The 121,896-nt window shown below is 44.0% G+C and overlaps 1 protein-coding gene and 1 long non-coding RNA gene across 3 annotated transcripts; one reads left to right on the plus strand and one right to left on the minus strand.

The window, feature by feature from the left end:
- The first annotated feature begins 2,751 nt into the window (after nt 1–2,751).
- Nucleotides 2,752–55,123, plus strand: MYOZ1 (myozenin 1). Its single transcript, XM_044300059.1, has 6 exons — nt 2,752–2,934; nt 22,871–22,968; nt 28,294–28,484; nt 46,248–46,497; nt 49,954–50,131; nt 54,439–55,123. The coding sequence occupies exons 2-6, from the start codon at nt 22,899–22,901 to the stop codon at nt 54,668–54,670; spliced, it is 921 nt and encodes a 306-aa protein (XP_044155994.1). The 5' UTR covers nt 2,752–2,934; nt 22,871–22,898; the 3' UTR covers nt 54,671–55,123.
- Nucleotides 55,124–56,089: 966 nt separating this feature from the next.
- Nucleotides 56,090–120,819, minus strand: LOC122942441. Of its 2 annotated transcripts, none has more exons than XR_006390553.1 (3): nt 120,743–120,819; nt 115,121–115,175; nt 56,090–56,149 (listed from the first exon to the last, which is right to left on the minus strand). It is a non-coding gene; the product is annotated as an uncharacterized LOC122942441 (long non-coding RNA). The 2 variants fall into 2 exon arrangements; XR_006390552.1 differs by lacking the exon at nt 56,090–56,149 and adding an exon at nt 67,910–68,207 and having other exon boundaries at nt 120,743–120,805.
- Between the last annotated feature and the right edge of the window lie 1,077 nt (nt 120,820–121,896).

The raw sequence follows: 121,896 nt of genomic DNA on the forward strand, positions 1-121,896 counted from the left end.
AAAACTAAAAACTTCCTCTTAGTGCCCCCAGTAGAGCCAATGTCCCCAGAGTGCCCTGATGTGATCAAATGACCCATACTGTGTGCCACTACAAAAAACACTTAGGGCCCCCAGTTGAGCTAAGGTGCCCGTAGTGCCCCTATAATTTGCGCCAGTATAAAATACTCCTATATTGTGCCCCCAGAAGATGCCCCCATAGTGCTCCTCCCCGTCCCCATAGTGCCCTTCATAATGTGCCAGTATAAAATGCACCTATAGACGACCCCACATAGATGCCCACATAATGCTTCTCTCCCCCCTTCCCCATAGTGGCACCAAAGTGGGTAACAGTATTAAATGCCCCTATATAATGCCCCCATAGTGCTCCTTTCCCCCACACTTCTCCATAGTGCCCCCATAATATGTGCCAGTATATAGGGCCCCCAGTAGAAGCCCCCATAGTGCCCCACCATAATATTTGACAGCATTTAGGGCCCCCAGTAGATGCCCCCATTGTGATCCTTCCTCCTTCTCCATAGTGCCCCCATAATGTGCCAGTAAAAAGTGCCCCATAGTGCCCCACAATAATGTGCCAGTAAGAAGTGCCCCCATATATTGTGCCAGTAAGTGTCCTCATAGTGCCCCCCATAATTTTCCAGTAAAAAGTGCCCCCATAAATGCCCCCCAATCATGTGCCAGTAACAAGTGCCTCTCCCCCAAATTATGTGCCAGTAACAAGTGCCTCTCCCCCCCAAATCATGTGCCAGTAACAAGTGCCTCCCCCCCCCCCCAAACCATGTGCCAGTAACAAGTGCCTCCCCCCAAATCATGTACCAGTAACAAGTGCCCCCCCCCCCCAAATCATGTGCCAGTAACAAATGCTATACTTACCTCCTTACGGCAGCAATGCGATGAAGGCCTCTTCCGGCCTGTGTCCTGTGCTGTACGGCTCAGGGGGCGCGCTGACGTCATCGCGCTGCCTGAACCAGCCTCTGATAGGCTGCAGGCCTTGTGGTGGCAGCCTATCAGAGGAACAGGGAAGGGAGACACCTCTCCTTCCCCTGCCCTGCCGCAACACAGTCATCTGTATCGCCATCCTGACGGTGATACAGATGACTATGGAGATAAGTGCTTCCACAATGGAAGCACTCATCTACCTGTGCACTGCCACCGCCTGCACTGTTGCCCACCGCACCCCCCTCGCAACGCCACTGGCGAGGCTCCCACCAGCATGAGGCCTTAGGCAGCAGCCTAAGTGGCCTAATGGAAGAGCCGCCTCTGACTCTGTTCCATGTTTAGTCTAGCAGTGCTCTAACTGCATCTGATAGTTTGGTAGTGCTAACTGCTTCTGATTTTGTCTGTTCTATGTCCAGCCTGGCAGTGCCTTCTGCTTCTGATCCAGTCTGTGCCATATCTTGCCTGCAGTGCCTTACTGCTTCTGATCCTGTCCTGTGCATGTTCTTCCTTCGTGAGAGGGCTCCTGCATTCTCCGGAGGGAGGATCTCTAGTCTGTGTGCAGCTCTGCCTGAGACCGCCGCATGGGGTCCAGGCATCTGCTTGTGTGTTGGTTCCCGTTTGTCATCTGTTCCATGTCCTGAGTATGTTTGGGTTCCTCTGGTCTGCTGGTGCACTTGGTTCTGTGGTAGCGCTATCATTTTACAATTGGCTGCAAAAGTAAATAATTGCAGTCTACGATAGAGATTTCATGATTGGATCTTTGAGTCTCCTAGGAAGGAATAAATATAAAGCAAAAAAAAATTAAAATCACCCCTTATCACATTTACAAATAAAAATACACAAAAAAACGGTGGTATCACATCTGATAATCCCTAAACAATTAAAATATGAAAGTATTTATCCCATAAGTTGATCGGCGTTACAAAAAACAAAATAAAAATGCCTGAATTACTGTTTTTGGTCACTTTGCCTTCTAAAAAATTGAATAAAGATTGATAAAGTCATATATACCCTGTAAAGGTATCAATAAAAACTATTGCTCACACTGTGAAAAATAACTCTTACACAGCTCTGTAGAGAGAAATATAAAAAGTTCACTTCAATGGGACCAGCTCCATAGTTGCCAGCTCTGTTTACTACAACTGATAGAGCTGCATTTTGTGGTCTACAGCGGTGGAGCTCCATATAAGATCTCTATTTACTATAAGGGTATGGCCACACAGTTATGTTTCTTGATGCAGTTTTGGAAGCCAAAACCAAAAGTGAATTAAAAAATTGGAGTTTTATCTGGCAATTATACTTTTCCAAAATTGCATGTAGAAACTTAATTTTGTGGCCGTACCCTAACAGGTATTATGGACAAGCATTACTAAATGATATAACCACTTTAGGGAAATATAGTGCAAATGAACATTATTGTTCAACTGCTTCTTCACGTGACCAAGAGATAGGACCAACAAAGCATTATGTATAACAACAGAACATTAGTTTTTAAGATCAACTCCTCACAATCTGGACAAGTGGACATCTGAAATCTCTCTGTTACACTGGCATAGTTATATCCAGTATACTGGGCAGATATACTGCCATCAGATTTTTCTTCATTGCTAATTTACGTTCTACTATTTATCTGGTAGAGAATAACATTTCAAATGCTGATTTACATCACAGTATGAATTGAGACTTCAGGACTGCTGAGATCCACCTTTTTTCCTTCCCTCTTCTATGCTCTTGCCATCTGAGATGCTCCTTACTCCTTTTACTATTAATAAACTCCAGGATGCCACTGCAAGCAACATCCAAGAGTCAAATATACTGCACTTTGCATCAGCACTTTGTGCTGTGCAGACCCCCCAGTGCACACGTCCTTCTTCTTCTCCTGCTGCTCTCTGCCATAGTGAACCCCAAGAAACCAAGTGAAAAAGTGAGCGACATTCAGATTACGTCAGCTATAGAAGAAGAGAGACCATTACATTGATCATCAATTTCTCATCCAAGGTATGTATTGTTATGACTGTTATGATGATGTCAACTTTGATGGCAAACTAAAGAAATTCTATAAAATAACAAAAATTGCAATATATTTTTTCTACACTATAATGGGGTATGCATATAATCAATTTTATTTTTATAAGTCATGATATGTTTGTTCTGTAATTGAAGCTGTCTGCAAGGGAATCCTGCTGAGGCAGCAAGGCTAACCTCCCGAGAATGAGATGAATATAGACCTCAGCCAAATGCTCTTTGGGTAACGTAAGAACCCTTCTGAGATTTTTACTAGGCTGGCTCCCTCCTCTGTACCTTAGACCTTTTAGCTGTTGAGACAGACTTACTTCTTGTACCTCCACAGTTTAGACTTGGTACCAAAAATTGCAACACAAGAATCTTTAAATTTATACCCTGGGTTGTGTGGATAATATGCATATATCTAGCTAAATTAGAAGTTATATTGTCAAGGATAATAAATCAATACACAGTACTTAATAGTTTTCCCCCCTCTACCCAAAAATGTGTACTTGTTTAGCTGTTCTTTTTTTATACAAAGGCCTGGTTTTCTCTATTACTGTGGTACTAGATCATTATTGGATTTGTTCATTATTTTACATTTATCATAGGCCAATTGGCCTGACTCTACATAAGTAACAATGTAACATTTAACATGAGTCTTTTTATGGCCATACAGATGACATTTAGGCAGGATAAGGTTACTGGCTTCCCTTAAGGTCTTGGCAGGGCAGTAAGTGTTAAGTATTGGTCAAGAAGCCCTTCGCACTTTCATGTCACTGAGTTAATAAAATATACTTATATTAGCATTTTAAATAATAAGTGATTCATTTTATTCAGTATATTCCTTCTATTCCATTAGTTTTATTGTGATTTATTTGGCATAGTTATAGTATGTTGATACAAATGTGGTGTTCCTCGTTTACTTCATATAACGGTATGTTATTTTCCAAACAATTTTGCTATATAGACAGTTTGTATTACATTTACTATGCACATTAGTACAAAAATACTTAGTCTACTATGGCAGAATGTGTAGTCATTTAAAAGGAACTCTGGTTATATTAAGTTATCACCTATAAATAGGATAGGGGATAACTATTAGATCGGTGGGGGACCCCCACTGATCACGAGAATGGGGACTCCCACGAGGCCCCCTGAAATAAACTGAGCAGCCTGTAAAGCATGCTCAGCCGGTCCATTAATTTCTATCAGAGTTCTAGAGATAGCTCAGTGCATGCCCGACTAGCCACTCTGTTCAATTCGGGGAACCCGATGGGGCACGGGTCTCTGTTCTCATGATTGGTAGGGGTCCCAACCATAGGATCCCCACTGATCTATTAGTTATCACTTACCGTGTTATAGAGGACCCTTCGTGACATGGTCACGGCTTTAAACCACAGGCCCTGAACTGCAGCGCAGCCACCAGCGGAATTTTGGCATGGTGTCCTCACCAAAATCCCGCCAGCAAATTCTGCCATGTGAATGAGCCCTGGGTATGTCAGGTTTCCATCATGAAGTCTGTAATTTTGCCAGTAAAAAATAGCACTGAATGCTGCACTATTTGTTCTGACATTTGTGACAGAATCTGCAGCAGAGATTCTTAAAGTGTTTTTGTGGAAGTTCAATATTGATGGCCTGTCCTCAGGATAGATCATCAATATCAGATCGGTGAGGTCTGACTCTCAGCACCCCCAAGTAAATGGGCCTGGGCTGCAATATCAAGCACAGCCACTTTACAATGTATGGCACTGTGCTTGATATGCTGTGAGGAGGCTGCAGCACTAGCTGTAGCACTGTAGTACCTCTTCAAGTAGCTGATTGGAGAGGGTGCTGGGAGTCGGCCTTCATTAATCAGATATTAATGACCTATTCTGAAGATAAAGACTCAGACACATATGTGAAACTATCCTTAAAGGGGTTCTGCACTTTGTTTAAACTGATGATCTATCCTCTGGCTTCTGATCGGCAGGGGTTCGACACCCGGGACCCCCACTGATCAGCTGTTTGAGAAGGGAGCGGCTCTCCAGCAGTGCCATGGCCTTCTCACTGTTTACCGCTGGCCGAGTGACGTCACGACTTGAATCAACTGGCCTGGGCGGGGCTAAGCTCCATTCAAGGGAATGGAGCTTAGCCGCGCCCAGTCTAGAGATACTAGTCCTGATGTCACTGGGCCAGTGGTAAACAGTGAGAAGGCCACGGCACTGCTGGAGCGCCGCTCCCTTCTCAAACAGCTGATCGGCGGAGTGTCGGACCCCCACCGATCAGATGCTGATGATCTATCCAGAGGATAGATAATCAATTTAAACAAACTGCAGAACCCCTTTAAACGAATATTCCCCCCACATTTATTCACGAGTAACTCTGCTATCAATTAACAGAGGCATGCAATCAATGAATTTGAAATAAAAATGCCCAGCATTGACCAACACTCCAATCATGCTTGGAGCATGGAGGGTTGCAGAAGCCAACCAATGATTACCCTGCGCCACTCCTTCCTGCTGGTTTTAGCTTGATCTCAGGGTTGGGAGTCTGACAGTAGTACTTTAATACGGAATGCCCTTAACCAACTGAGTTCAAACATTTTTTACCATGTCAATCCCAAATCTAGGAAGGCTCCAGGTGCCAGCCATAAGAAACCAATGCATATTACTGAATGTTTTTGGGTAAATGTATCAAAAGGTACAGCTTCACTTTGATAGTGAGTGACAGAAAGTGTTCTACTAAAGATGAAGAAAAATAAGTAAAGCTTTTATCTTATATGACGTATAATTATGGAAATGGGTTGCCTATTGCAGATAAATTGAATATCTGCTGCAATTCTACCTACACTGTAATCCAACCCTGCCTCTTTTCTTGCTCATATTTGAAGTGATTTATTCTTGGACACATACCGGTACATTTTAGCTTATTTAAGGGGGTTGTTGGAGTGACCTGTGTGCACAGAACATCACTGCTGCAGCCAGAAAAACAAATAGCAGTGGTGAGGACCACAGCAAAGCGCAGGAAGAAAGAAAGGAGAAAAATTGGTGGGTATACATTCATTTGTTATTTTAGGCTGTTTACAGGGTTTTTTCTATAACTCTTTAATAATGTCCATTATAATCTGCTAAGACTTCACTAACTGTAGGTTTCAGTGGCTCCTATGCAGGTTTCATCACTTAAAAAGTTGGAATCCCCCAACCAGTGGTGTACATAAAGGAGAGGGCGCATTGCAAAGATCAAATGGTTTTGTGTTTAGGCACCGATGACAACGGGAAATAGTGTTTTTAAACACACTCCATTACCATTGTGCCAGTTTACCAACACTTTTATAGCTCATCTAGAGAGGTTTTTTTTCCACAGGTTCTTGTTACCGAGAAAATGTGATGGGTCCCATTAGGGGCTGGGAATCCTCTTTTCAAAGGATCCAAAACATTTTCCTCTGTGCGCCTGGCTCTTTGGATTCCACTTTTCATAGAATAACAAACACTTCCCTAGAGATCAGCAAACCTTTTGAGATACGGTTTAGTTCTGGTTCGCAGAATTTTTGAAAAAGTTCAGTTTGGACCTGAATTGCTTTGTCCCAAACCAAACTGACTCCAGTTGCTCTGGAAATTGGTATATAACACAGTGGCGTAGCTATAGGGGTCACAAATACGACCGGGCTCCATAGCCAGGGGGCACACAGGGCCCCCTTGTCAGTGGCGCACCAGCAATTACTGTACTTTTCACTTTATAAGATGCAGTGTGTCTTATAACTGACTGCATACAGCGCAAGGACTTATAAAGTGTGAAAATTTAGTTTCTGATCATTTGGACTCCATTTTGTTTCTAGCCTGTGAAACTCCAGGTTGTTTGGAGAAGCTCCTGGTTGTTTTGAGAATCCGTAGTTATACCTGGTTTGCTCATAGTTGTTTTAAGAATTTAGATTTATTCCAGATCTGGAAATTGGCCATTCCAGGGTCTGTAATAATAATGGATGAACAGGATATAGACAGTGACCCTTGTAGTGTACATGTGTTGGCTTCCTTCCACTAGGGAGTGAAATTCTTTATTTAAATCTATATAAAAGCGGTAACTCTTTGGGGGAAGTCAGAAGCTCTTCCTACGAGGGGACGCCTTGCGTAGGGACCTAGGGGGTCATCATTTTAGACTCCGGTTTTAATAATCCCAACACTGGCTGTGGTTCTGCCAAAGTTATGTAGAGGCGCCGGCCTCTACATAACCTCTGTGCATCTACCACTGGTCTAAATCTATGCCTGCTTCCTAAACAGGCGTAGAAAATGATAGATGAGACGTGCCTGGTGGGCAGCCCACACAACGCCCTGTTTTTTAGACCTGGCGTGAGCAGGAAAAAAATTAATAAATTACAGATTGCAGTGCAAATAACCTTTGCGCCACAATCGGCTACAGATATATGCCAGAAAACTGGCATATATTAGTTCGTAAATAAGCCCACCCCCCAATCGAGCCTCTGACTGCTTTTATTGAATGGGCTTCCCAGCTGAAGTGTCGCTGACAGATGAAGTTTACTTAATCAGTGATGTAAGTTCTTTATTTTTTGTATATATTTCACTTGCAAAAGAAGGACATACATTTGCCTGATTATTATTATTGACTTAATAAACTTACTCATATATTTTACTATCCTTAAATTGGTATGTGTAGTCTCTCTTTAAAGAGTATCCGAGACTGAAGTCTTTCTGAAGACTGAAGTCTTTCTTTTATCAGCAAAACAACGTAGTGCACACTATGACCTGACGTTGTACGCAGACAGGTCACAGTGCAGTGCGTGCCTGGAGAACATCAGGGAGAGTGGCTGCAGGAGAAATGCTGCCGGACCCGGAGAGTGCCAGTGGAGCAGGAGAGGTAAGTGAATTTATTTATTTTGGGTCTGATCTGAGGTCTGATGAGGGGGTCTAACATGGAGATCTAAAGGGGTCTGAATGTGCTATTTCCCCCAGGTTAAGCATGGCCACTATGCTGCGGCCATTGTCACTGACTACCTTGCCCAGTTGGAGTTGCTGGGGTGACAGCCAGCAGGATTTTTGCTGCTTGATGTACTACAAAAACACCCAGTGGACCATGAAATACATGTACGAGGGGTGTTCAATAAGTTATCTACACCTGCATGTTCTGTCAGTGTTAGAGAGCTGAGCTTGTCTGTGCAGGTTGAGACAGATCTGGACACACAACACACACAGTAGAGTTCAGTCTTATGAAAGCTCTGGAAGTGACAGGCTGGCAAGAAAAGAAGCATAAAGAAATCCATAAAAGAATGATTGCTGTATATGGTAAAGTAAAGTTTTGTGCCAAGCAGTTAAAATAGGGTATGGAATCAATCGAAGATAACCTGCGTTCAGGGCAACCTGTCAAAGCATCTTCAGAGGAAATGTGCCGTAAAGTAGAGGCTGTGATGAATTGTCGGGTCTATGTTATAGCTCATTAATTAATCCTTTTAGTTGCCGTTTCCAGTATCATTCATGATGTTTTGAAGATGTCAAAGATCAGTTCTCAGTGGGTTCTATGAATGTTGACTCCTGAGTAGTGATGAGCGGCAGGTGCCATATTCGATTTCGACGAAATTCGCGAATATTCAATAGAATATTCGTTTTATATTCGTCGAAATCGAATATTCGTCATTATGCTAGTTATCGCGAATAATATGCGATTTAAAAAAAATCGCATATGCGATTTTTTTAATTTTTTTTTTTTTTTTTTTTTAAACTTAAAGGCTACTCTCCTATTGAAATCGCAAATGCGATTAATATAACACGAAATAATCGCATTTGCGATTTCAACGTAATTCTCAAATCCGACAGTACATTCTAGTATATGGAGACGTTACCATGGTGATGGGGACGCTCCATGAGCATGGCATATAGCAGGGATCAGCAACCTTCGGCACTCCAGCTGTGGTGCAACTACAACTCCCAGCATGCACACCTCCATGGCTGTTCTCAGGACTCCCAAAGAAGTGAATGGAGCATGCTGGGAGTCGTAGTTTGACAACAGCTGGAGTGCCGGAGGTTGCTGATCCCTGGAATATAGCATTACTAAGTAAAAATCGCAAATGCGATTATTTCGTGTTATATTAATCGCATTTGCGATTTTTTTTTTTTTTTTTTACTATGGTTGGCTTCAATGGTAGAATTAGCGAATATGACGAATATATTCGTTATATTCCACAAAACGAATATACGAATGTATTCGTCATATTCCACAAAACGAAGATAACGAAGTATTCTGCATCTCAGTTATATCTACCTATTCATCAACTTCGCTAATTCTAGCAATCATATAGGACAGTTTACTATAGAGACAGCTAAGTATAATTCACTATGCGATTATATGACTGCTTTTTTTTTATATAAATAGAATAATTATAATACCTGATAATTATTATAATCTATTTATATAAAAAAGCAAAGTAATATAATCGCATAGCGAATTATACTTAGCTGTCTCTATAGTAAACTGTCCTATATGATTGCTAGAATTAGCGAAGTTGATGAATAGGTAGATATAACTGAGATGCAGAATACTTCGTTATCTTCGTTTTGTGGAATATAACGAATATATTCGTATATTCGTTTTGTGGAATATAACGAATATATTCGTCATATTCGCTAATTCTACCATTGAAGCCAACCATAGTAAAAAAAAAAAAAAAAAAAAAAAATCGCAAATGCGATTAATATAACACGAAATAATCGCATTTGCGATTTTAACTTAGTAATGCTATATTCCATGCTCATGGGAACGTCTCCATATACTAGAATGTACTGTCGGATTTGAGAATTACGTTGAAATCGCAAATGCGATTATTTCGTGTTATATTAATCGCAATTGCGATTTCAACGTAATTCTCAAATCCGACAGTACATTCTAGTATATGGAGACGTTCCCATGGAGATGGGGACGCTCCATGAGCACGGAAGGCGGCAGAAGCGGCAACGGGCACTGACTGGAGCAGCCAGGAAGCCAGGAATCCAAAGGACAGGTAAGAACAACTTTAGGGAAGTGGGAAAGGAAAAAATATAACAATAAAAAAAAAAAAAAAAAAAACGAATATTCGAAATTGCGAATTTATAGCACTATATTCAAAATATTCGCGAATTAGCGAAGTGCCGATATTCGCGAAAAAAATTCGCGATTCGAATATTCGCGCTCAACACTACTCCTGAGCAAAAAAACTTGTCGCCAGCAATTTAGCCAAGATAATTCAGACATTCTTAGAAAAAATCCAGGAGACTTCTTTTCTTGAATTATTATGGGGAATGATACATGGATCCACCCCCATAATCTTGAGACCAAACAAGAGTCCATCCAATAGAAACACAATGGGTCACCAACTCCAAAGTTATTTTGTGTGCGGCAGTCAGCTGAAAAGATCATGGCAATCGTTTTTTGGGGATACAGAAGGTGTTTTATTACTAGCATTCATGCCACACAAGACTAGAGGCACCTTCAACAACGAAGGCATTACTTCAGGCAAAGAGAAAACCTGTAGGAAGTTGCCGGCAGCTCATAAGTCTTTCAAAACACAAGCTGCTATCAGGGAATGTGGCTGCATAGAGCTTAACCATCCACCCTACAGGCCAGACCTGAAGAAATTTCTGCATGGGCAATGCTTTCCTGATGATAATGCAGTCAAAGGTGGTAACAGGGTTCCAGTAGCAACAAGAAGCCTCCTTCTATTCTGAGGGCAACCAATCACTGGAAGCGAAGTGGAATAAGTGTGCTGAATTCAAGGGGGATTACATTGAAAAGTTGTAAATTCAATTTTCTACAAAAATGTTGTTTTCATATTCAGGTAGATAACTTATTGAACGCCACTCGTACTGTCCCTGCCTGTAACAACTGATCCAGGTGTCCACCATGGCGTGTACCTTCCCGCACACGTGACAATTGCAAGGAGTGGCCCACGTTCTCCACCATGTGAGAGTACAAAGCCAGGATGGCTTTTTTGGACTCCACTAAATGGTAGTAACTGCACCACCAGCAACTTTGCCATGTAGGAATTAAGGTTGTGCAGCAGTGGATTTCTGGGTATGTAAAGTTCTTTCCTGGCCACGCACCCCGTTATTGAAGGCTGACAATGGAACAGAGAAGGAGGAGAAGTCTGAGCAAGGGAAGCAGCAAGAGAAGCAGAAAGTGATAACGATGATGTGAAAGACACTGTACTGCCTCTGGATGAGGCATGGCTGCCGCAAGAGATACCAGGAGGAGTAGGAAATTCTTCTGGTACCTGGCTGCCACTTCTGTTTGGCGACGGGACGGGGTGATGCCTCTTCATGTGGTTCAATATAGCTGTGGTAGGTATGTTTGTGTTTGACTGCCTCTGTTCTTTATTGCTGCCGTTGCAACCACCCTCCTCCTAACCCCAATCTGACTACCAGGTTTTGTCAAACACACAATCATCATGGGAGTCCTCAACCTCCCTGCCACATTTATAAGACTGTGATATATCATGGTGGGCTCCTTGGCTACCCTCCCAATTCCTTGTCCTGCATTTGCCCTGACTGCCACTGCCTCCACCACAAATGTCGTGGCTAAGGGTGACACTGTTACCACCATAGCTATACCTGGGCTCCCCTGTCTACTTCCTCCTCAGGGCAGTCCAAACACTGACTATTCTCACACAAGTCGTCAACAGGGAGACTCTCTTGACTATCTGCCATAGGGTATGGTGGAGTTTTGTTGTCTCATCTAAGAAAAAAAGAAAGCGCCACCAATAGGAAGTGGCAGTGCAGACAGGACAGCACTGAAAGGCTTTTCTGAGGCTGCAAGGAGGAGGAACAGGAGGAATGCTTTGACCCCTGGCTCTAAATCGGTGTCATATTTAGAAGTCTCCTCCACATCAGCTTGTTGTGACAGAGGAGGAGTGAGCCATCCAATCCACAATCTCATCCTCTTTCTCCTCAATGATAATGTTGCATATTTCAGAAACCAGGGGGAACTGTGGCCTACTACTACGGCTAGATCGGGATGTACAGGCCGGAACATGCGCATTAAACACTCTTGTGCCTCTGCCCATAATGGGGAATGAAGTGTGCAGGCGCTGTGAATCTGTTGAACGGCGCTGGCGCAGGATTTCTCACTAAGAGGAGGATGTAATCAGAAGAACCTAGGGCGGGCCAGAGGGGTGAAAGCAGAGGGGTTTCATATGAAAAGTGCCCAGGGGCCTTGGCAACAGCTGCATGAACGCAGCTCCTGGGCACCTTCAGAAGCTAATTAATATATTTAATAAAAGTGTTTTTCTGAGAAAATCGTCGATGGACAGTGTGGCGAAACCAACCTTGTCACAGTGTTTTGGAGGGGGCTGGTTGCCAGCCTCCTGCCCAAGGATTACGGCCCTTTGAGATACTTTTGCTAACTTTTAAACCCCTGAACCTATTCAAGTGAATTTTGGATAGGTTTGTCCCCAAGTTATACTGTTTAAATTAATGTAAGTTATATGTATGGACAATGTAACCTCACAAAGTTGTAACAATTTATAATAAGTGTAACTTGTCAGCTTGGGAGGAATATGCTAGGTCTGGTTCTATTGTCCCATTGTCCCATTGTGTGTTTAAATGGTGATGTCTGTCCTGTTGTCTCCACATGTGTATTGGCGATCTCCCCTTTGTCCTGAGAGATAATTGGATTGCCCTCGGTTGTCTCTGGGACAGAGAGGAGGAAACCATGATGCATTGTGGGGATGTGTTGTATCTGTTCTGTGTCGCAGTCTCCCTTCTGGTCCTCTAGGGGGCGTGAACGATTGGTTGCTGTATTTGCATTGTGTGTGTTGTAAGATATTGATTGGTTGGAATTCAAAACCCTGTGGGCAGTACTATGTTTTTTTTTTATGAATAAAAGAGGCTGTATCTGAAGTACAGTCAGACCACTGCTGACCCTCAACACGGAGCCTTGTCTCGTTATTGGGGGGATTCCCTGTATGCTGTTAGAGACTGATTGCCAGGAGTGTAAGCCGATTGTATGCTTTTCCTGTTCGTCTGCCGGCAGCTATTCGCGAGGTTCCAGTTTGGAGTGTTATTTTGTATCCAGTTCGGGAGGTTGGTGTTCTGCAGTAGCTGTGCCTGTCTCTCAGAAAGGGGCATATCGCCTAAACGGATTTTAACCCCTTGTCTGCTGAAACGGTCCGTTACAGACAGCAATATGGAAGGTAGCATTGTAATATGGGGAATGTAATGGAGATCCTGATGTTAGTGCTCTATAATGGTGATTTTAGGTAAAAGAATCCCTTTAAAGCTGATATATGTACTCAATCTTACAAAAACTCTCATGCTTAAAAAATGGATACATAAATTATATATGCCGACCTGAATTGTCCATATATCTATGGAGGATGGGGTCGCTGGGATGGAGGGTTCTTATAGAGCAAGGTATCAGTGTAATAAATATCTGGTGTTGATGTAAATAATTACCAAGTGCCTGTATAATCCCCAAAGCATGGTGGATGCAGAGCATGAATGCCGATAACCAGGTAGGCGAAAACCACAGCCCCCACAACACCAAAGAGCACCATTGACGATCCGATGATGTGGGCAGGAAGCAGCATCTCCCACCAGCCCCTGCGCATGTCCTGCAGTTGCACATGGAATGAGGCACTAACAAACAGAAGCCATATAAATGTGGTCTTATTGGGCAGCCATTATATCGTAGCCATCAAGGTAAAATCTCGATTGCCATATTTAAGTGGCCACTGGTTGTGGCCATTTTGCCTTAGCTATTAAAGAGAAATACCATTAAAATGGTATGTATAATACATTTTTTATATACTGTAAATATATCCCAATGTTCTGATTGGCAAGCATGTCATTGGCATTATATCCACAGTGACATACAAGTGTACATTCTAGACCCCCGTGTGCATGCTGTAAGGGATCTCTCTCTCTCAGGGGGTCTCAATCACAGATTTCTCGCAGACAACCGGATTGAAGTCCTAACGATGCTTTATTTTCTATCACTTTAGCACAATACAGCAACCAAAATAACTCCTGCCCATCTAGGCACTGCCTAATACAGAATTAATTCCCTGACTCACCTCTAAAGAACACAGTTCACACACGTGATCAGATGCAGCTTCCTCAGCCCAAACAGTCCAGCAGCATCCAGGCTTGTGACTACCACAACATCAGTACCTATGGGGGATTGTGGCCCAGAAGTCTGCCTGACTCTGGCCATGCGACCCTCTCTCCACAGGCGTCTCTAGGTCCACCAACCTCAGCTTTTCTCTCTCACGCTCAGGCATCTTAAGCCTTTCTTTCCCCCTGACTAACACACAGAGGGTTGGTTTTATGCCTCCTTGACAGTGATGAGCGGCAGGGGCAATATTCGAATTTGCGATATTTCGCGAATATTTGGGTGAATATTCATCATATATTCGAGAATTCGGGATCTCCAGTCATTATTTGCGAAAATCGGCAATCGGAAAATTTGCAATAACAATTCGCCATACGAAAACTTGCGATCAACACTACTCCTAAAGTCAAAGATATTGCAGCCTTCTCAATTGGCCCACAAGCAAGAAGCAGTGAGGGATCATGGGTACTGATGAAAAAAAATCTAGAATATTCGCAATTATGAAGCTATAGCACTATATTCTATATATTAGCAAATTATCAAAGTTCCAATATTCGCGATAAAAATTTGCGATCAACACTACTCCTTGTTTAGAGCTGGCCTCACCTGCAATCACCTCAGGTGAAAGGGAATACCTTTGTCGGAAGGGTGTGGACTGGCAGATCCTACTACCAAACCTATCCGCCAATCCAAGTAAAATCCAGCCCAGAAGAAAATGGATACAAAACTGTCTCAGCAAACTATACTTTGCTGAGACCAATGCAGCCTTCCGGATTTTAGTTATCTCACTCAGCTGAGGTATCTGGGTGGGATACACACGCCTTCCCGCACGTCCCCATTACCACAGTGCGTAAAAAGAAAAAAAAGGTTATGTGAAGTGTGCATGTAAAAAAATGTGCAGGCTGTGAGCCCTGTGTATGCGTGCAGACGCAATATACAGTGGACATAAAAAGTCTACAAACTCCTGTTAAAATATCAGGTTTCTGTGATGTAAAAAAAATGAGACAAAGATAAATCATTTCAGAACTTTTTCCACCTTAATGTGACCTATAAACTGTACCACTCAATTGAAAAACAAACTGAAATCTTATAGTTGGAGGGAAGAAAACAAAACAAAAAAAAAAATAATGTGGTTGCATAAGTGTGCACACCCTCTTATAACTGTGAATGTAACTGTGTTCAGAATTAAGCAATCACATTCAAAATCATGTTAAATAGGAGTCAGCATACACCTGCCATCATTTAAAGTGCCTCTGATTAAACCCAAACAAAGTTCAGCTGCTCTAGTTGGTCTTTCCTGAAATTTTCTTAGTCACATCCCACAGCAAAAGCCATGGTCCACAGAGAGCTTCCAAAGCATTAGAGGGATCTCATTGATAAAAGGTATCAGTCAGGAGAAGGGTACATAAGAATTTCCAAGGCATTAGATATACCATGAAACACAGTGAAGACAGTCATCATCAAGTGGAGAAAATATGGCACAACAGTGACATTACCAAGAACTGGACGTCCCTCCAAAATTGATGAAAGAAAAACATCCAAGCCAGGCTACATTTTGCAAAAACACATCTGAAGTCTCCCAAAAGCATGTGAGAAAAGGTGTTATGGTCTGATGAAACCAAGGTTGAACTTTTTGGCCATAATTCCAAAAGATATGTTTGGCGAAAAAACAACACTGCACATCACCAAAAGAACACCATACCCACAGTGAAGCATGGTGGTGGCAGCATCATGCTTTGGGCTATTTTTCTTCAGCTGGAACTGGGGCTTTAGTTAAGCTAGAGGGAATTATGAACAGTTCCACATACCAGTCAATATTGGCACAAAAACTTCAGGCTTTTGCTAGAAAGCTGAACATGAAGAGAAACTTCATCTTTCAGCATGACAACGACCCAACGCATACATCCAAATCAACAAAGGAATGGCTTCACCAGAAGAAGATTAAAGTTTTGGAATGGCCCAGCCAGAGCCCAGACCTGAATACAATGGAAAATCTGCGGGGTGATCTGAAGATGGCTGTGCACAGGAGATGCCCTCACAATCTGACAGATTTGGATTTTTTTTCGAAGAAGAGTGGGCAAATCTTGCCAAGTCAAAATGTGTCATGTTGATACCCTCATACACATACCCCAAAAGACTGAGTGCTGTAATAAAATCAAAAGGTGCTTCAACAAAGTATTAGTTTAAGGGTGTGCACACTTATGCAACCATATTATTTTATTTTTATATTTTTTCTTCAATCTACCTATAAGATTTCAGTTTGTATTTCAATTGAGTTGTACAGTTTTTAGGTCACATTAAAGGTGGAAAAAGTTCTGAAATGATTTATCTTTGTCTTATATTTTTACACCACAGAAACCTGACATTTTACCAGGAGTGTGTAGACTTTTTATATCAACTGTATGTAAAAAAAAAAAAAAAAGGGAAACATGAATGTAGCAATATGAAAATGTGTGAAAAAAATGTGGGATTTTTTTTTTAGCAAAATTCCCTAATATAAACGGTAAGCATATACATATACTTAAACCATGATGAATAAAGATGACCAAATAATATTAAATATAAGTGTAATAAAGTATGATATAGTAGGTAATGCCAATATTCGAAGGGTACTTTCACACTAGCGTTTTTCTTTTCCGGTGTTGAGTTCAGTCACAGGAGCTCAATACCGGAAAAAAACAGATCAGTTTTATCCTAATGCATTTTGAATGGAGAGCATTGCGTTCAGTATGCATCAGGATGCATCAGTTCAGGCCCTCTTACGTTTTTGGGACGGAGAAAATACTGCAGCATGCTGGAATCCATTGAAATGTATTAGTGCAAAACAAAATAAACACCGGATCCGTTTTTCCGGATGACACCGGAGATCCGGTATTTCAATGCATTTGTCAGACGGATCCGCATCCGGATCCGTCTGACAAATGCCATCCGTTTGCGTCCGGATTTCAGTGACGGAACTGCCTGCAAGAATCCTCTGCTTGCAAGCGTGAAAGTACCCTAAAACTTCTTGTATTCAAATTCTAACACAGGGCCCAAGTATAATCGATCCAGTTTGCCATATACAGAACTGTTGTCCATAAGGCAGGAGATATCCATTTCACAGCAACAGATCTTTCAAATGTACTTCCACTCTAGAACAAATGCCAACCAACATGTCTGTTACAATCTCCATTATAAAATCCATCAATAAGTCTTCCACAAATCCACAGTGCCCCTATTATTACTTAAATCCTACAGCACTGCTGCCCAGTAATAGATGCTTACCTATACGATATACTACCCCCACCAATCACCTTCATCTAATATGGCACCATAATAATGCAATATGTTTAAAATACACATGGATGCATAATGGACAACCCAAACTCAAGACGCCCACTAAAAACTACAACACACCCTACTTTAATACTGTTGATGAAATGGTAGTATAAATACATTACAAAATAATCAAAGGACCATGAGTACTACTTACAGATAGGAGCCTGGAGATGCTCTGTAAAAAAAAAAAAATTCAGCCTACTACAGTATTTCGGGTGTTTTCACTGAAAGATTTAAAACATTACCCTCTAGGTTGTAAAACATACATTGTACACTTATATTGCTATTTTTGCAAAACAAAAAAACACTTGAACTGTCTGGAGATGCCCTGTAAAATACTTTGGGCCTACTATTTAAGCTGTTTTCACCAAGATTAGAAACGCTACCCTCTGGATTGTAAGGGCTGTTTCACACGAGCGGATGCCGTGCGTCGCATCCGCTCCGTGAAAGACAGCCAAAACCCGATGCAGACTTCAGAGGCACGGAGCATTAACATGACTGATAATGCTCCGTGCCTCTCTGTGACCTCTTTACTACGAAATCACAGTTGTCACTGTGATTTCGTAGTAAAGAGATCACAGAGAGGCACGGAGCATTATCAGTCATGTTAATGCTCCGTGCCTCTGAAGTCTGCATCGGGTTTTGGCTGTCTTTCACGGAGCGGATGCGACGCACGGCATCCGCTCGTGTGAAACAGCCCTAAAACAGGCATTGTACATTTGTATTGCTATTTTTGCTGGAAAGAAAACCCTTGAATTGTCTGCAGATGCCCTGTCCAATATTTTGGACTATCATTTCAGGTCTGTTAACTGAGTTTTAAAATGCTACCCTCTAGATTGAACTAAGGTTTGGAAATAAAAGCTGTATGTCTGTTCAAATGAAGAAGAAAAAAATCTTTTTACAGGTAGCTGCTTTTGTGGTTCTGCTGCAGCTGTGTTATAAGGCAGTGACTGCAGCTAGAACTGCCTAGCACACCCAGGCTCAGCTCTTCACTCCTAACTCCCTGATTGGAAGCTTTCCCTGCCTTCCCTATTCTACACAAGACTTCTTATTTTTAGCCTTTCCCTAAACTGTCCCTGAGATTAGAAGCTTGATTGTGACTGTACACTGTCTCTAAGATCGTTTTCTGTCAGATGCTGCATAGACCCATTCACCCTCATCCACAGACAAGCAACAGTCCCATGCACTTCAGTGGAGATGAATTACAGTACCACACACAATACATGGCTGGGTGTGGCTGTTATTAGAAGAAAGCAGCCATATTTTTCTAATACAGAACAAGCCTTATCAATACTTCTTTTCCACTCTGTATACCCTAGATTTTATTGGTGTGGGAAATAACTCTATGCTGTTACATCACTACATATAGTGTACTAGCAGTTATACACAGGGTTGGTAAAAAAATAATAATAATCTTCTTGGGTTTGTGCTTTCTCTAAGGAGGCAGTGATTCTCGAATGAGTTTTTATTACTTAAGTTTGAATTCAGGTAGAAGTGTTTAGAATTCTTGATCTTTACATGATTTCCTATGCATAACTATGCATTCCAATAGTCATATTAAACATATGTGCAGTTCTATGGACAATGTGTACATGTGTTTTCTTCTACAAAATTATTGTTGAGTCCAGCTTCCCTTAAAAGAAGTTCTTTATTAATTAGGAATAAAATCCAGACAGCGATTATATAATGTCACGGCGGGGAGTGGGGAAAACCCCCCACCGTGCAATGACAGTGGCTGCAACGCCAGATAGCAGGGCACAGGGAGCTGGTCACCACCTAAAGTAACCCTGAGCTCTCCCTGGACTCCTAGCGCATGAGCCGCCTCAGATGGTAAGGGGGCTCATGCTCACGAACCTAGGACCCTACTATCCCTGTAATGCCCTAGGCCTAATGACAGGGCAGAGACCACCTATTCATCCTACACCACGGATGAAAAGGTGTCTCCAGAGGCCCAGTGGCAGACAGGAACCAAGACCATGGGATAAACAGTACGGCAGGTAAGTTACACAGCAACATAACTATGCTATCAAAACTTACCTGCCGTGGCCAAGGTGGAATGCGGCTCCAGGCTGGAAACCCACAGTCTTGTCTTTGCTTAAACCTATCCGGGAAAGCACGCCCCTTTCGGAGCCAAGACACCACCAGAAAACCTCCATACACCAACCACACCAATACAACATACACCAGGTGGGGGAGGAAAACAGAGACACACCGGAGGAGACACACAGCCAGGGCAAGGAAAGAATATAATAAATAAGGGTGACTCACACAGACACAAAGACATACCGCCAGGGAGCAGAGCTCCTACTCAGGCAGACAACAAAATAAAACTGACCACACGCTCCAACACACCAACATATAAAGAGGCCTGAGGTCACACCCACCACACCTAGCAGACACACCTAAATTAACCCCGTGACAACCAAAACGGGGAAAACACCAATTAAAGGAAAGTGTACGTGCAAACAGAAAACTACACGTTGCCCCCGGCAACCAGTCTGCACGCAACAGCGTCACGGTCAAACATAAATTGGACGTGACATATAATTGATGTCTGGATATTATTCCTAATTAATAAAGAACTTCTTTTATGGGAAGCTGGACTTAACAATATTTTTTGGGAAACTTTGGTATGACCGAATCCGGGTCTTTTGTCCGTGCTACCTGAGAAGTCTTACAGGTGAGCGCTGCAGTTTTTACATTTATTTACAAAATGTGTTTTCTTCTGTGTTGGCTGCATGGGTACTGTTACAGCCGCGGGTGTGGAACCACTGTGTTAACCAACAGATTTGGCTCTGGGCAAATACTAAGGGCATTATCCTGGCAGTTCCCTGGTATTAACCTTTAAACCCCTGTTCAGGGATCTAGACTTTGCAGCAGGAAATACACTACGTTGGTACATCCTGGAGTTGTCTCTGTGTGGTTAACAGCTGACCCACTGGAGAAGATCACCGGGAGTTCAGCCAAAAGTGTAGGGACAGGCAAAGGTCAGAGCTGGCAGAATATGGTAATATGTCCATAGTAAGGGCAGGCAGTGTAGGAGCAATACTAGTAACAGACACAGTAAAGGGTCAGTATGGGTATACGGGCAGATTTCAGTACATGGGAAGACAGTAGAACAGAATACCTTTGCAGAGGGCTTAGCACACTAAGGAACCTTAATGCTCACACACGTTCCCACAGGGAAAGGTGTCTTAAGTATCCCAGGACTGCAAGCCATTGGCTGGTGAAGATTAGGGTGCGCGATTGCTGATCCTTTAAGCCTCAGAGGGAGTGCACATGTTCTACGGGCAGAGGTAGGAGGGCTTTGCCGGCAAGCTGACCTCGGCCTGTGTGGGGTGATAGAGAAGACCCACCCGGAAGATGGAGCAGGAGGCAGGTTTGGACCGACTGGTAAGTTTAACCTGACAGTGGCGACTCACAGCCATCACTTTTTGAAACATCAGGTCTACTTTTTTCAGATCAGTTGTTGAATATACTGATATACCCATCAGGAGGTCAGTGTATGACTACTGTTAGAGCAAGAATATCCTGAATATTATATACCCGAGTTTTACCATTGGCACGTTTGACCACAGCATGTAAACCCATCCTTAGGCATGAAGTGCTAAACTATTTTACAAATGAAACCCTGGATATTTTATTTCCACTTCAACAGGACAGAGCTGCAATACGAGACACATTCTATGAACAAGAATAAATATAGGAAGAAGTCTCACTACTCTATATGTCAATCTGAGGGTCGCAACAGTCCATAAACCGAACCAATCCCACTTGTTCAGAGAAGCTTTTTCATTCCACCTACAGTAGGTATATGATGGTCCATATTGCCTGCAATACTACAATGATATTGCTACTGATTGTGTGATACACTCTTCCATTCTTTACAACCAAATCCCACAGATGGAACTATTGGGCCTATTCAATTTAAAGAATGGAAGAGTGGATCATGCAAACTGTATCAATATCGTTGTGGTATCACAGGCGATATGGACCATCGTCTACCCACTCTACGTGGAGTAAAAAGCTTCTCTGACAGATGGGATTGTTCCCATTTTCGAACTATTGCGAACCCCAGCATTGACATTTGAGTGGTGAGACTTTTCTATATTGATTTTCCATGTTAAAGAGGACCGGTCACCTATTAAGACATGTCTGGTTTTCTAACTATTTGTATTCCCTGTGTAATAACAATTCTGGAGCTTCTATTCTTATAGCTCTATGTTGTGCCAACCCCCTGTTATTTCTACTAGAAATGTATGAATGAATTGTCAGCAGAAAAGGTACAGATGGGTGTTACCAGTGTGTGTGTGTAGGGGGTGTCCCTGCACAGTCTGACACTGGCAGCAATGCTTTGTAAGCGCTTTCTCCTTTTATAGAGATTACGCTTTATGTATACATGTATTATTTCTGTTGAGTTTGGTTTCCATGAACAAAAGTGGCATTGACCAATGTAAAGAAAGTTAATTTAATCCTGCACAATCTTTTTCATTTATCAAAAATAGTAGTATATCATACGTTATGAACACTATAAAAAATGGGTTATCATATGAAAGAAAAGAATTCATGTTATCTGCTTTTACCCTTCTCGCAGTATCATATACGTCAAAGGAACAGGTCATTTCCAGATCCAGACATATATATATACACGGTGAAGTTCTACACTAAAAGATCACCTGATGAAGAATGGCTGTGATTGCTGTTTAACATGTTCTGCACTGACAATATTACATGAAATTACACCCAACAGGGTTTTCTTGAAGGGGTCCCACACCTGGCACCCCGACCGCTCTGCTGTTTGAAGAGGCCAGTGACATCACGTTCATCAGTCACATGAACCATGTGCAGATTAGTCCCATTTAATGGGGTTTGGCAAAGTTTTTAAGAAAACTAGCTTATCGCTGGAGGTCTGACCACTGGGACCCTCCACAATCACAAGAATGGGGGTCCCATTCCCCTGTTCTGATGGAGAGGCAATTCATTTATGCACACTGCTGCTCTATTCATTCTGTATGGGAGCACCGGTGATATCTGAGTTGCCAACCACATCGGGACTATTCCAAAATATAGTGGCCTGGTGGCTCCCCTGCAGCAAAGTCCAGGTCTCTGTATAGGGGTTAAAGGCTGAAAACCAGGAGACTGCCACGATAACATCCTTAGGTCTAGCCCAAAGTCAAACAATTTGGTTGGCACAGTGGTTCCACACTCACTGCCCATGACACGGGCACCCACTAATCTGATATTGATGGATTATCCTAGGGAAACCCACTTTATGGTGCATAGAATATGTTTTATTCTTTCTGCCAATCTAATATTTCAGTGTAAATGGTTAATTTACATGTACCCCGAAAAAATGTCTAGGCAGGTGTAGCACTGTTTTGGAAGATACCAGTTAACCAATGAAAGGTTAAACTTGTCTTGTCCTTCAGGAGTTCCAAAGTTGTCTGAACACTTTAAGAAAATGTAGTATAACTATCAAATGCATTGCTGAGTTTTTTTTTCTTTTTATTGCAGTGAATAATAAACGACTTTCTATTTACAGAAAAACACAGAAAAAAGTATCTGCTACAATGCCTTTGTCTGGAACTCCAGCCCCAAATAAGAGGAAAAAGGCGACAAAAATCATCATGGAGCTAACCTGTGAGTAGATACTTTAGGTTTAAAAAATAGCCAATTTATTTTCTGATGCATCATCTAAACTCATCAGAAATTGTTGACCCAGGCACCTCTGAGCAGCTATAACTCTTACTTCCATAATTGTTACCACTACCATACTAGCACAGAGAAATGTAGGTAACAAGCAAAAATATAGAAAATGTGCACTCACCACAGAGGTATGTAATGACCGACAAAGGGCACAATCAAAAAATCAAATTGTTTTAACTCTATCCATTGTTATTTCTATTTAATATCTTTACCTTAAAGGGAATTCACAGTCTTTAGATACTGATGGCCTATCTTCAGGACAGGTCATCAACATCAGATTGGTCTGACACCCAACACCCCCACCAAGAAGCTGTTTTCGGCAGCAACCAGCTCGGGAACAACACAGGGGATGGCACTGAAAGCGTAAAGGGGTTCTCATGTGCCGGGCACCCCACATGGAATATACTTACCCTGTTCCCACTCCCTGCGCCGCTCCTGGTCCCCGCACCTGCTGCTTTTCCCTGCACACGGATGAAAACATCCGGTGTCAGGGGGGAGCAGCCAATGGCAGCCAAGGACGGGGACGAGCCTCCCTAGCATTGCCTACCATTGGCTGCTAAACCCCAGCGGTGCAGGGACCAGGAGCGCCGGGAGTGGGGACCGGAGTAAGTATATTCCATGTGGGGTGCACGGCACATGAGGAGGAAAACCCCTTTAAGGTTTCCTGCATATGGCTGTAGGCTGTCTTGCAGAAATTCCACACCATTTTCCATGGGAATTTCTGTGCTTGGGTTTTTGATACAGATTTGATGCGGTTTTGCCTCAGATCTTGCCCTTGCAGTGAAAAAGGTAAATCTGCATGGCAGATCAATTTCCACCCTGAACGAAAAAACAAAGTGCACAGAAATTTGTGAAATCTCATACTTTTTACAGGTACTGTATTAGGGGACCCATTCATTTCAATGGGTCAGCAAAAAAATGCTGATAGTTCATCCGTTTGTGTTCTCCGTCCGTTGTCCGTGTTTCCCCTCAGCAAATAAAATAGTGCATGTCCTACTTTTTTCACATTTGCAGACAAGGATAGGCATTTATTACAAGGGATCTGTGGAAAAAAACTGATCCTCCAAAAAAAAAAACGGATGCCGCATCAGTTTTTTGGGGCGGACGCAAAAAACAACTGTCGTCTGCATGAGGCCTTATGCTATGGTTTTCCCGCATGAGAATCCACAGAAAAACTATGTGTAATCTGCAACATGCGCAGGTAGCCAAAGGCTCCATCCGCTATGTAGTGGTTGTGCCAGAGCGCCACAGCTCAGCTCCCATTCAAATGAATGAAAGCTGAGCTGCAATATGTCGGCATGTCTAATACACAATGAATGGATCCTTTGGCTTCCAGCTCCGTTCACTGTGTAGTTTCTAGCACAGCTGGTTGGTGGGGATGTCACGTGTCAGTCTCCTATTAATCTGTCAACGATGGAGTATCCTGAGCATAGATCATTAACCCCTTCTACCCTGGGCCAGTTTTCGCCCTCCTGCCCAGGCAATTTTTTGCAGATCTGACGTGTCACTTTATGTGGTAATAACTTTGGAACACTTTTATTTATCCAAGCCATTCTGAGATTGTTTTCTTGTGACACATTGTACTTCATGATAGTCAGAAATTTGAGTCAATATATTTTACTTTTATTTATGAAAAAATCTCAAATTTGCCAAAAATTTGAAACATTCGCAATTTTCAACATTTCAATTCCTCTCCTTTTAAAACAGAGAGTGATACCTCATACAATATTTATTACTTAGCATCATTTTGTAAATGTCATTTTATTTTTTTAAGACGTTAGAAGGGGCAGATTTTGCTGGACTGGTTTTTAGATGCCATGTTCCATTTGAAGCCCCCCAGATGCACCCTAGGGTAGAAACTCCCAAAAAGTGACCCATTTTGGAAACTAGGGGATAAGGTGCCACTTTTATAGTTTTTTTGGGGAATATATGATTTTTAATTGCTCTATATTACATTTTTTGTGAGGCAAGATACCCCAAAAAATGCTGTTTTGGCACCATTTTTATTTTTTACAACATTCCTCTGAAGGAGTAGATCATGTGCTATTTTTAAAGAGCAGGTTGTTACGGATGTAGTGATATCAAATATGTCTACTTTCTTTGTTTGTTTGTTTCACATAATAAAGCATTTTTGAAAAAAAATATTATGTTTTTGTGTCTCCATATTTTTTTATTTTTCTGCCGATTGTCTTGTGCAGGGGCTAGTTTTTTGCAGGAAGAGTTAATGTTTTTATTGGTACGATTTTTGGGTACATATGATTTTTTTGATCATCCATTATTACACTTGGTGTAATAATGGTGCAAGGTGACCCAAAAATTGGTTGTTTTAGCACAGTTTTTATTTATTTATTTATTTATTTTAATAGCGTTCACCTGAGGGGTTAGGTCATGTGACATTTTTATAAAGCGAATAGTTACGGATGTGGCAATACCTAATATGTTTACTTTTTCCTATTTATTTAAGTTTTACACAATAATAGCATTTTTGAAACCCAAAAAATTATGTTTTAGTGTCTCCATAGTTTGAGAGCCATTGCTTTTTAATTATTTAACCAATTGTCTTAGGTAGGATCTCATTTTTTGCAGGATGAGGTGATGGTTTGATTGGTACTATTTGGGGGAATTTCTGTGATGTAAGGTGTTCAGCTGAGGGTTTAGGTCATGTGATATGATATTTTTATATAGATGGCTGTCACGGATGCAGCGAAACCTAATGTGTACTCTTTAAAATGTATTTAACTTTAACACAATAATAGCATTTTTAAAACAAAAAATGTTTAATGTTTAATGTTCTAAGAGCTATATTTTTTTTTATTTTTTGAGCAATTTTCTTATGTAGGGGCTTATTTTTTGCGGGATGAGGTGACGGTTATATTGGTATTATTTTGTGGGACATACACCTTTTTGATCACTTGGTGCTGCACTTTTTGTGATGTAAGGTGATAAAAATGTTTTTTATTATTATTTTTATGGTGTTGATTGGACAGGGTGGATAATGTGATATATTTATAAAGCCGGTCGTTAAGGATGCAGTGATACCTAATATGTGTGTTTTTTTCTTTATTTTTTTATTTTTTCCTTTTAAAATCAGGGAGAGGGGCGTTTTTTCATTTTTTACTTGAAACTTTATTTATTTTTTATTAAAAACACTTTTTTCTTTTTTTAAACTTTATTTCTGTCCCACTCTGGGACTTCAACTTTTGGGGGGTCTGATCCCCTCTGCAATGCATTACAATACATCTGTATTGTAATGCATTGCCTGTTAGTGTATTACACTGAGTAATACACTAACAGGTTGCCTAGGAGCACTGGGCGCCCGTAGAAGGCAGGTCCAGATGGTGTGCAAGGCATTGGGCAGCCTGTGCAATGCATCAGGCTGCTTTGTCACTCATTGGGTCCCCCGCCACAGCAGCCGATGCCGGTGGATACAGCAGGGGCCCAGCTATCAGGGACTGCCGGGCTCCTGCAGTGATCGGGCGCGCACCGCTCCGGTGCCCACCTGATCACCATGACGTAATAGTACTTAAAAATGCGGCAAGTCACTTGCCGCCATAACGTACTATTACGTCATATGTCGTCTAAAGACCAGAAAGCCCCTTTAACAGTGTATTAAATGATCCAATATTCTCTTCCTTTATATTTATAACCTGTAAGTGATAAATGTGAGATTGGTAGGGGTGCAATGTTGGGACCCTCACTAAGTACTTGAATGCAGTGTTGCACTGCTGTTTTACAAGGAGCAGTAGTACCAGGGTCAATGCCGCTCCTTTTAAACTCCTCCCCTTGACAATGGTGAAAAAACCTGCCCGTTCTAACAATTGTAGATAACCTAATATAATCAGCTGGTTAACATTACACACTTTGAAAAGCACTAATGAGACCGGAAACTGGTATAAGTAATAGCTCAAGTAGATTTCAGTTTCTGGTGCACAGAGGGCCAGAGATGCACCTAAATTATGACGAGTCATACTTGGCACAGTCCAGCGCACAGGGGATCAAGACTGGCATATGGGAACACCAGTCATGATAAACCTCTCTCACTGTTTTATCAGGATTAATTCTATTACATGGCATATTTTTTGTTTAAATCTGTATCGGAGCTTCCGTTGCAGATTCCGAGACACCATAACAGAAATCCGACTAGAACCCAAGGTAGTAAATGCAGTATATTGGGTGCCATAGGTGTCTGCCATATGAAGGATCCACCACTGTCCTTATATTCATTTTTCTTTTCCTATTATGGAACAGTAAACAGAAATTAAAGCACAGATATCATCTGCTTCGCAAACATCTATATATGCTTCAAATATATCTTAAATCCGCCTGGTGAGTTTTGAAGGGCAGTTCTTTAAGCATGACTTGTAAACAAGTTCCTATCCCATTTGAGTTGATTCTATGCAAGACATCATGTCGTCTACATAAAGCAAAATAAAATTGGGTTCTCATATAATCGACTTATTGCTGTCAGGGGGACATATAGCTTTCCAGGTTCGGGCAGCAACTGCAACACATGCTCAGCTGAGAAAAGCATATAATGGTTTGGTTCTTGAAAGGGTTCTGTCAGCAGTGTTGACCATGCTAAACTGCTGACAACACTAGGTAGGGGTTGGGGAGAGCAGTACAAACATACCTTTTTGGAGCTTACGTTATCAGCAGTAGTGTGAAGATGTATTTGGCCAGATTCTCCTCTAGCTAGTGTACTGGAGAGGGAGCATCCCTGTGAAATGCTCTCTATACTGACCTCCTTCACAGTCTCTCCTTTGAGCGACAGCTGTAGTGGTCTCCTGGGCAACTCTATGCAGAGAGCAATTCACAGTGAAGCCTCATCTGGGCACTTGCAAGAACAGAATCTGGCAGAATAAAACTTCATATTCACACCACTCCTGATTTAAAAAAGCACCACAAGATGCATGTTTGTACTACTTTCCCAAGCCCTTACCTACTGCTGCCAGCAGTATAGCTTTGTCAAAAGTGCTGATAAAGCCTCATTAAACTATTATACTCAATTAATAATGGTCCATTTAGGGCAGGCCTTAGGGATTTAATATTTGTGCACTGGCTCATAATGGCTTCGGCATGAGATCCAGAGTTTGCACCCTCTTCCACTCTAACCTAGTTTATTAATTAGGCAGTAACATTTGGACACCTTGCAGCACTGTATGATCCATTATTAGGGCATTATATAGTACAACACAAAGAGGAGTTAGCATTAATGGAACAAGGCAATACGTATTTAACATATTACTGTTATTGTTTTAGCATCAGGAGAAGGAGATCGGGATATCTCCAGACTAAATTTAGGGAAGAAGATCAGCACTCCAAGAGATATTATGCTGGAGGAGCTATCTTTATTAAGCAATAAAGGCTCCAAGATGTTTAAACTTCGTCAAAAGCGAGTGGAAAAATTCATCTATGAGAACAACCCTGATGTGTTCTCCGACAATTCATTGGTAAGTTGATGAAAATTCAATTATTAATTATCAAAAACAGACATGCTTGTCATCCTCACACTGTAGTACCATTGTCCTGGATTTAACAATTTCTATTGGGACATATGCAATGAATTAGAAAGATGCAGATGAAAATTCTCACATTCAAGCTGAAATTTCAATAATAACCAGGTAAAGAGCACACAGTTTATAAGAAACACTGGCCAGCAGATGGATGAAATCAGTTTAAAAAAACATTGAATATATTGTATTTGAAAGAACTTTCTGTTAGGCCTGTTTCGCACTGGCGTTAATGGTTCCGGCAGGGGAACAGCCTGCTGGATCCGTAACTACTGTGTGCTGCTGCCGGATCTCCGCCAGTCCCCATTATAGTGAATGGGGCTGGACGGACTTCTGGCAGCACACGGCTGCACACAGTAGTTACGGATCTGGCAGGCTGCTGACTGGCTGGAACCATTAATGCCATTTTGAAACAGGCCTTACATATTAATTTTCGTACTGCTATATATTCTGCAGTTAGAGATAAAACTGCATTTAAAATGAGACTGATTTGCTTTTATCAGGAAGCAGTATGTGGATGTTAAGATGATACACTTTAAGTTCCCAGTCCACCCCTGTTAATTTCTAAAGTGGCCCTGGAAAAGAACTAAAAGTGGCCAGTTTTGTAAGTGGGTACAAACTGGCAGAAGGCAGGGCCAATAAAAGTAGGAAGGGTCAGCAATACCATAAGGGCTTGTTCACACAAACGTTTTTTACGTCCCGTATACGGGCCGTATATGGAACCATTCATTTCTATGGGTCCGCAAAAAAAACGGAATGTACTCCGTAAGCATTCCGTTTCCGTATGTCCGCATTTCCGTTCCGCTACATTTTGAGTCTTGTCCTATTATTGTCCGCAAATCACGTTCCGTGGCTCCATTCAAGTCAATGGGTCCGCAAAAAAAGCTGAACACATACGGAAATGCATCCGTATGTCTTCCGTATCTGTTCTGTTTTTGCGGAACCATATATTGAAAATTTTATGCCCAGCCCAATTTTTTCTATGTAATTACTGTATACAAGAAACAACGGGTCCGTGAACAACGGACCACAAAACACTGAAAAAGCCATACGGTCGTGTGAACAAGCCATAATGCAGCATAAAACTATTGGATAAGCAAAATACACCCAAGCAGCATCCCAAAATACCTCTCCAGAAACTGCCCCTCTGTGGTGGCCAACACTAGCTATCATGTTCTGTCCTTCTCCAGTTGTCTCTAATTATGAGGAAGGAGGCTGAGAAGGTGAGATGCAAGCCACAGCACTGAGCTAGCACTACACTCATCGTGCTGCCTAGTCTTTCAGCACTATCAAACATATAGGAGAATACAGCACTACATACCTATTACATCCAGTAACGTCTTATCTGATTATAGACACTCTCTCTCCTGAACTTTTATATTCAGCCCAGGCTGCTATGATGGCTTCTTCAAGCAACTTTTGCTTCTCACATTTACGTCATACTCCCCACCTTCTCAACAAAAACTCCTAATTAAAATGCCCCCAGTAGTATGTTACCGCAAAGTGGTCCATATTAGGAAAGAAAAAACCTAACATTCACCTGACTCCCATTCCATGCTACACCTGTGGTGCAAAGGCCCCTCCAACCTGAGACCTGAGATGCTTGTATTCTCTAACATGCAGTCATGATGAGATCATAGTGCCACCTATTCCCCGCCACAGGTTATCATGAAGATGTTGTTGCTTTGTGACTGCCTGTACTGTTGATACACACATAGGTTTCAGGACTAGTGACCTGTGGACTACAAGGGTGAATGGTTAGGCAGGGAGCCATGCCCCACTGCAGTATTCAGGAGCCAACAACCAGACCTTTTCAGCCACCATCTGGTGGCTTTGAGGAGGGTATTGCTGGCTCAGGCTGCCCACGGAGGATTTTTCTGGTGGGGTTTTCGGACAGACAGCCCCTGGATGTAAACTGCTGAACCTGGTGATTTCGGCAGGATCATACTTACTAAAATTGTAATTAGTACGTCGGGGCTTACCCATTTTGTCCCAGAACAGCCCAAATTTGCAGGGACTTTTTTCTGAAAACTAAAGACAGTCCCTGCAAATTTAGGACTGTTGCCAACAATGCAAGACTGATAACTTAATATATGTTAGAGGCATGTCCTGACCTTAGATGTTAGGAAAGAAGGATCTTGGTTTTCAACAAGCCCCATCGATTGTTTCTGTGTGAAGTAGGATTATTCCCCTTTCCCAATTGAAAACAAAAATATGCTGGCCTAAGTAGCGTGCATGTGTATGGGAAAGTCAGAAGGATTAGCTCTTGACCAAACAAGTGTTCAGTTGACAACTATCTAAGCCAGGGATGCACAATCCGGTACGGGGATTACATTGTCATATTTGAACCACTTTGAAGGGTCGAAATAAGGCTGGGACTACATGGTGACATGTATTACGTGACTGCAAGTTGACAAAACAACCTTATGTCTGATGACTATTCTAGAGCTGCGATTTAGGTATAAAAACAGCCAAATCACAAGCAAATTACAGATTTGTGCCAGTATATGAGTTGCTTGCAATTTTTACCAAAAATCCAAGTGTCAGATTTTCGTGACGTTCCTGTCACAGTAGATCACATGTCAAATTGCAACTCCATGCAATGCAACATCACACTCTTCATATGACTTCATATATTACCACAGGCATCCTCAAAACTGCGGCCCTCCAGCTGTTGCAAAACTCCAACTCCAAGTTTGAGGATGCCTGTATTACCACATAGTCCCTGCCTAATACTTAAAGAGGTATTACTATCTGAGAAATGTATGGCATATTAAAGTATATGTCATAAATGTATGATCAGTGCAGGTTTCTCTCCCAGAACACCTAGCTGTTGGGGTGATAGGGCTCCCCTTCTCCACCAATAAGCACTCCAGGGAGTAGGAATCCAGGCTTGCATGTGGCTCTCTCAGTTGTGGATTATTATATTACTATAAACTACAATGGTGAGAGCCACATGCATAGACATCCACCTCTTATTCATATACCTATTTCAATGGACCCCATTCCCCTATTATATGGGGTCCCAAAGATGGATACAAAGTGTACCAACAGTATTTGCCTATCCCTGCTCCTGAGCTGTGTGCTACTCATCTTCTTTTTGACATGGAAACTACACTTGAGTTGCCACACAAACATGCTTCTCTGTGTGTAGCTTGTTGGGGGCGGGGGCCACATACAAAGGCATAGCGGGCTGCATCAGGCCCCGAGTGGCATGTTGTACACCTCTGATCTAAGGTGAATTTGAACCTTTACACATTTATAAAGGTGGGTGTGTTGTCTCATTTGCATGTTAGCACATACTGTACCGGTACTCCCCCAAAAAACTACAAATAAAGGAAGTACCTAAGTATTACATTCCTACATTATCAGACACAAATTAGGGAAGTTCTACACTAAAGAGCAAAAAATCTATAGCACCTTTTATAAATCAATACTCAGTACATATACATTTTATATATATATATATATATATATATATATATATATATATAAAACTGCATAAAAATGGAGTGGACATACACTGTAAATAAAAGGAGCTTTAAAATATTTATATTGCTTGCACAGACAACTAATTTAGATATTTACTGGTGAAACTCGAAAAATTAGAATATTGTGCAAAGTTCATATATTTCAGTAATACAACTTAAAAGGTGAAACTAACATATGAGATAGACTCCTTACATGCAAAGCGAGATATTTTAAGCCTTTATTTGTTATAATTTGGATGATTATGGCCTACAGCTTATGAAACCCCAAAGTCACAATTTGGAGGTCCCCTTAGCTCAGGGGGTATGGATTAATTAGCTGACTAGAGTGTGACACTTTGAGCCTAGAATATTGAACCTTTTCACAAAATTCTAATTTTAAGCTGCATTAATGCAATTCCTTTTAATTTGCATTACTCAAATAAATGGACTTTTGCACAATATTCTAATTTTTATCAAATTTCACCTGTATATCTGTGGTTATATGAATTATGTATATATTCTTACTATATACACATTTAGGGTCCATTCACACGTCCGCAAGTGTTGTGCGGATCCGCAAAACACGGACACTGGCGGACCGCACATGCCAGGCACTTTAAATAGAAATGCCTTTTTTTGTGAAGAATAGGACACGTTCTATTTTTTGGCAGAACGGAAGTGCGGATGCGGACAGCACACTGTGTGCTGTCCGCATCTTTTCGGGTCCCATTGAAAATTAATGGGTCCGCACCCATTTAACTTTTTTATTTTTGTTTCACATGTCCGCAAAATGGGTCCGCATCCATTCCGCAATTTTGCGGAACGGGTGCAGACCCATTCATTTTTCATGGGGCCGCAAAAGATGCAGACAGCACACAGTGTGCTGTCCGCATCCGCACTTCCATTCCACGGCCTAGCAAAAAAATAGAACATGTCCTATTCTTGTCCGGAGACACAGACAAGAAAAGGCATTTCTATAATAGTGCCGGCCATGTGCGGTCCCCAAAATGTGGAATGCAAATGACTGGTGGCCGTGTTTTTACGGGACAGCAAAACAGTTGCGGATGTGTGAATGGACCCTAACTGATTTTTATGGCTATTGATTGCTTTACTAATTTTGATCCTTTATATCTTTTTTCATGACACACTAATTGTTGATATTGCATGTTGCCATGCGCAAAGTATTATTCCTGAGATACCATTTGTTCTGGTAGGAGATGTAAGACACATCACAGAGTGGAGAATGCTCCCTCCCATATGCGATTTGTATCACTCATCATATTACTATAGGTAAAGGTCCCTCGCTGTCTAGGTTTAGCGCAGGACTAACACTGGGACGTCTGGTTAAAGGCTATGGACACCTTCAAGGCAAATTTATTTTTGGTATTGCATTGTAGTTATTTTGAGCTAAATATTATTTTTTCACTTTATCATCTTCAATTATCATCTTCACTTTTTCATCTGTATTACAAATTTTCAGCCCCCAGCATAACTTTGTAATCTGTGTATTTGCAGAGCAACAGAATGTTGTTGCTTTTTCGCTTGCTACACCTGTGCAACAAAATCGTGCAGTGTGCCACACAAAAAACGTGCACTAGGTTGAGGTCCATCGAAGGCCCTCTCCCAAAGGAGAAGGGCCCCCCTAAAACCTTTCTCAGTTCCTCCGGGCCAGAAGGCTCCCGCAAGGGACCGAGACAAAACAGGCAACCACCAGCCAAAGCCGAGGGTATGCCAAGTCTGTGCTCTGGCTTCCAGCTAGGCATCCACCCAAGGTGTCGGCACAGAGCTTCAACTACTAGGCTGGACTCTCCCTGAAGGGAGAGCCCAAAGGAGTTTTGCAGGGGGGGGTGGAGCCGGGATAGCCACACGCATCTCCCCTAGACCTCAAAGGGGTGCCCATAAGGGCGCCGCAACCCAAGAAATCCTAGTGACAAACAAACGTGGAAAGTGAACACACAGTGAACAAAAACTTAAATAGTGGATGAAGCTCAGTGCTGAAGCTCAGCCCAGACATCCAGACGGAATTATAAAAATTCCTTCTCCTTACGCCAGGCCTGGCGGTCGGGCAAAGAGTAGAGGGGTGTGCGCTCAAAATGTGAGAAAGTGAAGTATGTGCAAATGTGCCATCACTCAGTGGGTTCCCACCCCCAGTGAGTTAAGGCACCCCAGGGACACCACTCCTGGGGCACTTCTGCACCTCAGGCTTTCAAGCATCTCAGCCCCTGGCTCAGATCCAGCAGAGCCCTTAGTCACCCAGCATAGGGCACTAATGGCCCAAGCCGTACACCGTATGGATGCAGTGTGGTTCTCTGCCCTAAATTCTAGAGGTCTGGCCTACCTCCAGAACTGACAAGAACAGATGCTACACTTTATCTTAGCCAAAAGACCGAGAGCAACAGAATGTTGTGTTTACATTGAGTTACATTGAATCCCGTCGTGGAATCCCTCATCTGTGATTTCCTGAAGCTCAGGATTTGGGGGGTACTATCTCTCCTTGGAGAGAGCACCTTAATTGGCGTGAGGAGGCTTATAGGCCATACACGCTCCTCTGGAATTCTGTGAAGAAAGGAAAGCAAATGAGCTCTTAACCAGCTCTGCCTCTAATGCCACCAGATATAAGGCAGCTATCCTATAAGTCAATGTTCGACCCTTTAACTAGGCCTTAAGACATGACTTGGATAATAAATAAGCCAGCATCACATCCAGGTTCTCGTGTTGCTCATGTTTGTAGCTATGGCGTACTGGCTAGAGTGGATACCTTGGAAGCTGGTTGCCATGGGCTACGTGTAGTTGTGGCAGCCTGTGTGTGAACTGCTCTTTGTATATTTATGCTCCCCTCCCTGTTTGTCTCGTTCTTGTCGGGTTAAAGATCTGGTCGGGGTGTGTCTGCTAGGTGTCAGATGACCTCGTTATACTGCTCTTTATCTTTATTATCCTGTGAGCTGTGGGTTTGGGTCAGTCTGTCTCCAGCTTTGCTGGGTGCAGGAGCTATGCACCTGACCTGGGATTATTCCATCTGCCCTGTCTGTGTGGTCACCTAGTGAGATATCAAGGTCACCTTGTCTTGGTCCCTGCTTGTTGTTTCCTCACATTTACAGTACAGACCAAAAGTTTGGACACACCTTCTCATTCAAAGAGTTTTCTTTATTTTAATGACTATGAAAATTGTAGATTCACACTGAAGGCATCAAAACTATGAATTAACACATGTGGAATTATATACATAACAAAAAAGTGTGAAACAATTGAAAATATGTCATATTCTAGGTTCTTCAAAGTAGCCACCTTTTGCTTTGATTACTGCTTTGCACACTCTTGGCATTCTCTTGATGAGCTTCAAGAGGTAGTCACCTGAAATGGTTTTCACTTCACAGGTGTGCCCCGTCAGTTGGGGTTGGGACCATCAGTTGCGTTGTGGAGAAGTCAGGTGGATACACAGCTGATAGTCCTACTGAATAGACTGTTAGAATTTGTATTATGGCAAGAAAAAAGCAGCTAAGTAAAGAAAAACGAGTGGCCATCATTACTTTAAGAAATGAAGGTCAGTCAGTCCAAAAAATTGGGAAAACTTTGAAAGTATCCCCAAGTGCAGTCACAAAAAACATCAAGCGCTACAAAGAAACTGGTTCACATGTGGACTGCCCCAGAAAAGGAAGACCAAGAGTAACTTCTGCTGCAGAGGATAAGTTTATCAAAGTCACCATCCTCAGAAATTGCAGGTTAACAGCAGCTCAGATTAGAGACCAGGTCAATGCCACACAGAGTTCTAGCAGCAGACACATCTCTAGAACAACTATTAAGAGGAGACTGTGTGAATCAAGCCTTCATGGTAGAATATCTGCTAGGAAACCACTGCTAAGGACAGGGAACAAGCAGAAGAGACTGGTTTGGGCTAAAGAACACAAGGAATGGACATTAGACCAGTGGAAATCTGTGCTTTGGTCTAAAGAGTCCAAATTTGAGATCTTTGGTTCCAACCACCGTGTCTTTGTGCGACGCAGAAAAGGTGAACGGATGGACTCTACATGCCTGGTTCCCACCATGAAGCATGGAGGAGGAGGTGTGATGGTGTGGGGGTGCTTTGCTGGTGACACTGTTGGGCATTTATTCAAAATTTAAGGCATACTGAACCAGCATGGCTACCACAGCATCTTGTAGCGGCATGCTATTCCATCCGGTTTGCGTTTAGTTGGAACATCATTTATTTTTGAACAGGACAATGACCCCAAACACACCTCCAGGCTGTGTAAGGGCTATTTGACCATGAAGGAGAGTGATGGGGTGCTGCGCCAGATGACCTGGCCTCCACAGTCATCGGACCTGAACCCAATCGAGATGGTTTGGGGTGAGCTGGACCGCAGAGTGAAGGCAAAAGGGCCAACAAGTGCTAAGCATCTCTGGGAACTCCTTGAAGACTGTTGGAAGACCATTTCAGGTGACTACCTCTAGAAGCTCTTTAAGAGAATGCCAAGAGTGTGCAAAGCAGTAATCAAAGCAAAAGGTGGCAACTTTGAAGAACCTAGAATATGACATATTTTCAATTGTTTCACACTTTTTTGTTATGTATATAATTCCACATGTCTTAACTCATAGTTTTGATGCCTTCAGTGTGAATCTACAATTTTCATAGTCATGAAAATAAAGAAAACTCTTTGAATGAGAAGGTGTGTCCAAAGTTTTGGTCTGTACTGTATATCTATGTCTAGTTGTGCAGCTCTGTCTGTTCGCCCATGGACTAACTCTGCATGGGGAACAGGCATCTGGTAGTCCGAGTCTATGCCTTCGTGGAGAGTGCTCCTGGGGTCTCCGGAGAGAGGACATCTAATCTATGTATGCTGTTCTGCCTGTGACCGCCATACATCCGTTACACATGGGGCCCAGGCCTCTGCTTGTCTGCCTGTCTGTCCGGCTTTGCCTGTGACCGCCATGCATCCATTCCACATGGGGTCCAGGCATCTGCTTGTCTGCCTGTCTGTGCAGCTCTGCCTGTGAATGCCATGCATCCATTCTGCATGGGGTCCAGGCATATTCTTGTCTCATGTCTAGCAGCTCTGTCTGTGACTGCCATGCATCCATTCTGCATGGGGTCCAGGCATCTGTCTTGTTTTCAGTTTTTTTCTGTCCTGAGTTTTTCTGGGTTCCTATTTGTTTGCCTGGGTTCCAGTTTGTCCCGTGTCTGTCTGGACCTCTGGTGCCTGCACCAATGTCTGTCTCTGCAGGTAGGTGGCCAAGTGCATCAGGACCATCCTGGAGGTGCAACCAGTGAGACCTCGGCTAAGTTCATCCCCACCAATAGGGGCTCTGTGAAGAATGGGGTTCACTGAGTTTCCACCCTTTGGGTTTGGCCCCAAGTCAAACTGGTGCAATTGGTCCAGTGGTATTGCCTGCCACCGGTACCTTACCTGCTTGTCGAGTTTCCTGCCATGTCTGTATCTCTGTAAATAAAGTATTTGTTTTAGTCCTTGCTATATTGTCTTGCCTTGTGTTTGCCTAAGATATGTTCTAGGTGTTGGAAGGACCCTCGCTAGAACATGACAACTGGCTTATAGTTATACATGCTTCCCAAATGTCCCTCTTTTTGACCCGAGTCTCTCTTTGCTACTTAAATGTCCCTCTTTTCCACCTAGGTAATAAACGTACATTAATAAACTTGCTAAACTGCTCCAGAAACAATCTGTCTGGTTCATACCTGTACATTATGCCTCAACTTATATATATATATATTCATTATTTGGGAAAATCTGGACCTTAAAATGTCTATATTAGATGATTTGTGTGCTAATATTTAAAGGGGTATTCCAGCACAGAGCCTGCACATACTGTAAAAAAAACAAAAAACAAACAGAACTTATACCCACCGTACCGATTCTCTGGTGTTGCAGTTATGACAGTAATGGGACTTTGATGCACCTCACTTCTTGCTACTGTCTCAACATGGCAGGAAATGGCTGTGAATGCTGCTCAGCCAATCACTGGCTGCAGCCATGACCTACAACAGTCAGTGTTTGAAGCTTTCACAATGAGTGGTAAGTGTCCCTCTTTGACTGGCCAAAAGTTGGGTGGTATGATTTATATTCAGCAACACTATACCATTGCATCAAAGCACAAGAGCTTTAAAGGGGTATTCCAGAGCAAGAAAAAAGCTGTCTCAGAACTGCACATGCTGTAAAGAAAATACCAAGGCTCACTGATCCCTCACTGCTGCTATTCCGACAGTGCCAGTGTCCCCACTGTGGCTCTACTTCCTGCTCTTGTCATGATACTGTAGTTGATGCCAGTTGGCTGAGCGGCACTTACAGCCAACTGACTGAGGCGGGTCATCACTGCAGGCAGTGACTGGCAGAGTGGCATTCACAGCCATTTCCAGCTATGTCAAGAGACAGGAGCAGGAAGGGGAGCACAGCGGGGATCCATCCACCCCCGGAACGGCAGAGAGGTATAGGTAAGGCTGAGCATAAGTTAATTTTTATAGCATGGTTAGTCTCTGGGAAAGCCTTTATTTTTTTCTTTATACCCCTCTTCAAAAATTTAATGTATTTCCTTGTAAGAACTTTTACTTGTATCTCACGTAAAGTACCATAATTCCACTTTATCTTACATGCAAATATTTCATAGTCTAAATCCAGATACAATTCAGTACACAATTTAGGCTGACATTATATTTAGGCCAAATAGATGTACATTTTTTTTAAACTATGCTATCAAAAGGGATGCAAAGTCAGTATATACTACTGCATCCTTATTGACTTTTACTACTGCAGTTAGAGACCCCACAAGGAACCCTAACCTATCTTTCTGCATAATATGTATAGGTCACCATCACAGAAAATAAAATTGGCATAAAATAGAGGCCTTGCAGTGACCTCAGCAGAGCAAACTTATGCAGCCACTTGCGTGCCGCAGGAAACAGAACAGCTGAACAGCTGAACAGCCTGGTACAAGCTTTTATTTAACATCTTCAATTTGGCAAGCCACAGAGATCGTTTTAAAGGGGTTCTGCACTTTGTATCCTCTGGATAGATCATCAGCATCTGATCGGTGGGGGTCCGACACCTTGGACCCCCGTTGATCAGCTGTTTGAGAAGGCAGCGGCGCTCCAGCAGCGCCGAGGTCTTCTCACTGTTTACCGCCGGCCCAGTGACGTCACGACTAGTATTAACTTGCCTGGGCAGGGCTAAGCGCCATTCAAGTGAACAGAGCTTAGCCGCGCCCAGGCAAGACTAGATACTAGTCATGATGTCAGTGGGAAGTGAGAAGGCCACAGCGCTGCTGGAGCGCCGCTGCCTTCTCAAACAGCTGATTGGCAGGGGTCCCGGTTTTCGGACCCCCGCCGATCAGAGGATAGATCATCAGTTTAAACAAAGTGCAGAACCCCTTTAAACATGGGGTTCCCATGAGTATACTACTGATGATCATCAATATCTAATTGGTGTGGGTCCCACTCTAAGCACATCCACTGATCAGCTGCTCTGGTCAGAACCACAGGCTCTTCCTAGGCCACTGACGTCACGTATATTGGTCACATGGCCTAGACGGAGTTCATTCCTATTGAAGTGAATAGGCATGGGCTGCAATGCCAAGCACAGATGCTGTACAATGTACAGTGCTGTGCTTGGTATGGTGAGAAACGGCTGCAGCATTCACCAGAGGGTCGTGGTCTCTTCAAACAGCTTAGTAGGGGTAACGTGAGTCTGACCATCCATCGATCAGATATTAATCATCTATCATGAGGATGAGCCATCAATATTAAATCCCAACAAAACCCCTTTAAGCTCAACTTTTTTCCAATCCTTTGTCGTCTAAATCAATATCTTGATATAGTACGTGAGTGGGCCAAGTTATGTTGTTATACAAGAAGCTCTCAATTTTTCAATTTTTGGGGAGAAGGGAATCCGTGAAATAGTCCTGTAAGTGAGCTGCCTGACAGTGGGATTCTTAAAGGGAAATATCTTTTTAAATAGACTGCATCTATTATTAGGTAAGAGTCCATTAAACCTTCAGAAAACCCTGCACCACGGATTCCAAGGCACCTACTTTGGGAATAAATTGCATTGCCATATATTTTTTGAGTTATTTGGACTTTTATGCCTTTTAGCCCTGGAAAGAAAGGGTAACCAGACATCAACCATTTTTTTTACTTATTTATATAGCACTAACATATTCCCCAGCACTTTACAGACATTGTCATTCACCATAACCAGTGGGGCTCACAATCTAAATTCCTTATCATTTATGTCTTTGGGGTGTTGTAGGAAACCTGCCCAAACACAAGGAAAAACTACAAAATCAGTGCATTAGGAAAGTCTTCATACCTGTTCACTTTCTTCCCATTTTTTATGTTGCATCTTTTTGCTAAAATTTAAAAAAAAATTAAGTTTCCCCAATCAATCTGCACCCAATACTCCAAAATGAAAGTGAAAACTGAATTTTAGAAAACATTTCTAATTTATTAAAAAGAAAAAAGAAAAATTTTGCAGTATTCAGACCCTTTGTTTTCCATTTCTCCTGATCTATGAGTTGTTGCTACAACTTGATTGGAGTCCATCTGTGGTAAATTTGGCTGATTGAACATGATTTGAAAAGATACACCCCTGTCCATGGGCGTCCGCAGAAATTTTTCTGGGGGGGGGGGAGGGAGGGCATAATTTTATTGACATCCATGCTGTGCTTGTTTCTGAGAATGTAATGAAGGGGAGGGGCATATTCATTATTACAAAGTATAATAACGCATGAGCTGTGCAGTGGAGGATCCAGAGCCTGGTCTCGGGAGAGGCACTTCCAGATTATTTTCTGTCCGCCGCCAAAAAACAATGGTGCTTATAGAACAGACTACACAGTGTAGCGGTATACTGTAGATTGTGTGGCACAGTGTATGCTATATGTGTATAACATAAACATATTTCACATGAAAACTTACAATTACTTGGCTTGGCCCTTGGGGATCTCGGACACCACTTCCACACTTTGGCCGGGGGCTCGGTGGAGCTGATGTTGTGTTTTATCCTAATGAGAAAGATTTCATAATAAGGATTTGGAGAAGGGGCAGAGCAATAGCAGAGCAGGGAGAGGATGGTGCTGCTACTAGGGGGTCATACCATGGGGGAGTAATAAAGCCCACCATAATGCCCCCCCCCAGTAGTAATAATTCTCCCTATAATGTGACAGTGCAAAAAATACCCCCTTGTAATGCCCTCAGTTGAGCTAATGTCCCCATAGTTCCCCCATAATGTACCAGTATAAAATGCCCCATATATAGTGCCTCAGTAGATGCCCTCAGTGTCCCCCATAATTTGCAAGTATAAAATACCCCTTCTTAGTGCCCCCCGTAGATGACCCCATAGTAATCCTCACCCCCCTTCCTCATAGTACCCACCATAATGTGTCCCAGTATAAAATTCTACTGTACAGAGCCCCCATATAAAGCACCCCTTCTTTGTGGCCTCAGTAGATGCCCCTATAGTGCCCCCAATAATGTGCCAGTAATAACAGCTCCCCATCATGTGCCAGTAATAACAGCCCCCCATCATGTGCCAGTAATGACAGCCCCCCTTGTGCCAGTAGTGACAGCCCCCCATTATGTGCCAGTAATGACAGCCCCCCATTATGTGCCAGTAATGACAGCCCCCCATTATGTGCCAGTAATAACAGCCCCCCCATTATGTGCCAGTAATGAAAGCCCCCATTATGTGCCAGTAATGACAGCCCCCAATTATGTGCTAGTAACCAGAGCCCCCATTATGTGCCAGTAGCAAAGACCCCCATTATGTGCCAGTAGCCAGAGACCCCTATTATGTGCCAGTAGCCAGAGCCCCCATTATGTGCCAGTAGCAAAGACCCCCATTATGTGCCAGTAGCCAGAGACCCCTATTATTTGCCAGTAGCCAGAGCCCCCATTATGTGCCAGTAGCCAGAGCCCCCATTATGTGCCAGTAGCCAGAGACCCCCATTATGTGCCAGTAGCCACCAGTATTGTACACAAAAAAAAATAAACACTTATACTTACCTCCTTGGCAGCGATGCAGGCCTCTTATGGCCTGTGTCCCGCGCTGTACGGCTCAGGCGGCGCGATGATGTCATTGCGCCGCCTGCGCCGGCCTAGTGCCTGCAGCCTGTTAGAAGAAGGGAAAGGGACACGCCTCTCCCAAAAACCAAGCCATGAGGAGGTAAGAACTGCCTATAGAGTTTAGAGACAAGATTGTGTGGAGGGATAGATCTGGAGATGGGTACAAGAAAATGTTTGCTCCACTGAACCATCCCAAAAGCACAGTGGCCTCCATGATGCTTAAATGGAAAAAGTTTTGAACAACCTGGACTTTTCCTAGACCTACCTGCCCCAACTTAGTAATAGGGGGAGAAGGGCCTTTGCAAGAGGGGTGACCAAGAACCCAATGGCCACTCTGGCTGAGCTCTAAATATCCTGTGTGCAGATGGGAGAAACTTCCAAAAGGTCAACTATCATTGCAGCACTCCACCAATTTGGGTTTTATGGCAAAGTGGTTAGAAGAAAGCCTCTATTCAATAAAAAGATACATGAAGGTCCACCTACCTAAAAAAAAAAAAAAAACACCTAAAGTACTCTCAGACTGTAAGAAACGAGATTCCGTGGTCTGACGAAACCAAGATTGTAAGCACTTTTATGGGCCTTTCAGAACACATTTAATTTAACTGCTGTGTAGAAATCTGAGTCTCACTTCCTTCTGGGATTCACGTCCCCACCTATCCCTTGGTTGAACTTGAGGGACTTTTTTCAACCGTATTAACTATGTAGCTATGTGATTGCTAGCAGCCATGTTTGAGAAAATAGCCAAACATTGTCAATAATTGGTGGCTGTCAGATGTGGCAGAGCAGTGATAGTACTCACAGATCATTTTAGGCAATGGTATTTTGTTTTGATAAGTTTTAGTCCATGACCACAAGGTGCTACTTTGAGGGTTGTCTAACTTTACGGGCATCTGTTGCTGAGAGACAGTAACATTTAGAAGAGCCTCAGCAATGCTTTCAGGGATAGTTCAACAGCATGGTAGAAATAGAAACACATATGGCATCCTCAATCATACCCAGTCAAAAAAAAAGAGGACCCATCAGCTCTCCAGACTTGGTTTCAGTAAATATCTGTACGTTCATGAATAATACCCCGGAGAAGCTTTCATTTGAACTTTATCTTTTGCTATGTTTTCCCCCCTAGATATTTATGCATAAATTGACAACTAGGTGTTAACAGTTGGGGTGGTGTCCCTACACACTGACACTATCCAGTCAATGCTGACATTCTCAGACTGTGCAGGGGAACACCCCTCTAACGTCACCCTGAAGCCAGTGATGCTCATGATACCATTTTGTTTTGGTTTATTTTATTTACGTTATATTATACAAAATACTCCGAATATTAGAGGTTTTGGCACATTTAGTCTAAATAACATTGCTGGTGCTACATGCTGGTTATGCTATTTCCCCAGGGAACGTTTCCTTATCTGTTTTGGTAAGGTCTGCTCTGCTGCTGAAGCCTCCAAGGGGTTATATAATCCCAGCGAGTGTCCTGGTTTTTACGTCTTACATTTCTCTCTATATTTAGCCTTTCGAACAGCTGTTGTAGGAGCTGGTGTACAGATTTTCTCTGTAGAGCATGCACTGTGTGACAAAATACTGGTTTATAGGTCACTTACACAAAAAGCAATCATCTAACTGTACTGCAGTGCATTGTATAAACCCTGTATAAAATACTGCATACAATAGATATATGCAAGCAGACAAACATGCAGGAGCAGCTCATAAATGCAAAGATATATAAGGCTACTTTCACATCTGCGCTTTCCCTTTCTGCTATTGAGATCCGTCATACAATCTCAATCACAGGGGCAAACGCTTCCGTTATGTCCCTATTCATTGTCAATGGGGACAAAACTGAACGAAATGGAGTGCACCAGAATGCATTCCGTTCCGTTTGGCTGCGCCCCCATCGCGGACAGAATAACCCTGCGAGCAGCGTTTTTCTGTCCGCGATGTGGTGTGGAGTGAGACGGATCCGTCATGACTCACAATGTAAGTCAATGCTGCCAGATCCGTTTTCTCGGACACAAAAGAAAACGGATCCGTTCTCACATTGACTTACAGTGGTTTTAGAGACGGATCAGTCTTGGCTATTTTAGAGATAATACAACCGTATGCATTCAGAACGGATACAGACGGTTGTATTATTATGATGGAAGAGTTTTTGCTGATCCATGATGGATCCAGCAAATAAACTGGTGTGAAAGTAGCCTAAGGTGAGATGTATGCCAGTCCTAAAGGTTTTGTCTGGTGTAATTAAAAATCTTAAAACCCTCACTCTCCTTTCCAGTGCTCTTGTCCCTGTCTGTCCCTAAATGGAAGTCAGAGAGACCCGTTCTTGGCTATGAGACTGCTGCAGCCAATCAATGGCCTCAGTGGTCAACAGTGCAAGAATGCTACTGCTAGTGATATGACATTATTGCATGCATGACTACTGCAGGAGGCCAGTCTTACAGAAACCACCTGGAGCCACAATGCTGGAATGGAGGGTACCTGCAAAAAGATATATATATTTTTTAAGCTCTGTCAGAGCTGTATTTTAATTAAGACAATCCCTTTAAACTGAAGTGCTGAATTTATATGAATTCAGCTTAAAGATCATCTGTCACCATGAAGATGCAGTGCAATCTGCAAGCAGCATGTTATAGAGCAGGAGGAACTGAGCAGACTGATATATACCGGTTTGTGGGAAAAGATTCTGCAAAACTTGATAGAAGCAATAAATCTCTGCTCTTTCTGAGCTCAGTAGCCAAGTGGGAGGTCTTATCAGTGTACTGGCTGCCAATCACTGGTAAGACCACCCTCATGGCTACTGAGCTCAGAAAGAGCAGAGATTTAAACAAATGTATTACAAGTTTTGCTGAAAATCGATATAGCTCCTCCTGCTCTATAACGTGCAGATTCCACTGCATTTTCATGGTGACGGGTTCCTTTTAAAAGAGTGTTTATGAGCTCTCAGGACACCAGAGATAAGGATTACAGACAGACGCTGTGGAATTGGCGGATTTCACTTTAAAGGAAACAGTACACCCAACACAATGTATAAAGGTCCTGGCTGTAGAGGACAAGCAGTTCCAAAATTTTAATGAAGTCTTATTGGAAAAATTATTTCGAGTCCAAAATAATACAATGCAATAATAACCAAAATGCTCCAAACACTTTCTATTGCTTCTAAGCCAGAGCAGTCATAGATTTTTTTCTCCTTTGCATCATAGTCTAGCTTAAAACATAATAAACGTGGCCAGTCCTGTTTCGCCAGTGTTTCCTCAGGGTAGTGTAAGTCTCAAATTACATATACAAAATACTGTATGTGCACTATAATTTGTGAGTCTTTTATTCCACTTGCTAAATCTGCCCCCTAAGCATTTAGAATCTTTGAAATCGCTCATCTCAATGAATATTACTACTATTACTACTATTTCTACTTTTAAAAACATTAGCTTGTTAGTACACATTTGATTACATTTTGTCTGCCCTGTCTGGCCACCTCATTCTTACAATAATGACTGTTCAAGAGGAAACTTACCACCCCATCTGAAAGAGGACCTGTCATCTCTCCTGTCTGTTTTAGTAGCGTTTTATGACTATTTTTCTCTGTTATTTTTACCAGAAGTTTAGGAATGAATTGTCAAAGTCTGCAATGAAGGTCCAGCTGGGAGCTGCCAGTTGGGGTTGTGTCCCTGCATCATCTGACTCTTGCCAATCAGTGCTGCCAGTTTCAGACGCCCAACTGGTAACACCTAGCTGTACCTTTACTGCAGTCTGCTAGCAATTCATTCATAGATTTCTAGGAATAAAAATAGAGGAACGGTACCACACAGTCATAAGAATAGATGCTCCAGAATTGTTATTACGTGGTGAATGCAAGTAGTTACTAAAACTGGCGAGTCAGGAGAGGTGACAGCTCTGGCGGCATCCTGCTAATAGCTAGAAGTAAATCTGATGGTATACCTCAGGGATCATGTATTATACATATTTACAGGAAACATTATGGAGTGTTGCTGAAATGTCTTCAGGTATATGATTGAGATAATGCTATTTCATTTTCTTTACATGTGATATACCAACACTTAGTCATTTCATACCAATCTGAGTATTGTAGCGAAAATAGATCTATGAAAGATAGGCGTTAAGCAGGTTTTACAGAGTGTACAGTCAATGGTCATTTTTTTCTGTCTTCTTTAGGACCACTTCCAGAAGTTTATACCATCTGTTGGAGGCCATCTAGGTGTCGGTGGAGGAGGAAGTTATGGTTTGCTTCAAGGCAGTGGACGATTTGTGTCTAGTCTGTCTGGAGGGCAACATGGACATGGAGGCCAATATCCACCAGTTCCTCCACCAAAGCCAGGGAGCAAAGGTAGTGCAGGAGGTCAGCAAGGCACTGGTGGCAGTGGAGGTCTGGGCAGCGGGGGTGTTGATGGTGCAGGAGGAAAAGGTAATTATTTTACGTGTTTCAGAAGTAAAGGTATGTTACAAATTGTTGAATACATTTGACCTGCAATGGAAGAAGAATCCCTTTAAGGGTATGTCCACATGGCGGATTTTGACATTGTCAAAATCCGCTATGTATCCCATAGTAGAAACATAATTACAAAAAACAAAATGGCTGCACACCGTTATATATACAAACATATTGTTTGTATGTATAATGGTGTGCAGCCATTTTGTTTTTTGTAATTATGTTTGCTTAATGGATATGCACCTGTGATTCTGAAGGTTCTAGTCTAAATTTTCTTGCCATAGTAGAAACCGCCATAATTTCTGCCATGATTTTTCATTTGAATTGCTGTGGTCCCGCTCTTGGTTTAGCTTAAGACTTCCTCTGGAGTGTTTGTGTGGTAACTGTGCCAAGAATGAACATGTCTATTCTTAGGATATGGCCACACGGTCAGGTTTCCTGATGCAGTTTTGGAAACTAAATCCACAAGTGAATTTAAAAAAAGAGGAGAAGTCATATCTGTCCTTTATACTTTCTCTCCTTTTATGATCCAATCCTGATTCTGGCTTCCAAAACTGCATAAAGAAACCTGACCAAGTGATTTGTAAAAAATCCTCAGCCACATGAATAGCAGGAGCTCCCATTGACAATAATGGGAACTGGTTTAAGCGGGGATGTCGCACAGTTTTCAGTGTGGAATCCAGGCTGAAACCAATCACAAAAACCCACAATGTGAACATACCCATAGGATATGGCCATCAGTTATGGGTCCCCAGCGGACTTTCCACACTGGGAAACCTGCAGTATATCTTGCTGAAATCCACAGCAGCAAAATTTGTAATCAATTTTGCAGATTATTCTACAGATTTTGGTGCAGGCACACTGCTTGCCACAGCTACCACTCCCATTATATTCCCAGCTTCCCCCCTCCAGGTTGCAAAACTGGGTAATTCGCCAGCATGTGTGTCCAACAGATAAGTTGCTGGGTTGATTTGCCAGCGTTTCAATTTCGCATTGTGCTCATGGATGTGATGTATGCTACTGGGGCATATTACCAGTGCATTATTAAATGCTGTTATGATATTTAAGCAGTCAAGATACTTAACATTATTTTCAAAAATATAATCAATCTACATAAAAATCTATATTGTGGTTATATTGTAGAAGTTACCTCGCTCAGATCTTGGTTTACAGTTCACATTATACTTCAGTGCTGCATTTACAGTTCTTTGGATTCTCCAGACCCGTTTTGACCACGTAAAATTGGTTGGTTTACTTCCTGTATGTAGCACTTCCTGTTGCTGTATCCAACCAAACCCATGATGCACTTCTTCCTTCCCTGCCACAGCTTCAGCACCGCCCCTAACAACAGCCAGCTAGTTTATAGCTCCTCCCACCCAGCAAGTTACATAGACACTCCCCTATCACTGCCCCTGTTATTGCTTTGACACACCCATGGGCACAACATCATGGGCATAAAAAGAGAGCTGCCTGAACATGTTCATGTGACCACAGCCCAGAATGGAAGATAGGTGAAATAAAGGTAAAATAAATACATTACAAAATTACAGCTACCTTCATAAGTGATTATTTTTAAGGCTACATTGACAAAATGTCGGCCATTTTTTTAACTGCTGTCACACAGCCATTTTCAGAAGCAATTGAAGCGCTGTTTTTAATGGCCAGTGATAAGCGCCGTCAAAAAATTAAGTTGTCCTATTTTTGGCAGTTTTTGAAGGCCCTCTTTGAAATCGATGGGGCAGTTTTTAACTGCAGTTTAGACAGGAATGCATATGTCTAGCGTTCATAAAAAATAGGTACACTAGTGAAAAATGGCCTTTTAGGGGTTAAAATAGAAAAAATTACTCACCTCCTCCACTTGTACGCGCAGAGACAGTCACTCCTCACTTGATGCAGAAGGACCTTTGTGCTACCAGGCATGATCACATGATGTCCAGGGGGCACTATGGAAGGCATTATGTATACTGTAAGGACCCTGCAGTGGTTGGGATGTTAAGAAATTCAGACATTTTTAGCAGCGATTAAAAAAAGGGTTAAAAATAGAGTAATGGCCAGAAAATGGATGCACATGGATGCCAAATGTCCAAGAAAAACTGACAGTATGTCCATTTTTAATGGCTATTTTTTTCAGTGTCGCGAGAATGTGGCCTAAAGGATGTTGACGCAAACCGTAAATCCTCTTTAAAGCTCAAACCTTCCAATATAACGCGCTAGCTTAATGGTCCGCATTTAATAATGTGAGTGCATCAAGATGTTTTAAACTGTGCTAAAATTTTGAGCAATTTTAAATTTTTTTGTGCAATTTAGCACATCTAGTTTTAGAAATGTCCACGGTGCCTAGCCTGTGTCGGGGCATGCTTTGACAGAAAAGGGACGTGGCATAGCTAGAATAGGCATGGTCTAAGTTGCACCATTTATGCTAAAATTGCAATAAAATTCTAATGTAAAAATTCTGTTGCAAAGTAAGTAGGGATGAGTGAATCGATTGTAATTGATTCATCTTATTAGCAGGAGTTTTTCAATGGTGAGGCGCTCTCCCTAGACCCATGTAGATGGCGTAAACTTAGACAGGCCGTTTAGACCTGCACCAGATTTATCACAGTGGCTCAGACTAGATGATAAATCTGGTGCCGAGACACTTTTGTCTAATTTCATACCAACTATTGGTTGACTTACTTTTAGGGATTAGTGAATAGATTGTAATGAATCGATTTGTCTCATTACCAAGAGGTCTTCAACTGTTAGGGGCTGACCTCAAAGGTGAAGAAGCACCTACCTGCCTGTTGATTGACAAGGTCGGACATCTCACCTGACCCTGATAATTGTGCACCTGTGCAGCTGCTCGGAAAAGTGGCACAAGTCTAGAGGCTCTGCTTCTGCCAATGGAGCAACAACTGCGCATGCACCGCTACACTTTCAGGTAGTAGCATCTGAACAGTTGCTGCCCCCAAAGCAGAGCCTCTGCACTTGCTCCACTATTAAGAGGAGCTGCACAGGCGTGCGATTTTCAGGGCCAGGAAAGATGTAATTTACTGTGATTAATTATTACATTACATTTACAATGTAAATACAATTACATATTAAACCATCAGCAAAGCTATCCAATGGTTTGATATGTGCAATTCTTGTTTGTTAGCAGTTTCTCCTACATCCAGATGGGCATTGTGGTTCCAAAATGGCTACTGATAGAGGGTCTTGTGATTAGTCCCATCCATCAGCGGTCAGTATTGCCTAACACTGCAGACAGTCTGCACATGTGGTAGCCCTTCTGACCGTCAGCAGTGTCAGTCAATGGAGGCCGCTGGGTTTCATATATCATTCCTCTTTTTCTGTACTTAAATAACTATTCACATACGCAATGAGTTATGATGACAAGTATTTTATTTGTGACTAAAAACATTTTATCTTGCTTTACTCAATGTATGATTTTAGATGGACAATCTGGTCAGCCAGGAGGTGAAGGTGGGAAGCATATCACTATCTTTAAGACTTACCTTTCTCCCTGGGACAAAGCTTTGGGAGTGGACCCACAGCAAGCAACAAACTTAAACATTAACTTATTGGATTATGCTAGAAAGGCTGACTTGTGCAAGTATAAATCATTTAACAGGTATGTAGTTATCCATCAACACTCTTTTTTGTAGAACTGCTCAAGTGTTAGATCTTGGCCATCAAAGCTAAGTGACTAGACACGCTGCAAATATTACTTGAATTGTTAATGGAGTTTTGTTGAACTAAGGTTTCACACATGTCGTAGTTTTATTTTGGCCGCCTCTCGGCATGTTTGCCGTGCTGCCGCTGGAACTCCGGCCCGCCCCCATTATAGTCAATTGGGTCAGAGAGGACCTTCGGTGGCACTAATGCACTAGTGGCAGCACGGGTCCGGCAGGCTGTTCACCCGCCGGAACAGCCTGCCAGAGAAGGCTGCCGCTAGTGTGAAACTACCCTTAGTAACGTAATGGATTTATAATTTCTAGTTCCTTATGTACCCCCAACATATCCTGCAGATTTGTACAGAGTTGTCACCATTCACATCAGTTACAATCCCCACTTGGGTTCACAATATTATTTTCCCTTACGTCCTACCAGCAGCACAGATGGGTTAACTGCCCCTGTGGACTGGTAGGACCGGCGGAATTTTAATGAGCCCAAGAACCAATAAACGATCTTCAGCTCCCTGAAAGGGAGGAGATCACCCCCCAGCCCACCGTGTTTTTTTCTGTCCTTTGGACAGGTTGGACTGGCGTATCGCTCCTTTGGAGCTGAGAGTTAGGGGCTCCTTTTTTTCTTTCTAATGTAAAGGATCGCCCCGTTTTTCTACTGGCTCTCTTTTTGCCTTTATTTTCAGGCGGATCGCGGCGATTTTTCTATACCTGGGGACCGCGGGGAGCGGGGTGTCCCCCTCCCCTCTCCTTTTCAGTTTCTCCTGGTCTCCCGTTCCTCCCATCGCCACACACGTGTGGCGCTATGGGCGCCGCCATCTTCCGGAAGTGACGCGCACTAGTTGCGCTACGTCACTTCCGGTTTTTTCGCAGCGCGGCTGAGGTCCTTTCCTCACCCTTTTTATAAGAATTATTTCCCGATAGATATCCTGTGATCCAGGATGACCTGGGGCAGCTATTCAGAGCAGGCTGAGCTAGTTTTGTTAGCTCTCTTAGATCTTAGGATACTTACGATTTGGGACCCGCCCAGGGGGCGGGGCTTCTTCCTTTTAAGCGCCCAGAGCCTGTCATTCAGTGCTCTGGTTGCATTGCTTTGACAAGCTAGCTCCAGAGTTCCCTGTGCCTTGTGATATCTTTATATTGCTTGACCGTGGGTTTGTGTGTTCCTTCTGCAGCTCTATATATCTCTAGTGCTGGTGGGCCCCCTTAAGGTCTCGTTTCTCCACCTCCAATTTTTTTGTAGGTGTTATGACCTGTCTTTTTTGTTTCCAATTACAGGACTATGGCTTCCCCCAAGGATCCGGATCAGCGCGCAGTCCCTTGGGCGCTATGGCACCTCCGTCCTCTTCAGTCGGAGGTCTTACATTTATGGAACGGCAGCCCTGCGGGGCTAGATTCCCTGTGCTCCCTGTCCGGTCAAACCCGGAATTCCCTCAGATGGTGGTTTCGACTGCCAGCAGGGAAGTCTATGACCCAACCAGTTTGGGTCATATTGACTACAGACGCGTCCCTCGTAGGCTGGGGCGCTCACCTGGACGGATCCCAAGTGCAGGGATCTTGGTCCCCCCTGGAGCGGCATCTTTCCTCCAATCTTCGCGAGATTCGAGCTATCCGGCTAGCCCTCCTTCACTTCGCCCCTCAGATTCAGGGCAAAGCGGTGAAAGTCCAGTCAGACAATATGACTGCGGTTCTCTATATAAACAAGCAGGGAGGCACAAGGTCATTACCCCTTCTATCAGAGATCGGGGTGATCCTTCGGTGGGCAGAGCTGAACCTTTCCCATCTATCTGCCGTTCATATCCGAGGTTCCCTCAATATGATAGCAGACCGCTTAAGTCGAGGATTACCGACCATGGAGTGGTCTCTGCATCCGGAGGTCTTCAGGCAGCTAGTTCACAGTTGGGGTATGCCAGAGGTGGACCTCATGGCAACCAGGTTCAACGCCAAGGTGCTGAGTTTCTGTTCCCTGTACCGGGAAGACAACCCCCTGGCAATAGATGCTCTGTCGATACCGTGGAGGTTCAGGCTGGCTTACATCTTCCCTCCTTTTTCCATGATACCGAGGGTATTGATGAAGATCCGTCAGGATCAGGCCTCGGTAATAGCCATCATACCGTTTTGGCCCAAAAGATCCTGGTTTACCCAGCTCATTCAGATGAGTCGGGGACAATACTGGAGACTCCCCCCGGAGCAGACCCTGGTGTCGTGGGACACTCAACTCTGCCCAGATCTGCACAGGTTCAACCTGACAGCCTGGAGGTTGATCAGCCCCTTCCCAACATAGAAGGGTTCTCCGAGTCGGTCCTGAGAACTTTGTCGCATTCCCGAGCAGAGTCTACAAACAAGGCCTACTCCAGGATCATGAGAATCTTCGTGGCATGGTGTGATTCCAAACAGGTGGCGTCTGCAGATCCGCCCCTCCCTGCGATACTACATTTCCTTCAGGACGGATTAGATAGAGGCCTATCTCCAGCTACCTTGAAGGTACAAATGTGTGCCATCTCGGCCTGTCTCAACAGGCCATACTCTCGGGACCCACTCATCAAACGCTTCTTGAAGGGAGCGGAAAGACTAAAGCCTACTATACTGAAACCCATTCCCCAGTGGGATCTTTCAGTAGTGCTCAGGGGTCTAGCATCTCCCCCCTTCGAGCCTTTGGAGGAGGTTGATTTTAAATATTTAACTCTAAAGATGGTTTTTCTTCTGGCTATAGCCTCAGCCAAAAGAGTCTCTGAATTGCAGGCTTTCTCTGCAATTCATCCATATATTATTTTCTTACAGGACAGAGTACTCCTGAAGTTTTTACCATACTTCAGACCTAAGGTACCTACTTTTCAAAATATCAACCAGGTAATCTCCTTACCAGTTTTGTTTACAGCCTCCTCCTCTGATACTCCAGCTAGAGATCCGCTGGATATTTCTAGATGCCTCCAGATCTATGTGGATAGATCCAGGGAATTCAGGATAGATGAGAATCTCCTTATCCTGTTTGCCGGTAAGTCTAAAGGCCGTAAAGCGTCTAAAGCCACCATTAGTCGCTGGATCAAGGAGGCCATTAAGGAAGCTTTTGTCTCCCAAACCTTAGATCCTCCCGAGTTTGTGAGAGCCCATTCTACTAGGGCGGTCTCCACCTCGGTTGCGGAAAGAAGTCTTCTCCCCTTAGAGTTGATCTGTAAGGCGGCCTCCTGGAGCTCTGAGTCAACCTTCATCTCCCATTATAGGATAGATGCTAGGATGGCAGAGTTTTCGGCTTTCGGGCAGACAGTTCTTACTTCTGCCAGGCATGAGGACCCTCCCTAGGGGTTTTATCTTGCTATCTCCCCATCTGTGCTGCTGGTAGGACGTAAGGGAATAGTTAATTTCTAACGATAATTTGTTTTCCCTTAGTCCTAACAGCAGCACACAAATATCCCTCCCTAACTTACATCATACTTGTTAAAGACACGGTGGGCTGGGGGGTGATCTCCTCCCTTTCAGGGAGCTGAAGATCGTTTATTGGTTCTTGGGCTCATTAAAATTCCGCCGGTCCTACCAGTCCACAGGGGCAGTTAACCCATCTGTGCTGCTGTTAGGACTAAGGGAAAACAAATTATCGTTAGAAATTAACGATTCCTAACTCAGACACACGCTGTAAAATACGCTGTATTTTACTAAAATATATCATCTGGCTATATCATAGGCCATGCTGTCAGGTCACTGTAAAAAAAAAAAAAAAGACATCTTAATGTGTCTGGAAGGAAATAAATACAGTAGTAAGGCCCAAAAAAGATTCAGGCTAGGATCACGTGCCCAATGTATGTGAACTCAGAAGCGGCTACTGCACGGGATCACGTGCCTCTCGGATAACCCGTTTTAGTCTAAGAACTGTGTCTTCAGATGTTTCTCCACTTTCTACAGCATCCCTTTACTAAGAGTAAGATTGCTTCAGTTTTTGTGACTTTTAAAAGTCACATTTGATAAACACTAGAGTGAGTGGTGCAAAAATGCAAAATTTTGCAACTTCAAAGTCACATTTCAGTAAACAAGGACTATAAACTCTGGATATACAGTATATTCTGCTAATGGTGATGGTGATCAAAGGGGATAGCTCTAGTATACAGAATTATCATCCCGATTTGGTGAATTACATTGACCCGTGTCACCTTTATATGGAGTTTTATTGTTAAATACTAAAGAGCCTAATTGTATATATTGCTTCAATGCGAGTTGGTCTACTATGTCTCGTCTAACTATTTATGGTTATTACCGATTTTAGGTCAGCAATGCCTTATGGAGGGTATGAGAAAGCGTCAAAACTGATGACTTTCCAGATGCCTGACTTTGATGCTGGGCCCGTAGAACCAGAGCCTGTAACAGTCTTCAATCCTAATGTCATTAACAGACCATCATTCAACAGGACACCAATTGGATGGTTGGGATCTGGTGAGGGTACACACTACAACATTGAACTTAATGTACCCATTGATGGTGAAACAGAAGAACTGTAAAGTCGTGGATCTCCAACATGAAAAAAATCTGTAGCCTGTAGGTGTATGACAATTTACAGATATGACCTGTTCCAGTGGCCACCAAACCTTATTAGGAAATGTGCAATAACTCGAGTTGTGACCACTTATTAGCCAAGGGCACAGGTCACATCAATGCTGCATCCTAATGTGCTCTGTTTAAAGCAGCCAGGCTTCCCTATGTATGTTGATGTAAACTATAGCACTCTGTGAAGGTTGTTTTAATGGAAAACAAGAAAAGTTTAAAGGGGTTAGCAATGGAGGACTAAGAAAATGTAAAAAGACAGCTAGTAGAAGGCAATGAACGCTTAATGTTTTGCGCACTGTGGCAGAAAGGACAATCTGTAAAATGTAACCTATCTATCCAAAATCCATGTTCTTGATTTGCAATTTTTCATCAGTGTAACTGAATAAACACATACAGTATCTACAGAATCATGGAGTCTTTGTTTTAAAGGGCATTCAAAGGGTACAAAAATGGACTTGGTTATGGAGATACAATGTATAATCACAAATGGCCCTGAGTAAAAATGAGAAATTTGAGAAATGTCTCAAATGTGTAGTTTAGTAGTAAACTGGTTCTTTTCAGTCCCCTACTTCAAAATGCCCTTTTAAAGGGCATTTAAAGGGTACAAAAATGGACTTATACGATCAGTGGCATGTCTCTGGTTATGGAGATACAATGTATCATCACAAATGGCCCTGAGTAAAAATGAGAAATTTGAGAAAATGTGTAGTTTAGTAGTAAACTGGTTCTTTTCAGTCCCCTACTTCAAAAGAAAGTGGATTATGTCTGATTGCATTTTGTCAACACATTTAGGTCATTATGGGTTTATCTATAGCAGGCACACTCAACCTGCGGCCCTCCAGCTGTTGCAAAACTACAACTCCCAGCATGCCCTAACAGCCTACAGCTATCGACCTACAGCAGGGCATGGTGGGAGTTGTAGTTTTACAACAGCTGGAGGGCAGCAGGTTGAGCATCCCTGATCTATAGTGTCATATAGTTTACACACACATCACTGACAGACCTTAGGGGGGCTTCCCATCAAAGATAGTGATAGCATATTGCAAGAAAATGCAATTAATTTCTAATCAGTGTGGGTCCTATTGCTAGGATCCTTCCAATCCTGAATAAATCTGTGCTGTAATTCCCTGCAAAGTGGGTATCCAAAGGTGCTGGCATGTGGGTTAAAACTCTTAAGAAGTCTCAGTACAAAACAAGCACTGCAACCCCTGCCTTCTTAGGCTTCATGGTGGACTATCCATGGCATATCTAGCATCCTGGTCTGGAACAGGCACCATGGTGACACTTCCCTTGCTGAGAAAAGGGCCAGCACATCACACAAGACTTTATCACCTGCTTCTTCTTCAACTAGAGCTCCACCTCCTCCTCTTCAGGTCTCTGCCTTGACCCTCCAGGATCTCCTGCTCCTGGCTAAGTTTCCTCCTAGTTGCAAGCTGTGAAGACATGCACAGACACTGTTATTGTCTTCTGTGCTATACAAAACAATGATTTTTGAACTTTTCAGGATATTCCTAAAACAGAATTTTGCATGAGGAACGATAAAAGCATACGTTTTAAAACCAGAACAGCCATAGTCTTCATATACAGAGCTAGCCACACTGCCAGTGTTTTCTATAGTTCTTAAGTATGGGGCCATTCACAATGCCTAATGCCAAGCACAAACATTATTTTTGGTAACTATATAGAGGGTCATCTCACACTTATTCCTCTTCCTATAAAACTGCTAGGGGGCACCTCACAACTAGGAGGCACCTCACAGTTTGAGAACTCTGGTGTAGACTCACCGTACTAATAAATCATGTATTTTGATTATGTCTTATAAGTTGACACTTCATCTGTCTAGCTCTTAAGAAAAGGGAATTATTAAAGGTTTCCTTTCCTAGTCGCCTACACAGGATGTGTCACACTTTAAGAAAAACCGTCTGTTTCAAGAAGAAAACTCCTTTTTTCACTAAATGAAAAGAGAGTTCCAACAAATTGATGTCTTATTAGAAAATAACTGTAGAATTAAATTCTAAGTATGTTTCCCGCCTACTTGTATAGGCAACACATTAAAAGGATTTTCCGAGATTTTAACACTGATCGGTGGGAGTCGATAACCTGATTGACAAGGCACCTGCGCTCCTGTGAGTGTCGTTGCCTTCTCTGTGCTTACCAGTGCTTACTGTGACTCAAAGCCAAACATGTCTATTCTTAAAAAAAAAAATATATATATATATTATGTTGTTCCAATATGTTTGATCCTAGCATATATCCAAATCTCAAGCTTGTTGCCATATGAAAGTTTTTTTTAAATTATGAGTCTGTTAGATAGGATAGAGTTGGAGGGATGCAGAATACGAGTCTTATGAGAAAAATAAACTGGAAAAACTTCCTAATGTATATTGGATTCCTAAACTGTACCATTTCATTACTGGCATTCTAGCACCCATAGAAGATGTCCATGCATATACAGAGGGGACAAATGTCATCCAATTTATATCAACACCTTGCAGCTGCTGGTGCCAGAGGCATCATTTGAAACTCATGGGCCCCAATGTAAATCTGTAACAGGGCGCTCACCTGACACCTGGGCTCAGCTATTTGCACACCCAATGATTATGCATCTTGGCTTCTATTGTTAAAGGGGTCATCTAAACAGAGAAAATATTTTTAAAAAAAAGAAGCCAGTGTGACGATCAGCTGATCTGCAAAGTCCAGCTGCTCTCAACCCCAGCAGTAATAACTGAGGATGCTACATCCAAGGATAACATCAAATGAATAGTTCTCCATTCTGGCAGATAAAGAGGGTCTCGAGCAGGGAACCTAACAAGTTATACATCATATGTGTGTGTAAGTTTACTTAGTGCATACTCTCATTTACTATAACATGTTGAAAGATCATAGCAATAATGTAATCGTCATTATCATTGTCTTTATAGTGGTGTAGAACACTGTGCCTTGCAGTAACACGCATAGGGAGTCTGCTCTGGTAGTGAAATAATACTGTGTCAGTATGACAAGCAGATGACAGGCGTCGCTCTTAAAATCACTGCACACTTCACTTATTTGGGCAGTTACGGGGCCAAAACTAACCATATAACTCAAGTATTAACTCATCCTTAGAGGTCGATGTTAGCGCCAAAAAGGAGCACACTCCTTTTACACAGTCATCAGCTGATTCCACATAGTCGTCAACAGAACCTATTCTATTAAACGCTTATACAAGTAGAGCCCCCCTGACAGAGAGGAGAGGGTGTCAGCCATAAGTTTGTGTTGACGTCACTGATTATTATGCCCTTCCTCTGGTCCGTCAGAATAACCCACAAAAAACGGATCCTATCTGTGGAGCATCCGCCTTCACTCGGTCAGCATTTGGTCAGTAATCCATCAGTATTGCTAATGCCCAAAAAAACCAGGAGTGGATCCAAAACAGAGATGACACGTGAACGGAATATTTGCAAGTCTTCTGTGTTTTGTACCCACTCCTGCTTTTGGCTACCAAATCATAAGCCAATTCTGATGGGACCATACAGGCCTTACAGCTGCTACACAGAGAGGATCCGTTGTACGTCTCATTTTACCTTCCTTCTGACAGTGTCACGGCTGAGGATGGGGAAAACCCTCAGCCGTGCGATGCCAGAAGATGTTAGGCTGCTCGGCCAGGACGACAGGATTAGGGAGCAGGTCACCTCCTAACACATCCCTAACCTGACCCTAACTCCTAGCTGCATGGGCCGACCTTGAAGGTAGGAGGGCCCATGCTCAGGAATCTCGGATCCCTAACTCACCCTCCGACCGGTCCCTGAACTAGGAGTCAGGGTAAGACGGCCTGTTCCTTCTGGACACGAAGGAACAGGGGTCTCACTGGCCAAGCTGCAAGGAATGGGGGAACACATACAACATACGGATATGACAGGCGAACAAAACTAGTTCCACACGTACCTGTCACAGCCACGCTGACTGGAACCCATGCATGCCAACTCATGCCCACAGAACACTAAGGGACATAGCACACATAACACACAGGTAACCAGGACATCCATAGTTGCACTAAACAGGAAACAAAGGGAAACATCAACTGAACATCATGCAGACATAACTTGACATAAACTCAAACTTCACAGATAAACCTATGACCACAAGGGTGGCCCCCACTGGCAGGTGGTATACACAGGAGGCTGCTCCAGCTAAGCATGGCTGAAGCAACCCACTGACACATGCCAAACACAGAGGCTTTATAGGCCTAAGAGGCCACACCCACACAGACACACCCAGTGTCTCACACACACAGAAAGGGAGTTAACCCTTCCAACACCAGGGAAGGGAAAACACCACTTATAGGGGAAGTGTCCAAAACCAAGATCACACTGTGGCTGTTGCCGCAGGCAACGACATGGGTGGCAACCATGTCCTGGGAGTCAGCCCGAAGGCCGGGACACTGCCATCACATGTACACATCCAACCAAACGTTGCCACGGGCAGCCACAGTGAAGGGAAGAGTCCTAGTGCACAGACAACACAAAGCACAGTGCACACCAGACAAACATACATAACACCCAACAGGAAGGTTGTTAGGTGCAACCGCATGCCATGCAGCAAGCTGCCCAGCACCGCTTAGGCTGCTCTGCTGAAACCAACACAACACGACTAGTTGCCCGCGGCAACCACAAGTGAGGCCACACAACAGCAGCCCTCACCTGTGGTTGAACACCAAAACCAAAGCGCAGGCAACCGCATGCGGTTCAGGAGTCACGACCATTACCGCGGCCGTGACAGACAGATTAGAAGACGGGTCAAATAAATGATGATGTCAGCCAAGCCAAAAAGGCTAAATAGTGGCCCGGTCATGAAGTGGGGAGGTGGAAGCAGCATGAGGAGACCACAGAGTGGCCCAATGACAGAGTGTGGTGGTGGCAGCAGCATATAGAGACCACAGAGTGGCAAGATGACATAGTGTGGAGGTGGTAGTAGCATAAAGAGACCACAGAGTGGCAAGGTGACAGTGTGGAGGTGGCAGCAGCATCAGGAGGCCATAGAGTGGCAAAGTGACATAGTGTGGAGGTGGCAGCAACATAAGGATACTACAGAGTGGCAAGGTGACATAGTGTGGAGGTGGCAGCAGCATCAGGAGGCTACAAAGTGGCAGGGTGACATAGTGTGGAGGTGACAGCAGCATGAGGAGACCACGGAGTGGCAAGGTGACAGTTTGGAGGTGGCAGCAGCATCAGGAGACCACAGAGTGGCAGGGTGACATAGTGTGGAGGTGGAAGCAGCATGAAAAGACCACAGAGTGGCAAGGTGACATAGTGTGGTGGCAGCAGCATCAGGAGGCCACAGAAGGGCAAGGTGATAGTGTGGAGGTGGGTGGCAATACCAGTACCTGCTGAAGATGGTGGGTGAAAGAAGGAGCACTTGGCATCAGATGTGTGGCATCAGGCAGCATCAGAATAGTAGCCGAGGCAGGAAGCCAGAAGAAACCGGTCTCTTTTGTCAAAGTGTTGGTGTGGCACCATGGATGATCTAGTTTGATGCATCAGGAATTGGTGGGTGGAAATCCTGGATGATCCATGCCTAATTCATCTTGACAAATGTCAGTCTTACCACATTTTGGGTGGACAGGCGAGTTCTTCTTGGGGTAACTATGGCTGCACTAAACACCCGCTCTGATGCCACATTACTGGCTGGGCAGGACAGCTTTTCCAGGGCACACTCGGTCAGTTGCGGCTTCAAATCCAGTTTGGCTGCCCAGCATTCCAGAGGATCTTCAACGGCTGGCAGGGTGCACTCCAAGTATGCTACCACCTGCCAGTTCAGATTCTGCTCTACGTCTAGCTGCTGGTGAGTAGTTTCTTCACTATGCCGGTAAAGAAAGCTGCTCATCAGTGGAACGTGAGCGCAGAGGGCCCCCGGTCAGACCGGCGAGAGGATGGACGATGGCAAAGATAGGCAGCGGCCAACTGACTACATAGGAGCCTCTCTGGGTCAGGAGCCTGACCGCTCGCAACACCATCTCCCAAGCCACTCTACTCATCACTACTTGCCCGCCTAGCGGAGGAAGCAGCAGATGTCTCCTCCAGATCTTGGCTGGGCAGTAGCTGCTGACTGCCCTCTAGTAGCCCGTCCTCACTGAAAAGTGGAGCCGAGCCTACAGCATATAATACTTCTTGCAGTGAGGGAACTGAAAATGACAGAGGAAGGTTCAGAAAAGCTGGGGGCACAGGGCCTGCTCCCGGGCCATGTCAACTAAGCGTCGTGTCAGAGGAACCAACCGACTCTTGGCTGGAGGTGTCTGCTGTCACTTGGGATGAAGTGGATGACCGAGTCAACCATTCAAGAACCGATGGGTTGCTGGTCAAGACACGACCGCCAGATGACATCGGGAGCTCAGGCCTCTCGCTGCGACCCCTGGTGCCACACCCCCTTACTCTGCTGCGACCTCTTCCTGCTCCAGAAATATTAAGGCCTCTGCTACTCCCCTGTGCAGGGCCTGGCACTTCTCTGTCTGCACGGCAATTAGGCCCAAATATTTTTTAACTTTTACACAACACCAAAGGCTTTTCAACATATAAGTGAAACGCTGAACGGCAAATATATTTTTATTTCACCACTAATAGACGGCAAACAGGGCTTTATAATATATCACTGCACCGCTACACGGCAATTAGGCCCAAATATTTTTTTTACTTTTACACAACACCAAAGGCTTTTCAACAGATAAGTGAAATGCTGAACGGCGAATATATTTTTATTTTGCCTCTAATACACGGCAAACAGGGCTTTCGAATATATCACTGCACCGCACAAGAACAAATATATTTTTATTTCGCCATTAATACACAGCAAAAAGGGCTTTACAACATATAACTGCACCGCACAAGGGCAAATAAGTTATACTCTAGAAATATTTCCTTGTAATAAACCCTGTTAATGGCTGTATCAAACAACACTTGCACCCCAATAACAAGAACGGTTTGCTGGAATGACAGAGCTGTATAATGGCAATTTGGTCCCCAGTCAGTGCAGCAAGGTGTAATAGGATTGTTCCTATTACACAATCTGTAACCTCCCCTACTGAACCTTGTTCTACATAGATGCTGTGGAATGATTCCTCCCTATCTTTTCCCTGCACTTATAAATCGTTTTTTCACCACAATCAAGTATTTCCTATCACTGTCCCTAGCTCCTGCAGACGTCTCTCCCTGCACTAAGTACACTGGAAAATGGCTGAATCTAAGATGGCTGACGCTATTTATAGGGCTGTGACACCACAGGGCTGGCTGGCTGCTGATTGGCTGCATGCATGGCATTATGGGTGATCCCGCCTTCCCAGAGTTCCTTGCCCCATGTCCTCACACGTGTAGCAGCCATTTTAGGAAAAAATTTGATTCTTTGCCATGAAGTGTGAGGAAATTTGGCTTCGGTGCGAATCAAATTTTTTCTGAAATTTGGATCAAATTCCACTTAGTCAGCTTCCATTCACTCATCTGTAGTTACTACCATATGTCATTGTGCTTGGGTGCACTCAGGAATTAGCACTCTTAATACACACCAAAAACCATTTGTATATTTATACAACTACATTTCCATATTTAGTGTTGAAATGGTTCTGTCCATGTTTTGTCTTGACTTCACCCGTGTTCTGCCTGCCAGTCCTTGCCTGGTTTTGTCTATGATCATGCCTATGCTTCTGATTATTTACATTGGTGGTTCTGACCCAATGTGTCAGCTGCCAACTACAGCGGGGCTATTCCAAGAGGTATTGTCCTGGTATTTCTTGTCCCAGGATAATGTCCCCAAGTCTAGCCCAATGTCAGACTATATATATAGTCTAGGGTTTAAATGATATGTTTGATGTCTGTGGTCACAATATGCATTTGGGCTTGTTCACACGACCGTGTGAAGCCCATGTCCATGCTGTGGACCGCAAATTGCATGGGTCCGTGATCCGTCCGTTCCGCAAAAAGATAGAGCAAGTTCTATCTTTTTGTGGTGTGGAGGCACGGAACGGAACCTAGGAAGCACTCTGTAGTGCTTCCGTAGTGTTCCGTTCCGTGCTTCCGTTCCGCACTGTTCCGCATCTCTGGATTTGCGGACCCATTGAAGTGAATGTAATGCGGAATGCACACGGAACGGTGTCCGTGTATCCTCATTTTTTATTATTTATCGTATATAGCTCCAACATGTGTATACATAAATCTCTGTCTGTTACCAGTATGGTACACAGCACTGGGATAAAAAGTAGATTGAGAAGGCAGCATTTAGGAACAGGCATAATTTGATTGTTGGCAAAGGGATCTTTGGGAACACTTAGGTAGTACAACATGAGTGCATCTTCTATCTGTGCACCTGCTATAAGTTCTCCCCTGCATCTAGAGGAGCATTGAATAAGGGGTGCAATTTGCAATTTATTGCTTAGAACAATGCTGTCAATCAGTGTTGGACTGGGGTGCCTAGGGCCCACCGTACGGATACATTCAAATATTAACTGTTCACACAGCAGCAAGATGCTACCAGATGATTTAAAAAGGGGACCCTGCAGCAACTTTTAAAAGGTAGGTCCTGGGGGGAAAAGGACACTGGCTAGCTTTCCTCTATACCTAGAATTCATCTCAGCTATCTAACCTATCAGTTTTTTTTTATATGAACATAGGCTGGCTGAGGTGCTGTACATTGACTATATGTATGTAGTGCAGTAAGCCTACTGTGCTATGTGCCACTTGTGCAGGGGGTGGGGGACTAGGAGCCCACCTTGCTCAGGGGCCCATCGGGGGATTCACCTGTACCCCTGTGGGCCAGTCCTAGCCTGCTGTCAATGCTGTGTAGTAAGTTATAATCCCCTGAATAAAACATTTATCAATCTATGACTTTATGAACTTGGGAACACCTGTACTGTTTTAGGCTTCCTGCACACAACTATATCTGTTTTGCAGTCCTCAAATCCCAGATCTGCAAAATATGGATGCGGTCCGTGTGCATCCTACAATTTTCACAGGAACCACTGAAAAAAAGCCTATGCTTGTCCGCAAGATGGATAAGAATAGTATAGGTTCTATAATTTGCGAATGACATACATGTGCTGTCCATTTCCCCCCCCCAAACCAATAGAAATTAAAGGGTCCGTGTGCGATCATAAAAAAATGCAGAGTGGACATGAGCCAAAAATACGGTCGTGTGCATGGGGCCTTACACAGAGTCTCTATGACATGTATTATAGAACTATGGATACTCTTTGTGCCGCAATATGTCCTTATACTATATATATGCCCTATCCCTACATCACCTATAATAGGTCCATAATACAGCATATATGTAACATACCACATCTTTGTCTCATGGATTTTATATGTACAAATTCATATTACTACTGTGTGCATGAGCAATAACACATACTCATAGTTCATGTTTCTGTCACAAACTTCTGCACTGCCTTTCTCCACCCATAGAGGGTGCAACCATTCAAGGATTCAGTATAACAATTGCCTTCCTTTAATGAGTTTAATTAAAGGGGTGATCCAATGTAAAGAATTACTATGCAACAAATACAGCATTTTAAATGAAGTATTGCAATATATATATATATATATATATATATATATATATATATATACTGTATATATATATATATATATATATATATATATGTATATATATATTCACAATTTAAACATTGTTCTGTTGTTTTTTTTTTAAATGTACATTACCTTTTCCTCTCTGGTAGCACCCCATGCTGTTCATCCTTATGGGCCACCTTCCCCGCATGCAGAGGTGGACTAACATGCTCAGTAGTTTCCCTGCTCGCTTCCCATCCCTTCAGTGCTGGTGTAGTGATCTCAGACACCTTTTATTCATGCATCTAAATTCATAGAAATATCTAGCTATCTCTCTCTCTAGATGGTGGGGCCCTACATAGCTACATATCTTGGGCTATATTTGAAGAACTATTTTCCATGCAGGGGAGGAAGGGGTTAACACAAGCAAATTGCAGTGCGCTTTTGGGGGGATTCAGGGGCTTAATCAGCTCCTGAACACACCCCTACTTTAGAAAAGTGAGCAGGTCCTGCAGATAAGCGAGTAAACAACTTTTCAATTTGTGGGAAAGCCCCTTTAAAGGGGTTGTCCGGGTTTAGAGCTGAACCTGGACATATCTCCCTTTTTCATCCAGGCAGGCCATCTGACATGAGCATCGCAGCATTTCATGTTCCGATCTCTCCCTTGCCCTGAGCTGGATTGTGCAGGGGAAGGGCTTTTTTGTTTATGTTTTTACATTGCTAGGTGGAGGCTTCTGCCCAGCAGTGTATTCTGTGACGTCACCGACTCTGATGGGCGGGCTTTAGCGCTGCCTTAGCCGTTTTACAGACTAGGGCAGCGATAAAGCCTGCCCATTAGGGTCAGTGACGGCACCATGCTCACTACTGGGCGGAAGCCTTTGCCTAACAGTCCCTATTAAGAGCCCGGTACGTCACTGGATATCCTAAAAAAAGCCTTTTCCCCATGCGCAATTAAGCACTGGGCAAAGGAGAGCATCGGAGCATGAAATGCTCTGGTGCTCATATTAGAGGGGACCGGAGGGGTGAAAATGTGAGTATGTCTGGGTTCAGCTCTGAACCAGGACAACTCCTTTAATAAGTTTTATTTTTTTTACAATTTGGGATTACCAGCTTTTGTGCTGACTAGCAGAATTACAGGAAAGCAGTAGAATAAGAAGCAACATTCTGAATACACAAGCATTCATTACGGGTAAATACTGGATATAGCAAACTAAGTTCCGAAAAGGAAGGAAAATATATATCCCACCCGCAGAAATTAAATTTTGTAATATAATTCCAGTTCTAACTGAAGACAAACTAAGGCAGTATCTGCCCTACTATGAACCCAGCAGTGAATCCTCCAAGAAAACTAAAAAAAAAACAGCCGTAGAGTCTAATGGATTATGCTTCTTGACCCTAGGGGTAGACTCTGGCAGTGAACCCCCAGAGAAGTCTCAGATTAATGGTGGTGATGTAGCAACAACAAACTAAAGGTCCCTTTACATGGGACGACAAAACAGCAGATTATCCGGAAGGAAGCGTTCCTTCCCGACAATCTGCTGCTTGCTGGTGGAGGAGACCTTCTCCAGAGTATGGAGCTAATGCCATCGCTCTTCCTCACACTGACTCATTGTTTGCTGGCAGCAGATCGTGTATACACATCACAATCTGCTGCCAGCAAACGACAATTTTTGTGTATGTACAAATGATCGGATTACCCAATGAACGACCGAAATGCATTTACCGCTAGATAACTGCTTTTATCAGACTGCTTTGCTCTTTTATGCTTTTAACACTGATGTCTATGTAGAGAGGAGGAGAGAGGAATAGGCTGCTGCATGAAACTATAGTTTTTTAGCCTTGCCCCGCTTAGCACTTTTGTACTATATCTAGTAAGACATGGCTACCACTGGTCAGAGTGAGGTAATAAATCACTTACTGGCCGGCAGCAGCCTCCTCCCCCACTCCCTGTCTCTCCATAGACTTTTGTGTGTGGGGTCGAAGACAGGGATAGGGGGCATATAGAGATAAGAGGGTCTGTGATGGGAAAGAGGAGGAAAGCACCCTCAGAAGCCCAGGAGGAAGCATGGTTTTGTAATAAAATACCTTACAATGTTTCTTATATTCACCTACACTATTAATTTCTGAATACTTATTTATAACTGGAGGTACACTTGCAACTATAATGATATATGCCATGCCATGGAATTTCATCCGAATTTCAGGAAAAATTCGATTCGCTTCAAAGCCGAATTTCCTTGTGCTTCGTGTAAGCAAATCGATTTAACCTGAAATAGTGAAAAATAAAAAATTCATACTTACCTCCTCCATTTGCTTGATTGAAAATCTCAGCTGAAATCCCGTATAACATCACCACGTCGGCCAGCGTGATGATGTAATCTCGCGCCGTGCGACATTTCGCGCTAGATCTTTAAGCAAGACGGTGTCTGGCCCGTCGTGAGCAAATGGAGGCTGTAAATGTGATTTAAATTTTTTAATGTTAATTTTATACTGTTTTTACACTCAGATGCTGCGATCATGTATGAATGTGGCATCTGAGGGGGACAATGATGGGGGGCGGCACTATTGCAGCTCCCTGTCATTGCACCCACTATTTACAAAAAAATGCGCTTTGTGACTAAGTAATTCATCACAAAGCGAATTTTTTGTAAACTTCGGCGAGTCAGCCGAATTGAACTTTTGAAAAATTTGCTGATCTCTAATGGGGACATGTGATTTACCATGTACGGTGCCTCTACTGATGCCTGTAAGGGAATGGTAAATGCATGTGCACTGCTTTGGGTGAGACACCCTGTAATTATTGAGACAATGGTGGAAATGTATAGTGATGATGTCATGGGCAGTCATGGACACTCTGACGCTCTATATATAGTACATGCATTATAAATGTGTGTGTTGGGAACCACACTAGTGTTATACTGACCTCTACTGGCCACTGACATTATCACAGTTGCATAATACTGAGCTAATTAGCATAATGCATACTTTTTTTGCTGTTAAAAGCTAATGGAGAACACACAAACACATGACATAGAGCATAAATAGCAGTGCTCTGCAGGCTGGTCAGTCAGTGAGGAAACTGATCAGAGAGGTGGTAGCTGCTCCTGGAGATACATCCAATATTTATTCCTGTGAGAATTAGCTTGAGAAGAGGAGGTACTGATACTGGAAAGATGCCGCAAGCATCAGTTAGGGCAATAATAGCCAAAGCTGAGGGGTAGAAAGAGGCAGCTTATTTCATGCATCCTGTATAAGAGGCAAATCTGTAACAGAGACCAGGGTCAGACTACGGTTCCTTGGGTCTACCAGAAGAAATGATGGTGCCATATTCAACAATAATTAACTAATTAATAAATAATTGACACAAACCTCTTGTTGATGAAAAGGCCGCGGTCTTTATTAAAATCTTGGGGGTTACATAAATCAACCAACTTTAAAATACCAATATAAATACCATTCTGAATAAATGTAAGTCCACCCAGAATTCTGAGCGACTAACCCCCCCCCCCCCAAATACAACAAAGACCGCGACAAATATTGCAGGGAGGGTGGGCGGGACAAGCTTCTTCTTAATCTTGACACGGCGACTGAAATCCACAGGCAGGGGTGTAGCTAAAGGCTCATAGGCCCTGGTGCAAGAGTTAGGCTTGTGCCCCCCTTCCCTCAGTGCTTTGTTAATTCTTATTCAGCAGAAGGGTCTTTGGGCCCCCTCAGGCTGCTGGGCCCGGTAGCGACTGCTACCTCTGCACCCCCTATAGCTACGCCCCTGTCCACAGGTAAGGTACCTCAATAAATAGGTGAAATTCCCGCCACAAACCACCAAAAACCAATCAGTAAACTAGATAAAAATAGAAACAGGCCTAGCAACTGGACAGCAACTGATTTAACCAATAGCAACGCTGACCAGCCATCTAATTGTCCAATCCCGAAGCTGTCCAGCATAAACCGGTTCACTTGACATCTGAGGAGAAATAAAATAAGATATAAAAGGGTAAGGGGGGTAGAAAACACCACAAAACCAAAATCCATGTTTCAATGGCACCATGAGGGGCAAAGCCCATTCAGGCCATGCCCCTATCATTCTCAGGGCCCAATCTCCAAATAAGCAATAACGTCTAAGAGGTTTTGATTCAAAGATTTTTTTTTCCTTCTGGACCTTTGAGAGCCACTAGAGTATCACAACCTGGGCCCACAGGAGGATGCTCTGGTACTCTGGTGGGCCCACAGGAAGATGCTCTGGTACTCTGGTGGGCCCACAGGAGGATGCTCTGGTACTCTGGTGGGCCAGTCAGATGCTTACAGAGACCATCCTGCAGCCTGTAAGTAAATGCTGTGTGAGAGACTGAATGCTATACTGAGTGTAGCAAAGAAAAGATACAGCTAATAAGAATCCTATGCACATAGGTTGCGAAGTCACCATACTTACCAACGTTTAGGTTGGTAAAATCAGGGCATCCAAAACCCTGTCTTCAGGAACACCCAAACTCCACCCTGAAAATCCCCATCAAATTCGGCAGAGTTGGCTGCTATGAGTCAGAGATACCGCACCCTGGGAGTGCCTAGACCGTGCAGTTTGTGTAGTACTGCGTTATGTGGAAAGGAAAGCTTGGTGATAAAACCCATTGGGTGCAACGCAAGCCAGAGGGAGAACAAGTTGTTACCTCTTAAATAGATAGTGTCATATTTGTGTGTTTACACTTAAAAAGAGCGCGCCAAATTATTCTGTTGCCTCTAAGGCCTCTTGCACACTTTTTTTTAAGTTTACATTCCATTTTTTTGCGCTCCGTATACGGACCGTATACGGAACCATTCATTTCAATGGATCCGCAAATTTCCGTTCAAAGATAGAACATGTCTTATTATTGTCTGCATAAAGGACAAGGATAGTACTGTTCTATCAGGGGCCAGCTGATCCGTTCGACAAAAAAACGCAATGCACACGGACGTCATCTGTATTTTTTGCAGCTCCGTTTTTTGCGTACCGCAAAATACTGAAAAAGCCATACGGTCGTGTGCAAGAGGCACACGACCGTATGGCTTCTTCAGTATTTTGCGGTCCGCAAAAAATGGATCCGCAAAAAATACGTCCGTGTGCATTCAGTTTTTTGCCGAATGGAAAAGCTGGCCCCTGATAGAACAGTCCTATCTGTCACAGGGCGCCGGCGACGCGATCTTCCTGCGCTGCGCCGCTGGCATCCTGCCTCTCTCCCTGAGCGACTACGCACGCGGCGTCCCCGTCTCCCAGGTAACAGGGGGTGGATCGGATCCGACCGCGCTCCTGCGGTCTGTGTGGTCGGCGTTCTCTGTTCCCCTGGCAACAGTATCAGGCTGAGCACCGAGCTCGGCTTCTGTGTCTGAGTGGGTCATGTGACACTGGCCACGTCACATGACCTTAGCCTTTCACTATTTATTCAGGCAGCCTGCTGGCCACAGGTTGCCTGCGATTTTGGGCCTGTGCCTAACTGCTACTACTTAGTGCTTCCGATACTCTGGATTTTGAACCTTGGCTTTTGTTCCTCACCTGACCTCGTCTGCCCTTGTGTACTGAGTCACCTCCAGGTTTGACCTTCGGCTTGTACTCTGACCCGTCCTTGCTATTCCTTGTGTACTGAAGTTACCTCCAGGTTTGACTCTCGGCTTGTACTCTGACCCGTCCTTGCTATTCCTTGTGTACTTACGTGACTTCCTGGTTTGACCCTAGGCGTGTTGGTTACCATCCTTGTTACCCCTGTTCGCCTACGTTAGTGTCTATCTCTGGCATTTCAGTATTGCTCCTGACACTTTACGTGACTTCGGATCCATCTGCAGGGTTCCCTCCTACTGCCTTTGCCTGGCTATATTCTGTCTCTGTCCGCTCTGCATTTAGAGGTTAGAGACCGTCGCCCAGTTACGCTCCGTCGCTTAGGACGGTTAGTGTAAGTAGGCAGGGACAGAGGCGTGGGTGCACTTCCTCTTCCCCACTCCCTAGTTCATGACACTATCCTTGTCCGTTATGCGGACAATAATAGGACATCTTCTATCTTTGAACGGAACGGAAACAGAAGGCATACAGAGTACCTTCAATAAATGAATGGTTCTGTATATGGAGCGCAAATAAACGGAACGGAAACGGAAAAAAAAAAGTTTGAGTGCAAGAGGCCTATATTTGATATGCCATGAAAAGACCGCCTTGTTTAAGTTGCAGTACCACTCAGGGCCAAAAAGATCTACTCTGTAAGGCTCCTTTCACACGAGCAAGTTACCTGTGTGGGTGCAATGCGTGACGTGATCGCATTGCACCCACACTGAATCCTGACCCATTCATTTCAATAGGGCTGTGTACACGAGCATTGTTTTTCACGCATCACTTCTGCTTTGTGTGAAAATTACAGCATGTTCTATATTTTGCGTTTTTCACTCAAGCAGGCCCCATAGAAATAAAGCCACCTTGACGCCTGGTAGAAGAGCCCGACACGTATGTGCGCTAAGAGCTTCCATTATTCATTTGAAGTCGGTATTGCACCACTTTTATCTAGAATGACCCCCATTTCTTAGTTCTATTTTTGTATATATAACGGTGTGCAGCCATTTTGTTTTTTGTACCTACCATATAGGCAGACCACGCAGCTGCTATGGGGCCCGTGAGGAAGAGGAGCATGCAGTGAAGGAGAGGCCCCGCCCCTAATTGCTCTTGTGTATCTTTCTAAAGCTAAAGGACCTTTGATGATGTCATCACAAGTCCTGTAAGGGAACTGCACAATGTAAAGTGTAGTTCCCAGGTTAGAACAGTGCATCTGCCAGGACCTGTGATGACATCATCTTCAACATCACAGGTCCTGCAGGATCTAGCAAAGGAACTGCACTAAAAATGGTGTAGTTCCTAGGTTTGAAAGGTACATCTGCCAGGATCTATGATGACATCACCACAGGTCTTTCAACCCCTAACAGCAAGTATTAGAAGTTCACAATCAGCTCTGCATTGATCCATACAGACTGGAATGGAGTGGTAAGAGGAGGTCCTCCACTTATCATCATCTACCCCCCCCCCCCCCCCATGCCCTGTTTTTACTGATTGCTCACTCATGTATTATACTTCACACAGTTACAGTGACAACTACCTCATGTACCTGACACACAGTGACCATAATGTATAACTGACCACATATTTCTGTAAACGCTGCATCTACAATATTATACATTGTATTAGAGATGAGCGAATTTCCGCTTATGAAATTCGTTCACACTTCGTTTGGTGGTAAAAGGTTAATCGCGTTATGGATTCATTTAACACGGACCATAACGCAATTCTATGACGGAATGCATAACGAAATGCCTTTAGAGGCATTCCGTTATTTATTCTGTCATAATAGAAGTCTATGGACTGCAAAACGCATCCGTCCCGTTTCCGTTATGTAGAGGAAACCTCTCTGCATAACGGAAACAGGACGGATCCGTTATGCAGCCCATGGACTTCTATTATGACGGAATGGATAACGGAATGCCTCTAAAGGCATTCGGTTATAGAATTGGGTTATGGTCCGTGGTAACGGAATCCATAACGCAATTCACCTTTTACCACCAAACGAAGTGTGAACGAATTTCATAAGCGGAAATTTACTCTATACCTTGTATGTCTCACATCAATACACTGCGCTGTGTGTGTGTGTGTATATATATATATATATATATATACACACACACACACACTACATATATTACACAGTATTATAGATGCAATATGTCCAGATATACAGACGTGGACAAAATTGTTGGTACCCTTTGGTCAATGAAAGAAAAAGTCACAATGGTCACAGAAATAACTTTAATCTGACAAAAGTAATAATAAATTAAAATTCTATAAATGTTAACCAATGAAAGTCAGACATTGTTTTTCAACCATGCTTCAACAGAATTATGTAAAAAAATAAACTCATGAAACAGGCATGGACAAAAATGATGGTACCCCTAGAAAACACAGAACATAATGTGACCAAAGGGACATGTTAATTCAAGGTGTGTCCACTAATTAGCATCACAGGTGTCTACAACCTTGTAATCAGCCATTGGGCCTATATATATGGCTCCAGGTAATCACTGTGTTGTTTGGTGATATGGTGTGTACCACACTCGACATGGACCAGAGGAAGCAAAGGAAAGAGCTGTCTCAAGAGATCAGAAAGAAAATTATAGACAAGCATGTTAAAGGTAAAGGCTATAAGACCATCTCCAAGCAACTAGATGTTCCTGTGAGTACAGTTGCACATATTATTCATAAGTTTAAGATCCATGGGACTGTAGCCAACCTCCCTGGACGTGGCCGCAGGAGGAAAATTGATGACAAATCTAAGAGACGGATAATCCGAATGGTAACAAAAGAGCCTAGAAAGACTTCTAAAGAGATTCAAGGTGAACTTCATGCTCAAGGAACATCAGTGTCAGATCGCACCATCCGTCGTTGTTTGAGCCAAAGTGGACTACATGGGAGACGACCAAGGAGGACACCATTGTTGAAAACGAATCATAAAAAAGCAAGACTGGAATATGCCAAACTACATGTTGACAAGCCACAAAGCTTCTGGGAGAATGTCCTGTGGACAGATGAGACAAAAATCGAAGTTTTTGCCAAGGCACATCAGCTGTATGTTCACAGACGAAAAAATGAAGCATATCAAGAAAAGAACACTGTCCCTACTGTGAAACATGGAGGAGGCTCTGTTATGTTCTGGGGCTGCTTTGCTGCGTCTGGCACAGGGTGTCTTGAATCTGTGCAGGGTACAATGAAATCTCAAGACTATCAAGGAATTCTAGAGAGAAATGTACTAGCCAGTGTCAGAAAGCTTGGTCTCAGTCGCAGGTCATGGGTCTTGCAACAGGACAATGACCCAAAACACACCGCTAAAAACACCCAAGAATGGCTAAGAGGAAAAAATTGGACTATTCTAAAGTGGCCTTCTATGAGCCCTGACCTCAATCCTATTGAGCATCTTTGGAAGGAGCTGAAACATGCAGTCTGGAAAAGGCACCCTTCAAACCGGACACAACTGGAGCAGTTTGCTCATGAGGAGTGGGCCAAAATACCTGCTGAGAGGTGCAGATGTCTCATTGACAGTTACAGGAAGCGTTTGATTGCAGTGATTGCCTCAAAAGGTTGCGCAACAAAATATTAAGTTAGGGGTACCATCATTTTTGTCCATGCCTGTTTCATGAGTTTATTTTTTTACATAATTCTGTTGAAGCATGGTTGAAAAACAATGTCTGACTTTCATTGGTTAACATTTATAGAATTTTAATTTATTATTACTTTTGTCAGATTAAAGTTATTTCTGTGACCATTGTGACTTTTTCTTTCATTGACCAAAGGGTACCAACAATTTTGTCCACGTCTGTATAGTATATACAGCAGTGTACTGATATGTGAGGTACGAGGTATAATATATGCAGTGTGTATAGATATATAGATGTTCCTAAAATCTTATTACATGGGGAATACATGAAGTAAATAAAGAACACATGTCAGGAGTGGTGTTCGATCATATTTAAACTAGTAAAAAATGTTCTTTGCTGATGATAGTAATATAATAAAATATTTTTTATAACGTATTGGTGTGTTCATATATTAATGTACATGTTTATGTTTGTTTTTATTTTGTAGAACGGAGGACAACCTTGAGGAGGAAACTGAAGAGAGTGTCCCTCAGCACTCAAGTATGTGCGATGAGGAGCCTCCTGCCTCTGAAGTTCCTCAAGACAGTGCTGAAGGGCCCAGCACCTCCACCGCCTCTCATCCTCCACTGTGGCCCCCCTCCACTTTGCCATTACCAGCACGCCGCCGCAGACCAATGCCTCCTGCCGAGGCTGCGATATATACCCAAGTATTGGATTATTTGTCTCGAGCCTGGCAGGAAGATCATTGTGATCTGAGTCTGGATCATTTTTTAAGGAATCTGCCTCCAGAACCATTACTGAGAACCAAATCATCTCTCGGGATCGTTCTGGAGGCAGCCACTCCGCCTATTGAGCCTTCCAAAATTTTCCAAGCTCTGGAAAATTGCCGCAGCCATGGGCACATTTCTGGCCCCCAGCAAGCGCCAATTCCCCAGATGCCACAGGGGCCCCCACAGTTGCCTCCCACAAGGGAATTTTATGAGCAACATAGTCGCCCATATGCCCAACCTTACTATGGCAACCAGTCATCTGTGCAGCTTGGTCCCTCCTCATCACAACTTGCTCCATCTCACCACTCTGGCCCCTCTTCACTACCCTCCCACCCTGGGCCCCAGTTTCAGGCTCCAACTGGGTCACATTAGGCGTTTTTTTAAATTGTGATTTTTATTTTCACATTATTGTTCATATTCTTTTTTGAAAATAAATAAATAAAATAAACAGAGTTTGGTTTTCGCGCATTTCCTTGTTTCCTCTCTTTATTATATACATTGTGCTACATAAATATATGAATTCAAACACATAGAAAACATTAATAATTTTAAACGTTTATTATAAATTTATATAACCTACATACACGTAACTAGATATACATGATTTTGAAATCATTTACACACAAATATTAAAATTTAGTTATAAACAATATCAACAAATTTACTCACGTAATTTAACATTTTGGTATTTATAATACATATCTCCTTAAAAAAATTACCTGTCACGGAAGGGGAGAACGTGCACAGCCCTAAACTCACCCCACACCTCTGTCCCTGCTTACTTGCACGGTCCGCCCTAGGCGACAGTGTACAACTAGACAATGTTCCCTAAACTGAGTACGTGCTGGGCCTTAAAGGGAACAATGAAACTGGAGAAAATAATAAACAAAGTGGCAGATACGGAGGGGTAAATACACAAACAATGCAAATATAAGCAGCGGTCAAAATACAGGACGAAAGATACATATAAAAGAGTAAGCAAGGTCAAAACAAGCCAAGGTCAGTACCAGGAGGTCACGTCAGTACAGAGGAATACCCAAATCACAACAAACATAAGCCGAGGTCCAAATACAGAAGAAACAGCAGAGGGGTCAAGGAAACAGAGATGAGGTCAAGGTACAATGCAAACCAAACAGAGAACTTGGTAAAAGAAAAAAAACGTATTCGCAGGCCGCCTGTTTAAAATAGTTCTAGCTGGTGAGTCACATGAAGTGGCCTGCGTCACGTGACTCACAGCAGCCCAACTCAGCCGAGCACCGATCATCATGATCGGCGCTCGGCTCTCCTGCAGCTCGACTGCTGTCATGGAGACGAGGACGCAGGCTACTTCCCTGTCCTTCTCGTTGCGCAGGGTGCCAGCGGTGCTGCGAAGGAAGCGCGTGTCGCTGGCCCCTCGTTACATTACCAACTAGTTATGCCTCTTTCACACAAGTGTGATGGATTGGCTCCGGATGCGTTCAGGGGCAATTGCGTGCCTACTCGGGGGGAGCAAATCCGGTATGCCCGTGTGAAAGAGGCCTAAATCTTTTGTGTGCACAACCTTTAGTTCTTCAATGACCATACTCTCTGGCCGAAAGTTAACAGCATGGACACAGCATTTTATCACACCAGGTGCCTGCATTTGCCATTATAATATAGTGAGTCAGTGGATTGAGCGGACCATCAAAATGTATATAGTGCGGAACCTGTATGTGTATGGAGAAGCCATAAGGGAGGGAGTCAGGAAAAACAGCTGTTGGCCGACGGCTATTGAATGTGTGTGGGCAGCTTTAAGGGGTTGTCTCACCTCGTCACTTCTGTCCTTCAGTGCAGGACTTTCAGCACTCGTGGGGCGGGGGGGGGGGGCTGCCTGCGAGTGTGACTGGCAGCTCAGGCAAGCGGCACTGGGATGTAGTAACCCTGCCCCTTGTCTGTGTGTGTGAGCACTCCCGAGGCTGCTAATGATTTAATAGCAGCCTCCGTGTGCTCAGCAGAACAATACCAGCCTCACCGCAGGTTTCTTCACATGCCTGCAGCCTTTTATTCTTTTGAATTGCTCCCAGGTTAGGCCCCTTTCACACGAGCGAGTTTTCCGTGCGGGTGTGTGACGTGAACACATAGCACTCACACTGAATCCTGACCCATTCATTTCAATGAGTCTGTGTACATGAGCGTTTTTTTCACGCATCAGTTCTGCATTGCATGAAAAACGAAGCATGTTCTTTGTTCTGTGTTTTTCACGCAGCCCTGGCCCCATAGAAGTGAATGGGGCTTGAGTGAAAAACACATTGCATCGGGAAGCAAGTGCGGGGGTGATGCGTTTTTCACTGATGGTTGCTAGGAGATGTTGTTTGTAAACCTTGAGTTTTTTATCACGCGCGTAAAAAAAATGAAGAACTGAACGCAATCGCAGACCAAACTGACTGAACTTGCTTTCAAAATGGTGCGAGTTTCACTGAAAGCACCCTGAACACATCCGGACCTAATCCGTCACGCTTGTGTGAAAGAGGCCTTACTGCCACTGCCGGGAGCAGCTCATAGTATATGAGGGAGCTTCTGCACACGAGTGGCTACGCACGCTCACTCCTGTGATCCCGGCCATCACTGAGGCTGGCGCTTTACTACCAATTAAGCAGAAGCGGTCACCACGTGAAAACGAGCACTTTATAAAGGAATACAAAATGCCACTTTGCATTTGCAGGAGAGGAGGCAATACTGTATAAAGGAGTATATTAGTGGGTTCTTTATTATAGTGTTCTACTTAACATATACCAGTATATTAATGTTCCAAGTGAGACAACCCCTTTAAGTCAAGGCAGTAAGGCTAGTTTTACACTAGCATTGTGAGATCCAGCAGGCTGTTCTGGCAGGGAACATCCTGCTGGGTGTTTCTGTATCCGGCATTGCTGGAAGCCATTGCGTTCCCATCCGTTCCCAAATATGCAGAGAATTGGCGGAACGAAAACCGCTGCACACATAGGATAGGTCATCAATATGAAACTGGCGGGGTTCTGACTTCTGGCACCCCCACTATAGTAAACTGGACATGTTAACAGTAACATGATTTATAGTTAAAGGGGTTTTGTCACTTGTTAATGTTAATACAAGGCACTTACTAATGTATTTTGATTGTCCATATTGCTTCCTTTGCTGACTATTCATTCGTGGGGGAGGCCGCTGCTATTACATGCTGGGATCTACTCCACAGTATGCGGAGGAGCGAACGCTAATGCTTGTTCATCAAGTAATCGACGGTAGTATTACACTGCCAGATAATCACTAATGAGCGTTCCTACGAATGCTCATTAGTGATGATCTGGCAGACTGCCAGTCTAATACAGCCTTTACCTGCATTCAGTTGTTACGACTATGCTTGCTTGCATGTTGCACCCACAGAATATCAAGCAGGAAAATCCAGTTCTTAATCAGATTGTGTTTACCGGATTATTCACAAATTGATCGGGTTAAAATGTATTAACTGCCATGTGACATCTGAAACGTCATGCAATCTGAAAATAATTCCAGTGGTGGGCCAGTTCTTTGTTCAATACATGGCTTGTTGTACAGTATTTGTCTGTTCACTAAAAACTCTACCAACACAGCCCCCGGCACATTCACCCAACTAGAAAGAGTGAGGAGTGCTGCTTACTGACATGCAGGCCAGAAAATCTATTGAGAGAGGTTGTGCAAAGTGATTCAGTAGAAGCTATCTGGACCCAGGATAATGATCACCAGTAACGCAGTCTACAGGACTATTTGCATGGGCTGATATTCAGGGCAATGTTTGGGAATAAACCTTTTGTTCCCTATAATTGTCAGATCCTAAAGCTGCATTTATACCTCTGTATGGGATGAACAATCGTTATTGTATCCCTCTCAGTTTCGCTGCAGTAGTGAGCGCTCACTCTAGGAAAGGAGACCACCATAGATATCACAAGTTGTTCTGGACCACTTCTGGCCTGGAGACTGTAAGGTGTTTAGGCATGAATCTGAGAATCAGGAGTAAGGGTACTTTCATACTAACGGCAGGACGGATCCGACAGGCTGTCCCCATTGACTATAAGGCTGCCAGACTAAAAAGTCAGACATGCAGTACTTTTAGTCCGGCGCCCTCTCGCCGTGCACTGCCGTGCTGCGCCGGAGCTCCGCCCCCTGTCCCCATTATAGTCGGCGGTCCAGCGGCACAGCGAAATAGCGGCAGGACGGATCCGACAGGGTGAACAGCTTGTTGGATCCGCCCTGCCGCTAGTGTGAAAGTAGCCTTAGTTGTGACCCAGCTGTTTCACGAAACCCTGCAACTGCCTGCTATGTATATTGAGAACTGTGAAGAGTCGTCATGTTAATATGTACTGTGGTCTAAGTAAAGAGACCAATTAAACAAACCATCCTGGGTCCGGCTGACTACTTTGACTGCTGTGAGTACACTTGTGGGAAGAGTCTATCGTGCTATTATGAACAACTGCCTAGTAGAAGTACACTGTGTATGGAGTGCAGAGTGTCCTGCTACCAGTAACAACATCCTGCGAAATAAAGGAAACCCCCATATTATCGGTAAAGTCTAATAGGATTTGATTCATAAAATAGACCCTAGGGGCAAGTGATTGGCTCCAGTGTGAGCTCCAAATAGATTTTTTTTTGCCTGGACTTTCGGGGCTCACAATAGTATCAGAGCCTGGGCCCACCAGAGTAAACCACCTTAGGCCTCTTGCACACGAACTTTTGCGCCCCGCAAATTGCGGGCCGCAATGCACGAACACCAACCATGGGGCAGCCGCAGCGTATTGCGGACCCATTCACTTTAATGGGTCCGCGATCCGCAAAAAAATAGAACATGTCCTATCTTTTTGCAGAAAGGAAGTACGGGATGAAACCCCACGGAAGCACTCCGAAGTGCTTCCGTAAGGTTCCATTCCGTGCTTCCGTTCCGCATCTCCGAATTTGCGGACCCTTTTAAGTGAATCGGTACACATCTGTGATGCGGAATGCCCACGGAACATCGTCTGTGTATTGCAAATCCGCAAATGCGGTCCGCAATACAGCCAGGAGCGCACACGTTCGTGTGAAAGAGGCCCTAATCTGAGTAAACCACCAATCAGGTTTAACCATCTATGTGTGCCATCTATGTAAGTGTCATAGGCCACACCCCTATGTGTCTGACCCTATTAATTATTACTGGAAAAAAAACATGGTACAAAAACCCAATATCATCATCATAAAGTGACCATTCAGTGGTAGATACCAGTTTTACACAGGCGTTCTACACACTGAATAAGTGATTACAGCACTGTTGAATCCAGTGACTCACATGTAACATCTTCTCTCATTGAATTTGTTCCATTTTTGATAGTCTTTTCCACTGGCCAGACCACCATGAGCCACACAAAAAGCAATACCACAATACCACACTGTGAGGAAATAAAAAAAATAAAGAGTTGCGCAAAAAGGTCATTGTATGTAAAAATTTGAGATGAGCAAAGTTTTGAAAAATTAAAAAGTTCGACAAGAAATTTTATTAGTTCCGAATTAATTTGTTCCGAGTCACAATAAATCAGGTATACCCAGGCCAATCTGCTAATCACATTCTTCCAACTTGGTAGAGGGAAGGATTCAAAGTTACACTGTAGGGAGAGTGCAGGCAGACTGCAGGGAGAGAGTAGGAGACTGCTGAACTACAGACTCTGCTACAATTTGTGGCCATGTACATAACTGTGCAGTGCACCAATATTCAAGTAGTGGCCCCATGTCAGAGTGGGAAGGGTGTCAGCAGCAGCAGTGGCAGTAACAGTATGCACCAAGATTCACAGCTAATGCATTTTGTTAAACAAAATAAAATGCATACAGCACCCTTCACTAAAGCAAAAAAAAAAAAAAACTGTGCACGCCCCTGCAGGAGCTGTGTCCAAATGGCACCTTAGTGGAACCAAATAAAGCAGGAGCTGTGTCCAAATGGCTCTTTAGTGGAACCAAATAAAGAATTGGAGGCATCACCAATAAAGAAGTGGTGAAAAAAATGCTCTTTTAATCCATGTTTTTTAATCCCTTCTGTTAGCTGTAGATTTACTATGCTTCAGTATTACAGATCACTGTTACCATCAGATCTAATTTATCGCCCTGTATATAACTCTGCAGTGCACCAAGAAGTAGTGGCCTCATAACAGAGTGGGGAGGGTGGCAGCAGGAGCAGTGAGAGTAGTGGCCCTATGACAAAATGGGGAGGGTTGCAGAAGTGGCAGTAGCTCGATTCAGCTCTTTCTCCATTAAAAAGAGACCTAGTGGACATTAAAGAAGACCTAAGCCACCTAGGCCACAGAGTCATCGCCCTAGAAAATGCTCAAGAAGCCATTTTAGCATATGGGGAAAAAATAGGGGATGCCTTACAAGCTCACAAAGCGCTGATCAACGACGCTCTCCTCCGTCTGGAGGACCAGGAGAATCGCAGTCGCAGGCGCAATTTGAGGATCCGGGGCCTCCCAGAGTCAGTGGCTCCAGAAGCTCTGCCCAGGGCAGCACAGGAAAGGTTCACCTCCCTACTAGGCCCAGAGAGGGCAGCAAGGATTGTAATATAGAGAATCCACCGGGCCCTGAGACCAAAGCCAAAGTCTAGTGAACCGCCTCGCGACTCTAAGCTACATAGACACCACAGACCACAGGCTAACAGAGAAGCTACGCAACTCAAACATGAAGGTGCGGATATCTTGTTCTTCCAAGACTTGCCGCCAACCACCCTAGCCAAACGTTGTATAAGACCACTACTAGAAGCACTCAAGATCTCAGCTACCCCATTTCGCTGGCTTTATCCTTTCGGCCTTGCTGTTACAAAGAACGGGATACAAATCACCATCAGATCTCCTGCTGACCTGAAAGCTGCATGGGGGCCACTGGGAATCTCCCCTATTGATATACCCTCCTGGATGCCTGCAGACCAAGGAGACCCACTTCCTGTTCCACCTCGCCAAGAAGCCTGGCATCGTATCTCCCCGGGAAGAGCCGACAAGACCAAACGAGACCGCCTGCTGAACCCTAAAACCTGAGTACGTTTACACCTACACTCCCATAAATGTTCCTTCTCAGTATCTCGGAACCCTCAGACAGACTTACATGGCCTCCTTGCTAATAACAAGTGATAATTCTCCTGTGTAAACAGATCACTAAATCGACGCCTCAGAAGACCAGGCCTCATCGTGGACACAGCCGACAATGGCCACTCTCCCGATGAGGTTCCAAGACCCACTGCTAATCAACCAAAATTAGTGGGACATACTGTTTCTTCCTTTCCCATTTAGCTGAGGTTTTATATAGTTTTTTGCTTACCCCTCCTTCTTCACAACGCTGGGGTTAAGCCAGTGTCCTACCAAATCTGGTTTTACACTCTTTCTAATGGTTTTCTTTAGAACCTCAGATGCTCTACAAGACCCCCCTCCTGTAAGTTCCCCTACTCACATCTCAACCAGGGGAGCTCGATACCACCTCAGGTGCTCTGTAGAGCATGTGCTTTGTTTTATGTTGTGGTCATCAACCACCCGACTTATGGTTTATCCCCCCCCTCCAAGTCTAAGTCTCTTCAACACCCTCTCTTTCTTCTTTACCCCCATCATTCTCTCTTACCCCTAGACTGATTACAATATTATATACACCCAAATGTTCTGCAGCCAACCGGAATTTGGTACTTATTGTCAGGTCTCCGCTCGGTGAGATTATATTGCAAGATGGCAAATTACAATGGGATGACATATAGGTTCTCCCTAAAGTTCAGGCAGTCTCTATTCTCAATTTATTGGACTTTTGCAGGGACATACTGTAAAGCACATCTCCCTGTCTTGTACACTCACCAGAACAAAGTCCTGGCGGGAGCAATTGATGGTAAAGCCCAAACTTCTGAGAGAGTTGCTATCACTCACATACAAATCTCTACTCTCTTCCATCCCACCCACACTATACTTTCTAGACGCCTGGAGAAAAGAACTCATAATCACCCTTACAGACCCAGAAAAAAAGCTTTTATTTTGACACACTCACATGGATTCAACAGACGCATCAAGATACAGGAGAATTAATTTAAACTTCTGACCAGATGGTACAAAACCCCAGAGTTTCTCTATAAGATCAACCCCATCATCTCCGAACAATGCTGGAGATGCAGTACAGGAAAAGGTTCACTCTAAGATGTCCCCCTCGGATGACTGGACCCATGAGGTGGCCGTCACCACAAAATTACTGTATGAACTAATAATTGGGAGAGACTACCCTGGTTTCCCGGCACTATGGCCGGACACGAAAGTTACCAATATCCGTGAGACAGATGTGATCTTAGCAGAGTGGTCCGGCTCAGGGGGGAGACCAGAACCCTGGGAACCTGAGTCCGAAGGGCCAGCAGTAGGGGTGACAGCCACTTTGGTGGAAGAGGGGGAGACAACCCCGCTAAGTGTGATGGTGGGAGACATGAAGGACTTGCCGCCAGGTCGGGAGCTAGCCGACCTCAAAGTCTCCGGGGATAATTTTGGTAATGCACAACATCGGGACCCAACCCTATCCTGAGCCTGGGAAAATGCTAATGGGGAACCACAAGAACTGGGGGCAGAGTCGGTGTTTCCCTGTTTTGTGGTTCACCAAGAGATGTTGTATCGAGTAAATCAGCTGCTAGGTGAATCCATTGAACAGCTGGTGGCGACCCAGGCTTATCGCAAACTCGTGTTAGAGTTAGCCCACCAGCTTGTGCTCGGGGGTCATCTGGGAATGCAAAAAACGCAGGACCGGATTCTACAGCGGTTTTACTGGCCCAGTGTGTTCAGAGAGGTTGAAGAATATTGTAAGTCTTGCCCAACCTGCCAGATAACGAGCCACAAGCCACATTTCCGTAGTCCCCTGGTACCCCATCCGATTATTGAGGTCCCTTTCGAGCAAATCGCTATGGATCTCATAGGCCCGGTACCGAAGTCTGCTAGAGGACACCAACACATCTTGGTTGTCCTCGACTACGCCACTTGTTACCCGGAGGCGGTGCCACTGCGGCATACATCAGCCAAACTCATGGCTAAGGAGTTAATGGAGATGTTTTCTCGCGTGGGTCTGCCTAAGGAGGTTCTGACTGACCAAGGGACCCCGTTTATGTCCAAGATCATGAGGGAACTCTGTAAATTGCTCCACATAAAACAGCTATGGACGTCCGTGTATCATCCGCAAATGGATGGCCTGGTAGAGAACATTAAAAAATATGCTAAAAAGAGTGGTCTCTAAGGATGGGAGGGACTGGGACCTTCTTCTGCCCTATCTCATGTTCGCAGTGCGGGAGGTGCCCCAGGCCTTTACTGGGTTCTCGCCCTTCGAACTGCTATACGGCAGACACCCTCGCGGTCTGTTGGACGTGGCCAAATAGGCGTGGGAACAACAACCCACACCGCACAGAAGTCTTGTTGAGTACGTCACCCAGATGCAAGGACAGATGGAAACAGTTTTACCTCTGGTTAGGGAGCATATGGAGGCAGCGCAGCGAGCCCAGAGTAGGATCTATAATGGCAGGCTCGGGTCCGGACCTTTAACCCGGGTGATCGTGTATTGGTTCTAGTACCAACCGTAGACAGCAAGTTCCTAGCTAGGTGGCAGGGGCCCTATGAGGTGCTTGAAAAAATTGGAGAGGTAGATTACAAGGTACACCAGCCAGGGAGGCGAAAGCAGGTGTACCGTGTGAATCTGCTCAAACCCTAGAAAATAGGGAAACCTGTACGGAAGACAGCCCACGACCAGGGTTTCTAGGGGAAGCGGTTTCGGACCCTCTGTCTGATGCAAGGGAAGCGGCTGCCACAGTGAAAATTGCTGACAGCCTCTCCTCTAAACAGGCTCAGGAAGCCAGGGAGTTCATTAGCCGTAAAACGGATGTGTTCTCGGACCTCCCTGGATGCACTTCCATAGTCTGACATGACATTATCACTGAGCCTCAGGTAAAAGTTAAAACCATACCAGGCACCCGAGGCTCGGTGACAAGCCATCGCGGTGGAAGTGCAGCTAATGCTCCAGCTAGATGTCATCGTGGAGTCAAAAGTGAATGGGCCAGTACGATAGTCTTAATACCCAAGTTAGGCCAAGCCTGATATTTTTCGGTGTTGGACCTCACCAAAGGGTACTGGCAGGCTGCCAAGGAAAAAATGACTTTTATCATGCCAGAGGGGCTGCATCAGTACAAGGTATTACCCTTGGTCTACATGGCACTCCCACCACGTTTTAAAGGCTAATGGACATTGTACTCCGTCCACATTGTCGGTTTGCTTTGGCGTACCTGGACGATATCGTTATCCACAGCACTGACTGGGAACGTCGCCTACCTAAAGTACAGGCCGGAAGGCTGGCTTAACTGCTAACCCAAAAAAGTGTGCGATAGGGTTAGAAGAGACCAAGTACCTGGGGTATGTAATCAAACCTCAGGTGAACAAAATTGAGGCAATTAGGATTTGGCCCCAACCTGTCACTACTCAGCAAGTAAAGTCATTCCTGGGTATGGTGGGGTACTATATCATGTTTTTCCCCAATTTTGCTACAGTCGCTGCACCATTGACAGGCCTTTTGAAGGGACACAAGTTAGTGATGGTTCAGTGGAATGATCAGGCGGAAAAGGCTTTCTCCGCTCTGAGGTCGGCCCTGTGTGGGTCCCCGGTATTGGTGACGCCTGACTTCAAGAGGGAATTTGTGGTTCAGACCGATGCCTCGGAAGTAGGCCTCGGAGCTGTACTCTCTCAGAACATCAATGGGGAGGAACATCCTGTTGTTTTCCTGCGCTGAAAGCTTACCCCAGCCGAGACTAGGTACAGTATAGCGGAGAGAGAGTGCCTGGCCATCAAATGGGCACGCGAGTCTCTCCGCTATTACCTGTTGGGGAGAAAGTTCCATCTGGTGACGGACCACTCCCCTCTCAAGTGGATGAGCCAGGCCAAAGAGATGAATGCTCGGATCACCAGGTGGTTCTTGTCATTACAAAACTTTACATTTTCTGTGGAACATAGGGCAGGCAGGTTACAGGGAAACGCAGATGCCCTGTCCCGAGTACACTGTCTGGCGGGTGTTCACCCCCTCAGGGTTGAACAAAGGGGGAGGTATGTAGGAAGATGCAAGGGTCGTCATTGATAGAAGGTATGTGTCACCGAGATTCCTGGCCTCAGTGAGTTAACAGTGAGTAGTTTTAAGTGTCAGCAGCAGCTAGTGCTGACTGACACAGTTTTTTGTTTGCTTTTACTGGGAGTATCCAAAGTGCTGGGTGGGTGGCTTCTCCCCACGCTCCAGGCTAGGTCTTTTTGGCCTATATAAAACCCAGCCAGCAGTCTCAGCTGGGTGTGGTTTATCCTCCATCTGACAGAGGTGAGGGCGAGTCTCTGTGTGTTGGGACCTGTGAATTTGTGCCGTGCTAAAGGGGAGAGAGCGCATTCCGGGAAATAGGCCCCTTGAAGCCTGCTGTGGACTACGGGTGGAAAACTCCTAACCAGGTGAAGATTTTGTTCTATGAACATTGCATGGTGTGAACAAACACCAAGACTAAGTAATTTTGTTTTTCCTTATGTGTGAATAAACACCAAACTGTTTAAGTTAAGACTTTGTGATTGCCTCTATACTGCGTCCGCTAGCCTGTCTACCAGAGCAAAACCCCACACCACGTATACAACTTATCTTACATCACCCCTCCCCTCCCCAAGCTACTTCATCAAGACTTAGTAGTAGCCACCTAGTAGTCACTTAGTCGACTTTCCAGATTTGGATAAGATGGTAACAACTCATATCTACTAGTCGAGTGCTTTTACTTCCTATTTCACATCCCAGGAACTACACCTATTATTTCTGTTAACTGTTTCTATATTGCGCCTTTATATCTTGACTGTGTTATTGTATCATTTCTCCAATAAAAAGAGAATTGGTAAAAAAAAAAAAAAAACGGTGATGTGAACACAGCCAAACAGTGACAATTGTAACCCCATGACATGAGTGGAGAGGGGTGGCAGCAGTAGTAGCATACAGCAGTGTGATAGCAAGGCCCAGTGGCATGCATATCCTTGTATCCGTCAGGGTCATCTTAGTCATTGCCATCCAGCTCCTCATGCCCCTCCTGCTCCTCTCCTGTCCATTGGGCAGATAAACCACCTAGATGAGTATAAAATACCTGGGAGTTTATGTCCTCCTCCTCGTCCTCCTTCTCTGCCAGTTCATCCTCCTCAGGGCTCCAGTAGTCATGATTGGTGTTTTCTCTCCCCTCACCAATCAGATTTCTCAGCATCCCCTCTAGGATGTGAAGTAGTGGAATTACGTAATTCATCCCGTAATTCTGCCGACTGACAAATAAAGTGGCTTCCTCAAACAGCACATGTCATGCATGAGATGCCACTGGCTATTGTGGAAACTACACCAGGGAGTAAACCTGTCTGTCTGCTGCATTAAGAATTTGTTGACCGCTTTCCTCTGCTCGTACAGGTGGTCTAACATATGGAGCGTGGAGTTCCAACGGGTGGAATCGTCGCTTATCAGGCGATGTTTGGGAACTGCCTTTGCAGTTCAAGGAGGTCGTATTTTGCACGGTAAGAGTGGCTGAAGTGCATGCACAGTTTCCTGACATTTTTAACAGCTCTTACAGTTCAGTGGATAACTTAACGAACCAGGTGACACAATTGAAGACGTGTTCTATGCAGGCCACATGGGTCAGCCCTTCCTGTCGCATTGCAGACAAAATGTTATCAGTAACCATAATTCCTATCTCCAGTTGGTGAGAAGACAGCCACTGTTTGATTTCTTTGTTGATGATGCGGAGCAGTTCCTCTCCAGTGTGGCTCCGTTTGCCCAGGCTGACAGGGTGCAGAACCTTGTGATGTAATATAATGGAGGACCACCATTAACTGCACCGGGAGGGTGAGGACAAGTTGAAGGATGAGAAGGCAGAGGAGGACATTGGCACAGAAATCCCATGATTACAACTCAAGGTGGCATTGCCCCTCACTGGGCCAAGTTGCTGGTGTGCCTGGGATGGAACAATATTTACCCAGTGGGCTGTGAACGACATATATTGTCCTTCACCAGAGTTACAACTCCATACATCAGTGCTGGCATGAACTCTACCAGATGCCAAGAGGCCCAAGGACTGGCCCACCTTCTGCTCAATGTACGTGTCCAGGGCTGGTACAGCTTTTTGGGAAAAGTAATGACGGCTTGAGACACTCCTTGGGTGGACACACGCCATCAGAGACAAAGAGAGGTCAGAAGATAAGCCGGTGTCAGAAGAATGAGCAATCAAATAAGCACAGGAACAAGGAACCAGGAACACAGCTAGTGAGTCAGAGACTATAATTGGCATTGGTGTATGGCCAGAAAGGGGTTAAAATAGAGCACCAGGTCCATGAATCAGAACCTAATAGGTTCATGACTCAGCGCTCCATTAGTCAGAAACACTAGCACACAGTAATGGAGCAGCTGAGCAATCAGCCCACTGCTAATCTCCCTCAGCACATGCCCGCTGCATGGAGAGACAGAGCATTGAATCCTGTTGCTAAGGATGCTGTCACACCTGGGGGCGTGGCTCAGCAGCACATCTCTCTTGGTGCGGCCGCGCAGAGGCTAAGGATCATGCAGCTGGAGCCCGGAAAGGTACGTTTTTTACATTACCCCCCCTGCTAGGAGTGGCCACCTTACCCTCAACATAAGGGGTAGGTTTTGAAGGAAACTCGAGTTAAAACTTTCTAATCAGATAAGGAGCATGAACATGTCAAGCCGCAACCCATGTTCTCATCTCAGCACCATGTTTCTTCAAATGGATAAGATACTGCAGAGAGCCTTCGGCTCTCTGGCAGTCAAGAATTTTCTCCATCTTTAACTCCAGTTCACCTTGGATAAGAACTGGATGAGGAAGTTTAGATGGAGGAAGCCCAGGAGGAATATATTTATTAAGCAGTGATTTGTGGAAAACATTATGGGAGTCACTTATGAAGGGCTTGTTCACACAAACGTAAGGGCTCCGTGCCCGGGCACCGACTGCGAGGCAGTCGCATGCGGATCGCAGACCCATTCACTTGAATGGGGTCTGCAATCCGTCCGTTCCGCAAAAAGATAGAACAAGTTCTATCTTTTTGCGGAACGGAACACCACAGAAGCACCCCGTAGTGCATTCGTGGGGTTTTGTTTTGTTCTGCACCGCATCTCTGGATTTGTGGACCCATTCAAGTGAATGGGTCCGCATCCGTGATGCGGAATGCACACGGCTGGTGACCCGTGTATTGTGGAACAGCTGTATGCGGCCCGTAGCACGAGCACGGAGCCCTTACGTTCATGTGAACAAACCCTAAAACTGATGTTTTAGACACCAGTCTTAACAAGCCCTTTAGCTGGCGGTGGATCCACCAAAGTTATGTATAGGTGCTGGCCTCTACATAACTTTGGCGCATCCATCGCCGATCTAAATGTAAACCAGCTTCCTTGCTGGCTTAAATTTAGACCATTTTCTATGCTTAAATAGTCGTAGGAAATGATGAATGAGACGGGCCTGCCAGCTCATCCCCTTCCCCGCACACGCCATGCCCACTTTTTTAGACCTGCCGTGAGCGGAGGAAAGTTACAGATTGCAGAGCAAATAAACTTTAGTAAATGACCCCCAATGTATCCTGAAGGAGGATGGCAACTGAAAAGCAACAGATAACAGATTAATAATAGAGGGCCAATAAATTTCGGAGCGAGTTTACCAGATAAGAACTTAAGGCGCAAATTCTTAGTACAAAGCCATACAAGTTTCCCTAGAACAAAATTTGAACCCAAGAAACGTTTCCCATTGGCTTGTTCACACGGGATGCTTTGGGCTTTTTCCAGGCTCTTACGAGCCTGGGCCCAAACTGTGCACAGATAATGCAGGACTCGCAGAACTAAATTCCGACACTGAGGAAATAAGAGGATTAAACCCATAATCAAAACTTTTTTCCATTTATTTTGACAAATCAGATACAAAGCACCTCACTGCTCCAAAACCTGGTTGACCCTTTCAGTTTTTTCATTTGTCTCAGGGTGGAACACTGAAGAGGAGGACAGTTTGATTCTCAATATTTTGCTAAACTACAGAATCTAGAAACAAACTGTACTCTCCTGTCAGAGACAATGGACAATTTGAGAATATTATCAATAAAAAAAATTGAAAAGTTTCTTAGTATCAGGAACCAGATGACACATCTTGGAGAATCAGTCAATGACTACCCAGATTACAGAAAGTGAAAACAGAATTTTTCTATATAAGGTCTCATAGCTGACAAATCATATCAGAGCAAAAAACCAAGCAATGAGGAGGAAAGAATTGCCTGTATAGCCCAGAGACAGGATTGTGTGGAGGTACAGATCTGGAGAAAGGTACAAAAACATTTCAGCTGCACTAAAAGCTTCCAAGAGCACAGTGGCCTCCATAATTCTTATATGGAAAAAGCTTGGAACAACCAGGACTTTTCCTAGAGCTGACTGACCCACCAAACTAAGTAATCGGGGGAGAAGGGCCTTGGAAAGACAGGGGACCAAGAACCCACTGGCCAATCTGGCTAAGCTCCAAAGATCCAGATGCAGATGGGAGAAGGTCATCTATCACTGCTGCATTTAAACAATCTGGGCTTTATGCCACAGTGGCTAGAAAGAAGCCTTTCCTAACTGAAAGACACATGAAAGTTTGCAAAAAAAAAGCACCTAAAGGACTCAGGACTCTCAGACTGTGAGAAAGAAGATTCTCAGTTCTGATGAAACTGATTGAACTTTTTGGCCACATGGCCTAAGCGTCAATACCATCCCTACAGTGAGGCATGGTGGTGGCAGCATCATGTTGTGGGAGTGTTTTTCAGTGGCTGAGACAGGAAGACTGGTCGGAGTTGAGAGAAAGCTGAATGAAGCAAAGTACAGATATAATCCTGATGAAAACCTGATCCAGAGTGCTCTAGACCTCGGACTGGGCCAAAGGATTACCTTCCAAAAAGATAATGACCCTAACCACAGAGCCAAGACAACAAGGGAGTGGCTTAGGGACAACTCTTTAAATGTCCCTGAGTGACCAAGCAATATCCCTAACTTGAATCCAATCGAACATCTCTGAAATGGCTGTCCACTGATGGTCCTCATCCAACCATACAGGGCTTGAGAGGATCTGCAGAGAAGAATGGCAGAAAATTCCCTGGTGTGCTAACCTTGTGTCATCATACCCAAGAAGACTGGAGGCTGTAATCTCTGCCAAAGGTGCTTCAACTAAGCAATGAGTAAAGGGTCTGAATACTTATGTCAATGCAATATTTTAGTTTTTCCTTTTAGCACACGGTTACAACATAAAATGTGAAAAAAAAGAAAGGGTCTGAAGACTTTCCAAACACACTGTATATCCAGACGTGTTCATAGTATATGTTGCATAAAGAAAGAAAAACTACAGGTTAAATACCCATGACTATGTAAGTGATCAAGTATGGCGTCAGACCTGATGAACATTTTGGTCTGGCAGTATTCATCACCCCACTTTGGGCCTGATGCCATACTTGGTCACATGACATGTCTGGTTATGAATGTTACTATATTTATTTGATGCATATGTCAGTGACAGTATCAACATTACATATACTATAGCGACTTGTATTTATATGCAAAATTGTTGTCATTCTTGGGTGGTGTCCATGCCATCATGCACTCATTTTTAAATACGTTTTCCAGTAGTTTAAAGGAGTTGTCTGGCCTTGAATCCAACTCCCTTTTCCTATACTTTTGAAAATAAAAAAACTCTCACCTGTCTGTGTCACCGGCAGTTCTGTGAGAAGGTCTGGCAGACGTTCTTCTCTACCTCTTGTATGATGTTCTTTGTTTTGGTTTCACTTTCTCATCTCCTTTACTTCTGCCAGGTGTCACTTATTTCAACTAATCGTCTTCCTTTATATTCCCTCCCATACTGCCTCACTTTGCAGTTTATACTACTTCCTGGATGAAGTGTTCACTGCTGGAGGCTGCTTCTGCTGTTTGTTCAGATAAGTCTTTTACTTTATTGTGTTTTTTGCTGGCTTGATTCTAGGTGACCCTGACTCTGTATTAAAGGGAACCTGTCACCGGGATTTTGTGTATAGAGCTGAGGACATGGTTTGCTAGATGGCCGCTAGCACATCCGCAATAACCAGTCCCCATAGCTCTGTGTGCTTTTAATGTGTAAAAAAACTGATTTGATACATATGCAAATTAACCTGAGATGAGTCCTGTCCCTGACTCATCTCACATACAGGACTCATCTCAGCTTAATTTGCATATGTATCAAATCGTTTTTTTTCCACAATAAAAGCACACAGAGCTATGGGAACTGGATATTGTGGATGTGCTAGCGGCCATGTAGCAACACATGTCCTCAGGTCTATACACAAAATCCCAGTGACAGGTTCCCTTTAAGTGCAGGGAGCCAGTGGTCGTGTCCCCTCACTATTATAGGGTTTTCAGGTGTCACACAGTCTTAGGTATGTGGGCATCAAATCGTCTACCATACAGACCCTTGCATGTGCATCGCAGTCAAGGAGAGCTCTTAGGGTTTTATAGGGCTCACCTCTAAGCTCATTAGTTTGGGATCAAGCCAGTCGCTCGTTTTTGCTCGTGGTCGGTAGATGCACTTAAGGCCTTTTCTAGTATCAAAGAGAGTTTTGCTTCCGCTCCCATTTTGGTACAACCTGATGTCTCTCTACCTTTTATTGTTGAGGTGGACGCTTCTGAGGTTGGTGTGGGTGCAATCTTATGTAAGGGTCCCTCTCCTGCCAAATGGCGACCGTGTGCCTTTTTCTCAAGGAAACTCTCAACTGCAGAGAGAAATTACGATGTGGGAGATAGGGAGTTGTTCGCCATCAAATTAGCTTTTGAGAAATGGCGCTATTAGTTAGAGGGAGCCAGACATCCTATTACCGTGTTTACCGACCATAAGAATCTGGCCTACTTGGAATCGGCCAAGCGTCTGAACCCGAGACAGGCCAGATGGTCTTTGTTCTTTTCTACGTTTAATTTTGTTGTTACGTTCCGCCCTGGGGTTAAAAATGTGAAGGCGGATGCCCTGTCACGTTGTTTTCCGGGAGGGGGGAACTTTGAAGACCCGGGTCCCATTTTGGCTGAAGGGGTGGTCGTCTCTGCTCATTATCCTGATTTGCAGGCAGAGGTTCAGGCAGCCCACGCAGAGGCTCCTGATCTTTGTCCTCCTGGGAGGTTGTTTGTGCCTCTCGCTTTACGACACAAGGTTTTTAAGGAGCACCACGATACTGTCCTTGCTGGGCACCCGGGGAGTAGAGCCACAGTGGATCTCATTGCTCGGAGATTCTGGTGGCCGGCTCTTCGTAAGACGGTTGAGGGTTTTGTGGCAGCCTGCGAGAACTGTGCTCGTGCCAAGGTCCCTCATTCACGGCCATCGGGTTTTCTCCTCCCGTTACCAATTCCTTCCCGTCCATAGACTTCATTACGGACCTGCCTCGTTCCTCGGGGAAGACTGTGATTCTGGTGGTAGTGGACCGTTTTAGCAAAATGGCACATTTCATTCCCTTTCCTGGCTTACCCAATGCTAAGACGCTGGCGCAAGCAATTGTTGATCATATTGTTAAATTGCAAGGCATTCCTTCAGACATCGTTTCTGATAGGGGCACGCAATTTGTTTCCAGATTCTGGAAGGCCTTCTGTTCTCGCTTGGGTGTTCGGTTGTCGTTCTCTTCTGCTTTTCACCTGCAGTCGAACGACATATCTGTGCTGTTTTGTGGTGGAGAATCAGGAGGATTGGTATTCTTTTTTGTCCCTTGCTGAGTTTGCTTTAAATAACCGTCGCCAGGAGTCCTCTGATAAGTCACCATTTTTTGGTGCATATAGGTTTCATCCGCAGTTTGGGACATTCTCTGGAGAGGGGTCTTCTGGTTTACCTGATGAGAAGAGATTTTCCTAGTCTTTGTCATTTATTTGGCAAAAGATTCAGGCTAATCTGAAGAGGATGAGTGAAAGATATAAGCGTGTGGCGGATAAGAGACATATGCCTGGTCCGGACCTGAATGTTTGTGATCTGGTGTGGTTGTCTACAAAGAATATCAAACTGAAGGTTCCCTCCTGGAAGTTGGGTCCTAAGTTTATTGGGCCTTACAAGATCTTGTCGTTCGTCATCAATCCCGTTGCCTTCCGTCTTGATCTTCCTCAGACTTGGAAGATCCATAATATTTTTCACAAGTCCCTATTAAAACCTTATGTCCAACCCACTGTACCCTCCTCTTTGCCTTCTCCTCCGATTATTGTTGATGGTAATCTTGAATTTCAGGTCTCTAGGATTGTGGATTCTCGCATTATCCGCGGTTCTCTTCAGTACCTCGTTCACTAGGAGTGTTATGGTCCTGAGGAGAGGATGTGGGTCCCAGTGGCGAACATTAAGGCCACTCATCTCATCCGGGCTTTCCATAGGTCTCATCCTGAGAAGGTGGGCTCTGAGTGTCCGGAGTCCACCCGTAGAGGGAGGGGTACTGTCACCGCCAGTTCTGTGAGAAGGTCTGGCAGACGTTCTTCTCTACCTCTTGTATGATGTTCTTTGTTTTGGTTTCACTTTCTTATCTCCTTTCCTTCTGCCAGGTGTCACTTATTTCGACTAATTGTCTTCCTTTATATTCCCTCCCATACTGCCTCACTTTGTGGTTTATACTACTTCCTGGATGAAGTGTTCATTGCTGGAGGCTGCTTCAGATAAGCCTTTTACTTTATTGTGTTTCCTTGCTGGCTTGATTCTAGGTGACCCTGACTCCGTCCGTATTAAGTGCAGGGAGCCGGTGGTCGTGTCCCCTCACTATTATAGGGTTTTCAGGTGTCACACAGTCTTAGGTATGTGGGCATGCAATCGTCTACCATACAGACCCTTGCATGTGCATAGCAGTCAGGGAGAGCTCTTAGGGTTTTATAGGGCTCATCTATAAGCTCCTTAGTTTGGGATCAAGCCAGTCACTCGTTTATTTATATGTTCTAGCTAACTTTATCCGTGACAGTCTGAGGTCCAGCTACTGCTCTGTTCTGGGACACTTTCTGTCCCCACAGGACCAAGTGTCTAAATGCCGAGGCCTGTGATTGGCCACTGCGTTCATGGGACCACACATCTTTCTGGGGTAGCTGTTACATTTTTCATCAGAAAAGAATGGATCCACTAAATTGTAATCCATTTGGGGCTGGGTAGACGGGGATTCAAAGTCTAAGGAATCTTCTTGGTCTTTACGGTTAACCCTTGCTAGACAGTATGGTCTTTCCTCGTCTCTTTCCCGGTCGTGATCCTTCGAACAGTCACCAATTAGTCAATTAGTGTGAGGTTCACTGTTGAAAAGAACTAGTGACAAAGTCAGGAACATAGCCAGGGATCATTAATAGAACCACAGTCCTTGACAGGCCTTGAATCAATACAATAAGAACCAGAGGAACTAGGCAAATAAAAATGAAAAAAAAAAAAAGATGGGACAGGATCATAATCTAAGAACAATGCAGAGATCAGAAGAATAACATTAATCTAACAGTAAAAATAATCAAAGAGGCACCTTGGCAGGGGCGTACTGGGAGCTTAAAGTGGCCCTGGAAAAAATACAAAAAGTGGCCCCATTTTGTAGTCGGGTCCAAATTGATGAAAGGCAGGGCCTGCAATACCGTGTTGTGGCATATTGTATCACCCCAACAGAGCCAAAAACCACAGTCCATCACAAAATACTGCCAGCAGCACAAAATAAATCCCCCAAAACTTCCAATGGCCGGTCATGAGGAGGGGCCAGAAGGCCCCCTGGACATCGGCCCACAAGGAAATTGCCCTTTAAAGTCGATGGCCAATCCGCCCCTGCACCTTGGTCTTCAGGGAAGTGTAAAGTCTGTAGTCCTCTTTAAATCATAGAATCTAAACAAATGTTACCTGAGACCACCTGTCACCATTTGAACCTGATGCAGAATAAAGCCAGATATGTTTTCTCACAATAAAAATTAGTTTTACTGCTCAATAAACCAAATTAGCAGTTCAGTCGACTTACGAGGAGGAATTGCCCTGACATGTAAAATGTTCTGCAAAAAAAAAAAAAGGTATAATTTGCATTATAATAACGCCTCATGCAACAGATTGAAATTCAAAGAATGTGGGCTTTTCCCAGCGTAAGAAATCTGAAAGGCATAAACAGGAACTTCTGGAAGAAATGCTGCCTGGATTATTAATGAAGAGATTGCAAATCTTGCCGTACATCTCATAAGAACTATAATCACAAAGTGGCAAAAATATATATATTTCTTCCTGTTTCAAATAGGAGAATTGTAATTTTGGACTAACAGCTGTTACGGCAATGGGTGTGGAATCACTGTGTCAGCCAACAGATTTGACTTTGGGATAATCCTAAGTGAGTTATCCTGGCAAACCCCTGATATTCACCCTTTAAACCCTGTAAAAGGATGTCATCTTTGTTGCAGGGGAGCCACCAGGTTGCTACCTCCTGGAGTCTCTGTTTGATTGACTGCTGAACAATGGGGATCAGAGCCACCGGTGCAGGGCACCAAAGGGTCAGGCAAAACCGTAGTCAGGGACAGGCCAAGATCTAGACAGCCAGAGTGTGAGCAATCCAGTAAACAGTCCAAGGTCAGGGTAAGCAGAAAAGTGTTAATAATAGGTTAGGTCAGGCAGCAGAGAGTCAGAGTTCAGTATACATGCAAAAGTCAGTACACGGACAGAAAATCAGGAACATTACAAGTCTGTAGGAACTGGAAAGCTATGGGACTTATTGCTTAGGTGCTTTATGTATCCCAGGGTTGTCAGCCATAAGCACCTAAGCAATAAGTCCCATAGCTTTCCAGTTCCTGCAGACTTGTAATGTTCCTGATTGTCTGTCCGTGTACTGACTGGTAAATATTTGGTGCGTGCAAGTTGGCCCTTTAAGAGCGTGTCCTATAGGCAAAGGAGGAGAGGCCTTGCCGGCAAGCAGGAAGCATTCTGCATCAAACAGGGCAGAACCAGTAGCTGAGATAAAAAACAGTGGGTCTGGGCCACTGCGCAAGGAAAGCGGGGCATTGGCAGCTCAAATGGCATCCATTGTAAAGAAACCGATAATAATGGCTCAATTTTTACAAGGGGTTGTATATATTTTTTTTAAAAGGCTTCCCATGGTGTAAAATAAAATGTCAATACTCACGCCACTGATGGCCTCTGCCTCCTGGTCCTTCTTGAGATGTAGGAAAAAACTGCTCAGCCAATCACTCGCTGAGATGTGTCACCATTGATTGGCTATTTAATATGTCTTTCCTCAATTTCCCATTGATTTGATGAGGTTCACATAATGAAGAAGATTGGGGACTGCTAGTTGTTTTTTACACTTTTTTTTTCTCCCCCATACCTGTGGAGGGAAACATACTTACCTGCACCCCACTGCTCAGTTCTGGATCCTTCCATCCACCGCTGCATTTGCTGAGCTTCGCTCCCCGCTTGTAAATTTCCAGCACAGATGAGGATCACGTGTCTGCTGCAACCACAGCAAGCGGCTCGTCACTGGGTCATGCATGTGGACTAAATGCAGCGGTAAAACATAGAAACTGGAACCGAGTGGTGGGGAATGGGTAGGTATGCTTCCTTCCACATTTATGTTGGGGAGAAGGAAACAAAAAAGTGTTAAAAAGATGGACAACCCCTTTAATCTATAGGGAGAGTCAGATAATATTATGTGTATAAAGGTAAAATAACACTGCGCTCAGCCTAATAATCCTGACCCTTATTAACCTCTGGCTCTGACTGTGTGGAACCTGTCCACTTTAGTTTCAACTATCAAGATTACCTTGTTTCTGATGTGTGGAATCAAGGGACCACTTTCTTCAGAATTTTGATATATATGAATTCTTCTGCGCAGAGGTTATAGCAGGTAAAACAGGCTGTTTGGAGTTCGCCCCGGCAGGTAGCGAAACTCCGCTTGTACTCACGCTCACGCTCGCAAAGGGAGCCGGTGACGTCACCTCTTGAGCTACGGGCTGCTGTAAGCACCAAAAACCAACCAACGCGTTTCGAGCAGTGCGCTGCTCTTCGTCAGGGAATCAGTCGAGTGTCCTTGCTTCCTTTTATTCTACCCGCACACAGTGTTAATTAACTCCGGCTTCATAAATTCAATAGTTTTAAATAGATTTGATCATTTTTAATCGAAACCAAATAACTCGATTTCTGTATTTAAACCCTTCGGGACCAAGGTGTCCATATTAAAAATCCACTGAGTTTCTTTTTTCGACATGTTTTTAATATAGTCTCCTCCCCGTATATCCATTTTGACTATTTCTATAAAAAAAAATGAAGATCCCTCGAATTTCTGACTATGCTTTTATCTGAAATGTCTTGAAAGGGGGTGCCCTTCCGATTTTTTGTTTATGTTATATACATGTTCACGCATTCGTTTTTTTAATTGTCTCTTTGTACATCCGATATACAATTTTTCGCAAGGACACTTTATTGCATAAATGACTCCTTTGGTGCTGCATGTTATATAGTCCCTAATTTTATATTCATAAGTACCGTCCCCATTTGTTATTTGATTTAATTTAATAGTATTTTTCTGCATTTTTTGTATGGAAAAAATCCTTTTAACACGTTGGATGGTTTTTGGTGCTTACAGCAGCCCGTAGCTCAAGAGGTGACGTCACCAGCTCCCTTTGCGAGCGTGAGTGTGAGTACAAGCGGAGGCTGAGCGCAGTGTCATTTTACCTTTATACAAGTGATTTGTCTAGCCTTTGATAACAGTTATTGCGGAGCTATTTAGATACTACTGCTTATTTGGTGTAATTAGCGCCGGTGGTGTATTCATTATAGATAATATTATGTATTTCTCTTTGGGAAAAAGGATTTACATGACTTGTTTTAAACCTGCAACAACATACCAACATGCATTAGACACAATAAACAATTTGCGGTGCCCTTTCCTGTCAATGTAGGGATTGCTATTTGGTGGTTCTGCCATCTGTCTGTTCACTATTCCTCTGTATGCAGAATACATCTCAGTAAAGATGGTCTTGCGGTTCGCCTGGCGGTCGTTTCGCGGCGAACTTTGCGCATTCACTAAACTTGCAAACATATGGCGATGTCCACCATCACCAAATTATTTTGCATTGCGACGAACTTTGACCCATGGCACACACATCAGGTGGGACAGGACAGCCAATTCAGACATTTCAGCACATGGACACACCATTTTACATTCTGTGCCAGTGTAGGGAGAGGTTGCTTTGTGGAGCAGGGACAGACTTTTAGGGACACCAAACGCTAGTTAATAGGGCCACAAAAGCCCTTTTAAGGACTGGTATAGGTGTGCTATCGATAGGTGTGATATACTAAGGGGTGTGATATACTTATAATATACTTTCCAACATAGAAAATATATTATAGTGCATTTGTATTGTGCAGCAGTTGTGTGCGGTTCTGCTGCGATATCGCAGCTATATAGAGGGACAAACGCTATTGGAATAACTAATTGCAACTAGTTTGATATACCTGTTGCCCAAAAAGAAAATGATTGAGGGGTGTGATATACCTATAATATACCTTCTAACATAGAAAGTATATAGTGCATTTGTATTGTGCAGTAGTTGTGTGCGGTTCTGCTGAGATACCGCAGGTATATAGAGGGACAAGCTCTACTGGAACAACTATTTGCAACGGTGTGATATACCTGTTGCCCCCCAAAAAACTGATTGAGGAGTGCAATATACCTGCTTCCACAAAATACTGATTAAGGGTTTTGATATACCACCTTTCACAAAATACTGATTGAGGGGTGCGATATACCTGCTTCCACCAAATATTGATAGATGCCTGCGATATACCTGCTTCCACAAAATACTGATTGAGGGGTGCGATATACCTGCTTCCACCAAATATTGATAAAGGGGTTCTATATACCTGCTTCCACAAAATACAGATTGAGGGGTGCGATATACCTGCTTCCACAAAATACTGATTAAGGGTTTTTTATATACCTGCATCCACAAAATACTGATTGAGGGGTGCGATATACCTGCTTCCACAAAATATTGATTAAGGGGTTCTATATACCTGCTTCCACAAAATACTGATTGAGGGGTGCAATATACCTGCTTCCACAAAATACCGATTAAGGGGTTTGATATTCCTGCTTCCACAAAATACAGATTGAAGGGTGTGATATACCTGCTTCCACCAAATATTGATTAAGGGGGTTCTATATACCGGCTTCCACAAAATACTGATTGAGGGGTGCGATATACCTGCTTCCACAAAATATTGATTAAGGGGTTTTATATACCTGCTTCCACAAAATACTGATTGAGGGGTGCAATATACCTGCTTCCACAAAATACAGATTTAGGGGTTTTATAGTCCTGCTTTCACAAATTACAGATTGAAGGTGTGATATACCTGCTTTCACCAAATATTGATTAAGGCCTGCGTGTCACGAACTATGGATCCGATCGCTCCGGATCCCACAGCTGTGACGTAGTGGTCTGTGATGGAGTCTGCGCACACACAGAGACCTCACGTGACCGGGGTATTACCATCCGGCTAACACCCCCCCACTACACTTCGGTAACTGCCACCACGAGCCGACTATCCGGGTCATTCACTATCACACAGATCAGTGGATGAACCGGATATCACTTACTGACCAACCGCAGTCAATCACCCCCAGCTACAATTCCTAAATGCAATTTAACTAACTACCTGGTAACGTCTCTTCAAAGGCAAGGTACGTTGTTCAGCAGCTTAGAATATGGAAGACTTGGCCAATTAGATTTTATAATCTTTAATAAGAAGTAAAAAGCAGTGCATACAAATCTAATGAAAATGACTATAAATCTACAGAATAATAATAACAATATAAATAATCACGACAGTTCAAATGAAAGGAAAAAAAGATGAAAGAATACTTAGTTTCTCTGGAGGGTTTCAGATGGTCGTTCATATGTCCTTTTTGAATCCTTGCAAACCCCTTTTCAGTATGTATCATGGGAGACCCTCAAAGTTCTTCTGATACAGGGATATGCCGTCCAATGTCCAATTAAGTGTCTGGTGATGTTCCATGGGTCTCTCTCCTCTGTCCTTGTGCACAGATTTTTATGAACTCTTCCATGGGCAGGAGACTTACTCCTGTCAGCCAATGGCAGCAGAGTGACTGTGAAGCCTAGGGATTGGCCTCCAAGTGTTTTATGACCCCATCAAAGTTTAGTTCCTACAATGAGGATTATACTTAAGCTCGTATCTCCTTGATACATCGGCATATTTTTATACAGAATACATATTTGCGATCCTTATTTATTTACCTACAGAATGAGACCACACACGGTAATGCTGGGACCTGTAGTTCTTCTACCACCCATAGGTCAGTTACAGAATCACATCCTCTGGTCATATTTGATACCCAATTAACCACAATACTCTGTAGAGCCTGGATCTGGTGTCAGAAAGGGCATAAGTTGATTCATAAATGAAATATGAAAGTGGACTGGTTTTATGCCCAGAGCTAATTAAGGGCTATTAGCTCTCCTCAAACCAGACCTGGAAATTAATGACGTCACGCTCCAGCCAGGCTTGACAGCGAGCTGATCTTATCTTAAAGGACAGGATGAGCTGGGCCTGGTATAGCCTTTATGACCTTTTATAGCTGGCCTCACAGAGTAGTGGTAATAAAAGTGTCCATCTATATCATAGGTGACCCAGGCTTCAGGAAGATGCGAGTTCACAGTTTTTTTACATATGCCAGAAGCATATAAGATGGCTACCCAGAGGAATTATGTATGTATGCCGGCACACTGCGCTATACCTGGTTCCACAAAATACTGATTGAGGGGTGTGATATACCCGCTTCCACCAAATATTGATTAAGGGGTTCTATATATCTGCATCCACAAAATACTGTTTAAGGGGATTGATATACCTGCTTCCACCAAATATTGATTGAGGCCTGAGATACGGCTTACACAAAATACTGATTAAGGGGATTGATATACCTGCTTCCACCAAATATGGATTAAATCCTGCGATATACCTGCTTTCACAAAATACTGATTAAGGGGTTTGATATACCTGCTTTCACAAAATACTGATTAAGGGGTGTGATATACCTGCTTCCACCAAATATTGATTAAGGGGTTCTATATACCTGCTTCCACAAAATACTGATTAGGGGTTTTATATACCTGCTTCCACCAAATACTGATTGAGGCCTGCGATACACATGCTTCCACAAAATACTGATTAAGTGGATTGATATACCTGCTTTCACAAAATATTGATTAAGGGGATTGATATACCTGCTTCCACCAAATATTGATTGAGGCCTGCGATACACCTGCTTCCACAAAATACTGATTAAAGGGTTTGATATACCTGCTTCCACCAAATATTGATTGAAGCCTGCGATATACCTGCTTCCACAAATACTGATTTTCTAGGGTTTAGGGTAATTTTGAAATTGACAGGCAAAGAAAGAGGCAGGCCGTTCCGCAGGGGTGGTAGGGGTCGGGCAGGTGCACCAGGCCGGAGCCTAAGTGGGAAGTTCAAGAGGGTGTGTGCAATTATGTCAAAGGACGCACCAGATTTGGTTGAGTGGCTCACTCAGCTTCCACTTCTGCATCCTTTGTATTTGCACCATCCTCACTCTCTGCTGTGTGCACCCCCAAAGACACCACCACCACCACTCGAGTCAGTGGAATTATTTTCAGACCTTACTGATGCGCAGATATTCTTGGCATCGGATGAGGAAGAGGAAGTAGCCCAGCGGTTTGACGACAGTACCCAGATCAGCCCAAGGAGGGTGGTCCCCGCAGTTGCTGCCTACTCCAAGATCTCTAATTTCAGTGGTGGTGAAGGTGACGATGATGACATGTCAATGGACATCACATGGGTGCCCACAAGAGAGGAAGAGGAGGTGAGCTCAGAGGGAGAGAAGGAGCAGCAGATAGGGAGGAGAAGCAGTGCACAGGAGGCAAAAAGCAGACTGCAAATGTATCTGGAGCGAGCCATCCACCATGCAAGCTCCCAGGACGCCGGCACATGGCTCCACAGTGTGGGCTTTTTTAACGTGTCAGCTGCTGACAATAGTGTTGCCATCTGCAGCCTGTGCTGTCAAAGCATAAGTCGCGGTAAGCCCAACACTCACCTAGGGACGACCGCCTTAAGAAGGCACCTGGCCTCCCATCACCGACCCCAGTGGGAGCAACGCCGTCAGAACCCACAAAGCCACACTCCTGGCGCTCTTTATTCTGCTTTTTCTCCTTCTCCTCCCATCTGTCCTCCACTCCACCTTCCACCGTGCATTCGTCACGTTCATCTGGCAGAAGGCAGGCTTCCGTGGCCCAAATTTTGGAGCATAAAAAGTTGATGACGCTGGATAACGCTCTTGCCCAATGGCTGACAGCTGGCTTGTTGGAACTGCTAGCCTGCCAACTACTGCCATATAAACTGGTGGACTCGAAAGCCTTTCGAAAATTTGTGGAAATTGGCACACCGCAATAGAAAATCCCCAGAAGGAAATATTTCTCCCAGAAGGGAATCCCAGAGCTATATGGCCACGTTCAGCGGCAAGTGAATATATTTCTGGCACACAGTGTCGGTGCCAAGATACATCTGATCACAGACACGTGGTCTAGCAAACACGGGCTGGGAAGGTACATAACTTTTACTGCCCACTGAGTGAACCTTCTGACTTTTGGTGTTACCACCACAGATTGCATGCAGGCCTGCCTCTTCTTCTCCTCCTCAATCCTCCGTCTCCTCCTCGGCTGACTCCTCCTCTTCCGCTGCACCTTCCAAGCTCCCCAGAACCTATTCAACGTGCCAGGTGCTGCTGTGCTGCAGCTGTTGTGCCTAGAAGCCAAGAGCCACACCGGTCCTGCACTGTTTTCAGCTCTGCGGTCACAGGCTGATCAGTGGCTAACCCCGCTCAATTGACAGTTGGTAAAGTGGTGTGCGACAACTGTGCCAATCTGCTGAGCCCGTTGAAACAGGGCAAAATGAAACGCGTGCCATGTATGGCACACGTCCTGAACTTAGTCGTGCAGCAATTCGTTGCCAAATACCCCGAGGTAGGAGGAGGAGCAAGAAGAGCAGGCTTTGGGGGGGACTTTGGGGGGAGGAGACCGAGGATGACATTCTCCTGGGCGATGAGCAGGAGCAAGGGAGTTCCACCGCTTCCAATTTAGTGCAAATACGGGCCTTAATGCTCCAGTGTTTAAAGCGGGACCCCCATATAAAAAGCGTAAAGGGCAAGGACCAGTACTGGGTGGCAACGTACTTAGACCCCTGGTACAAATACAAAATGGCAGACGTGTTACCAGCATCACAGAGGTCTGTCAGAATGCAGCACTTCCAGACCTTGCTGCGAGAGATGCTGCATTGTGCTGTTGCTGGCAGAGGAATTTCCACCCACAGCGAAACAGGTGCGGGTACCAATCCTACCGTGCCTGCAAGAAGCGGGCGGTTTGAAGATATGTTGGTCACTTCGGATATGAGATCATTCTTGCAAAAAAACCAATCGACAGCCTCCCTCTGGATCCAACCTCATGGAACACCTAGACCGACAGGTGTCCGGCTACATCCGGTTAATGGCTGATGTAGACGCTTTGAGAAGAGAGGAACTCCTGGACTGCTGGATGTGCAGGCTTTACCTGTGGCCAGAGCTGGCACAATTTTCCATGGAACTCTTGGCTTCCACTCGTTGAGTGTCCTGTCTGAAAGGACTTTAAGCGCAGCAGGGGTTATTGTGACCAATAAGCGCACTCGCCTAGCTCACAACAGTGTGGACTACCTCACATTTCTAAAAATGAATGAGGCATGGATCTCGGAGGAATTCAACACCTGTGACAACGTGTAATTGAATTTCCTCATGCCAGCCCACACATATCCGCCATCACCCAGAACAAAGAATGGTCCTTGTCTTATGCATATACAGTGGCATAAAAGGCCTTTTCTGTCAGGTGACAGTAAAATTGTATTCAGTGACCGCCTAATGTACCTCCAGCCACATAATCACTTGTTCTTTTCTGTCAGGTGAATGCCTAATTTTTGGGAACTGTACTGGCCTACAGTAAAATTGTTATCCACTGACTGTCTAATATACCACCAGCCACATAATCACTTGTTCTTTTCTGTCAGGTGAATGCCTAATTTTTGGGGCCTGTACTCCCATGGCCTAAAATAAAAAACTTCTAGGCTCCAGCAGGGCACATTTTTGACAGTTTCCCTTTGAGAATTTTTGCCATTGACCCCCCTCTGGTATGTCACTGTCCATGTTGTGGGACTATTTGTGCACGTCTAGTAAGTATTTGGTGGCTGCAAATATGACCTGAAGATTTTTCAGACTCGCCTGCCATTAAAGTGAATGGGGCCTGCCGCGAACGTGCGGTTCTCAAACATTTAATTGCAAACGCGCGTTCTCGAAACGTCCTGGACGATATTCGTCCATCACTACACCTCTGTCATGTCACAACTGCATTCCGGGAGTGTCTGGCCTAACATCCTGCTGTTAATGAGATTAAATTTTTAGCACCTCTTTCCACTAGTAACTGTGATGCTTAATTTGCACCATAATTCTTGTCATCATTTCCAGCATCATCGAAGCAGTTGAAATGGATTAGGCTTCCTCACTTGTAATTATGGAATATGAAAAGCATGTTTTTTATAAACAGAAAATTGATGAATTCATAAGAATTGTTCAACTTTAATTACAACACAGGAAGAAACCCACCAACTGCTTAATAAATACCAGAATGGCAAATGACTCTCGAAAAAGAACCATTTTGGTAAGTACAGTGCAATGCACAGGAACCAGTATCACAACTTTTTTTTCACTTTTCATGTCACAAGTTTATTCCTGTGAACACGTTGCACATACTGTTCCTTTTTTATAAAGCTATAATGTGTGTTACACATATTACATTCATTCATATGCACCAGGCACCTACCTGTGTAATAAATGAGACTCATTCTTGCTAGGACACCTCATTTCTATAAGACGTCATAAAGTTTTATTATATCATCATATTTATTATTATTTGGTATGTCATGTAGTGCGTTTCCTCTGCACAAATTCTTAGAGTAACTACTTGCATGTCACGACCATGTTTATGGCCGTGACTCCTTGGGAGCCGCATACAGTTGCCCGCGATTTGGTTTGTTGTGTCAACCGCAGCTGGGGGCACTTTGCTGTCTGCCTCAAGTGCAGTTGCCGCGGACAACAGGTATGTGTGCGGTTGCCATTGGTTTGTGTGGGTGTATGTATGCACTCTGAATGTCTGGTGTGCACTCTGTTTTATGTTTGGTGTGCACTCTGACATTATCCTTTCATCTGTGGCTGACCATGGCAACGTTTGGTGTTAGTACATGTGGTGGCAGTGTCTCTGCCTTTTGGCCGGCTCCCAGGACACGTTTGCCACACATGTCGTTGTCAACGGTAACAGCTGCAGTGAGTATTTGTGTGTATTTCCCTTTATGTGGTCTCACTACACTTCCTGGTGTTGGAAGGGTTAATTCCCTTCTGTGTGTGTGAACACTTGGTGCGCTGTGTGGGTGTGACTATTTGGGCCTATAAAGCCTCAGTGTTAATCTCCAGTCTGAGGGGTACTTCAGCCATGGCTAGCTGGAGTAGCCTCCTGTGTTATATCACCTGCCAGTGGGGGCCACCCTTGTGATCATAAGTTTAAGTTTGTGTGATGTTCAGTTTATGTTTTCCTTTTTTATTCTGTGCAGCTATGGATCTGGGTTCCTGTGTGTGTGCTGAGTTCTAATTGTATTGTTGTGGACTTCAGCTTGCCTGCACACGAATCCAGTTAGCAAGGCTGTGGCAGGTGGCTGGAACTAGTGCAGCACCTGCCATATCCATAGGCCTGTTTCTGTTCCCCTTTTTCCTGCAGCTTGGCCAGTGAGACTCCTGTTCCTTCATGTCCAGAAGGAACAGGTCGTCTTACCCTTTACTCCTAGTTCAGGGACCGGTCGGAGGGTGAGTAGGGATCCGAGGTTCCTGAGCATGGGCCCTCCTACCTTCAAGGTCGGCCCATGCAGCTAGGAGTTAGGGACGGATTAGGGATGCGTTAGGAGGTGACCTGCTCCCTAATTCTCTCATCCTGGCTGAGCAGGGGTTACATCTTCTGGCATCGCACGGCTGAGGGTTTTCCCCATCCTCAGCCGTGACATTGCATTCCCCAGGTAATAACAATTCTGGAGTATTGTTTTTATGACTAGAAGTTATGAGTGAATTACTTTGAGTTTGCAATGAAGGTCTAGATGGGTATTAGTTAGAGGTGTGTCTCTGCACAGTTTGACACTATCCAATCAATACTGTCAGCGTCAGACTGTGCAGGGACACACTCTCAACTGGTAACACCCTTCTGAACCTTTATTACAAACTTAAAGTAATTCACTCATTAAAAACCATTTTAAGGCTGGACTACCCCTTTAAGACTAAAATTATTTACATCACTAAGTGGTTAAAATACACTTAAAGGGTTGTGTCACTTCAGCAAATACCCTTTATTATGTAGAAAAAGTTAATACTAATGTATTGTGATTGTCCATATTGCTTCCTTTGCTGGATGGATTTATATTTCCATTACATTTTACACTGCTCATTTCCATGTTTACGACCACCCTGCAATCCAGCAGCAGTGGCTATGCTTGCACACTATAGATAAAAAGCACCAGCCTATGTGGGCTCCCATTGTCCTGAGCACCAGAGAAGCCAGCACTTTTTCCTATAGTGTGCAAGCACGGTCCCCGGTGATGGATTGCAGGGTGGTCGTAACCATGGAAACAAACTGCGTATAATGTGATGGAAAAATATATCCAGCCAGCAAAGGAAGCAAAATGGATAATAACAATACATTAGTAAATGGCTTGTATTAACATGATAAATGCCACTTGCTGAAGTGACACAACCACTTTAAGGTATCTGACTTGTGCACCAACTATATTTATTTAAAGGGGTTGTGCAAGAATGGGGGAGGGGTTTAATAAATCCCCGCACTTGGGCGGACCTGTAAAGCGAAACTTATTTACCTGCTTCCCGCGTTGGATCCCTGCTCCTTCTCTTCCAGGCTTGCAATGCTCCCTCGCTATAAACATCCGGTTTGTCAATTACTGGCCGCGGCAGGGACGGATCACCTTACATCATGTGACCATTTGTCGTAAGAGGATGTAAAGGGAGCAAGTCACCACTGCGGCCAGTGATTGGCTGCGGCAATGTCAAATCGGATGTTTACATCAAGGGAGCACTGCAGACCTGGAAGAGAAGGAGCAGGGGAGCCAGCGCCGGGAAGCAGGTAAGTAAGCTTAGCTTTACAGGTCCGGCCAAGTGGGGGGGAGGGGTTGCCAATCCTTCCCCTTTTCTTGCACAACCCCTTTAGGGCATAAATTCAAATTCTACAATTAAAAACTGACATTTCCAGGAGGTTTTTTTCCGTTTTAATGTAACTAAAAGGGGTTAAAGGGGCTGTCCATTATTTGAAAAAATGCTTATTTTTTCTAGAAACAGTTACAACCTTGTCCATAGGTTGTGTTTGGAACTATAGCTCAGATTCTTTTTATCTTAAATGGGGAGGGGGGGGGGGGGTTCTGACCCTGGACAACCCTTCTAATACAGCAAGTGCTCTTATTTTCTCTATAGAAAACTGCATATCCATAGACCAACTATAGTGCCATAAAATAGGTGACACCAGAGAGCCAATTGTTCTCCTGCATAGGAGCTTATTCGCATAGCCTTTTCCCAGGAAGCATTGCCTGTTTGATTTGATCACTGATACCTGAAGCTTTATTAGAATATTGGGGTCATGCAGTAGGTAATATATAGCATTTTACTCTTGTATTACAAGGTATACGTGTAGGTGTATGTTTGCAACCTGATAACTAATTGTTAATAGAGCTATTCTCAACTTTTAAAAAAACACAGCCATCTGCAGAGGAGTGTATTTTTCTTATGAAAGGGTTTCTGATTTTGGGTTACATTTCCAAATCATGCTCCAAGGCCTGTTTAAAGGGCCAGACATTGACTTATAGGGTTGCTATTCTGCAGGTGGCACTAGATAGACAGTCTTTGTCCTGCATAAGAGTTTATTGACATTCCATTTTTCTTCGGGAGCATTGCCTGGCTCATAGGACTTCCTATGCCCCAAGAAGAGACCTTCTTCCTGAGATCAACATCAGCTGCTTTTCAACCAGTCAACCATTTTTCTGCTATGCACTGACATTGACCAAAACTCCCAAAACAGCTGTCAGCAGAAAGGTGTCTTTTTCCCCTGGAAAAGATTCTGGTTTTAGCTCATATTACCAAGTCATGCTTCAAGGCCTGTTTAAAGAGCCAAACATTGACTTATAGGGTAGATATCCAATGGGTGGTACTAGAGTATCAGTTTCTGTCCTCCTAGATAACAGCTTATTTACATTTCCTTTTACATAGGGAGCTTTGCCAAGCCTATGAGACTCCCTACGCCAACATGCTGGTTCCCAAGACCAACATCAAAGGCTTCTGAACCAGCCCAGCATTACCATGTTCTGCGCTGATGATGGGCAGAAAACCTGAAATAGCTGTCGGTAGATGGGTATAATTTTCTTATGAAAAAGATTCTGGTTTTACCTATATTTCAAAGTTATGTTTGAAGACCTGTGTAAAGGGCTAGACTTTGGTTTATAGGGTAGCTATCCAATAGATGGCACTCGAGAGACAGCTATTGCCCTTCTGGCTACAACTTATTTATATTCTCTTTTTTCCGGGGAGCTTTGCCTCTCCTATAAGACTCCCTACTCCTCTACAAGGAGAGATATTACTCCCGCAGACACATTGCCAAGGTCTCTTACCCAATTAACCACTATGCTGTTCTTCACTGACGAAGGGCTCTGTCTTTTTATTATGGGAAAGATTCTGGTTTTGACTTATATTCCCAAATCATGTTCTAAGGCCTGTTTAACTGCTTGCTGAAACAAGACAAGAATGCTTGTCCTATTTAGCCGGTACTTGGCGCGTTAAAAGTGTTCCAAAGTTATTACCACAAAGTGACACAAATTTCCAAAAAAAGGCCTGGTCCTTAATCCCTTCACACCCAGCGCTGTACATGTACGGCGCTGGGCGGGTGTTTAAATATGGCCATAGCGCGGGTGGCCGCCTGCTTCTTTTAGCAGACACCCACGACTCATGTCCGCAACCGGCAGTAATGCCGATCGCGGACATTTAACACCTCAGATGCCGTGATCAATCCTGACCATGGCATGAGCACACTGAAACCGAAAGTGAGCACTTTCGGTGGTGCTCCAGCTCCCTCGTGTGGTGATCGGAGAAGACGGAGCGTGTAGGCAGCAGCCCCTGTCTTTGTGAATCACAGGAGGCTGCTGCATAGTAATTGCTATGGAGCCCTTGCCTGTAATAGGGCTCCATAGGAAACTAGTAAAATCATAATAGATTCCAATGCAAGTGCATTGGAATCTATGATAATAGCAATCAGATGATTGATTGTTATAATTCCCTATGGAAACTATAGTTCCCTATGTTGCGATGTACGAAAACACCCATAGTATAAAAATATTAAAATATATTCCCTATACGGCAAACAGCATAACAGAAAAAAAGTGCCCAAATGGCCGATTCGCCATATTTGGTCGCTTCATTTTCTAAAAAAAATTAGATTAAAAGTGATCAAAACGTCATACACAACCCAGAATGGTATTAATGAAAAGTTCAGATCGCCCCGCAATAAATGAGCCCCCATACAGCTCCATACACATAATTACAATAAAGTTATAGGGGTCAAAATATGGCGACAAATAAAACAGATTTTTTTCCCAATTTTAAAGTTTTTTATCACTATCAAAACAGAAGAAAAACTATACATATAAAGGTGTTGCTGGATTCATACTGACCTGTAGAATAACAGTAACTGGTCAGTTTTAGCGCACATCTAACGTCGTAAATAGAAAACCCTTAAAACTGTGGTGGAATAGCTTTTTTTTGTTGCAATTTCACCCTATTTGGAATTTTTTCCCCGCTTCCCACTACATCATATGCAATATTAAATGGTGGCGTTGGAAAGTACAACTTGACCCGCAAAAACAAGCCCTCATATGGCTATGTGAACAGACAAATAAAAAAGTTATGGCTCTGGGAAGGGCAGGGAGCACAAAACGAAAACGCAAAAAACAACTACAGGCTTGAAAGGGTTAAAGTGAAAAGTGTCTGTGTCCTTAACGTGTTAAAGGGTTCCTGGATTAGAGTTTGTTACTGTATTTACATTCCCTTTTTCCCAGGGAGCATCGCCTAGCTTTCAAGACTCTTTATGCCAACTTGGTGGACTCCACAAGGAGAAACATTATTCCTTACAGTACAAAGAGTCACTTGTTATTCTTCCCTTTTCTGATGAAACATTCCCTTTAAGTGCATGCAATGTAATAGTTTTAAAACCATTTTATAGATAAAAAGAAAATCACCTAATAAAAACTTCGCCCCATTATTCATTTCATTGTGCGCAGTGGAACTTTAATTAAATACATTTGACTTTTTGCAACAACTCGAGACAAAAGTGATACTAAATAGTTATGTGCAATCACATGGGATCAGCTAGACAGTATAATGAACTATTCCCCTCTCATTCCCAAAACCCTGAACTACTACTTCATTTACATCATTGGTCAAAGGATCCGAAATAACCAATAAGATGTAGAACCTTTATTCACTTGTATCATATGTCCCAATATCTGGGAGATAATTAATCCAGTGTCTCCTCTTCACACTTAATATCATCAAAGCTATATCTATAATTTATGTTTTTTGTATCTGTATAGGCACTGTTCAAAAATTTCCTGGAGTAGAATACAGGATAGTTCATCAATATCTGATCAATGGGGGGTCCGACACCTGGCACCCCCTCCAGACATTTGTTTGGAGAGGCCTCAGCAAAGCACTCATTGGCCTCACAGCATGAAAAGCAAAGAGCCAAACATTGTATAGTGCCTGTGCGTTGGCCTAGGAAGAGGTCAAGATACTGTGCAGTTTTATTCGACATGTTGCACTGTAATAACTACATTAGCATAGCAGTTTCATTCAATGCATTTAATTAGCATTGTAAATAGTCAAACCAGTGTGCAGTGTGTTTGTAGAAGGGGAGGGACGTTTAATTACCCAACTGTCTTTAAATTACAGAAAAAAACGTTTAATAATCAGTGTACAAAATGTGTGACTTTTCATCCATAGGCCTCATTAAAAAAAAATGTCGGGTAAATGGAAGAGTGGAAAACAAAATACCCATGCTTTGTCACCCGAGAGTTAGAATGTAGGTGGCTGTTGTCGTGTAAACAGCAGTAGCAGCACCAGCTATCTGGCCAGCAGAAGTGGTATAGCAGCAGGCTATAGTTTTCACTGGCTTCCGATAGGTGCCAGATTATTATTGAGGACAAAGAGAATGACACTGTGGACTGGATGGCTTACTGCTCCTCTCAGCCACAGAAGGATGATGTTGAGGTCACCTCTGAGTATGACATTGTGCCTTGGAGCCAGGGGCCACAACATTCTTCCTGTTCCTCCTTGTAACCCCAGAGAAGCCTTTTTTTATTTGCATAATATTTTTTATCACTGCCCCATCCTAGTGGGGCATCTTGTTTTTTCCTAATAAGAGGCAACAAAACCCCATCCGCTATGGAAGACACTCAAGATAGTCTCCCTGTTGATGACTTATGTGAGACAAGTCAGCATTTAGACTGCCATGGAGAGAAGGTTTAGGGGGAGGTTTTAGATCCCATGCATAGCTGTTTGGTTGTAGTGGTAGTGGCACTTGTAGCCATGGTGGTGGTGGTTGTAGGGACAGTGGTAGCCATAGCAACAATATCCCTTGGGGCAAATACAGAGGAGGGGATCGGAAGGGGAGCCAAGGTGCCAACAATGACGTTTCACAGTCTGCTAAAAGTGGTGATGATGATGATTGTGTGTTGGACAGGACCTGGGTCGGGGTGCTAACGAGAAGGTAACATTAGAGGAAGATGGATGTGTCCATGGTGGCAATAAAGAGCATAGGCAATGTATGGACAAAACCTCACAAAAAAGACTGCCAGGGCCAGAATTACTTCTACTGTGGTCAGCTCGGTAACTAGTGGTGCCACTGATACTGTGGCGGCAGGCTCAAAACATGCAAAACCTAAGACATGCTCGGTTGCCACTAATTCTGTTTGAGTATCTCCTATCTGGCAGTTTTCCTCCATAATCCTGGCAGACAAAACATATGCTATGTGCAAGATCTGCAGGCTGAAAATAAGCCATGGGCATTCAAACACAAACATAGTCACCACGGCTCTATAGCAGCACCTGAGGCGGCATCATCAGATCTTTTGGGAAAATAGAACAAGCGTGTTTTCCTTCTCCTGGTCTCCTTTGCGATAATCAGTCTGCATCCACATGCAGTGCAGTGCCCTTATCATCATCAGCTACAGCTTCTCCTGTGAAGACTACTCCTCCTCCACTGACAACCATCAATAACGTAAAGTGTGGCCAGAAAACAAGTCCACACACACAGCAATCCGATGATGTACAAGCTTAACTCCCACCTGGACAAGTTACTGGCAGTGCCGTTGCTGCTGTACCCCTTAGTAAATTTTGTCGCCTTTAGGGAACTGTTGGTGTGTGCTCAGCCTCAATGGAAGGTACCTAGTCACAATTATTTCTCCCAAAAAGCCATCCCTGCCTTCTTCTATCATGTAGCGGGGAATGTGAGATGCTCCTTGCAATCGTTGCCCTACAGCAAGGTGCACTCCACCATAGACCTGGAGCAGCAGTTACGGGCAGGGACAATACATGTCTTTCATGGCCCACTGGGTCAATGTTTTTTCACAGCAGCGGTGACGCAGCACCACAGAAACAAGGCCAGGTCTTATTGACACCTCCATATTTGTATCAGTCTGGATCCCACACCAGGAGCTTATTTGACCTCCTCCACGGACATCCTCCTGTCCCCAACAGAAACAGAGCAGATCATTGCTTTCACTTCCCCTGCCTCCCTATCATATGTGTAAAGTAAAGCGTTTCCATGCTGTGTTAGAGCTTATCAGCCTGTGGGAGCCGATCAGTTGCTAAAGTGCATCAAGCAGCAAACATTCCGCTGGTTGTCTTCCCAGCAAATCCATAATGTCAAAGTGCTCAGCTCAATAGCAGAAACATAGTGGTCAAGCTGCATTTGGGTGAAATAACACATGCTCCCTGCACATGATAAATTTATTTGTGCAATACTTCTGAAAAGCTACAATGGCTTGCAGAAGGTGCTGATTATGTCCAGGAGACTGTCCTTGAATTTCAGCCATTCTTATGTGACAAGGAACTCCCTCCTGGACTTGCAGAACTGTCTGCCATTGTACCACCTGATCCCAACTCATTGGAATTCCACCATGCATATTCTGGAGCGTCTGTACAAGCAGCATAAAGCAGTGAATGATTTTGTCAGGCATCAGACCACATCAGCAGGGAGCATGTGTTGTTCCGAGGTCAGGCAGTGGCTGCTCAGCATAAATGCATGTCACGTCCTCAGGCCCTTCAAAGATGCCACCAGATTTGTCAGTAAGAACAGCTGCCTGATATTTATATTAAATCAGACGCTCATGCTCATGCAACAAGGAACAGTGGAAGAAGAATAGCATCTGCATCTTGCTGGCTGCCCTGTAGCTGTTGGGGACCAACATAGACAAAGTCCCATGGAGGAGGAAGTAGAGGAGGAGTTACAAATGGATAAGAAGAAGGAAGAGGAGGAGTTGGTGGTGGAGGAGCTAGAGGGTGATGATGACACTGGCTATGATGACCAATCACTGCAGTAAGCGGCGGAGTCAGAAGAACTGGGACCTCAGGCACGATGGCAAGCTGAATACTTGCTTGCTTGCGGACTGACAGGCATATCATTAGCATCAGGCAATCTGATTAATCTGATTACTAGATAGCCATGCTTTTAAACCTTCACTATCAAAGCAAAATGGGGGAATGTTTTCTTGTTGCTAAAAGGGAGGCCAAATTGCTGTATTACCAGGATACACTGTGTAAGTGGCCACAACTTTTAGTGAGAAGATGCCTGTGTGTCTGACCAAGAGGCCCCTCTCTGCATCATTCTGAGTCCTCCAACTCCCACCATCTCTGTCACCACAAGAAGCAGAAGCTGCAGCAGTCAGTTCAGTATTCTGAACATGATGAAGCAGTTTCTTCAGATGCCAGGCTGATGCAAATAAGCAAATGCAGGCGTAGTGTCTGAACAACCAGGTTCAGTGCTACCTGTAGTCTGGCATTTCTCTGGCACATACTGTGTTCCCTAACCCCATAGAATTCTGGAAACAGTGTCCCAAACTGGGCGAGTTTGGTCTCGATGTACTGTCTTGGCCAGCCTCTAGTAACATCTCAGAGAAGGTTTATAGGGCGGTAGGTGGCAATGTCACATGCAAACAGACAAAACTGTGCTCCACTAGTATAAAAATCATCACATTTGGATGAAACAAGGACCTGTAAGGATATTCACACACCAAAGACTGCAAAGTGACGTGTTGTTTTGTGCAACTGCCACAAGTGTGAATAAACACTGAAGTTTGAGTTAAGAACTTGTATTTTGCCTCTGTACTCTGTCCGCTTACCCTATATACCAGAGCGAAACCCCACAGTGCATATCGATAGGATATGCCCCCATTGTCTGTGATGGGAATATCCCTTTAATATTAGCTTTTATGCCAACCTTCCAAATTAAATTCTGGTTGACGACAAACAGTGAAAGTGTCTAACATTTTACAGCCAAGTAGGTATGTCTGCAATATACTATTCCACTTAAGGCCGTTGAAGGGGAAGAGCTGCTGTTACAAGTCATGTAGTGTAATTGGTTTCTTGGCAAGATTACTCTATTACAACAATGTTGGTCATGGGTATAATATGACATCTAACTACATTATCTGAACTTATTCGAATTTCACAAGACACATGTTTACAGACAATACAAAAAAAATGAGGCAGCAGAATATTGGCCTTCAAACTGCCCACATTACCTTATCAATCCTTCATGTCATCTCTGATGGTGTTCTTTTTAAGTTCTTCTGACTTCTGAATGCATAAAAAAATATTTTTGTTTAATTGTATAAAATGCAATACTGAATCTTTTCCCACAAAACCATATATCAATTTGCTCAGCTCGTCCTGCTCTATATGCTTCCTGCAGATTACATTGCATTTTGTGGTAACAGGTTTTCTTTAACCCCTTAAGGACTCAGCCCTATTTCACCTTAAGGACTTGGCCATTTTTTGCAAATCTGACCAGTGTCCCTTTAAGTGCTCATAACTTTAAAACGCTTTGACTTACCCAGGCCGTTGTGAGATTGTTTTTTCGTCACATATTGTACTTCATGACACTGCTAAAATTGGGTCAAAAAAGTTAATTTTTTTGCACAAAAAAATAAAATTTTTACCAGATTTTTTGAAAAATTAGCAAATTTCAAAGTTTCAGTTTCTCTACTTCTGTAATACATAGTAATACCCCCAAAAATTGTGATGGCTTTACATTCCCCATATGTCTACTTCATGTGTGTAGCATTTTGGGAATGATATTTTATTTTTTGGGGATGTTACAAGGCTAGAAGTTTAGAAGCAAATTTTGAAATTTTTCAGAAATCTTCAAAATCCCACTTTTTATGGACCAGTTCAGGTTTGCAGTCATATTGTGAGGCTTAGATAATAGAAACCTCCCAAAAATGACCCCATTCTAGAAACTACACCCCTCAAGGTATTCAAAACTGTTTTTTCAAACTTTATTAACCCTTTAGGTCTTCCACAAGAGTTAATGGCAGATGGAGAAACAATTTTGAAATTTCTATTTTTGGGAAAATTTTCCAATATAATCAATTTTTTCCAGGAGTAAAACAAGGGTTAACTGCCAAACAAAACTCAAAATGGGTGGCCCTGATTCTGTAGTTTGCAGAAACACCCCATATGTGGTCGTAAACTACTGTTTGGCCAAACGGCAGGACATAGAAGGAGGGGAACACCATATGGGTTTTGGAAGGCAGATTTTGCAGGACTGGTTTTGTTTATACCATGTCCCATTTGAAGCCCCCTGTTGCACCCCTAGAATAGAAATTTCAAAAAAGTGACTCCATCTAAGAAAGTACACCCCTCAAGGTATTCAAAACTGGGTTTACAAACTTTGTTAACCCTTTAGGTGTTCCACAAGAGTTAATGGCAGATGGAGAAACAATTTAGAAATTTCTATTTTTAGGAAAATTTTCCAATATAATCAATTTTTTCCAGGAGTAAAACAAGGGTTAACTGCCAAACAAAACTCAAAATGGGTTGCCCTGATACTGTAGTTTGCAGAAACACCCCATATGTGGTCGTAAACTACTGTTTGGCCAAACGGCAGGACATAGAAGGAGGGGAACGTCATATGGTTTTTGGAAGGCAGATTTTGCTGGACTGCTTTATTTACACCATGTACCCTTTCAAGCCCCCTGATGCACCCCTAGAGTAGAAACTCCATAAAAGTGACCCCATCTAGGAAACTACGGGATAAGGTGGTTGTTGTTTTGGGACTATTTTAGGGGTAAATATGATTTTTGGTTGCTCTATATTACTCTTTTTTGAGGCAATGTAACAAAAAAAGTTAAATTCTAAAAATGTTTCTACATTCGCTATTTAGTTTTGTGGAACACCTAAAGGGTTAACATAGTTTGTAAAGTAACTTTTGAATACCTTGAGGGGTGTAGTTTCTTAGATGGGGTCACTTTTTTGGAGTTTCTAGTCTAGGCTACATCAGGGGGGCTTCTAATGGGACATGGTGTCAAAAAAAAACTGTCCATCAAAATCTGCCTTCCAGAAACCGTATGGAGTTCCCTTCGTTCTATGCCCTGCCGTGCGGCTATATAGCCATTTACGACCACATATGGGGTGTTTCTGCAAACTACAGAATCAGGGCCATAAATATTGAGTTTTGTTTGGCTGTTAACCCTTGCTTTATTACCGGCAAAAGGGATTCAAATTGAAATTTTGCCCAAAAATGGGTGTTTTGGCACCGTTTTTGTTTTATATTTTTAACACCGTTCATTCGAGGCGTTTGGTCAAATGTTATTTTTATAGCGACGACTTTTACGCACGCGACGATGCCCAATATGTATGGCTCTCAGACTTTGGAGACACTAAGCAGGCATCCTAAAAACTGCGGCCCTCCAGATGTTGTAAACCTACAATTCCCACCATGCCCTGCTGATGGCTGTAGGTTGTCTGGGCATGCTGGGAGTTATAGTTTTACAACATCTGGAGGGCCGCAGTTTGAGGATGCCTGCTCTAAAACTAATATTTTTTTGGGGAAAAAAAATTGTTTCTGTGTCTCCAAAGTCTAAGAGCCATAGTGTTTTATGTTCTCTAGTGGACTGTTGGGGATTATAAAAATTTAGTACTCCATGGAAGTGTGATACTCCCTGAAGCAATCGATAACGCAGAGGCCCGGATGATCGGGGCACGTGTCACATTGAGTGGTGGTGTCCTTCCGTATCCCCCTCTTGTGACACACTCTGCATCTTTTTTGGGTTCGTCCCTTCTTTCCAGTATGGGGGACCACACCTGGAAAGTGTTGGCCAGGGACGATCCGGGCGCCTCCAGTTCCCGAGGTACTCCGGCCTGCTCTTTCCCGGTCCGAAAAGATCAGGTCTTTGAGGACTGCCTCATAGAATTGGAGGAATGTCCCTGTGCTGCCAGCGCTTCGGGATAGTACAAAAGAGTTGTACATGGCAACCTGCACCAAGTAGACCGCAACTTTTTTGTACCATGCCCGGGTTTTGCGCATGGCATTATATGGCGTGAGGACTTGATCAGAGAGATCAACTCCTCCCATATACCGATTGTAGTCGACGATACAATCGGGCTTGAGGACCGTTGCCGTGGTACCTCGCACAGAGACTGGGGTGGTGCTGTTACCGTGGATTGTGGACAGCATAAGGACATCCCTCTTGTCCTTATACCTGACCAGCAACAGGTTTCCACTGGTAAGTGCACGGGTCTCACCCCTGGGGATAGGTACCTGGAGGGGGTGGGCAGGGAGGCCGCGCTGATTTTTCCGCACGGTCCCACAAGCGAACGTGGATCTGGCGGCAAGGGACCTGAACAAGGGAATGCTGGTATAAAAGTTATCCACGTACAAGTGGTAACCCTTATCCAGCAGTGGGTGCATAAGGTCCCACACAAGTTTCCCGCTAACACCCAGAGTGGGGGGACATTCTGGGGGTTGAATACGGGAATCTCGCCCCTCGTACACACGAAATTTGTAAGTGTACCCTGAGGTACTCTCACAAATTTTGTATAGCTTCACGCCATACCTCGCCCGCTTTGTGGGAATGTATTGGCAGAAACTGAGTCTCCCCTTGAACGCAACGAGAGACTCATCAACCGCGACCTCCCTTCCAGGTACGTAGGCCTGTTCAAATTTGGCCCCAAAGTGATCGATGACCGGCCGTATCTTATACAGCCGGTCATAGGCAGGATCACCTCGGGGTGGACATGCTGCATTATCGGAATAATGCAGACATTTCCGGATGGCCTCAAACCGGGGACGTGTCATGGCCATACTGTACAGTGGGGTCTGGTATAGGACGTCCCCACTCCAGTGTTGCCTGACACTGGGTTTTTGGACTAGACCCATATGCAGCACGAGGCCCCAAAATGTCCTCATTTCGGCTGCACTGACCGGCGTCCAGCCACCGGGTCTAGCCAAAAATGAGCCTAGGTTTTGATCGACGAACTGGGCGTACAGATTCGTCTGCTCCACCATCAAATTCACCAGTGGGTTACTGAAAAAAAAACTTAAAAAGTCTATTTCAGTAAACCCCAGCGATTGCCAGCGAAATCCGGAATCTCAGGCTCAAAGTCCACTGGGGGACACCAGCTAAATTCATCGGCAGGGGGCTCCGGTGAACTTATTTGGTGGGCCGGGAAACCAGTACGAACCCCAGGGCGGCTCGTACTAGGGTGGGCCACAGGATCCCTAGCATGTGTGGCCCCTGGCTCCGCCTGGCGGCGTCTCCGCCACCTTGGTGGCTCATCGTCATCCGATGATGATGAGGAGGATGCGGATGATAAAAGGAACGTGGGGTCATCCTCATCCTCACTGGGGCTCTCAGAGTCGGAGGCAATCTGGGCATATGCCTCCTCGGCCGAGAACACCCGGCGGGCCATGGGTGTGTGTGCGTGTAGGTGTGCGTGTGTGGAAACCTTTATTATATGTGCGTGTGTGTGGGGGCAACGGGTGTTCGCGTACTAAAAAAAGGAAAATAAAGGGGCAAGTGTTAGGAAAAAAAAAAAAAAAAAGTTCAAAGTTGCTGATCAGCGGTACAACGCTGATCAGCGGTGGGGCGGGCGATGCGCTAACAGTGGACGGACGCTAAAGTGCCGACCAGTCAGCGAACGCAGAAAAATAAAAAATAAAGTGGTGGTAAGGGGGCTAGTGGTGAGGGGGGGGGGCTGGGGGAGGGCTGGTGGGGGGATGGGGGGGGCTGGTGGTGGTGGGGGGCTGGTAGGGGGGGGCAAGTGGCAGGGGGGGGTCTGATAGATGGATCAAAAAAGTTTTGTGTAAAAGTTATTATTATTTTTTTTTTTCCTAACTAACTTTTCCCTTCTTTCCCTTCCTAATGGTGCCTCTCCCTCACTGACCCTAACCTACCTGGGTGGCGATGGGTGCAGGAGGGTGATGGATGCCGATTAGGGGGACACAGGAGCTGGTGCTGGACGATGCTGCACGGTCAGGGTGCTGGACAGGAAGAGGAGGGGAGAGAGGAGCGCAGGAAGTTTGAATCTCGCGCCTCTCTCCCCTGCACCAATCAGCACCCTGGACAGCAGTGTTCAGCACCAGGGCCAGCACCGCCTCCTCAAATCCTCGGACTGCGATTGGTGGTGTAAAATTACGCCACCGATCGCAGTCTTTTTCCGGTTCATCGGGTCACAGTACACCCGAATGGACCGGAAACGCAGAAAACCGCAGGTCTGAATGGACCTGCGGTTTTCTGCGATCGTCTATACGGGGGGGTCAAATGACCCCCCCCCTGCGTTGTTATGGGATGCCGGCTGAATGATTTCAGCTGGCATCCCGTTCCGATTAACCCCCGCGGCGCCGGAATCGCGAATTAAAGCCATGACGTACCGGTACGTCATGGGTCCTTAAGGATTCGGGAAACATGCCGTACCGATACGTCATGGGTCCCTAAGGGGTTAAAGGGATCCTGTCACCATAAAAATCCAAAACAATCTGCAGGCAGCATGTTATACAGGAGGTGCTAAGAAGACTCATTATATAGATTTGTGGGCAAAGATTCATTATAACTTGTATTTCCTTCTTTTAAATTCCTGCTCACTCTTGACTTTAAAGCCAAGGAGGCGGTCCTATCAGTGACTGACAGCTATCTCTGTGTACACAGTCATAGAGTAAGGGCTGTCAATCACTGATGGTACCTCCTCCTTGACTTTAAAGCCCAGAATGTGCAGGAATATATAAAATACAGAGTTTACAAATTCTTTTCCCATAAAACTATATATTAAAGTGTAACTGTTTAATTTTTTATTCCCTAATGGTATAGTACACCCTGCTGTATAAGTGCTTTTGTGATTTAAAATTTGATCATTTTCAGTTTTACCTGCTAATAACTCCCACAAATGCATGCAACTTTCCTATTCAGCAGCTCTCATCTCATAGCGTTGCAGTCCGTCTTGTCAGTATTATAACAAGAGACGGATGAGCTCTGGGAGGAGGAGCTCCGCCCTGACAGCCTGGAGCTGGGCTGAGGCAAAAAGTGGAGGGGGGAGGGCTGCTTTAGATGGTGATATCTTCTCAATGGTAGCAGCTAAAAATATGCAACTGGTCTTGTTTAAAAGCTGACAGTGCATGCTTTCATACAAGACCAGAATGACAGGTCTAGAAATAGAGTTGGGAATAATTACGGGTAAAATCTGCTTCTACTTTCAGCTTCATTCACAGCATCCCGATTTCTATCATTGATATCTTCCCCTGTACTGAACAGATTTATGTAATTCTGGTATTGTCTGAAAGCTTGGAATGTCTGCTTTCTGACAATACAAAGCCTATATTTCTAGAAGAGAATAAGGGACAGCTGGCTATTAAGAGGTTAAAATAAATTCTTACTGATTTAATGTAATTGCAGGTCTTGTCTCTGGTTAGCTGTATGTGAGGATACACACTGCTCTGGGTACTGTGGGAAGTTATCTGCGTTCTGATTGGTCCCGCTAGTTCATGTGAGGAGAGCAAGGGCTTATGGAAAGGAGGGAAATACAGGATGGCCTCAAGGAAGGGCAAAGATCATCACAGGAAGAGCAGCAGAGGCCATCTTAGGACGTTGCTGAAATAGAGGCACAGAGAAATATGGTTGCTAAGGGCTGAATACAGACATAAGAAAGGTAAAATTAGCTGAAAAATGCAGCTTCATGAATATCTTCCCTTCAGCATCACATATGTTAGGAATTTCATTTTTGGTAGTGAAATGGCAGTTACACATTAATCTGCTCATCTCTTCCTGATCTATAACATGCTCAGGAACCATGTTCAACATGACAGGTTCCCTTTAATGCTTTAATGTATCCAAATAAGTCTGAGAATGGGTGCTGGTCACAGATCACAATGCCTTCTGATTAGTGATGATAGATTTGAATTTGTCCTGCTTTGGATGAATCTGAATCTTTTTGGTGCTTTCACTAAAAACTATGAGTTCCCAATTGCCGTGCCTTCATTATACATTATTGGCTCTGCTGCGGCTGAATGACGATGGCCTCCAGT

The sequence above is a fragment of the Bufo gargarizans genome, chromosome 6, assembly GCF_014858855.1.
Source record: "Bufo gargarizans isolate SCDJY-AF-19 chromosome 6, ASM1485885v1, whole genome shotgun sequence".
In the NCBI taxonomy this organism is placed as follows: Eukaryota; Metazoa; Chordata; class Amphibia; order Anura; family Bufonidae; genus Bufo; species Bufo gargarizans.

Bases quoted from the DNA above. Each gene is read 5' to 3' on its own strand.
- MYOZ1 (XM_044300059.1), top strand. From the start codon at position 22,899: ATGCCTTTGTCTGGAACTCCAGCCCCAAATAAGAGGAAAAAGGCGACA. The intron at 22,969-28,293 runs GTGAGTAGATAC...TTATTGTTTTAG, and splicing joins AATCATCATGGAGCTAACCT to CATCAGGAGAAGGAGATCGG. The intron at 28,485-46,247 runs GTAAGTTGATGA...TGTCTTCTTTAG, and splicing joins TGTTCTCCGACAATTCATTG to GACCACTTCCAGAAGTTTAT.